Raw genomic sequence first — 144,179 nt, 5'->3', positions numbered from 1 at the left:
AATTTCGTAACCATCGCAACACAGTAGGGAGGGGGATTAAGAGTCCGGTAGGGGGTGTAACGCTGAAACTTTTTCTGGCAGGGTCATCCTTTGTCCTTGAAGCACCATTGTCCTTGGAGCACCACAATGGAGAAATCACTGCTGTATTTTGGGGTATATTTTAGAATCGCATGCACTTCCAGTTAAACAAGGCAAATTGACCTCATACATATATCTTGGATCTCTCTTGAAACCCCACCAGAAACACTGAAAGGAAATTTTTGAAGGCACAAGCTTGAAAAGAAACAGACAGCCCTAGAGAAGATGACAGCAGACAAGATATGACAACAAAATTTTGAAAACTGGAAAGTGGATGGCCAAGTGGCATAGGACATGATCAAGCAGAAAAAGCTAAGTGCCTGCAAAGTGGGAAACCAGTGAAAAGCATGACTCTCCATGTCACAGAATCCCCAGTAAAGCTAAGGAGCCAGAGGGTGAGGGCCTTCTCAAGGCAGGATGCAGGGTGGAGCCGAAAACAGAATGGGTGATATTTAGTTTTTGTTAATTTATTTTATTGAAGTATAGTTGATGTACAATGTTGTGTTAATTTCTGCTGTAGAGCAAAGTGATTCAGTTAGACATATATATATTGTATATTCTTTTTCATATTCTTTTCCATTATGGTTTATCACAGGATACTGAATATAGTTCCCTGTGCTATACGGTACGACCTGGTTGTTTATCGCGAGAATTCTTTCAGGGTAACAGCCAGAGCCCGAATCGTCATTCTATGCCTACACATTCCCAAATATAGAGTAAATGTGCGTAAAAATTTGCTTCTTTTTTTTTTTTTTTCTGTACGCCGACCTCTCACTGTTGTGGCCTCTCCCGTTGCGGAGCACAGGCTCCGGACGCGCAGGCTCAGCGGCCATGGCTCACGGGCCCAGCCGCTCCGCGGCATATGGGATCTTCGCGGACCGGGGCACGAACCCGTGTCCCCTGCATTGGCAGGCGGACTCTCAACCACTGCGCCACCAGGGAAGCCCTGCTTCATTTGTTAATGAAGGAACCTGCAGCATAGCAAGGCAGGTTCAAAGATCATTTGAGAAACTGAAATCTATATACTCAAGCAGGAAAAACATGCTGAAATAAGTTTATTTAGCCACAAAACTATTAATATCCTACAGGACGATAAAACCAATGACCTTTGGGGTTCTCATTTCTACTGGACATCTCTACTGAACACAAAGTTAACATGTAAGTTTACGGTAATTTTTCTTATAAGGCAATAAACATCTCTTTGAAAAGCCATAATTTGAATACTTACAAGCATTCTTCATATTACAATAGTATGAATAATATTATCTCACGTGTGTATTTAACGTTTTCCACTGTCCTAGCTCCTTTCCCTTAGGGCACTGGGGTTTTTTTGTTTTTTAATTTTTATTCATTTATTTGTTTATTTTTTGGCTGCATTGGGTCTTTGTTGCTGCGCGCAGGCTTTCTCTAGTTGCAGCGAGCGGGAGCTACTCTTCGTTGCGGTGCATGGGCCTCTCATTGCGGTGGCTTTTCTTGTTGCGGTGGCTTTTCTTGTTGCGGAGCACGGGCTCTAGGCGCGCGAGCTTCAGTAGTTGTGGCACACTAGCTCAGTAGTTGTGGCTCGCGGGCTCTAGAGCACAGGCTCAGTAGTTGTACCGCACAGGCTTAGTTGTTCTGCGGCATGTGGAATCTTCCCGGACCAGGGCTCGAACCCATGTCCCCTTCATTGGCAGGTGGATTCTTAACCACTGCGCCACCAGGGAAGTCCCAGGACACTGGGCTTTTTTTTTTTTTTTTTTTTTAGGACACTGGTTTTTAAAACTAAATGTGTAAAACAGAACCTGGAGTGTTTCCTTTTTAAAAAGGCAGATTCAGGCCCATCAGAGATTCTGACCATATTGTGCAGAAACATGTCTTAGTACATAAATGTAATAGGTGGACAGTTACAAAGTAGAGATGGGTTTTGCCACAGCTGTGACAGGGTGAAGGTGCTCAAACAAGACAACCACCGTGTGTGCCCCTGAGGCTCCTTGGGTCTGCCTAGGCCCTTCAGACTGTGGCTTTCCTTTTTCTCCTTCGTCAAACCTCTCAGCCTGCCCATCTCCCAAACCAGGGCAATCCTAATTCCACCCTCATATGGGGTCATTCATGTCTTTCTCCTCTCTCTTTTTTTTTTTTTTAACACCTTTACTGGAGTATAATTGCTTTACAATGGTGTGTTAGTTTCTGCTTTATAACAAAGTGAATCAGTTATACATATACATATGTTCCCATATCTCTTCCCTCTCGCATCTCCCTCCCACCCTCCCTATCCCACCCCTCTAGGTGGTCACAAAGCACCGAGCTGATCTCCCTGTGCTATGCGGCTGCTTCCCCCTAGCTATCTACTTTACTTTTGGTAGTGTATATATGTCCATGCCACTCTCTCACTTTGTCACAGCTTACCCTTCCCCCTCCCCATATCCTCAAGTCCATTCTCTAGTAGGTCTGTATCTTTATTCCCCTCTTACCCCTAGGTTCTTCATGACATTTTTTTTCCCCTTAGATTCCATATATATGTGTTAGCATACGATATTTGTCTTTCTCTTTCTGACTTATCTCCTCTCTCCTTTAAAGTCACTGTTTATATATCGCTTATGTGTGAAATCTGAAAAAAGGGTGTAAATGAACTTATCTACAAAACAGCAGAGTCACAGATGTAGAAAACAAACTTATGGTTACCAGGGGGTAAGGGGGGGAGAGATAAACTGGGAGATTGGGATTGGCATATACACACTACTACATATAAAATAGGTAACTAATAAGGACCTACTGTATAGCACAGGGAACTCTACTCAAAACTCTGTAATTGCCTATATGGGAAAAGAATCTAAAAAAGAGTGGCTATATGTATATGTGTAACTGATTCACTTTGCTGTGCACCTGAAACTAACACAACATTGCGAATCAACTATACTCCAATACAAATTTTATAAAAAAATAAAGTCTGTTTATGAATAAACCTTATTACTCACTCCTTTAAGGGTTCTACCCTTTGATTTCCAAACACCTTATCTTTCCTCAAAAACCTTGGCTCATGCAAATCACAAGCACTGGCTTTTACACTGTGTCCAGTACCAGCTCTCCCCAAATACCACCAAAATAAACTGCTGATGAGCAAAACGGAGCTTATTGGTTACTGAATTCATCGAGATCACTACCTTGACAGTCTTATAGCATCTCCAAAGGACGAAGGGAAAATTGGGATATTTACAAGGTTTTTTTGGCAGTTCTGGTTTAAGGCTGCTGTTTTGTTCCAGAGGCTTGATGAGGATTAAGGATCAGAACTTCGTATGATATGACAGAGTAGTTTTAGGATTGATGGACACAATGAGGTATTTCAATCAAGTCTTAGAAAACAAAGAGTTGTTTGATGCTATGTATTGAGATGTTGATTAGTCTGACTTCCTTCACTGAATAGAACAATTAAGGTATTTACATTTTTATCTTCCTAGGCAAAAGTTCCTGGGGTAGTTAAGTCATGCTGACGAAGACATTGGAATAGTAAAGACATGTTAATATAGGTAGTAAACTGTACAGGAATACACACTTTCATTCTGAACCACAATCTCTGAATTGGGTTTCAGAGGCTATTCTGGTGATTAAAATTAGAAGAGTTTCTCTTTGCATTCCTGCTGTAATAATCTTTAAAGTCTTCTATTCTATGGATGCCTCTGGCTTAATGTGGTAAGGTTCAGTTTTATAAAGTACCAACTTGAAAGTACATTAACATATCTCTAGCTTTTATCTTCCTATGTAAATATGTTCAAGCCTCTTAAATTTTTAAAAGCGAATCTTCTCATCAAGCTTAGCTACGTGCTCCTGGCAGACAGGGAGGGTTCTTGCCATCACTGCATTTCAGCAGCTCTGGGAATAGCTCCCCTGTATGGCAGATGTACAGTAACTGCTTAGAGAGCTGCATTAATAAAGTAGAAAAGAGAGAGCAAAAAGCAAGCAAGGAAACAAAAACAATAAGCAAACAAAAGCAGTAACAAAACCTCCAAGCTTTTTGAAATGGAGACCCAGAGTCACTCTCTTTCCTCTGTCTCTGGCAATCTGTCTTCTTTCCTCCACTCCACTGCTTTTGTTAAAATTATGGATGACATCATAACTACTATCTCAATGGTCACTTCTTAGTCCTTAACTTGCTTGATCTTCCTGCCCATGAAGGACTGAGAAAGAATTATCAGAAACGATGAAAGATAATTGAGAAAGCACAGTGTCATGGAAGTCTACAGAGGAATTTTAAGGAGGGAATGATCAACATTATCAAATACTGCAGAGACAGGACCAGAAAAATCACCCCATGCTTTTTGGCAGGTACAGGGCAGTTTGTCTGGAGAGAGATTGCATTCAACACTCCCCCAGTGTTTTCCTTCTATAGCAGTTTCCACCATCCAACCATAGTTTGGATCCACTGCCAATGTAAGCAGAGGACTGTTCCCAAATCAAGGATGGTGGATACTCCTGTTGACTTATTACTAATTCCATGAAGTTGTTAACCTAAAACAATAAAACAGCCAGTTATTTTACTAGGTTTATTTGGAAGCAGCAAAGAATTGCAGTCTGGGACACGCAAATATGGCGAACCACATGCAAGCCTGGTAAAGCAAAGGAGAAAAAACTCTTTTATAGGGAAGGGGAAATTGGGCGGGGCTGTTATAAACAAGTCCATTAAAGGAAAGTGGGAGTTTGAAGTATAGTGGGTTTTCATTGACTGAGTTGTGACAGTCTCTCATTGGCTGAGCTGTTGCCAGGCAAGGAGAAAATCTTTCTTCCTCCTAAGCATAGTAGTAAAGTACTGTCATTTATTGCTGGAGATGCAAAGTATGTCTCTTCCTGTTGGCATCTGTATTGATATCGACTGATACATGCATGAGAGCTCCCGCTTCTGGCCTCCTGACTCCATTTAAGTGAGGTTTCCCTTTATTAATTTTCACAAAGTCTATGCTAACTGGAACCTTCAAGTTGTATTTGAGGATGTTCTTGTTTTTTCTTTTTCTCCCACTCTTCGCTTTCTATTGATAAAGGAAATGTGAATCAGGACCCACATCATGGAGGCTGCCCCAGTGGCCCAGCTCACATCACAAATCGAAACCTAAGTCAGCCCACACTTGAGGAAAACACTTCACTGTCTAGGAAACCTAACATACGCTAATCAGAGCCCTCCAATTCAGCTTTAGCTAGCTCATCTTATCCTAGAAAATAGGATGTGGTAACCTTATTAGGAAATCCCTGACCTTCTAGCCAACCATGCCCCGTTTCTGCGTTGCTGCTTCTAATGTTGTATAAAAACCCCTCTTGCCCCAAATTCCTTGGGAACAGTGCTCCACTGCTCATGAGGCACTGTACTCCTGCAATCCATGGATTGTTTTCCTATAAATAAAGGACATCAAACTTGTTATTAAATTGTATTATCTTTGTCATTGACACTGTACAGCAATATGACATGTACAGACTTTGTCAAATCTCCCACAAAGACCACTAGAGCCACCCCTTGATCAGATGAAGCAAGTTTATTAAACTTGCTGAGTAAGGGAGAGCCCCAAGTTCACGGTCTTAGTGGTGACTTAGAAGAAGGAAGTTAGAGAAGCTACATACATATAGAGCTTTGGGGCTGCGCTCAGATGATTCTAAGGCTGGTCTGGATAGGGAATAAACATGTGTCAGAATTTGTAAACCACACAGGTTGCTGAACCTTGGAACACATGGATCTGAATGGGTTGATGTTAAAACACTTTGAGCTTAAGCAGTTTTTGTTGCAAGTTTGTGGTCTGCCTTTCTGGGACAGACAGTTATGTTATCCATTATAGGAAATTATGCTATAAACAGTGTTTCAATATAACATTAAAAAGACATGCAGCCATTGTTTTGCCTATTCCTAAGTTTTGCATATTTTTTCCTTAACAGAATTAAGAGCTATGCATTAGAGGTCTGGGAGCAACATGTTATGGTACATGGATGACAACCTGTAGATCCAACTCAGTGCCATTGGCAGCACAGTGCTAGGTTGAGAAGGATTTTGAGGCCATGCCTGGGGTCTTAAAGAAAAAAAATGCTATGATCTATTACAACATTCTTTTAGGGTTCTGTAGAATTGGAATGGTCTGTAGAAATTGGAAAGCTAAAAACTACATTTTCTAGATTCCCCTGAAGCTAGACTTTCAGATGTGCTTTGGGTTCTGCCAATCAGGTGCCTTCAAGCCAGGAGGGCATGAAGCATCTCTGTACTGGCATGGATTGTGGCCCCAGACCCTGAGCTTCCCTGGTTGTGCCCTTCCGGAGCATGGCTGTGCATGTCTCTCTTGGACTCCATGAGGCAAACCAAGACCCTGCCATCAAATCCCCTTTGTTGGGCTTCCCTGGTGGTGCAGTGGTTGAGAGTCCGCCTGCCTATACAGGGGACACGGGTTCGTGCCCCGGTCCGGGAAGATCCCACATGCCGCGGAGCGGCTAGGCCCATGAGCCATGGCCACTGAGCCTGCGCGTCCGGAGCCTGTGCTCCGCAACGGGAGAGGCCACAACAGTGAGAGGCCCTGCGAAATCCCCTTTGTTATTTAAGTTAGTCCTACTTGGGCTCCTGTCACTTGCAACCTGAGTGATATATCTAATAGCACACAAAATTTTCTCCTCAGTTTCAGGCCCTCACAAAACCCATCCACAACTCCCAGATTAAAGAGCCCTACTGTAAAAACTTTTATAATTTTACCCTGAGTTTACCTACACAATACTGAAAATCTAGTAGAAAGTCTACGAAATCTCTATCCGCATGGCTGTAGTCAAGTGATTATAAATAATGCTTTGGGGAGTTTCAGAAGAAAATTAGTCTTTTTCTCTTCCACTGATTCACCACAGTATTGGGTTGGCCAAAAAGTTCATTAGGGTTTTTCCATAAGCTGTTACGGAAAACCCGAACGAGATTTTTGGCCAACGCAATACCTAAAATCCACTCTTAAGGGTATGTTTCTCAGTGTTAAACTGTGACATCTTATTTATTCTTTTTTTTCAACAAATAGGTACTATATCCCTATTACAGTGGACACTATACTACATGAAGGCGATAGACATGATTCATGCTGCCACGGAGATTTAAGTCAAGTGGGGGGAGAAAGAGAAGTAAGCAGGGGGTCTCTTACTTGAATGTCCCTGATGTACCAAAATCTCACAGACAATATGATAAGTGAAAAACGCCAGATGCTGAGGAGTACATACTGTTTAATTCCATTTAAATGAAGATCAAGAATGTGCAAAACTAACTGGTGGTTATAGAACTCACTAGAGTGGTTACTTCTGGGTTGCGGAGTGGTATTGACTGGGAAAGGAGCGTGAGACTAGTTATCACACACAACTGTGTATGTGTTATACCTCAATTTAAAAAGTGTTTTTAAAAAGTCCTGTCATTTGGAGAATTCCCTGGCGGTCCAGTGGTTAGGATGCCGGCTCTCACTGCCGAGGGCCCAGGTTCAATCCCTGGTTGGGGAACTAAGATCTCATAAGCCACGTGGCACGGCCAAAAAAAAAAAGTCCTGTCATGTGGAGAGGCTTTGGACTCTGGAGCTGGGGGTGGGGGGTGTATACTGAGAGAGACCTCTTAAGGACACTACCTGTGTTCCTGCCATATGGCAGTGTTGAAAGAGAGATTTGGAAGTGCCGCTGTTCATCTTTGGTTTCATATTCGGGCTTAACTGGGACCTAGATTATTCCATTAACAGGGGCCATTGCTCTGTCAGCTCAGCCTTGGTGACTGAGGCTGGATACACAAAGGATGAGTTAAGACAAGCACTGGTTGATTTCAGCTTATTTCATCTGTGAGCTCTTGTCAGGAGATTTTTGAGTTTAATATGAACGATAATCTGATCTAATTAAGTAATTACATTGCATCAGATTTGGTAGTTAGAAAAGCCATTGTGCTGTCTTAAAAAAACAATTAGAGAAGACGTAAGACTCAAAAGAGACACCAATTTTTTTTTCACATATATTGTGCCTTACCAACAAGTGATTAGAGTCAAAGGATCAAGGAAAAGCTAAGACAGGAAATAAAAATAAAAGTTGAGGCAAGAAGGACAGCCTTTACTGAAATATCAAAGTGAGATTGGAATTAAATCACAGGATCATCAGGGTCAGATAGGTAATCAGTCCACAGAGAGGGACCAAGTTAGAGGTGCAGTGTGGGCTGGTGAAGTACCACCTAGAAGGACTTAGCCTGAAGGAGAAACTTTCGCATTGTAAGTTGTCTGGGCAGACATTTTCTTGGACGCGATGAGAGTGAGAAGGGCTTTTATGTTTTAAATTGAAGCATAATGAACTTTAATTGACATAAAATAAAACATATCAATCTTTTTTTTTTAGCTGCACCCCATGGCTTGTGGGATCTTAGTTCCCCAACCAGGGATCAAACCTGGGCCCTTGGCAGTGAAAACATGGTGTCCTAACCACTGGACCACCAGGGAATTCCCAAACATATCAATCTTAAGTATACAGTTCAATGGGTCTTGATAATTACATACCCATGTAGCCACCACTCAAATGAAGACATAGACTATATCCTTCATCCCAGAAAGTTTCCTTGTGCCTCTTTTTAGTCAATCCCCATTCAATCCCCAATCCCCCTCCAACCACTTTCTAATTTTTATCACCCTAAGTTAGTTTTGCTTGTTCTAGAATTTTATTTACATGGAATCCAATAGAACAACTTCTTTCATTCAACTGTTTTTTGTTTTGTTTTGTTTTTTTGCCATGCTGCGCAGCTTCAGGGATCTTAGTTCCCCGATCAGGGAATTGAACCCGGGCCCGGCAGTGAAAGTGCCGAGTCCTAACCACTGGACCGCCAGGGAGCTCCCCTCATTCAACATGGTTTTGAGATCTGTCCATGTTGTTGCAAGTGTCCTATTTATTTATTTCCTTTTTATTACTCAGTAGTATTCCATTGTATAAATATACTGTTAGTTGATAATCCATTCTACTGCTGATGGATATTTGAGTTGTTTCCAGTTTGGGGCTCTAGAAATAAATTTGCTATGAACATTTTTGTACAGTTTTTTGAACAGTCTTGAGAAAATACCTAAGAGTGGGATTCTTGGGTCCTAGAGTAGATGTATGTTTAACTTTATAAGGAACTGACAAAAAGTTCTCCAAAGTTGTCATACCATTTGACACTCCCACCAGCAGTTCAAGAAAATTTCAGTTGCTCCACATCCTTGCCAACAGTTGGTGCTGTCAGTCTTTTTTATTTTAGACACTGTAGTGATATCTCAGTTGGGTTTTAATTCCATTTCCATGATGACTAATGATGTTAAGCACCTTTTCATGTGCTTATTGGACATTCCTATGTCTTCTTTTGTCAAGTGTCTGTTTTTAGTGCCTTTGATCTGCCTTTTTTACAGCCTGCTTTATCCTTCCTAAATAAGAAGCAGTTATCCAGTTCGCTACCGGAAAGAGCTCTGTGATGAAACAGAGCAATTCAAGCAGTAGATTTAACCAATATAGCTTATTTATTTATTTATTTATTTATTTATTTTATTTTATTATTATTTTTTTTTTGCGGTATGCAGACCTCTCACCACTGTGGCTTTTCCCGTTGCGGAGCACAGGCTCCGGACGCGCAGGCTCAGCGGCCATGGCTCACGGGCCCAGCCGCTCCGCAGAATGTGGGATCTTCCCGGACCAGGGCACGAACCCGTGTCCCCTGCATCGGCAGGCAGACTCTCAACCACTGTGACACCAGGGAAGCCCCACCAATATAGCTTTTTTAAAATAAATTTATTTATTTTATTTACTTATTTTGGGCTGCATTGGGTCTTTGTTGCTGTGCGTGGGCTTTCTCTAGTTGTGGCAAGTGGGGGCTACTCTTTGTTGCGGTGTGCGGGCTTCTCATTGCGGTGGCTTCTCTTGTTGCGGAGCACAGGCTGTAGGCACATGGGCTTCAGTAGTTGTGGCTCGCGAGCTCAGTAGTTGTGGCTCACGGGCTCTAGAGCACAGGCTCAGTAGTTGTGGCGCACAGGCTTAGTTGCTCTGCGGCATGTGGGATCTTCCCGGACCAGGGCTCAAACCCGTGTCCCCTGAAGTGGCAGGCGGATTCTTAACCACTGCGCCACCGGGGAAGCCCACCAGTATAGCTTTTTTCTTTATTTATTTTTTTTCAATATAGCTTTTTATACTGGTCCAATTTCACTGCTAAAAAGCAAACACCGGGCTTCCCCGGTGGCGCAGTGGTTGAGAGTCCGCCTGCCGATGCAGGGGACATGGGTTCGTGCCCCGGTCCGGGAGGATCCCACATGCCACGGAGCGGCTGGGCCCGTGAGCCATGGCCGCTGAGCCTGCTCGTCCGGAGCCTATGGTCCGCCACGGGAGAGGTCACAACAGGGAGAGGCCCGCGTACCGCAAAAAAAAAAAGCAAATACCCTTGCTCAAATAATAAATCGGTATGACTTCCCCAAAGTAAAATGCTGGCTCTAGTATTTTATTACCAACTCTGGGGTTTATGTATGTACTCTAAATAAACAGTTCCACCACAAGCACGAAAACTGGAGGCCATGGCCTATTATAAATAAATTATGCTTTTAAAAACCTATCTATTTGCTTTTAAATAACTCTGGCTGGGTGAACATTGTAAATCATCAGTATTTCTATTCCCTCAGAATGAGGTTGAGGCAATATATATATATATATATATATATGCAAAATCAGTGAGTCTTAAAAAGGCTTTAGAATGGTTGGCATAAAATAAACTGTAGGTTCTCGTTACAGAATTAACAGAAAATTTTATTTTCACCCACTACAAAGTGTTTCAATAAAGATCAAAATCTTACAGAGAGGAAATTTTAGATTTCTGAGGTAGGTTTACACCAATTTATCTAACTTATCTAATGTTAGACATCACTAGCAATGCCATATTCATCTTAAGGCTTAATCAGTTTGAATGCTTGATTATTCCATCTTTGCCAATGAAGGCTCATTAACTGGTACTTTTATGTGCTGTAAGGAACTTAATATTACTGACTGTAATCATAAATGTGATGGTAGGGTGTGGTACAACGGTCATCAGTTATGTCTCATTCCACTTAAACCTGACCCCCAAAATAATCTCTTTTCTTCCTATCTATCTATTGCACTATGCTCGCGTTACAACCTTTCAAAGATTTCTGATTTTTGCCTGCCACTCTTACATTTGGGCTTGTCATTTTCTGTGCTTATGAGTACTGATGCCAATGTGTTCCTGTTTCACAAAAGCAACTTGCTTTATCTTGAGTAGTTTTGTCATATTATACTGAGTCACCTAGACCAATGCTTCTCAAACCTTCATGTGCATAGGAATTATCTGGAGATCTTTTTAAAGTGCAGATTCTGACCGAGTAGGTCTGGAGTAGAGCAAAAGGTTCTGAATGAATGAAACACAGAAGCCCACACCTCTCTTTAGGGCCTAGAGACTGGAACTCAGAACACAGAACCTGGCTGGATTTAATAGAAGCAAGAAGAATGTTGTCTTAGCAGTTCAGGTTATCTTTCTAATAAGTCCACAACATAAAAATCAGATAAGATACAAAGCAGTACATAAATTAATGTGTCAACTACCATATGATCCAGCAATCCCATTCCTGGGCTATATCCGGAGAAAACCATAATTCGAAAAGATACATGCACCCCAAAGTTCATTGCAACACTATTTACAATAACCAAGACATGGAAGCAGCCTAAATGTCCATCAACAGATGAATGGATAAAAAACAATGAAATAATGCCATTTGCAGCAACACGGATGGACCTAGCGATTATCATACTAAGTGAAGTAAGTCAGTCAGAGAAAGACAAATATCATATGATATCACTTATATGTGGAATCTAAAAAAAAAATGATACAAATGAACTTATTTACAAAACAGAAACAGACTCACAGACTTCGAAAACAAACTTACAGTTACTAAAGGGGAAACGTGGAGGGGGGATAAATTGGGAGTTTGGGATTAACATATACACCCTACTATATATAATATAGATAATCAATAAGGACCCACTGATAGCACAGGGAACTGTACTCAATATTCTATAATAACCTATATGGGAAAAGAGTCTGAAAAAGAACAGATATATGTATATGTATAACTGAATCACTTAGCTGTACACCTGAAACTAATACAACATTGTAAATCAACTATACTTCAATATAAAATAAAAATTAAATTTTAATTAATTAATTAATGTGTCAATAAATTGCTCAGTTACAAAAGGATGTTAAAAAAGCCACCTTTGGGCTTCCCTGGTGGCGCAGTGGTTGAGAGTCCGCCTGACGATGCAGGGGACATGGGTTCGTGCCCCGGTCCAGGAAGATCCCACATGCCGTGGAGCGGCTGGGCCCGTGAGCCATGGCCGCCGAGCCTGCGCGTCCGGAGCCTGTGTTCCGCAACGGGAGAGGCCACAGCAGTGAGAGGCCCACATACCGCAAAAATAATAATAATAATAATAATAAATAAATAAATAAAAGCCACCTTTGGGAGTTCCCTGGTGGTCTAGTGGTTAGGATTTGGCGCTTTCACTGCTGTGGCCCGGGTTCAATCCCTAGTCAGGGAACTGGGATCCTGCAAGCCACGTGGCCAAAAACAAAAAAAGCCACCATCACATGTGTGCGTGGAGAGGGGGTGCTGGGGGGGATCCTGGAAAACATTAAGGTAGTTCTACAAGTTAAAAATAAACAAAGAAACAACATAACAAAATAAAACACAACCTCCTACCAAAACAACGTATTGCTTTATCTCCTTAGTTCAATTTAAAAGACTTTTTAAAAACGTTCTTCAGTGTTCTATGGGATAAGGAAGTTAGTGACCAAATTCTAGTTTGTTTTAAAGACTGTCACCAAAGAAAATGTCAGCCTTGCAAAGCCAACCACAAGCTGAAATGCAAAAAGAAATGAGAACTAAGCAAGTTAGAGTGTTAAAAATAGAAATTATAACCAGTAATAATATCACTGTTTCCTGGGCTTTTCATTTCCATTCTTTCAGGAACACAAGTATGAAAAATATTTAAGCTGTTAAAATCTTTTAAGATGACTGATTTTCCGAATTTAAGTGTTATAACTCTTAGTGGGTACCCACTGTAAAGGAAGTTGACAAAGTTTTAAGTTTTCCACCTAATTATTTTTACATTTAATATGTCACATCAAGCTGAGTTTTGTCTCTGTTAGGGCTACAAAGCTATATACTTTGGCTTTCAGTATAAGTAATAGCAGGTTTTTCCCCACAAAGTTTGCTATGAAGTTTTCAGAATTTCAGGTTTGTTATTTTATGAAGTAAATAAAATGAAATATATACAATTTGAAAACATGTTTGAGTTGGTCTCTCTTTATTTTTTTATAAATTTATTTATTTTATTTATTTACTGTGGCTGCATTGGGTCTTCGTTGCTGTGCATGGGCCCTCCCTAGCTGCAGCGAGCAGGCGCCCCTCACTGTGGTGGCTTCTACTGCTGCAGAGCACGGACTCCAGGCATGCGGGCCTCAGCAGCCGTGGCATATGGGCTCAGTTGCTCCGCGGCATGTGGGATCTTCCCGGACCAGGGCTCGAACCCATGTCCCCTGCATTGGCAGGCAGATTCTTAACCACTGAGCCACCAGGGAATCCTGAGTTAGTCTCAATACGCACAATTCTATGATTGTGTATAACTCACTGAAATAAACTTTTATCCCATGAGAAAAAAATGCAAATATATATATGAAAAATGCTTCATTTTACTAGTAATTAAATTATCACATGAGAAAAATGTGCAAGTAGTAAATTATATACATGAAAAAAATGCCCGATTTTATGAGTGATTTTAAGATGTACATTTTGTTCTTTTTGTACCCTTTTACCAACCTCTATTTCCCTCACCCTCTAGTCCCTGGCAACTGCTTTTCTAGTCTCTGTTTCTATGAGTTTGAACTTTTTTTTAGATTGCACATATGTGCTACCATGCAGTATTTGTATTTCTCTGTCTCACTTATTTCATTAGCATAACGCTCTCAAGATCCATCCATGTTGTCACAAATGGCAGAATTTCTTCTTTCTCATGGCTTAATACTATTCCATTATGTATATATACCACATCTTCTTTATTCATTCATTCATTCACAGAAATTTAGGTTGTTTCCATCTCGACTATTGTGAATGATGCTGCAATGAACATGGGAATGCAGACATCTCTTTGATAACCTGTTTTCATTTTCTTTGGATACATACTCAGGAGTGGAATTGCTAGATCACATGGTAGTGCTATTTTTAATTTCTTGAGGAACCTCCTCTATATTGTTTTCCATAGCAGCTGCACTAATTTCCATTCCCACCAACAGTGTACAAGGGTTCGTTTTTCTCCATGTCCTCACCAGCATTTTTTAAAATTAATTAATTAATTAATTTTTGGCTGCATTGGGTCTTTGTTGCTGCGCGCGGGCTTTCTCTAGTTGCGGCAAGCGGGGGCTGCTCTTCATTGCAGTGTACGGGCTTCTCATTGCAGTGGCTTCTGTTGTTGTGGAGCACAGGCACTAGGCGTGTTGGCTTCAGTAGCTGTGGCATGCGGGCTCAGTACATGTGGCTCACAAGCTCTAGCGTGCAGGTTTAGTAGTTGTGGCACACGGGGTTAGTTGTTCCGCGGCATGTGGGACCTTCCCGGACCAGGGCTGGAACCCGTGTCCCCTGCATTGGCAGGTGGATTCTTAACCACTGCGCCATGAGGGAAGTCCCTCCTCACCAGCATCTGTTATCTCTTGTCTTTTTGATGATAGCCATGCTAACAGGTGTGAGGTGACAACTCATAGTGGTTTTGCTTTGCATTTCCCAGATGATTAATGATGTTGAGCACCTTTTCATCTACTTGTATGTTTTCTAAAAATGTACATTAAAAAAACCTATCCAAACATTCACCATCCAATAATTGCTGGCTAAGAGACTCTAGAGATATAAATACAAGAAAGACGTAGTCTCTATAAAATAGATAACCAACAAGGACCTACTGTATAGCACAGGAACTCTACTCAGTATTTTGTAATAACCTATAAGGGAAAAGAATCTGAAAAAGAATATATATGTGTATATATATATATATAAAACTAACCACTGTGCTGTACACCTGAAACTAACACGACATTGTAAATCAACAGTACTTTAATAGAAAAAAAAAATTAAAAAAAAATAAGAAAAGAAAGGAAAGATATAGTCTCTATATTAGGGTATCTTAAGAGTCTACAAAAAGAGAAATAGGCAAGTTAACAAATGAATACTAAAGTTTTGTGGGTGCAAAATTAGAAATCTATAAGTGGGGACTTCCCTGGTGGTGCACTAGTTAAGAATCCGCCTGCCAATGAAGAGGACACGGGTTCGAGTCCTGGTCCAGGAATATCCCACATGCCGCGGAGCAACTAAGCCCATGCACCACAACTACTGAGCCTGTGCTCTAGAGCCTGTGAGCCACAACTACTGAGCCCGTGAGCCACAACTACTGAGCCCATGTGCCACAACTACTGAGCCCATGTGCCACAACTACTGAAGCCCGCAAGCCTAGAGCCCATGCTCTGCAACAAGAGAAGTCACCACAATGAAGGGTAAACCCCGCTCGCCGCAACTAGAGAAAGCCTGCGCGCAACAATGAAGACCCAACACAGCCATAAATAAATAAATAAATAAAATTTATATTAAAGAAATAGACTACTGCAATAGAGGAAAGGGACCTCAGTATAGAATGGGGTTAATTCTGAATACAGCATGGGCAACTGGGAATCTATAGCCAAGGAGCAGTCTGGGGGCCAGTGGATAGAAAATGACTAAGAGGAAACAGCAGGGTTAAGGGAAATTCTAGCTAAACCCACCTAACAGGATTCTTTGCTGAAGACAAGCCTGCATAATCAGACATTACCTGAGGGATGGTGGGGGATGCGGAACCGATCACTTATCAAGGGGGACCAGATACAGAGGATGAGGGGTTCTAGTTAAACTAACAAAGCAGGGTTTCTGCTAAAGCTGGATTTTCCAGGAAGTGCACAGATGGGCCTAGGAGAAGGTTCAGGAGCCTGACGAAAGTTTGGTCAAGCAAAGAATCTTCGTCACCATTAACAGAGAATTCACATAATATTGTTCCAATTTACAGATGAGTATCCCAAGACTCAGGGATTTTAAGAAACTTGCTCTAGAGCCCCATGGATATGCAAACGTCAGAGAATGGAAACAGAATATCAGGGCAGTGTGGATGGGGTTCCTTAGTTCACAGAAGAAAAATCAAATGAAGTAGCAAGAAGGGTAGTACGTCATTACAAGAGCTTTCTTGTAAATCTCAAATACAACCTCTTCTCATATCTCTACCACTGCCACCCCAGTCCAAACCACAGTGCCACTTAGCGGGACGACCACAGTCCCACAACCCCACCCACGCTCCTCCACAGTCCACGTTCCACATGTCTCCCAAATATTTTAGCAATCTTCATGCTCCTTTGATTCATCTGGCAGACAAGGGAACCCGTAGATAATTCTGGTCAACCTCCTCTCACAACCCATTAGTCCAGCACCCTGAACCCACCCCCAAGCACACAAGGGAAAAAAGAACTAAAAGTACATGAGCCCAAGCTGACCTGTTCCCCACCTGTAGGCCCTGGGCCTTGCCCATGCCTGGATGGGCAAGGCATCCTGACATTGTCTCAGCCACCTTAGACAGTCTCCCTCACTCTCTTTGCTCAATTCCCAGTCTGCCAGATGGAGGGAAAAAAAGCTGCATTTCCGTTTTCATCCCATCTTGAGTATCTGCTATGGAACAGGTGCCACGGTATTTCCCAGGGACAGGATGGTGAACCAGACACATATGGTCCCAGTATTTTGGAGCTTACATTCTAAGGAGGGATACTGGCAAACCAAGTCAATAAACAAATACAGAGGAAGTTCACACAGCGTGATAAGCACTAGGAAGAAGACAGGGTGTTAGAATAGAGAATAGTAGGGAGGGGGCCGACTTAGATTGGGTGGTTGGCAAAAGTCTCCCTGGGAAAATGACATTTAAGTTGAGACCAAAGGCAGGGTGGGGCTCGGGCATGAAGAGACAGAACGGGAACAATGAGTTCAAAGGCTCTGAGGCGGAACAAAGAATTGGCAAGTTCAGTAGACTGAAGGAAGACCAGAATGTTCTCGGTGCACCGTGAGCATGAAATGTGCTTGAGCGATTATCAGGAGTCCAGTTCGATAAGGCCTTAGAGACTAAGGTAAGGAGTCTGGATTTTATTCCAGGTACAATGGGAAGATATTGAAGAGTTAAGTAGGGAAGAGAAATAATCAAATATTTCTTAATACTTTGTGGGAAATAGATTGGAATGGTTAAGGGTGACAGTGGAAGACCAAGTAGGAGGCTGTGGCTCAGGTCAGGTGAGAGATAATGGTGGCTGAGACTGGGCTGGTGGCCATGAAAGATGGATCTAAAGATACACCGTAGGGCTTCCCTGGTGGCGCAGTGGTTGAGAGTCCGCCTGCCAATGCAGGGGACATGGGTTCGTGCCCCGGTCCGGGAAGATCCCACATGCCACGGAGCGGCTGGACCCGTGAGCCATGGCCTCTGAGCCTGCGCATCCGGAGCCTGTGCTCCGCAACGGGAGAGGCCACAACAGTGAGAGGCCAACGTACCGCAAAAAAAAAAAAATTAAGATACATTGTAGAGAAAGAATCAAAGGAAATTGCTTTAAAAAATTCACTTTTATCAAATAACAATAGATTCATTTGTTTTGTTAATAATAAAAAATTAAATATCCTTAGACCAAAATGGCAAAAAACATATGTAAAGAGTATTATAGGGCTTCCCTGGTGGCATAGTGGTTAAGAATCTGCCTGCCAATGCAGGGGACATGGGTTCGAGCCCTGGTCTGGGAAGATCCCACATGCCGCGGAGCAACTAAGCCCGTGCGCCACAACTACTGAGCCTGTGCTCTAGAGCCCGCGAGCCACAACTACTGAGCCCGTGTGCCACAACTACTGAAGCCTGCGTGCCCAGAGCGATGCTCCCAACAAGAGAAGCCACTGCAATGAGAAGCCTGCGCACCGCAACGAAGAGTAGCCCCTGCTCGCCGCAATCAGAGAAAGCCTGCGCACAGCAATGAAGACCGAACTCAACCAAAAATAAAATAAATAAATTTATTTGAAAAAGAATATTCTAGAAAGAAAAGTTATATTTGCGATTTAAATTTAAATAAATTATTCTGAAGGTACTTAGATAAAATATGATATTTTAAAAAACATTTGAACCTTTGTATGTATAAGTGCCACCAGATTTGGAAAAACACATCATTTTAATTCATCTGAAACAGAAAAAAAAGTTATAGTCAGGCACATAATTAGATGACTGATGACTCACAAAGTATTTACTCATTTGAAAACATTTTTTAAAAGAAATTGCTGATGGAGTAGATGAAGAAAGTAGAATCAAGAATGCCTCCAAGGTTTCTGGTTGAACAGTCAGTTGGTCGGTATTGACTCTGAATGAGATAAGGACAACTGAGCAGGGCGTGAGGTAAAGTTGTACAGAGGGATTAAAAGTTCAGTTCTGGACATCTTAAGTTGGAGATGGGCTTAGTCTTCTTGACTCTGGATTAGGTAAACACAAGATGGTTCTTGATGAAAATAAATGTGCCTTAAATTGACACAACAACAAACTGTGATCTAATAACAGAGGGAAATTTGTATAAGGCTTTCCAAAAATTAAAGCACCCAGAACAGCTGTGATTCTTAGAGAATTTATTTGAAACTTGCAACTAATAACATTATGAGGTAGGTACAGGATTATTGCTCTCTTATAGATGAGTAAACAAAAGGAATGGAAAGTTTAAAAACCTCATCCAGGGTTTCCCTAGTGGCGCAGTGGTTAAGAATCTGCCTGCCAATGCAGGGGACATGGGTTTGATCCCTGGTCCGGGAAGATTCCACATGCCGCGGAGCAACGAAGCCCGTGCGCCACAACTAGTGAGCCAGTGCTTTAGAGCCTGCGAGCCACAACTACTGAAGCCCACACACCTAGAGCCCGTGCTCCGCAATAAGAGAAGCCACTGCAATGAGAAGACCGCGCACCACAACGAAGAGTAGCCCCCGCTTGCGACAACCAGAGAAAGCCTGCACGCAGCAATAAAAAACCAACACAGGCAAAAAAAAAAAAAAAAAAAAAAGTCATCCAAACTACACAGCTAATAACGGTAAGAGTTAGGATTTTGTAAATTGCAATAATTTATGGTAAATATACAAAAAGATTACCTTACTATTCTATGACCTTGTGTCACAGAGTATTTTTCCCCAGCTCCAAACCTGTGTGTCCTATACATATCGTGGCTGATGATACCGGGGGCTTGGAATGCTGCAAACCACTTCTCTACCAATAGGGGGAGCTAAAGAGACTGTACATGAACAAGGAGGAGACTTGCTCTCCCTATCTGATTCCTACACCTTGGTACCAGCAGCTCCTTCCCACAGCAGCATCTGAATCCAGTTTGCTGCTTTTCCAATATTTGCAGAACCAGCTTCATTGTCGCTGCACCTCAATTCCCAAAAGAGCAGCCACAGTTGGCGACGCCCCTCTCCCCTGAGGCCTGGGTCCCAGTCCCCTTCTCTAAGTTTCTCAGTTTCAGTAATTCCAACCTCTTCATTTTGTTCACTCAGCCATGACACCTCAGAGTTCTCTTTTTATCCTTTCATAGTTAACAATTCTTTATATTACATTCTTTTTAAAAATCGTAACCTCTTATAACCTTTTATTTTAGTAGTGAATACAAAGTTATAGGATGTCCCTTTAACAGTGATCTTCCTAGGTTGGCTTAAAGCTAAAGGGATAATTGCAATTTTTCAAGAATTTTTTTTATATAAAAACTTTCTTTTGCCCAACTGATATAATGCAACTCAATTTGGATTCCATACATAGGGAGAGCCCTCTCCCACGTGACCTTTTTTTCCCTCCAGAATTTATTTATTTTGCATAACTGAAACTTTGTACCCCTTGACCAAAACCTCCCCATTTCCCCTTCCCCCTAATTCCTGGCAACCACCATTCTACTCTCTGCTTCTACGTATTTGACTACTTTAGAGCTGATGCAATATCTGTCTTCTGTTTCAATAACTGGTGTGATTTTTGTCTCCTAACTGCCCCTGGTTGATACAGGCCTGAAAGATGAAAATTACCAGCCAATGTCACTTATGAATACAGATACTAAATCCTAAATAAAATTTTAGTAAACTCAGAAACAAAACTGTTAGAGGCATAGCCTGTGGCCATGGAATGGATCAGCATGGTGGAGCAGGCCTAATTAGCTAAATCATTCATTTAATACTATATTCCCATGGAGCACTGCCTATACATCCAAGACGAAGTCAGGAACAGACCACAAGACTGGGAGAAGACATTTGCAAATCAGATATCAGATAAGGAATTTGTATCTAGAATACATAAATAACTCTTACAGCTCAATAAGAAATCAGATAACCCAATTTAAAAATGGGCAGAAGATGTGAATAGACACCTCATCAAAGGAGATAAATGAATGGCCAATAAACACATGAAAAGATGCTCAACATCATTAGGGAAATACAAATTAAAACCACAAGGACATGCCACTTCATACCCCTCAGAATAGCTATAATCAGAAAGATAGGGCTTCCCTGGTGGCACAGTGGTTGAGAATCTGCCTGCCAATGCAGGGGACACAGGTTCGAGCCCTGGTCTGGGAAGATCCCACATGCCGCGGAGCAACTGGGCCCGTGAGCCACATCTACTGAGCCTGCGCGTCTGGAGCCTGTGCTCTGCAACAAGAGAGGCCGCGATAGTGAGCGGCCCACACACCGCAATGAAGAGTGGCCCCCACTCGCCGCACCTAGAGAAAGCCCTCGCACAGAAACGAAGACCCAACACAGCCAAAAATAAAAATTAATTAATTAATTAATTTTTAAAAAAAAGAAAGATAGAGGGACTTCCCTACTGGTCCAGTGGGTGGGACTCCATGCTCCCAATGCAGGGGGCCTGGATTTGATCCCTGGTCAGGGAACTGGATCCTGCATGCATGCCGTGACTAAGAGTTCGTATGCTGCAACTAAAGATCCTGCATGCCACAAGAAGGATCCCATGTGCCGCAGCTGAGACCCGGGGCAGCCAGGATAAATGAATAAATAAACACTTTAAAAAAAAGCGAAAAGAAAGATAGATAACGACAAATGTTGGTGACAACATGGAGAAGCTCGTTGCCTCATAGATTGTTGGTGAGGATGTAAAATGGTGCAGCCACTTTGGAAAATAGTTTGGCAGTTTATTTAAAGTTAAACATAAATTTACCATATGACCCAGCAATTCCACTCCTTGGTGTGCACCTGAAAGAATTAAAACACGTCTATACCGGGCTTCCCTGGTGGCACAGTGGTTGAGAGTCTGCCTGACGATGCAGGGGACACGGGTTCGTGCCCCGGTCCGGGAAGATCCCACATGCTGCGGAGCGCCTGGGCCTGTGAGCCATGGCCGCTGAGCTTGTGCATCCGGAGCCTGTGCTCCGCAACGGGAGAGGCCACAACAGTGAGAGGCCCGTGGACCACCAAAAACTAAAACAAACAAACAAACAAAAAAAACACGTCTATACCCAGACTTGTATTCAAATGTTCATAGCAGCATTATTCATAATAGGCCCAATATGGAAACAACCCAAATGTCCACCAACTGGTGAATGAAGAGACAAAATACAGTATTCTGAGGTACAGTTCACTGAAGAAAGCTGGATAAATGATTGGTTCTTTCCCTTTATTTACCAGCCTTAAAAATAATCATTTGATTTTCTAACGTTCACCAAAGATGAACAATGAAATTTCGTGTTGCTTTTTCTTTCAAGTAATTGTGATGAGCCTATTGATTGATGAATATTTGATGTGTTTAGTTTCTATTCTTAATTTTTTTGTGTTTTGGCCATACCACGTGGCATGTGGGATCTTAGTTCCCCAACCAGGGATCGAACCGGCACCCCCTGCAGTGGAAGTGTAGAGTCTTAACCACTGGACCACGAGGGAAGTCCCTCTATTCTTAATATTTTCAAATTGATACATATTGATGTAAAATACAGAAAAAAGTCATCCCTAATCATTTGCATGCATATGCGTATATGCATATATCAAAGTCATTCATAACCGCATGAACCTCTGTTGACATTTTGGTTTGTTTCCTTCTGGCCTTATTTCTATGCATATATTGATAGTTTTACTGGGTGAGAATGTACTAGATTCCAAATATTTCAGCATTTCTTCAGCAAAAATGTGAACACTGCCATTGCTAGTGAGCAATAGGGAAAGGTCTAAAGGCCAGTCTCTGGCCTTCCAAGAGCTCAGTGCAGTAGTCCTATTAACTTAACTTGACAACTGTACACAGTCATTATCCTGCACAGTCATTATCAATCCTGTGTTTCAAAGGCTTCAAGATGGCGGAAGAGTAAGACGTGGAGATCACCTTCCTCCCCACAAATACATCAGAGATACATCTACACGTGGAACAACCCCTACAGAACACCTACTGAACGCTGGCAGAAGACCTCAGACCTCCCAAAAGGCAAGAAACTCCCCACATACCTGGGCAAGGCAAAAGAAAAAAGAAAAAACAGAGACAAAAGAATAGGGACGGGACCTGCACCAGTGGGAGGGAGCTGTGAAGGAGGAAAGGTTTCCACACACTAGGAAGCCCCTTCACGGGCAGAGATGGTGGGTGGTGGAGGGGGGAAGCTTTGGAGCCACAGAGGAGAGCGCAGCCACAGGGGTGCAGAGGGCACAGCAAAGAGATTCCCGCACAGAGGGCCGGAGCCCGAGAGGCTTGTCTGCTCACCCGCCAGGGAAGGGCGGGCAGGGGCTGGGAGCTGAGGCTCCGGCTTCAGTCAGATCCCAGGGAGAGGACTGGCGGCGTGAACACTGCCTGAGGGGTTAGTGCGCCACGGCTAGCCGTGAGGGAGTCCGGGAAACAGTCTGGAGCTGCCGAAGAGGCAAGAGACTTTTTTTTCCCTGTTTGTTTCCCGGTGCGCGAGGAGAGGGGATTCAGAGCGCTGCTTAAAGGAGCTCCAGAGATGGGCACCAGCAGCGGCTAACAGCGTGGACCCCAGATACGGGCATGAGACGCTAAGGCTGCTGCTGCCGCCACCAAGAAGCCTGTGTGCGAGCACAGGTCACTCTCCACACGTACCCTCCTGGGAGCCTGTGCAGCCCGCCACTGCCAGGGTCCCGTGATCCAGGGACAACTTACCCGGGAGAACACACGGCATGCCGCAGGCTGCTGCAACGTCACGGCGGCCTGTGCCGCCACAGGCTCGCCCCGCATCCATACCCCTCCCTCCCCCCAGCCTGAGTGAGCCAGAGCCCCCGAATCAGCTGCTCCTTTAACCCCGTCCTGTCTGAGCGAAGAACAGACGCCCTCAGGCGACCTACATGCAGAGGCGGGGCCACATTCAAAGCTGAACCCCAGGAGCTGTGTGAACAAAGACAAGAAGGGAAATCTCTCCCAGAAGCCTCAGGAGAGGCGGATTAAATCTCCACAATCAACATGATGTACCCTGCATCTCTGTAAAACCTGAATAGGCAACGAATTATCCCAAATTGAGGAGGTGGACTTTGGGAGCAACGATATATATATTTTTTCCCCTTATTCTCTTTTCGTGAGTGTGTATGTGTTTGCTTCTCTGTGTGATTTTGTCTGTATAGCGTTGCTTTTACCATTTGTCCTAGGGTTCTGTCTGTCCGTTTTGTTTTGTTTTTTTCTTTTTTTTAGTACAGTTTTTAGCACTTGTTATCATTGGTGGATTTGTTTTTTGGTTTGGTTGCTCTCTTCTTTCTTTTTTTTATTTTTAAAATTTGTTTTAATATTTTTTATTTTTTAAATAACTTTTATTTTATTTCATTTCATTTCATTTCATTTTACCTTTTTCGTTCTTTCTTTCCTTCTCACTTTTATTCTGAGCCGTGTGGATAACAGGCACTTGGTGCTCCAGCCAGGTGCCAGTGCTGTGCCTCTGAGGCGGGAGAGCCAAGTTCAGGACATTGGTCCACCAGAGACCTCCCCGTTCCATGTAATATCAAACACCAAAAATCTCCCACAGATCTCCATCTCAATGCCGAGACCCAGCTCCACTCAATGACCAGCAAGCTACAGTGCTGGACACCCTATGCCAAACAACTAGCAAGACAGGAACACAACTCCACCCATTAGCAGAGTGGCTGCCTAAAATCATAATAAGGTCACAGACACCTCAAAACACACCACCAGACATGGACCTGCCCACTAGAAAGACAAGATCCAGGCTCATCCACCACAACACAGGCACTAGGCCCCTCCACCAGGAAGCCTACACAGCCCACTGAACCAACCTTAGCCACTGGGGGAAGACACCAAAAACAGCGGGAACTACGAACCTGCAGCCTGTGAAAAGGAGACCCCAAACACAGTAAGTTAAGCAAAATGAGAAGACAGAGAAACACACAGCACATGAAGGAGCAAGGTAAAAACCCACCAGACCTAACAAATGAAGAGGAAATAGGCAGTCTACCTGAAGAAGAATTCAGAATAATGACAGTAAAGATGATCCAAAATCTTGGAAATAGAATGAAGAAAATACAAGAAATGTTTAACAAGGACCCAGAAGAATTAAAGAGCAAACAAAGAATGATGAACAACACAATAAATAAAATTAAAAATTCTCTAGAAGTGATCAATAGCAGAATAACTGAGGCAGAAGAATGGATAAGTGACCTGGAAGATAAAATAGTGGCAATAACTACTGCAGAGCAGAATAAAGAAAAAAGAATGAAAAGAATTGAGGACAGTCTCAGAGACCTCTGGGACAACATTAAACGCACCAAAATTCGAATTATAGGGGTTCCAGAAGAAGAAGAGAAAAAGAAAGGGACTGAGAAATTATTTGAAGAGATTATAGTTGAAAACTACCCAATATGGGAAAGGAAATAGTTAAGCAAGTCCAGGAAGCAGAGAGAGTCCCATACAGGATAAATCCAAGGAGAAACATGCCAAGGCACATATTAAGCAAATTTCAAAAAATAAATACAGGGGACTACCCTGGTGGTGCAGTGGTTAAGAATCCGCCTGCCAATGCAGGGGACACGGGTTCGAGCCCTGGTCCGGGAAGATCCCAAATGCCGTGGAGCAACTAAGCCCGTGTGGCATAACTACTGAGCCCACGTGCCACAACTATTGAAGGTCGTGCATCTACAGGCTGTGCTCTACAACAAGAGAAGCCACCACAACGAGAAGCCCGCGCACCGCAACAAAGAGTAGCCCCTGCTCTTCACAACTAGAGAAAGCCCACGCAAAGCAATGAAGACCCAAATTAGCCAAAAATAAATAAATAAATTTAAAAAAAGAATTAAACACAAAGAAAAAATATTAAAAGCAGCAACGGAAAAACAACAAATAACATACAAGTAAATCCCCATAAGGTTAACAACTGATCTTTCAGCAGAAACTCTGCAAGCCAGAAGGGAGTGGCAGGACATATTTAAACTGATGAAACGGAAAAACCTACAACCAAGATTACTCTATCCAGCAAGGATCTCATTCAGATTCCATGGAGAAATTAAAACCTTTACAGAAAAGCAAAAGCTAAGAGAATTCAGCACCACCAAACCAGCTTTACAACAAACGTTAAAGGAACTTCTCTAGGCAGGAAACACAAGAGAAGGAAAAGACCTACAATAACATACCCAAAACAATTAAGAAAATGGTAATAGGAACACATATATAGATAATTACCATAAATGTAAATGGATTAAATGCTCCAAACAAAAGACATAGACTGGTTGAATGGATACAAAAACAAGACCCGTGTATATGTTGTCTACAAGAGACCCACTTCAGACCTAGGGACACATACAAACTGAAAGTGAGGAGATGGAAAAAGATATTCCATGCAAATAGAAATCAAAAGAAAGCTGCAGTAGCAATTCTCATATCAGACAAGATAGATGTTAAAATAAAGACTATTACAAGAGACAAAGAAGGACACTACATAATGATCAAGGGATCAATCCAAGAAGAAGATATAACAATTGTAAATATTTATGCACCCAACATAGGAGCACCTCAATACGTAAGGCAAATACTAACAGCCATAAAAGGGGAAATCGACAGTAACACATTCATAGTAGGGGAGTTTAGCACCACACTTTCACCAATGACAGATCATGCAAAATGAATATAAATAAGGAAACACAAGCTTTAAATAATACATTAAACAAGATGGACTTAATTGATATTTATAGGACATTCCATCCGAAAACAACAGAATACACATTCTTCTCAAGTGCTCATGGAACATTCTCCAGGATAGATCACATCTTGGGTCACAAATCAAGCCTCGGTAAATTTAAGAAAATTGAAATCATACCAAGTATCTTGTCAGACCACAACGCTATGAGACTAGATATCAATTAGAGGAAAAAATCTGTAAAAAATACAAACACATGGAGGCTAAACAATACACTACTAAATAACCAAGAGATCACTGAAGAAATCAGAGAGCAAATCAAAAAATACCTAGAGACAAATGACAATGAAAACATGACCACCCCCAGCCTACAGGATGCAGCAAAAGCAGTTCTAAGAGGGAAGTTTATAGCAATACAATCCTACCTTAAGAAACAAGAAACATCTCAAATAAACAACCTAACCTTACACCTGAAACAATTAGAGAAAGAAGAACAAAAAAACCCCAAAGTTAGCAGAAGGAAAGAAATCATAAAGATCAGATCAGAAATAAATGAAAAAGAAATGAAGGAAACGATAGCAAAGATCAATAAAACTAAAAGCTGGTTTTTTGAGAAGATAAACAAAATAGATAAACCATTAGCCAGACTCATCAAGAAAAAAAGGGAGAAGACTCAAATCAATAGAATTAGAAATGAAAAAGGAGAAGTAACAACTGACACTGCAGAAATACAAAGGATTATGAGAGATTACTACAAGCAACTCTATGCCAATAAAACGGACAACCTGGAAGAAATGGACAAATTCTTAGAAAGGTATAACCTTCCGAGACTGAACCAGGAAGAAATAGAAAATATGAACAGACCAATCACAAGTAATGAAAGTGTGATTAAAAATCTTCCAATAAACAAAAGCCCAGGACTAGATGGCTTCACAGGCAAATTGTATCACACATTTAGAGAAGAGGTAAAACCTATCCTTCTCAAACTCTTCCAAAATATAGCAGAGGGAGGAACACTCCCAAACTCATTCTATGAGGCCACCATCACCCTGATACCAAAACCAGACAAAGATGTCACAAAGAAAGAAAACTACAGGCCAATATCACTGATGAACATAGATGCAAAAATCCTCAACAAAATACTAGCAAACAGAATCCAACAGCACATTAAAAGGATCATACAGAAAAAAAAAAGGATCATACACCATGATCAAGTTGGGCTATCCCAGGAATGCAAGGATTCTTCGATATATGCAAATCAATCAACATGATACACCATATTAACAAATGAAGGAGAAAAACCATATGATCATCTCAATAGATGCAGAGAAAGGTTTTAACAATACTGAACACCCATTTATGATAAAAACCCTCCAGAGGGCTTCCCTGGTGGTGCAGTGGTTGGGGGTCCGCCTGCCGATGCAGTGGACAAGGGTTCGTGCCCCGGTCTGGGAGGATCCCACATGCCATGGAGCGACTGGGCCTGTGAGCCATGGCCGCTGAGCCTGCACGTCCAGAGCCTGTGCTCTGCGGTGGAAGGGGCTATAGCGGTGAGAGGCCCGTGTACCGCAAAAAAAAAAAAAAAAAACCCTCTAGAAAGTAGGCATAGAGGGAACTTACCTCAACATAATAAAGGCCATACATGACAAACCCACAGCCAACATCGTTCTCAGTGGTGAAAAACTGAAACCATTTCCACTAAGATCAGGAACAAGACAAGGTTGCCCACTCTCACCACTATTATTCAACATAGTTTTGGAAGTTTTAGCCATAGCAATCAGAGAAAAAAAAGAAATAAAAGAATCCAAATCGGAAAAGGGGAAGTAAAGCTGTCACTGTTTGCAGATGACATGATACTATACATAGAGAATCCTAAAGATGCTACCAGAAAACTACTAGAGCTAATCAATGAATTTGGTAAAGTAGCAGGATACAAAATTAATGCACAGAAATCTCTGGCATTCCTATACACTAATGATGAAAAATCTGAAAGTGAAATTAAGAAAACATTGACATTTACCATTGCAACAAAAAGAATAAAATACCTAGGAATAAACCTACCTAAGGAGACAAAAGACCTGTATGCAGAAAATTATAAGACACTGATGACAGAAATTAAAGATGATACAAATCAATGGAGAGATATACCATGTTCTTGGATTGGAAGAATCAACACTGTGAAAATGACTATGCTACCCAAAGCAATCTACAGATTCAATGCAATCCCTATCAAGCTACCACTGGTATTTTTCACAGAACTAGAACAAAAAATTTCACAATTTGTATGTAAACATAAAAGACCCCGAATAGCCAAAGCAATCTTGAGAACGAAAAACGGAGCTGGAGGAATCAGGCTCCCTGACATCAGACTATACTACAGAGCTACAGTAATCAAGGCAGTATGGTACTGGCACAAAAACAGAAACATAGATCAATGGAACAGGATAGAAAGCCCAGAGATAAACCCATGCACATATGGTCACCTTGTCTTTGATAAAGGAGGCAAGAATATACAATGGTAAAAGACAGTCTCTTCGATAAGTGGTGCTGGGAAAACTGGACAGCTACATGTAAAAGAATGAAATTAGAACACTTCCTAACACCATCCACAAAAATAAACTCAAAATGGATTAAAGACCTAAATGTAAGGCCAGACACTACCAAACTCTTAGAGGAAAACATAGGCAAAACACTCTATAACATTAATCACAGCAAGATTCTCTTTGACCCACCCCCTAGAGCAACGGAAATAAAAACAACAAAAAAACAAATAGGATTAATGAAACCTAAAAGCTTTTGCACAGCCAAGGAAACCATAAACAAGATGAAAAGACAACCCTCAGAATGGGAGAAAATATTTGCAAATGAAACAACTGACAAAGGATTAATCTCCAATATTTACAAGCAGCTCATGCAGCTCAATATCTAAAAAAAATAACCCAATCCAAAAATGAGCAGAAGACCTAAATAGACATTTCTCCAAAGAAGATATACAGATTGCGAACAAACACATGAAAGGATGCTCAACGTCATTAATCATTAGAGAAATGCAAATCAAAACTATAATGAGATATCATCTCACCTCGGTCAGAATGGCCATCATCAAAAAATCTACAAACAATAAATGCTGGAGAGGGTGTGGAGAAAAGGGAACCCTCTTGCACTGTTGGTGGGAATGTAAATTGATACAGCCACTATGGAGAACAGTACGGAGGTTCCTTAAAAAACTAGAAATAGAACTACCATACGACCCAGCAATCCCACTACTAGGCATATACCCTGAGAAAACCATAATTCAAAAAGAGTCATGTACCACAATGTTCATTGCAGCTCTATTTACAATAGCCAGGTCATGGAAGCAACCTAAGTGTCCATCGACAGATGAATGAATAAAGAAGATGTGGTACATATATACAATAAAATATTACCCAGCCATAAAAAGAAACGAAATTGTGTTATTTGTAGTGAGGTGGATGGACCTAGAGTCTGTCATACAGAGTGAAGTAAGTCAGAAAGAGAAAAACAAATACCGTATGCTAACACATATATATGGAATATAAAAAAAAATGGTCATGAAGAACCTAGGGGCAAGACGGGAAGAAAGACGCAGACCTACTAGAGAATGGACTTGAGGACACGGGGAGGGGGAAGGGTAACCTGGGACAAAGTGAGAGAGTGGCATGGACATATATACACTACCAAATGTAAAATATGTAGATAGCTAGTGGGAAGCAGTCGCATAGCTTAGGAAGATCAGCTCTGTGCTTTGTGACCAAGTAGAGGGTGGGATAGGGCGGGTGGGAGGGAGGGAGACGCAAGAGGGAAGAGATATGGGGATATATGTATATGTGTAGCTGATTCACTTTGTTATAAAGCAAAAACTAACACACCATTGTAAAGCAATTATACGCCAATAAACATGTTTTTTAAAAAATCCTGTGCTTCCTGAGTCTGCAGTCTAACAAGGAAGAAAATATGAATATAAATAACTATAATTCAATATAAAAATATTAAGTGGCATGAAAGGAAAATTCTATGGGTGAGATGACTTCTACTGATCATGTTGACTTCCTAGGTTGCCACCTTCCCAAGCTGAGTCACCTCTGCTCTGTGGCTTCTCTTAAGATGTTACTATGATTATCTAAAAACAGAGAAGGACTCTAGATCAGTTCTTCTCCTTGGTCACACATTAGAATAACCTGAGGTGCTTTTAAAGCTCTCAGGCTGCACCACAGTCCAATTAAATCCAAATTTGGAGGGAGAGACCCAAGCATCAGCATTTTAAAATAATTCCCCAGATGATTCCACTGTGCAGCCGAGGTTGAGAATTGCCAAATGACTTCTGTATCCAAAGTCCTATGCCAAATTCTATGCAGTGCTATAAAAAACCATAAAGTACATGTCTGTATATCGAGGCACTTCACTTTTTAATAACATGCTATTCTTACGTCACATCATTTTTCCTTGTGCATTTCTGTCCATTCAAGCAATTAAAGATAAACAGGTTAGCCATCTGAACTCATAACTATTTGTACCTTATTAATTGCCCAGTCTAACAGAACTAGTGAACTTAAGATGCAAATGGGAACTGCAAGTTCAAAGCCATGAAAAAGTTAATGATTTATCCTCCCCCCTGTTGTTGCAGAAAGATGACTATTTGATAACCCTCATGTTTATTTTGGAAGCAAAGGAGATGCCTGCTATAAAGAATGATCCCAATCTCCATTCTAGACTCCATCTAGAAGTCTAGAATTGTAGCTGCCTTTCTTAAAAATTGAAGTATAGCTGATTTACAACATTGTGTTAGTTTCAGGTATACAGCAAAGTGATTCAGTTATACATAAATATTTTTTCAGATTATTTTCCATTATAGGTTATTACAGGATACTGAATGTAGTTCCCTGTGCTATACAGTAGTACCTTGTTGTTTATCTATTTTATAGATAGTAGTATGTGTCTGCTAATCCCAAACTCCTAGTTTATCCCTCCCCTTCCCCCTTTCCTCTTTGATAACCGTAAGTTTGTTTTTTATGTCTATGGGTCTGTTTTCTGTTTTGTATATAGATTCATTAGTATTTTTTTAGATTCCACATATAAGTTACTTCATATAATATTGTCTTTCTCATTTTGACTTACTTCACTCAGTATTATAATCTGTATGTACATCCATGTTGCTGCAAAGGGCAAATTTCATTCTTTCTATGGCTGTAGCTGCCTTTTTAAAAAAGTTTTTGGGGTGTGCTCAGAGCAGGGGGCCTGAAGAAATGGCTCCTCTGTTTACAGCACACCCAACAGGAATCTGGGTTCATTGTGACAAGGGGCACAAAACTTGTGGCCTTCCTATGAACAAATACCCAACACGTCCCCCTGTACCAGTGGGACAGGGCTCAACTTTGGAAGAAAAGCTACAGTATTTAGTGGCGGAGTTTGCCACCTAGAGCCTGTCCGGTCCACGCATGTGTGGGCCATGAGTGGTCTTACAGACATAAAGGCTTTGAACCTCTCTCTTCAAGGAAAAAAAAGAAAAATAGATTCGAACTCTATGCCATTCTGGAAAAGCAAAACTATGGAGACAATAAAAAGATCAATGGTTGCCAGGAGTTTGGGGGGAGAGGGGAGATGAAAACACAGAGTACAGAAGTTTTTATGAGTAGTGAAAATGCTTTGTATGACATTATAATGATGGATATATGTCATTATACTTTTGTCCAAACCCATAGAATGTGCAACACTATTGACTTCTTTAAAGTGAACCCTAAGATGAAAAAAAAAGCTTTTATTGTGAAATAATTTCAATCTTACCTAAAAGTTGCAAAAACAGTACAAAGACATGCCATATATCCCCTTCATGCCATTTCATCAACTGTTAACATTTTACCACATTTGCTTTATCATTTGATGAATAGATAGATAATAGATAGATATAGATGGATAGCTTTTACGCTTATAAGAGTAAATTTATCATGTTCCTTTACCCACTAAATACTTCAGAGTGTATTTCCAGAGAATGAAAACATTCTCTTACAAAACCACAGATCAATCACAAGAATCAGGGAATTTAATGTCCATATAATACTATTATCCAATCTACAGTTCATAATCACATTTTTCCCACTGTCTCAATAATGTCCTTTCTAGCACTCTTTTCCGGTCCAAGACCCAATCCAAGAGTATTACACATGGCCTTTAGTTGTCATGTCTCTCCTGTCTCCTTTCATCTGAAATAGTTCCATGGACTTCTTTGCTTTTCTTGACATTGACAGCTGTGAAGAATACAGGCCACTTGTGTTATGGAAGATCCCTCAGTCTGGGTTTGTGTCCCGTTTTCTCATGATTAAATTGTGTTCCATGTTTTTGTTTTTGGCCACACTGTGAGGCTTGCAGGATCTCAGCTCCCCAACCAGGGGTTGAACCCAGGCCATGGTAGTGAAAGTCCAGGATACTAAACACTAGGCAACCAGGGAACTCTCTGAGTTTCGTGGTTTTAGGTGGGGACACCAAGTAAGAGATCCTGTGTCCCCCTCAGGGTACCACATAAGGAGGCTCACGAAGTCAGCTTGTTCCATCACTGGTGAGGTTAACTTTGATCACTTGGTGTCTGCCCGTTTCCTCCACTGTCAAGTTACTAATTTTCCCCTTGTAATGTCATTTTGGGGGACGTGCAGGGTTGGGACTAAGATGAGGTGAGCGAGGCACTTAGGGCACAAAATGTTAAGGAGACACTCACTCTCAGAAGGATGAAAGCACTGGTCCAGCCCCTGATAGGGAGAGCCAATTGTCCCTTTTCTGCAGTGAAAGCTCAGAGTCCTAACCACTGGACCACCAGGGAATTCCCCGACTGTAGCTTTTCAAAAACACCTTTGAGGGACTTCACTGGTGGCGCAGTGGTTAAGAATCCGCCTGCCAATTCAGGGACACGGGTTCGAACCCTGGGCCGGGAAGATCCCCCATGCCACGGAGCAGCTAAGCCTGTGTGCCACAACTACTGAGCCTGTGCACTAGAGCCCCCGAGCCACAACTACTGAGCCTGCGTGCCACAACTACTGAAGCCCATGCGCCTATAGCCTGTGCTCTGCAACAAGAGAAGCCACCGCAATGAGAAGCCTGCGCACTGCAACAAAGAGTAGCCCCTGCTTGCTGCAACTAGAGGAAGCCCGCGCACAGCAACAAAGACCCAATGTAGCCAAAAATAAATCAATCAATAAATTTATTTTTAAAAAACACCTTTGAATTGCATAAGCAATTCCTCTGTCATCTCTTGGGAGGTTCAGGAGGCAATCCTGCAAACTTAAAATTATGATATCAAATTTGAAAAATAAAACTGAAATCAAATTCTGACATCAAATTTAGTCTCAATGAGAAGAGGAATCCAGGTGGATAGGGATAAAAACAGCAAAAGCAAAGCAAGTGGGAAGGGACTTCCCTGGTGGTGCAGTGGTTAAGAATCCTCCTGCCAATGCAGGGAACACGGGTTGGAGCCCTGGTCCGGGAAGATCCCACATGCCGCGGAGCAACTAAGCCCGTGCACCACTGCTACTGAGCCTGTGCTCTAGAGCCCGCGAGCCACAACTGCTGAAGCCCCCGTGCCTAGAGCCCGTGCTCAGCAACGGGAGAAGCCACCGCAATGAGAAGGCCATGCATCGCAAGGAAGAGTAGCCCCCGCTCGCCGCAACTAGAGAAAGCCCGCGCGCAGCAATGAGGACCCAACGCAGCCAAAAATAAATAATTTAAAAAAAAAAAAAAAGCAAGTGGGAAAGGGGATGTTGAGAAAACGTCACCGGTGCTGGGAGCAGAGGGTGTGGGCCAGGATTACTGTGTGGGACCCCGTGTTGGTCTCCCTGAGTCTGTCCTAACACAAACACCTGGCGTGCCTTCAAAACTCTAAGGGCCGTCATGTGGATCCTCCTCTCTAGGAGTGACAGGCTAATTGCTCGCCAGGCGGAGCAGTAGCCGCCCCCACTCATCTCTCAGACCTCATCTCCCACCCTCTGCCACGGCTCAGCTGCTCTGCTACGACAAAGCCATCACCTCCACCTTTCTGGCCTCAGGGACTCCGTGCTAATTCCCGGGCCTGGACATTGTGTCCCAGATCGCCATGTGGCTCCCTCCCTCCCCTCCTGCAGATTTCCTTTATTTCTTTTTTCTTTTTCTTTTTTTTTAAAGACTAAGGATAGAGCTTACTTTATTTTTTTTAATATTTATTTGTTATTTATTTATTTGTAGCTGCACTGGGTCTTAGTTGTGCCATGCAAACTCTTACTTACGGCATGCATGCAGGATCTAGTTCCCTGACCAGGGATGGAACCCAGGCCCCCTGCACTGGGAGCTTGAAGTCTTACCTGCTGAACCACCAGGGAAGTCCCCCCTCCTGCAGACTTCTGCTCAACCTGGTCAGCGAGACCTTCTCTGAGCAAAACCAAAGTTCCTGCCCACTCACTCCTACTCCCTACCTGCCTCCTCTGCTTCACTTTCCTCCAGAGCACTTAGGACCACGTACTTACAAACGTGTAACAGGATGGGTTTATTGTGAAGCTAATAAAGCTTAAGGAAAGATCCTAACAATGTTTTTACACGGCCATATGTTGATACTTGCAAAAGTAAAATGCTTAAGGTTCAGTTAGTTCAAAACAGCAGCTCTTTCCACTTCAGTACCCCCTCCCTCATACTTCCTGTAGTGGCTTTGCCCCACATCAACTTAGCTAAGCTGCAACCACATTCCCTTCCCCGCGTGGTTCCAGGTTAGCACTGGCCACTAGAGACATGTTGTGGGAGGCAGATGTGAACCAGCAGTCAGATTTTTGAAGCTCCGAAGGTTAGTTCAGGGTGCCGGGCAGTGTGGAAGCTTGCACTCAGGTCACTGATCTGATCCCCACTTAGATGGCACTAGGTAACACTCCACCGCTAGACCTTCTTCCACACAGCTGGTCCTGCTGACCTACAACGACTTCGGGTCAACAGCAGACACAGGGGCAGCAGCCCACACAATAATCAGACCCGAGATGGCGGAAGAGTAAGACTCGGAGATCACCTTCCTCCCCACAGATACACCAGAAATACATCTACACGTGGAACAACCCCTACAGAACACCTACTGAAGGCTGGCAGAAGACCTCAGACCTCCCAAAAGGCAAGAAACTCCCCACGTACCTGGGTAGGGCAAAAGAAAAAAAGAAAAAACAGAGACAAAAGGATAGGGACGGGACCTGCACCAGCGGGAGGGAGCTGTGAAGGAGGAAAGGTTCCACACACTAGAAGCCCCTTCGCGGGCGGAGACTGCGGGTGGCGGAGGGGGGAAGCTTCGGAGCCGCGGAGGAGAGCGCAGCAAAGGGGTGCGGAGAGCAAAGCGGAGAGATTCCCGCACAGAGGATCGGCGCCTACCGGCACTCACCAGCCGAGAGGCTTGTCTGCTCACCCGCCGGGGCGGGGCTGGGAGCTGAGGCTCGGGCTTCCGTCAGATCCTAAGGAGAGGACTGGAGGCGTGAACACAGCCTGCAGGGGGTTAGTGCGCCACGGCTAGCCGGGAGGGAGTCCGGAAAGTCTGGAGCTGCCGAAGAGGCAAGAGACTTTTTCTTCCCTGTTTGTTTCCTGGTGCGCGAGGACAGGGGATTAAGAGCGCTGCTTAAAGGCGCTCGAGAGACGGACGCAAGCCGCAGCTAAAAGCGCGGACCCCAGAGACGGACATGAGACGCTAAGGCTGCTGCTGCCGCCACCAAGAAGCCTGTGTGCGAGCACAGGTCACTCTCCACATCCCCCTTCCGGGGAGCCTGTGCAGCCCGCCACGGCCAGGTTCCCGGGATCCAGGGACAACTTCCCCGGGAGATCGCACGGCGCGCCTCAGGCTGGTGCAACGTCATGGCGGCCTCTGCCGCCGCAGGCTCGCCCCGCCCTCCGTGCCCCTCCCTCCCCACGGCCTGAGTGAGCCAGAGCGCCCGAATCAGCGGCTCCTTTAACCCCATCCTGTCTGAGCGAAGAACAGACGCGCTCCTGCGACCTACACGCAGAGGCGGGGCCAAATCCAAAGCTGAGCCCCTGGGAGCTGTGAGAACAAAGAAGAGAAAGGGAAACCTCTCCCAGCAGCCTCAGAAGCAGCGGATTAAAGCTCCACAATCAACCTGATGTACCTGCATCTGTGGAATACATGAATAGACAACAAATCATCCCAAATTAAGGAGATGGACTTTGAGAGCAAGATTTATGATTTTTTTCCCCTTTTCCTCTTTTTGTGTGTATATGTATGCTTCTGTGTGAGATTTTGTCTGTATAGCTTTGCGTCCACCATTTGTCCTAAGGTTCTATCCGTCCGTTTTTTTAAAAACTTTTTCTTAATAATTATTTTTTAATTTAATAACTTTATTATATTTTATTTTATTTTACTTTATCTTCTTTCTTTCTTTTTTCCTTCCTTCCTTCCTTCGTTCCTCCCACCGTCCCTCCCTCCCTCCCTCCTTCCCTCCTTTCTTTCCTTCTTTCCTTCTTTTCTTCTTTCTTTCTTTCCTCCTTCCTTCCTTCCTTCCTTCCTTTCTTTCTTTCTTTCTTCCTTGCTTTCTTTCTTTCTTTCTTCCTACTTCTACTAATTCTTTCTCTCTACTTTTTCTCCCTTTTATTCTGAGCCATGTGGATGAAAGGCTCTTGGTGCTGCAGCCAGGAGTCAGTGCTGTGCCTCTGAGGTGGGAGAGCCAACTTCAGGACACTGGTCACCAAGAGACCTCCCAGCTCCACATAATATCAAACGGCAAAAATCTCCCAGAGATCTCCATCTCAACACCAGCACCCAGATTCACTCAACGACCAGCAAGCTACAGTGCTGGACACCCTATGCCAAACAACTAGCAAAACAGGAACACAACCCCACCCATTAGCAGAGAGGCTGCCTAAAATCATAATAAGTCCACAGACACCCCAAAACACACCACCAGACGTGGACCTGCCCACCAGAGAGACAAGATCCAGCCTCATCCACCAGAACACAGGCACTAGTCCCCTCCACCAGGAAGCCTACACAACCCACTGAACCAACCTTAGCCACGGGGGACAGACACCAAAAACAACGGGAACTACGAACCTGCAGCCTGCAAAAAGGAGAGCCCAAACACAGTAAGATAGGCAAAATGAGAAGACAGAAAAACACACAGCAGATGAAGGAGCAAGATAAAAACCCACCAGACCTAACAAATGAAGAGGAAATAGGCAGTCTACTTGAAAAAGAATTCAGAATAATGATAGTAAAGATGATCCAAAATCTTGGAAATAGAATAGACAAAATGCAAGAAACATTTAACAAGGACCTAGAAGAACTAAAGATGAAACAAACAATGATGAACAACACAATAAATGAAATGAAAAATACTCTAGACGGGATCAATAGCAGAATAACTGAGGCAGAAGAACAGATAAGTGACCTGGAAGATAAAATAGTGGAAATAACTACTGCAGAGCAGAATAAAGAAAAAAGAATGAAAAGAACTGAGGACAGTCTCAGAGACCTCTGGGACAACATCAAACGCAACAACATTCGAATTATAGGGGTTCCAGAAGAAGAAGAGAAAAAGAAAGGAACTGAGAAAATATTTGAAGAGATTATAGTTGAAAACTTCCCTAATATGGGAAAGGAAATAGTTAATCAACTCCAGGAAGCACAGAGAGTCCCATACAGGATAAATACAAGGAGAAATACGCCAAGACACATATTAATCAAACTGTCAAAAATTAAATACAAAGAAAGCATATTAAAAGCAGCAAGGGAAAAACAAATAACACACAAGGGAATCTCCATAAGGTTAACAGCTGATCTTTCAGCAGAAACTCTGCAAGCCAGAAGGGAGTGGCAGGACATATTTAAAGTGATGAAAGAGAAAAACCTGCAACCAAGATTACTCTACCCAGCAAGGATCTCATTCAGATTTGATGGAGAAATTAAAACCTTTACAGACAAGCAAAAGCTGAGAGAGTTCAGCACTACCAAACCAGCTTTACAACAAATGCTAAAGGAACTTCTCTAGGCAAGAAACACAAGAGAAGGAAAAGACCTACAATAACGAACCCAAAACAATTTAGAAAATGGGAATAGGAACATACATATCGATAATTACCTTAAATGTAAATGGACTAAATGCTTCCACCAAAAGACACAGATTGGCTGAATGGATACAAAAACAAGACCCATATATATGCTGTCTACAAGAGACCCACTTCAGACCTAGAGACACATACAGACTGAAGTAAGGGGATGGAAAAAGATTCCATGCAGATGGAAACCAAAAGAAAGCTGGAGTAGCAATTCTCATATCAGACAAAATAGACTTTAAAATAAAGACTAATAGAAGAGACAAAGAAGGACACTACATAATGATCAAGGGATCAATCCAAGAAGAAGATATAACAATTGTAAATATTTATGCACCCAACATAGGAGCACCTCAATACATAAGGCAAATACTAACAGCCATAAAAGGGGAAATCGACAGTAACACATTCATAGTAGGGGACAACACCCCAGTTTCACCAATGGACAGATCATCCAAAATGAAAATAAATAAGGAAACACAAGCTTTAAATGATACATTAAACAAGATGGATTTAATGGATATTTATAGGACACTCCATCCAAAAACAACAGAATACACATTTTTCTCAAGTGCTCATGGAACATTCTCCAGGATACACCATATCTTGGGTCACAAATCAAGCCTTGGTAAATTTAAGAAAATTGAAATTCTATCAAGTATCTTTTCCGACCACAACGCTATGAGACTAGATATCAATTACAGGAAAAGATCTATAAAAAATACAAACACATGGAGGCTAAACAATACACTACTTAATAACGAAGTGATCACTAAAGAAATCAAAGAGGAAATTAAAAAATACCTAGAAACAAATGACAATGGAGACACGATGACCCAAAACCTATGGGATGCAGCAAAGGCAGTGCTAAGAGGGAAATTTATAGCAATACAAGCCCACCTTAAGAAACAGGAAACATCTCGAATAAACAACCTAACCTTGCACCTAAAGCAATTAGAGAAAGAAGAACAAAAAAAACCCCAAAGTTAGCAGAAGGAAAGAAATCATAAAAATCAGATCAGAAATAAATGAAAAAGAAATAAAGGAAATGATAGCAAAGATCAATAAAACTAAAAGCTGGTTCTTTGAGAAGATAAACAAAATAGATAAACCATTAGCCAGACTCATCAAGAAAAAAAGGGAGAAGACTCAAATCAATAGAGTTAGAAATGAAAAAGGAGAAGTAACAACTGACACTGCAGAAATACAAAGGATTATGAGAGATTACTACAAGCAACTATGTGCCAATAAAATGGACAACCTGGAAGAAATGGACAAATTCTTAGAAAGCTATAACCTTCCAAGACTGAACCAGGAAGAAATAGAAAATATGAACAGACCAATCACAAGTAATGAAATTGAAAGTATGATTAAAAATCTTCCAATAAACAAAAGCCCAAGGCTAGATGGCTTCACAGGCAAATTGTATCAAACATTTAGAGAAGAGGTAAAACCTATCCTTCTCAAACTCTTCCAAAATATAGCAGAGGGAGGAACACTCCCAAACTCATTCTATGAGGCCACCATCACCCTGATACCAAAACCAGACAAAGACGTCACAAAGAAAGAAAACTACAGGCCAATATCACTGATGAACATAGATGCAAAAATCCTCAACAAAATACTAGCAAACAGAATCCAACAGCACATTAAAAGGATCATACAGAAAAAAAAGAGGATCATACACCATGATCAAGTTGGGTTTATCCCAGGAATGCAAGGATTCTTCGATATACGCAAAACAATCAATGTGATACACCGTATTAACAAATTGAAGGAGAAAAACCATATGATCATCTCAATAGATGCAGAGAAAGCTTTTGACAAAATTCAACACCCATTTATGATAAAAACCCTGCAGAAAGTAGGCATAGAGGGAACTTTCCTCAACATAATAAAGGCCATATATGACAAACCCACAGCCAACATCGTCCTCAATGGTCAAAAACTGAGAGCATTTCCACTAAGATCAGGAACAAAACAAGGTTGCCCACTCTAACCACTCTTATTCAACATAGTTTTGGAAGTTTTAGCCACAGCAATCAGAGAAGAAAAGGAAATAAAAGGAATCCAAATCGGAAAAGAAGAAATAAAGCTGTCACTGTTTGCAGATGACATGATACTATACATAGAGAATCCTAAAGATGCTACCAGAAAACTACTAGAGCTAATCAATGAATTTGGTAAAGTAGCAGGATACAAAATTAATGCACAGAAATCTCTGGGATTCCTATACACTAATGATGAAAACTCTGAAAGTGAAATCAAAAAAACACTCCCATTTACCATTGCAACAAAAAGAATAAAATACCTAGGAATAAACCTACCTAAGGAGACAAAAGACCTGTATGCAGAAAATTATAAGACACTGATGAAAAAAATTAAAGATGATACAAATAGATGGAGAGATATACCATGTTCTTGCATTGGAAGAATCAACATTGTGAAAATGACTCTACTACCCAAAGCAATCTACAGATTCAATGCAATCCCTATCAAACTACCACTGGCATTTTTCACAGAACTAGAACAAAAAATTTCACAATTTGTATGGAAACACAAAAGACCCCAGATAGCCAAAGCAATCTTGAGAACGAAAAACAGAGCTGAAGGAATCAGGCTCCCTGAATTCAGACAAAGCTACAGTAATCAAGACAGTATGGTACTGGCACAAAAACAGAAACATAGATCAATGGAACAGGATAGAAAGCCCAGAGATAAACCCACGCACATATGGTCACCTTATCTTTGATAAAGGAGGCAGGAGTGTACAGTGGAGAAAGGACAGCCTCTTCAATAAGTGGTGCTGGGAAAACTGGACAGGTACGTGTAAAAGTATGAGATTAGATCACTCCCTAACACCATACACAAAAATAAACTCAAAATGGATTGAAGACCTAAGTGTAAGGCCAGAAACTATCAAACTCTTAGAGGAAAACATAGGCAGAACACTCTGTGACATAAATCACAGCAAGATCCTTTTTGACCCACCTCCTATAGAAATGGAAATAAAAACAAAAATAAACAAATAGGACCTAATGAAACTTCAAAGCTTTTGCACAGCAAAGGAAACCGTAAACAAGACCAAAAGACAACCCTCAGAATGGGAGAAAATATTTGCAAATGAAGCAACTGACACAGGATTAATTTCCAAAATTTACAAGCAGCTCATGCCGCTCAATAACAAAAAAACAAACAACCCAATCCAAAAATGGGCAGAAGACCTAAATAGACATTTCTCCAAAGAAGATATACAGACTGCCAACAAACACATGGAAGAATGCTCAACATCATTAATCATTAGAGAAATGCAAATCAAAACTACAATGAGATATCATCTCACACCAGTCAGAATGGCCATTGTCAAAAAATCTAGAAACAATAAATGCTGCAGAGGGTGTGGAGAAAAGGGAACCCTCTTGCACTGCTGGTGGGAATGTGAATTGGTACAGCCACTATGGAGAACAGTATGGAGGTTCCTTAAAAAACTACAAATAGAACTACCATATGACCCAGGAATCCCACCACTTGGCATATGCCCTGAGAAAACCATAATTCAAAAAGAGTCATGTACCAAAATATTCATTGCAGCTCTATTTACAATAGCCCAGAGATGGAAACAACCTAAATGTCCATCATCGGATGAACGGATAAAGAAGATGTGGCACATATATACAATGGAATATTACTCAGCCATAAAAAGAAACGAAATTGAGCTATTTGTAATGAGGTGGATAGACCTAGAGTCTGTCATACAGAGTGAAGTAAATCAAAAAGAGAGAGACAAATACCGTATGCTAACACATATATATGGAATCTAAAAAAGAAAAAGAGGTTCTGATGAACCTAGGGGCAGGACGGGAGTAGAGACGCAGACCTAGATAATGGACTTGAGGATACGGGGAGGGGGAAGGGTAAGCTGGGACGAAGTGAGAGAGTGGCATGGACTCTCATACACTACCAAACGTAAGGTAGATAGCTAGTGGGAAGCAGCCGCATAGCACAGGGAGATCAGCTCGGTGCTTTGTGACCGCCTGGAAGGGTGGGATAGGGAGGGTGGGAGGGAGGGAGATGCAAGCGGGAAGAGATATGGGAACATATGCATATATATAACTGATTCATTTTGTTGTGAAGCTGAAACTAACATACCATTGTAAAGCAATTATACTCCAATAAATATGTTAAAATGAAAAAAAAATGCAGAGTAAGAAAAGTAGCAAATTTATAACTGCCACTTTCAGAAGCATAATGTAATGATGCAGTGCTTATTTTCTTTTTAAATTTGATTTTTTTGAATAGGTAATATTTTACATGTTTTAAAAATAAAAAAATATGTATGTATTTGAAGCAAAAAAAAAAGAAATACAAATAGAACTACCATATGACCCAGCAATCCCACTACTGGGCATATACCCTGAGAAAAACATAATTCAAAAAGAGTCATGTACCAAAATGTTCATTGCAGCTCTATTTACAATAGCCCAGAGATGGAAACAACCTAAGCGTCCATCATCGGACGAATGGATAAAGATATGGCACATATATACAATGGAATATTACTCAGCCATAAAAAGGAATGAAATTGAGCTATTTGTAATGAGGTGGATAGACCTAGAGTGTGTCATACAGAGTGAAGTAAGTCAGAAAGAGAAAGACAAATACTGTATGCTAACACATATATATGGAATTTAAGGAAAAAAATGTCATGAAGAACCTGGGGGTAAGACAGGAATAAAGACACAGACCTACTAGAGAACGGACCTGAGGATATGGGGAGGGGGAAGGGTGAGCTGTGACAAAGCGAGAGAGAGGCATGGACATATATACACTACCAAACGTAAGGTAGATAGCTAGTGGGAAGCAGCCGCATAGCACACGGAGATCAACTCGGTGCTTTGTGACCACCTGGAGGGGTGGGATAGGGAGGGTGGGAGGGAGGGAGACGCAAGAGGGAAGAGATATGGGAACATATGTATATGTATAACTGATTCACTTTGTTATAAAGCAGAAATTAACACACCATGGTAAAGCAATTATAACCCAATAAAGATGTTAAAATAAATAAATAAATAAAATAAAATAAAATGGCATGATCAACCTCAAAAAAAAAAGAATAAATCTGTCAAAACTTGGGTGTGATATATTTTCAGAAAACTATAAAACACTGATGAGAGCAATAATACAGGACTGTCTATAAATAGAAAAAATATATATATAGCACTTGTTTAAAAAAAAAAAACTTAACTCGCAACTCTCACGTTGTGCATTTTTTAAAGTCAACACTACACAGAATGATAGCATTTACTAAAAAGGCCCCCATATCACGCATTGTTTCCTATTATAGATTTCCAGTGTCTATAATAGTGCCTAGCTGATATATTTATTGGCACATTGCAGCTTCTCAAAAAATATTAAATGGGTATATCTGGCTTGATGACTAACCCGATGACTTTGGGCCAGTCACTTCTTCTCTCTGGAGTCTGCTTCTTCATTCATAAAATGGGCACACTGATATCCATCTCTCAGGTGCCTAGTGAAGGTCAAGTGAGATGAGATGGGTATATAAGTGTGCCTGGCACAGTAGCTGGCCAATGGTGGGAACATCACTGTTACTGCCCTTTACCTCTTAAGTTATTCCTGTTAGAGTCAAAGTTGTTTAAATGCCAACATCATAAAGCCATTTAGAAAAACCATATTCCTATAAAGTCTAGTCCTCTAGATTTGTGTGGTCCAATATGGCAGCCACTAGCCACACAAAGCTATTTAAATTTATAATTAAATTAACTAAAATTAAAATTTCATTTCCTCAGTCACATTAGCCACATTTGAGTTCAGTATCCACATATGGCTAGTGGTTGATCCACTGGAAAGCACAGATATAGAACACTAACATCACCGCAGAAAGTTCTATGGGACAGTGCTGGTCTACACTAATAACAAGAGTACTATACTGCTCATGTTGTGTTTTGTTTTCTTTTCTTTTCTTTCTCAACCCAAGCAAGGATCTTCCCAAAACGTTTTATACCAAACTTCACTTGATTGATGTATTTGTGCGCCCTCCTGTGGCTAGAGATGGAAACTAGTCTGTGTTTTACTGAGGTGAAGCAGCACATTTATAAAACGGATAGTTTAGAATTCTTTAGTAATCTCTAACAGAACACTGTAAATCAACTACACTTCAATTAAAAAAAAAATCTTAGGGACTTCCGTTGCGGTCCAGTGGTTAAGACTCCGCGCTTGCAATGCAGGACATGTGGGTTCGATCTCTGGTTGGGGAACTAAGATCCCACAGGCCGTGGGGCCATAAAATAAAATACACATTTTAAAAGAAATCTCCAGTAATCTGACCGTTAGCAAGAAATGTAACATAAAAGAGTGTATGCATTTTGAATTCTCTCGACACTACTAAGGAAAATCTATTTGAGAAGGTATGAGCCTAGGCTTGTGAGATAGACACTCCCTGTTTAAACAAAGGATAGTACTATGTAACTGCTTAAAAGTGAGGAGAGCCAGCAGGGATTATTAGATGAATGAGCCCAGGAACTCTCTCAGTGGTAGCTGGCAACAACCAAGATGGAACCCATGACTCTCCCGCTGTGGATTGGGGGTGGAGAAGCTAACCTGAGACCCAGCTTTCCACTGGATGAAGGAGATTCCTGTTTCCGGGTGCCAGGCATGTGGTACTTCTTGGCACTCCCCTACGCAGCTGGTACCTCAACTCAGCCTGCTTCGTGCCTGATCCCAAAAATGTATTCTCCATCTCTCCACTCACTATGCCGGGCTGCTCAATGCGCCTGCGCAGTCAAAACAGAGACCAGGGCTGAAGGGGTGAGGCCTCTCCTGGATCAGTTGGTGCCAGAATTCAGCAGCCCCTAACCGAGCACGCGCTCCAGCCGATGCACACAGAATGGGAGGGTCCTGGGCAGGTACTGACTCTTCTGCCCAGCATCCAGCCTTACCGCTGACACTCCTGGTATGGAAAAAACGAAAAAGCTAAACTCTTCGTAAAGGTTTATTTTTTTTTAAAGACAACATTACTATATCATTTCCAACAACAACAACAATAAATCAGAGAACTTCTGGGTGGAGGTGCTGGGACAGTGGTGCCTGGAGAGGGCGTGGAAGCTCCATTCCCTTCCCATACCTTGCCCTATGCATCTCTTCCATCTGGCTGTTCCTGAGTTATATCCTTTTATAATAAATCAGCAATCTATAACAGATTATTCCTATACTACTCAACTAACAAGCTCCAGATTATAGAACAGCATGCAAACTCTCTAATTCATTTTATGAGGACAGTATAACCCTGAAATTGAATCTTGAAGAGTTTACAGGCATATCTCGGAGATATTGCGGGTTTAGTTCCAAACCACTGCAATAAAGGGAATATCGCAGTAAAGAGAGTCATGCGACTTTTTTGGTTTCCCAGTGCATATAAAAGTTATGTTTACACTATACTGTAGTCTATTAAGTGTGCAACAGCATTATGTCTAAAAAAAAAAGTACGTACCTTAATTTAAAAATATGTTATTGCTAAAAAATGCTAACCATCATCCGAGCCTCCGGCAAGTCATAATCTTCTTGTAATACTAATATCAAAGATCACTGATCAGGGACTTCCCTGGTGGCGCAGTGGTTAAGAATCCGCCTGCCAATGCAGGGGACACAGGTTTGAGTCGGGGAAGATCCCACATGCCGCGGAGCAACTAAGCCTGTGCCCCACAACTACTGAACCTGTGCACTAGAGCCTGCAAGCTACAACTACTGAGTGAGCTCACGTGCCACAACTACTGAAGCCCGCGCACCTAGAGCCCATGCTCTGCAACAAAGAGTAGCCCCAGCTCGCTGCAACTAGAGAAAGCCTGCACACAGCAACAAAGACCCAATGCAGCCAAAAATATAAATTTATTTTAAAAAATCACTGATCACAAATCACCATAACAAATATAACAATAGTAATTAAAAAGTTAAAATATTGCCAGAATTACCAAACTGTGACACACAAAGTAAGCAAATGTTGTTGGAAAAAATGGTGCCGATAGACTTACTCGAAGCAGGGTTGCCACAAACCTTCAATTTGTAGAAAATGCAACATCCGTGAAGCACAATAAAGTGAAGGGCAATAAAATGAGGTATGCTTGTAGTTTGAAAAAGAACAGAAGACCAAAGCACTAGATGAAAAACTATAAACAGTATAATAGCAAACAATTCAATAGTACGTTAACAGAATCATTCACCATGACCAAGTAGGACTTAGTCCACGAATGCAAAGACTTCTGTTTTTCAGACCATTTTATTAAAAAAGAAAGAAAATCTTATAGATTTAAAAAATCAGAAAATACAGATAAGTATAAAGAAAATAAAGATCACCCAGAATTTGGTCACCCAAAGAGAATCACTAGCTAATGTAGCTAACTAGAAGAATGCACTACACATTGTGGTAACGCCCCCTCCCACGCTAGTTTACACAGCTTTAAAAGATATGCAATAAGCAATGCAATGCATGTAGCCAAAAAGCAGCTGCTTTCTGGGGTGGTCAGGCATGGCTTCCAGGTCCCTCCACCACACGGAGCATGCTCAGTTGCAAACATTGGGTTGAACCCGGTGCTGAGAACTTCAACTCAGGGCCGCCGCCCCTTCCATGCGGCACCTACCTGTACAATACGCTGGGTGCCTTGTCTCTGAGAGTAAGTGCCAAATCACCTCCCTCCTAGTGCAGCTGCAACTCATCAATCAGGGGTTTCACAATGAATGTTTTTGAAAACCAGGTGCAAGCTGACCCACTAACATTCCACATTTATCTTAGCAAACTACATTTGAGGGAGCAAATACACGTAGTGTTGCTTTTACTTTAAAAAAAATACCTTTATTGAGATATAATTCACATACTGTACAATTCACCCATTTAAAGTGTACAAATGACTGGGTTTTAGTATATTTACAGGTTTGTGCAACTATTGCCACAATCTACTTTGAAAACATTTTCATTCTCCCTAAAAGAAATCTGGACCCATTAGCAGTCACTCCCCATTTTCCCCCAAACTTCCCAACCCTAGGCAATCACTAACCTACTTTGTGTCTCTAATGGATTTGCCTATTCTGTACGTTTCATTTAAACAGACTATTACAATATATGGCATTTTATGCCTGGTTTCTTTCACTTAGCATATTTTCAAGGTTTATCCATGGTGTAGGATATACCTGTACTTCATTTCTCTTTATTGCCAAATAATATCCCATTTTAATGGATATACCATATTTTATATAGCCATTCATCAGCTGATGGACATTTGGGTTGTTTCTACTTTTTTTAAAAATCAATTTATTTATTTTATTTATTTTTGTCTGTGTTGGGTCTTCGTTGCTGCGCTTGGGCTTTCTCTAGTTGCGGTGAGTGGGGGCTACTCTTCATTGAGGTGTGTAGGCTTCTCATTGCAGTGGCTTCTCTTGTGGAGCACAGGCTTCAGTAGTTGTGGCTTGCAGACTCTAGAGCGCACGCTCAGTAGTTGTGGTGCATGGGCTTAGTTGCTCCGTGGCATGTGGGATCTTCCCCGCCCAGGGCTCAAACCCGTGTCCCCTGCATTGGCAGGCGGATTCTTAACCACTGCGCCACCAGGGAAGTCCTTCTTTTTGACTACTATGAATAATGCTGCAATGAACGTTTGTGTACAACTTTTTGTGTTAATATATGTTTTCATTTCTCTTGGGTACATATGTAGTGGTAGAATTGCTGGGTCATATGGTGACTCTATGTTTAATTTTTTGAGGAACTGCAAACTGTTTTCCAAAGCGGCTGCCTTATTTTACATTCCCACCAGCCATGTGTGAGAGTTCCAGTTTCTCCACATCCTCACCAACACTTGTTACTGTCTGTCTTTTTCATTCTAGCCATTCTTGTGTGTGTAAAGCAGCTTCTTACTGTGATTTTACTTACATTTCCCTCTTCATGTGCTTATTGGTGCGGGGTTCAGGACACGCAATACCCCGGTTTACTATTCTTAGCTCATATCCTTTTTGTCTTATTATATTTCTCTGCTCTTCATCAAACCTAGCATAAAAGCATTCATGTTTAACCACTTCTTCAGGTCTTCATTTCCTTATGAAAGATCCTGTGTCACATAGAACTTATATTAAATAAATTTGTATGCTTTTCTCTTGTTAATCTATCTTTTGTTACAGGGGCCCAAGCTGAGACCTTAGAAGGGTAGAAGAAAAAATCTTTTTCCCTCCCCTGCATTGGCTATTTGTACATCTTCATTGGAAAAATGTCTATTCATATCCTTTGCCCATTTTAAAACTGGGTTATCTTTTATTATTGAGTTGTAAGAGTTCTTTATGCATTCTGGATACATTCTCTTATGAGATATATGAGTTCCAAAATTTTTCTCCCATTCTATGGGTTGTCCGTTCAGTTTCTTGATGTATCATTAGCAGCACAGAAGTTTTAAATTATTCTTTAATCAATATTTACTTTTTTTAATAAATTTATTTATTTTTGGCTGCACTGGGTCTTCGTTGCTGCATACAGGCTTTCTCTAGTTGCAGCGAACAGGGGCTACTCTTCATTGCAGTGCACGGGCTTCTCATTGCGGTGGCTTCTCTTGTTGTGGAGCATGAGCTCTAGGCGCGTGGGCTTCAGTAGTTGTGGCACATGGGCTCAGTAGTTGTGGCTCGAGGGCTCTAGAGCACAGGCTCAGTAGTTGTGGCGCACAGGCTTAGTTGCTCTGCGGCATGTGGGATCTTCCCAGAACAGGGCTTGAACCCGCGTCGCCTGCATTGGCAGGTGGATTCTTAACCACTGCGCCACCAGGGAAGCCCCAGAAGTTTTAAATTTTGATGAAGTCCAGTTTATCGGGGTTTTTTTTGTGTGGTTTGTTTTTTTCTTGTTTTTTTTTTTTGGTCACTTGTTCTTTTGGTGTCATATCTCAGAAATCACTGCCTAACCCACAGTCTCGAAGATTTACTCCTATCCTTTCTTCCAAGAGTTCTACAGTGTGAGTCCTCCACCTTTGTTCAAGACTGTTTTGGCTTTTCCAGGCCCCTTGATCTTCCATCTGCATTTGAGGGTCAGCTTATCAATTTCTGCAAAGAAGTTAGTTGGGATTGTAATAAGGACTACATTGAATCTATAGATCACTCACATTGTTTTCTAATCTGCTTTTTTTCCCAGTAAAGTATATTGTGGACATCGTTCCATTTCAATACTTACAGTGCCATGATCTGTTATTCTTATGTAATAACTCAATAAACATTTATTAAACAGTTACGAGACACAAGGTGGTCTGGTTGCTGGTTATACCGAGATGAGTCAGGCACATATCCTATCTGTAAAAAGGAGCTTTCTACCTAGGAAGGTAAATAAGACATGAACATAGATAACTGTATTCCAAGTATGAGAGAGAGAGAGATAAAATGCTACTAAAAAAGATTATTTACAGATATGAGGGAGGTAAAGCTTCCATGACAATATAATTATTTAGCTAAACTAGGGTTTCTCACCCTTAGCACTATTGCTATTTGGGGATCGTTCTTTCCTGTGGAGACTGTCCTGTGCACCATAGGATGTTTAGCAGCATCCCTGGCCTCTACCCACTAGATGCAAGGAGCCCTCCCCTCCCCCAGTATGACAACCCAAAATGTCTCTGGACATTGCCAAAGGTCCCCGGGGAGGCGAAATCACCCCTGATTGAGAACCACTGAGCTAGACCTTAAAACATCATGGTGAATGGCTATGTAGTACACTACATGGATAATCTACAATTTATGGAACTAATACCCTGTAATTGCACGTTCCTGTTGTGTCCAATTTTCCATTGTTTTTTTGTTAAGTAGTACTTTTATTTTATTTTATTTTATTTATTTGCTGTGCCGTGCTGCATGCAGGATCTTAGTTCCCCGACCAGGAATCGAACCTGTGCCCCCTGCATTGGGAGCGTGGAGTCTTAAACAGTGGACCGCCAGGGAAGTCCCTCCACTATGTTTTATAAAACATAACTTTTGGAAGTATGACATGACATCGGCTCCTTAGGATAAATAGCTAACATCACGCTAGAGTTCTTTTTTACTATAAAAGTTATACATGTTAAAATTAGCCTTTCAAACAATTTGAAAAGTAAAATTAAAAGGCTTGATCTAGGGACTTCCCTGGTGGTCCAGTGGTTAAGAGGCCATGCTCCCAACACAGGGAGCCCGGGTTCGATTCCTGTCAGGGAACTAGATCCCACATGCATGCTGCAGCTAGGAGTCCACATGGCGCAGCTAAGAATGCATTCTGCTGCAACGAGGATCCTGCAATGAAGATCCCACGTGCCGCAACTAAGACGCAGTGCAGCCAAATAAATAAATAAATATATATTTTTAAAAGGCTTGATCTATCAATCTCAATCCCCAGAAATACAGTCTGTGGTATGTCGGTTTAAAATTTTTATATGTATTCAGAAGTAAAGTGGCAAAAGCCCTCTTCTAATGCATTTTGATAATCACATGTGACACTTTGGTCTGTTCACTGGAAATTTCATCTGGAGCTTTCCAAGCCACATCTTTAAAACTATAGGTCTTGGCCCATTAGTGAAACGAATTAGAGGATCAGGATGAGAATTTTTTAAAAATGAAAGAGAACAGAATAGAATAGATCACATCAGAGTGTATTACACACAGTGAGGATAGGTACTACTTTGTGAGAAATTTGTTTCAGTATCATAGAAACATGGAAAGATGATAGACTGAAAGATGATAGATTGATAGATAATGTAAAGTGTATACGTTGCTGTGGATTGCAGCCAAGAAAAGTTGTAAAGCCACCACTTTAAGCAATCTAAATATATATATATTTTTTTAAGTCGGCAATTTTTAAAAATAAATTTATTTATTCATTTATTTTTGGCTGCTTTGGGTCTTCGTTGCGCACGGGCTTTATCTAGTTGCGGCGAGTGGGGACTACTCTTGGTGTGGTGCATGGGCTTCTCATTGCGGTGGCTTCTCTTGTTGCGGAGCACGGGGTCTAGGCACGTGGGCTTCAGTAGTTGCGGGACGCAGGCTCTAGAGCGCAGGCTCAGTAGTTGTGGCGCACGGGCTTAGTTGCTCTGCGGCATGTGGGATCTTCCCGGACCAGGGCTCGAACTCGTGTCCCCTGCAATGGCAGGCGGATTCTCAACCACTGTGCCACCAGGGAAGTCCCTAGGGATTTTATAGTTTCACATTTAGGTCTACTCTCCATTTTGAGTTAAGTTTTGTAAAAGATGTATGGTCTGTGTCTCCATTCAGTCTTTTGCACGTGGCTGTCCTGTTCTTCCCACAGCATTTGTTGAACAGACTATCCTTTGTCCATTGAATTGTCTTTGCTCCTTTGTCAAAGAAAGGGTAAGACTTTTTCACAGCACACCCAGGTGTTCTCGTGTCAGTTCTTTTTGCTGATAAACTGATGACAGCTGTGTTTAAGGGAATTGCACTGGAGTCAAGGACCTAGTATTTATAATCTTAGCTCCTTCAATCACAAGCTGTGAGACCATGGGTAAGTTACCTCTCTGAGCCTCAGTCTTCTCAATTGTATAATGGGTTTGATAATAATAGGATTGATAATAATCGGAGGGTTATCATGAGACAAATTAGATAATAGATGTAAAATAACTGGCACATACTAACTGCTCAATAAATGTTAGCGGTTATTATTCAGTATTCTAAATTTAACTTGCTTCCTGTCTCAGGGACTCACCATCAAAATATATCAGACAGGAATACACACATATTTTTCTTCATTCTCTAGAATTCTTTCTAATTTTTATAAAATCGTGTACCATTTAGGTTTGTTGGGTTTTTTCAAAACCACATTCTCTGTAAACTCATCTATAGTGACAGAAAGCAGATCAATGATTTTTCTGTGGCCGGAGACAGAGGAAGGGGCACAGGGAAACTTTGGGGGATAATTAAAATGTTCTGGTTTTTTTTTTATTGTGGTAGTGCTTTTATGGGTGTTAACATCTGTAAAAACTTGATGAATTGTATACTTTAAATCGGTGCAGTTTATGGTACATAAACTATACCTCATTATGAGACAAGTCAGGAAATGTAAATGCTATCTGGATACTGATATCAAGGAATTGTTAACTAATTTTTTTGCGTGTGAGAATGTATTGCAGTTATTTTGAATTTTTAGAAAAAGATGCCCTTAGAATCTTCATACACTGTTGATAAGAATGTAAACTGGGCTTCCCTGGTGACGCGGTGGTTAAGAATCCACCTGCCAATGCAGGGGACACGGGTTCGAGCCCTGGTCCAAGAAGATCCCACATGCCAGATCCCACATGCTGCGGAGCAACTAAGCCCATGCGCCACAACTACTGAGCCTGCGTGCCACAACTACTGAAGCCCACATGCCTAGAGCCCATGCTCCGCAACAAGAGAAGCCACCACAATGAGAAGCCCGCGCACTGCAACAAAGAGTAGCCCCTGCTCACCGCAACTAGAGAAAACTCACACACAGCAACGAAGACCCAACACAACCAAAAATTTTAAAAAATTAAAAATTTTTTAAAAACTCAAAAAAAAAAAGAATGTAAACTGGTGTAGCCACTATGGACAACAGCATGGAGGTTACCCCCCAAATTAAGAATAGAACTATGATACGATACAGCTAATCCCCCCCCCCTTTTTTTTTCCTTTGGCCGTGTGGTTTGTCTTGTGGGATCTCAATTCCCCGACCAGGGATTGAACCAGAGCCCCAGTAGTGAAAGCCTGAAATCCTAACCAGTAGGCCACCAGGGAATTCCCGCAGCTCTTCCACTTCAGACTATTTATCCAAAGAATACGAAAACACTAATTCAAAAAGATACACGCACCCCTATGTTCATCTCAGTATTATTTATAATAGCTAAGTGTCCATCAATGGATGAATGAAAAAAGATATACACACGCGTGCGCACACACACACACTGAAATACTAATCAGCCATAAAAAAAGGTGAAATCTTGCCATTTGCGACAACATGGATGGACCTTGAAGGTATCATGCTGAGTGAAATAAGTCAGACTGAGAAAGAAAAATACCACGATTTTCACACATATGTGGAATATAAAAAACAAACAAACACACAAATAAATGGACAAACCAAACCAAAACAAATACGTAGATACAGAGAACAGAGTAGTGGTTACCAGAGCGGAAGGGAGGAAGGACAAAATAGGTAAAGGGGGTCAACTGTATGGTGACGGATGGAAACTAAGTTTTTGGTGGTGGGCACGCTGTAGGGTGTAGAGAAGTAGAAATATAATGCTGTACACATGAAATATGTTATAAACCAATGTTAACTTCAATGTAAAAAATTATAAAAAGGAGCCCTTGTATTTTAGAGATGCATATAGAAATATTTACAGATGAAATCATAAGAGATGTGATATATCCATCAAAATAAATGAGGGATGGTAGGAGTGGGGGGGGATAGATGAAGCACATTTGACCATGAGCTGATCACTATTGAAGCTAGGTGCTGTATACATGGGCGTTCGTTCCACTATTCTCTTTTCTTTTGTGTATGTTTGAGATTGTCTATAATTTAAAATTTGAAAACCCCACACGTGCAGGAACTATTATTTCAGTGAGTGGAACAAGTCTGAAAGCACCACTAAGGTTTTTTGATTGTTGCTGCACATGATTTTTAATTTTAATTTGTAAATAAAAATTTTGAGATAATTGTGAATTCACATGCAGTCGTAAGAAATATTATAGAGACAGCCTTCATACACTGTGCCCAGTTTCCTCCAAAGGTAACATCTTGCAAAACTATAGTATATTATCACAATCAGAATATTGTTACTGATACAATCCACTCATCGTCAGATTTCCCCAGTTTCACCTGTACTCATTTGTATGTGTGTGTCTTTGTGTATTGTGCTACACAATTTTATCCCTGTATAGGTTTATGTATCCACCACCACAGTTCAAGATACTGAACCATTCCAATACCACAAGCACAAGGATTCCTCATTTTGCTGTTTTATTACCACACTCACATTCCTTAAACCTCACCCCTAATCCCTAACCTCTGGCCACTACTAAGCTCTCCTCGATTTCTAAAGTTTTGTCATTTCAAAAATGCTATATGAGTGGAATCATAAGGTATGTAACCTTTTGGGATTGGCTTTTCTCGCTCAACATAATTCCCTGTGGAATCATCCAAGTTGTGTGTATCAATAGTTCCTTTCTTTTTATTGCTGAGTACGATTCCGTGGTATGAATTGTAGAACAGCTTGTTTAACTATTCACCAGTGGAAGGACATCTGGGCTGATTTCAGTTCTTGGCTATTGCAAATAAAGCTGCTATGAACATTCATAGATGCATTTTTCATCTAACATTTTGTTTTCTAGCAGTATAATAATTTCTCCTATTCATTAATCTTAGAAGACTGGTAATTTTGCAAACTTTCCAAGTAAAATCTGTTAGGTTAATTGATTTATACATTTTAAGCATCAGTAATTTCCCTTAAGTGAGATTATGAAGTATTTTCTTAATGATATAATGAATTTCTCTGGCTTTTCTTCTAACATATTTTGAAAAGCAAGTCTCAAAAGGAATTTGTAAATTACCTTACAATTACAGAACCTCTTGATGACTAAGAAAGCTTTACATCAATGCTGGTTTCCTCTTTGTAATAATCAAATGAAGCAATCTTGCTGTAACTTCTCCACCTCATAAATATGTATTAGGAGACAAAGTTTCCAACTGATGCATCCATATGCCATCACTAAGGGCCAGAGAACATGTTACAGGTTTTAAATTTGTGCCTTTACGTCTTTCGGCATAAAGTACAATAATGATGTAATTTACATTCAGCCACAGATATACTGAAAATTTCCAATTTACCAGGGGATTCTATTTTCAAAAACCACTACAGATCCTTTTAAAGGTTAAGCATGCTTTCGTCATGGTTATTCACCTGCCTCAGCTCTAAGCTGACCGTTTTTTTCTTTTTTAATATTTATTTATTTATTTGGCTGCACCAGGTCTGTGGTGCGGCACACAGGATCTTCGTTGTGGCATGTGGGATCTAGTTCCCTGACCAGGGATCCAACCCGGGCCCCCTGCACTGGGAGCGCAGTCTTAACCGCTGGACCACCATAAGCTGACCCTTTTTAACTCTGCTCTGTGATACCAGGGCTGGGACTCTACTAACTGTTTTTCCCAAACACCCAAGCCGGTTGCGTTCCCGTGAGGTTCTGTTAATGGGAGGTTCTGATGGGAGATTGGAAGGAGGGACAAGGGACCTCTGGTTGCCAACTTCCATCAACAGCCCCCACTCACCACCCACCACCAGCCTCCACCTTCTTTCAGCCTTCCCAGCATCACCATACCAGGCCTCCACAGAGGCACCAGCGCCCACCAGCCACGCCTTCTTGGGGGTCTGAGCAGGGGCTGTGTGGAGTGCCCCCACCAGAGGCCCATGCACCAGCCAGCGCAGGACCTCTCCTCCAAGCTCCCAATTCTGGTAACCCCACTGCTTTCCTTTCATTCCCCAAGCCCTAAGTGTGGTAGCTGCTTCCTGCAGTTACTAATATCAGCTCTAGGGGTACAGGAAGCAGTGACAAATATCCAGGTTATCTTGTCCTTTCTTTCAGCTGTGTACCCAATTCGCTGTATTGAATCCGCCGCTGGAAACACTTTGCACAACTTTCTGTTTTCCTGTAGCTTTCATACAATTGTAAATACACATTTGCAGTTTTTAGTACCTTATCTATTTCCTCTCCAACTACAGGGGCATAGTCCTTATTCAGGAGAATCTATGGTTGAATTCAGGACTTGGAGGCGGAAGGGGTTAGGTGAACATCAGACATTCTTTGGTTGTAAGCAACAAATGGACTCGGGCTAACTTCAGCAAAAAGGGAATATATGGTAGGGCATGTGGAGCTCACGGAATAAAAGCAGCCGTTCTAGAGATCTTGGAAGCAGGAACCAGTGGCCAGCACCTTGGGGTGCTTCACCAGCAAGAGTTTAGGGAATCCACATTCCAGAAAGGGCATGGCTGACGGGCCCAATGGGGGTTAAGTACCTACACTTTGGCTGGTGGAGAGCAGAGTATCCTGATGGACAGTCCTACCAAACTACAAGAAGGCTGAAGAAGGAAGAGGGGCTCACTCTGGAGAAGGAAGAACGGACAATGGCCAGCAATTACAAATTTTCACTCCAGTGAACTTCAGAAGAGGTCTTCAGCTGTAAATTAAAATGCACAGTACACTAAAATTCTGAATAAAAGAAAAACGTGCTTGGGGTAGAATGCTTAGAGCAAGGTTTCTAAAGCGAGGTTCTATGTGTGAAGCCTTCTCATCTCTGCTTATGGACTGGGCCAAGGCCAGGAGGAATTTCCTATTCAATATTTTTCATTTGACAAATATTTATTTACTTCGCCCCATTGATTCTAAGTCTAAGCCCCAGGGATTCTGCTCTAGGTCATTTCCTTTATTCACTGTCACCAATGCAGAGCTCGTGTAGCTTAACGTTAACGGCTAGCACAGCGGGGAAGGGTGGCCTTTCAGAAATCCAGAGGGATGCTCCACAAGGGTTAAATATTAACGCATTTATAAGTATAAAACAATTACTTCGCTCTACCTAATATCACAATAGTAAATGAAAACAAAGTACAAGTTCAAACAAGTACAGTGTGCTTTCAATTTTATAATTTTCCTCCAACTCCCTCACACAACTGCATTAAATATTTTAAGAGAAATTACTTAGAATTCTATCACACTAAGACAACTTTTCATTTGCATCACTCATCTACCATTGCTTTTTATATTTTTTCTAAAATGTGTGGGTTTCTTTTTCTGTTTATAAGACTAGTGTCTGTCCGTTGGAGAAAAATTTTAAATAGAGCAATATATAAAGAGTAAAGTAACCGTCATCCATAATATCAGTAACCAAGAGCCAATGACTATTAATGTTTTCGTGGATTTTCTTCCACTCCTAGTGATTTGAATAAAAACAATTTGGCCAGAAACAAAATTGGTATTCTTTATGTTCTTCTTTTGTTTGTGTAATTTTCAGGTTTTTCTGTAACGAGCTCTGATTTTGTAATAAGAAAAACAAACAATAAAGGGAATTATAAAAGGGCAGGAGAGCTGTATATGTCTTGTTCATTCCAGGTATCTCCAGTTCCCAGAACAACGCTGGGCACACAGTGAGTACTGCAACATTTTTTTGAATGGCTAAGATTTTTTGCCAAAAACTAGTGAGACAGAGTTGCTAATGAACACAGAATCACCCGCAGCTATGTCCGGGTATTATTTCCCTCTCTCATTCCTTTCGGTAAACAGTTCATTTTATCAGATATGATCACTTTTGCTGTCTTTTTTTTAATCATGAGATAATTTATTATAATTAATAGTATATGGTATCATATATTTTTGTCAATAATTCCACAGGTCAGCCAGCTGGAAACTTTAAAATGACCAATATATAATAAGTAGTCAATAAGTATTTGATGCCACTTTCCTCCCAGTCACCCTTCATCAAGTCTTTTTGACTTTTCTTTGCAGCATAGCTCCTCTTTTATTTTCCTTAGAGCCCCAGTGCCATTAGCCTTACAACATAATTATTTTACCTAGTTTATCACAAGTAACTCTTAACTAGTCTCTCTCCTCTATTCATTCTTGTCCAAAGTGATTCATTCTCCGAAACACTTTTGCTGTCTTAATAGAAGATCGATTAAATTCAAATTCCAACTCCAACACTCACTATGTGACCTTGGCACTGTCTGCCTGAGCTTCCTCATCTGGTAAGCTCTGGTTCAGTTGCTGGGGGTACACTAAAACAAAGATCCCGCCAACGATTTACATTCTAGTGTAGGAGAAAAAGCCTATGAACAACCATTTGTCAGGTGGTGATAAGTGCTATAAAAAAAAAAGAAAGAGGATAGAAAGTGATTACCTGTGGAGGAGGTGTGTTACTATTTTATAAGGGGTGGTCAGATAGAGAACAGACTTGTGGGTGCCAAGGTGGAGGCCAAGACGGGGGCTGGGGAGGGAAGTACTGGGAGGTTGGGAGTAGCAGATGCAAACTATCGTACACAGGATGGATAAACAAGGTCCTACTATAGCACAGGGAACTATATTCAATATCCTGTGATAAACCATAATGGAAAAGAATATGTATATATATATATATATATGTATAACTGAGTTACTTTGGTGTACAACAGAAATTAACACAGCATTGTAAATCAACTATACTTCACTAAAATTAAAAAAAAAACGTAAAAGGTGGTCAGGACCTGGCTAGAGGTTTCAAAAAATATACTAGTGTCCAGTCTCAAACCACAAGTTGTGACTCAGTGCGAAAGCAATGTAGGGGGTCGTCTGCATACTTTTAAAAATGAAATAAGGGCTTCCCTGGTGGCGCATTGGTTGAGAGTCCGCCTGCCGATGCAGGGGACATGGGTTCGTGCCCCGGTCCGGGAGGATCCCACGTGCCGCGAAGCGGCTGGGCCCGTGAGCCATGGCCGCTGGGCCTGCACGTCCGGAGCCTGTGCTCCGCAACGGGAGGGGCCACAACGGTGAGAGGCCCGCGTACCGCAAAAAAAAAAAAAAAAAGAAATAAAATACGAGAGTGCATCACACATATTAAAGGCCAGCACTGTGTGGTCTAACTTGTTTTGGTTTATATACAAGTGTACTAGTCTGTAAAACACGGTCGGCATGAAGAAAGTGGTGGTTAACACTACAGCAACTCTGAGGTAAGCAGTCTTAAGAGAACGGTACCTAAACAGGGCATCTCTCGGTTAAGAGAGCCCACACCCTGTGCGCACACCTGTTGGTGCCTTATTCAATTAGTGGACTCAGCTGACTGCAAGAGAGACAAAAAGACAACCACAGAGAAACTGGAAGATTAGGACCAGAGCTCATAAGGTGGAGTGAAAGGCAAAACCAAAACTGAACACTTCGCAATTCAAGAGAGAAAAACTGATACTACAATTTTGACACAAAAAAGTACCTGACCAAAAAAACTTAGAGAAACAGAAATGACAGATTCAATTTAACAACAACAAAATCCCAAACTAACAAAATATGCTGTACCAGTTACTTTGGGATTGTGTATGATAGTGCCTGAGTATTTTCACAAACTCCCAAAATATCTGCTCCGTATTTCCTACTCAGACCCTCAGTGAGGTGGACAGCATAAAGATTTTAAAGTCAAATCGTCTGGGAAGATTTCTTTTCTTTCAACCATTTAAACATTTAATAGGTTTTGGAAATCATGCCTACCCACCAGAAAATAAGTTAAATATATTAATGGGAGACTGGAAATCGTCTGCCAAGCCTTCTCTTACTGTGCACATGAGGAAGTTCCCATTGAAGCAGAGCTATACGACACAATTATTCTCGAACACGGTGGGCAAACTACAGTCCTCCCATCTAAATCTAATCCGCCACTTAATTTTGCATGGCCCACGAGCTCAAAATGACTTTTGAATTTTCAAGTGGTTGAAAATAATCAAAAGAACATTTTGTGACACGTGAAAATTATATGAAGTTCACATTTCAGTGTCTATAAAGTTTTATTGGAATACAGCCAGGTTCATCCATATTGTCTAGGGCTGCTTTCTCGCTATAACGCTGCCGAGTAGTTGCCCCCAAAGCCTAAAATATTTACTATCTGGCTCCTTTTAGAAAAACGTTTACCAACCAGTGTTTTAGAACAAGAAGGCTGTATTGTTTAAACACCCTTCCAACCCTCTTCCCTCTCCAGCCGCTCCCCCCTTCCCCAGCTTCAGTCACATTCCTGAGGCTGACATGAAAGGGAGAGCGTTATAATAATGAATTGTACCATATCGGAAACCAGAGACACCAGACAGTAAATTTCTATATAAGGTAATACGAGTGGTTCTGCCACGGACTAGAGTAATGCCTGGGTTCGTTTCCCGATCATAAAAGTGGACATCAGAGCAGCAACCGCACGATTTCGTTTCAGAATCACCATCGTCATTTGCAAGAAGGTGCTTGGAAAGCATCACGGCAGCAAGTGTCCCGGCGCGGGGGTGCTTTTGCAGCGGGAGCCTCTCGGAGTCTGGATGTAGACTGAGGCTCCCTTTGCAGTAGGCACCTCGGCCACCTCCCCCCAGCCCGTCCCCTCTGCTCCTGGCTCTCATTTTCATTCCCTTTTGGCCTTGCAGCCTGCTTTCTCCTCACCCCCGAGCACTCCTTAGGGGCTACCAAGTTCTAGGGCAGAGCAAGCCTCCGGCAAGCCGTCGCAGGTCAGCTGTGCCCAGCTCTTTCCAGCTTCGCCAGCTTGGGGTGGGGCCACACTGGGACCCCCGCAGGTGACAAGTATGACTCAGCAGGGCCCGGGGCTAGGACAGAGACCAGAACGCCAGTGCAGGGACAAAATCGCCCGCAGTACGACAGGCCTCAAACATCATTTGAAGGACTCAAATTTGTGAACAAACAAAAATGTAATTCAAATCAGCTTCGGAGCGTTTGCGGCCTGTGCCTGAACAGGCCGCAGGTTTAGCCTACTAGGGAGGCCCGGCGGCTTCTGCAGTCACAAAACGCCCGCGGCCTCTGCAAAAGGCCCCCTTTGCCTCCGACAAACCCTACCGCGGCTCGACCAGGCCCCAGAAAAGGCCAGTCGGCTGGAGGGAGAACTTTCGGGTGCAGAGAATTGCATGCCCGCGACTGTCAGGGAGACTTTGAGGGCACAGTAGTCTCTCGAGACTAGAAACCATTTTCCTTTCTCGCTCTGAGATTTTTGCTTGGCTAAGCGGCGGCAGCCTCCCTGCCCCCTACCCCCACCGCCACGGCCACGGCCGCTGCAAGCAGCCAGGCCCCGCGGCCTCAGGGCTCGCCGCCCCGGGGCTCGCAGCCCCCACGCAGCCCCCACGCAGCTTGCAAGCCGCGCCTCCTTTCGCCCCACCCCCGCGCGCCCCCATCCGCCCCCGCGGCCGGCCCTGGGAGCGCCGGGCGAGTCCTTGCGCCTGCGCCTCGCCGACTTCCTGCCGCGGAACGCCCCGCCCACCCCTAGAAGCCCGCCTCCGAACGCCGCGTGAAACCTGCCTGCCACACGTCATTGGTCGAGGCGACGAAGCCGTCGGCTCCCAGGCCCGCCTCGCCACCGCCTCTCACTTTTCCCAGGGCGGATGCGCCTGCGCTCAGCTGCCTGGGCGGGCTGGGAGGCGCGGGTTGAAAAGTCTCGTTCCAAGTTTGGAGAGAGAGAGAAGAGCGCCTCAGACCTCGGTACCCGTAAGCGGGGAGGAGGTGAGAGAGAAGGACGCAGCGTCTGGGGAGCACCCAGGCTGTAAGACGGAGCTCAGGCTTCGAGAGCTAGAAGTGTGTGACGTGCCTGGGAAAGGCAGGAGCGCCTGCGGTTGGGCTGCTCTTGGCTAGCAAGGGGAGTCCGAGGAGGCGGCGAGGGGCGAACACCCGACGCAAGATGGCGAGTAAAGAGAGTAAGAGGCCCTGCGGGGCGGCGCGCGGCGGGGGGCGGCGGGCGTGCGAGGCCGCGGCACGCGCCGGCGAAAGGCGCGAATTGGCGTGAGGAGCAGGGGGCGGGGCCGGGCGCGAGGCTCGGCGCGCGGCTCGAGGGGCCTACGCGGGACGGGGCCGCAGCGCGGAGGGCTCCGAGCACTTCCGGAGCCGGGCGTGGGGCCGCGGGTTGGGCCCCCTTCCCGCCACCCTCCCCTCCCGCCACCCCCCTCCAGCGGCGGCGCTCCCTAGGCCCCCGGGCGGAGGCGGCCTCTGCCGCCGGAAAGCGGGCACGGCGCCTCCTAACACGAGCGCGCGTCGACCGCCTCGGGGTCGCGGCCCTTGTCCGGGGGATTCTGGAACCCGCTGGCTTATGGCTGCCGACGCGGGCTGCGTGGGATCAGAGGCCTCTCCTGGTGGGGGATGGAGGGAGCGGGCTGATGGGTTTCTGCTACACGTGGATTCGTCTCGCCGGGTGGGTCGGGGAGGTCCTCTACATACGGGTCGTCATCTTGGAACAGGTGCGAACAGCTGTAACCTGCAAAGCAATTGCGTTGTCTGTGTAATTACCCAATTTTGTATACGCAGGCGGTATTGATTTTAAAGTGCAAAAAAATAAGCTCCCTGGTGTTAATATTCTCTCCACGTTCTGGAAGAGCAGTTGGTTGTTCGTGTCCAAATTAGAGGTAAAGGGAAAGAGGAGATTAGGTGTGGTCGTCTTGAGGTGACCTCCAGTGGAGATTGTGACTCCGATTCCTCTCAGCCACTTAATCGTGTGGGCTTTCTCCAAATTTCAGTGTTTGAAGATACTGTGGAGGAGCGTGTCATCAATGAAGAATATAAAATCTGGAAGAAGAATACACCGTTTCTGTATGACCTGGTTATGACCCATGCTCTTCAGTGGCCGAGCCTTACCGTTCAGTGGCTTCCTGAAGTGACTAAGTAAGGGTTTCTGGCAACTTTTATTTCGCATAAATTTAACTATTGACTTGAATTTCCTAGGGTTTTTTTTTTGGCGTTTTATACATAGAACATACGCAAGTCATCAATTTAGACCTTGCGTGGTGTGGCAGGTGATTTTTATTTTCAGGACTTAAGCGATTTATGGGGTGGTTTCTGACGTATAAATGTGGCGTTAAAAGGGGACAAAGAATCTGTTGTGAGATTAAGGATATATGTAGGATGCACTGGATATATTTGACATTTCTTGGACTTAAATATAGATCAGCATTTCTTTGGGCCCCAGACTAATGGATTTCTTAATAACTTTATGGGAAAATAGCATGTGTACAGAAAAGTGCACAAATCATAAGCGTGTGGCTTGATGAATTTTTACAAAGTGAATACACCCTTGTAACCAGCCCCCAAGATGAATACGTCTTAATTGGCAAAGGTGAAGAGAATTTAGCAGCAGTTCACCAACGAAAAGGTGGTGGTGTTGGCTTATAGTATGGGATACACTTTGAGGTTGCTGTTGGTTTTTATAAGAGTGTTCTTTGCACCTCTTTGTAAAATTTCTCTGGTAATAATTGCTGACATTTATTGAGCACTTAGAACAGGGCCTGGCACATCTGAAGAGCTTTATGTCCTATTATTTGGTTTAATACAACAGTACAATAATTACTTTTTATCATTCTTTTTTTTAAATCATGTGGAAACTGGGGCTGAGATATGACATAACATGCCCCAGGTCACACAGTTGGTAAGTGGTGGAGCAGGCTTTCAAACCCAAACCAGGTGGCCCCAGAGTTGAGGCAACCTCTGCACTAGGTTATCTTTCTCATACAGTTGCACTTTTCCTAGTAGGAACTTGGCCTTGTACTTTATTTTTTTTTAATATAAATTTATTTATTTATTTATTTTTGGCTGCGTTGGGTCTTCATTGCTGCGCGCGGGCTTTTCTCTATTTGTGGCAAGTGGGGGCTACTCTTTGTTGCGGTGCGCGTGCCTTTGTACTTTAAAAGTGTATTAATTTTTGAGTATTGTGAGCATATAACTTAATGAGGATTAATCAAACTCTAGAGAGGGGATTTTGCAAGAACTTTTAAAAATAAGAGTAAATGACCTTCATATAAAACTCTTCATATGATGGCCAGATTTTCCGTATGTGAACATTGACTTCCATACAGTTAGGGACTTCCACTGGGCCTCCCAAAAATCTCAATGTAAATGTGCAGATGTGGGAAGAAGAGCCAAGAACTAAATAGTGGAGGTTTCTAATCCTTGACATTTATAACTTTGACCGTCAAATGCTTAAGGGTATTGAGGTTCTGGTTTAGAGCATCATGTGCATTTGACTCTTTGTGTCTTCCTGTTAAGCAGATGATTTACATTGGCTTGGATCTTTTTGACCTACTCTAACTGTAGAAAAGAGCCGAGGCTTTAAAGTTAGAGACGTGAGTTTGAATTCTGCCCCTTGCTTCTTAGCTTTGTGAATTAGGGCAAGTTGGTCAGTCTCTATCCTGGAGTAGTCTGGTCCGTAAATGGAGGTGCTCATGGTTCTGACAGCCTACACTTGAGGAAGTAAATAAGATCGTGCATGTTTAAGTGCTGGCGCAGAGTGACTACACAGTAAATGGTGACTGATGGTAATTATCCCACCCTTTCCTATTCAGAAATCATTTGTTAGGGTGGAATATCTCTCTTTTTCCATTTGTATTTCAATGAATGCTGTTTACTGAAGTCTTTTTATTTTTATTTATTTATTTTAACATCTTCATTGGAGTATAATTGCTTTACAATGGTGTGTTAGTTTCTGCTGTATAACAAAGTGAATCAGCTGTACATATACATATATCCCCATATCTCCTCCCTCTTGCGTCTCCCTCCTCCCACCCTCCCTATCCCACCCCTCTAGGTGGTCACAAAGCACCGAGCTGATCTCCCTGTGCTATGTGGTTGCTTCTCACTAGCTATCGGTTTTACGTTTGGTAGTGTATATATGTCCATGCCACTCTCACTTTGTCCCAGCTTACCCTTCCCCCTCCCCGTGTCCTTAAGTCCATTCTCTAGTAGGTCTGCGTCTTTATTCCCGTCTTACCCCTAGACTTTTTTTTTCTTTAGATTCCATATGTATGTGTTAGCATACAGTATTTGTTTTTCTCTTTCTGACTTACTTCACTCGGTATGACAGACTCTAGGTCCATCCACCTCACTACAAATAATTCAATTTCATTTCTTTTTATGGCTGAGTAATATACTGAAGTCTTTTTAAAATGTTACCTATAACATGTTTTACGTAAAGATTTTAAAATTATAGATCTGTGTATATCAGCCTTATAGATCTGTGTATATCAGCCCAGATATTACTTTTTTTTTAATTTATTTATTTTTAATTTTTTAATTTTTATTTTTGGCTGCTTTGGGTCTTTGTTGCTGTGCGCAGGCTTTCTCTAGTTGCGGTGAGCAGGGGCTACTCTTCTTTGCAGTGTGTGGGCTTCTCATTGCAGTGGCTTCTCTTACTGTGGAGCACGGGCTCTAGGCACATGGGCTTCAGTAGTTGCAGCACACAGGCTCAGTAGTTGTAGCTTACAGGCTCTAGGGCGCAGGCTCAGTAGTTGTGGTGCACGGGCTTAGTTGCTCCATGGCATGTGGGATCTTCCCAGATCAGGGCTCGAACCCATGTCCCCTGCATTGGCAGGCAGATTCTTAACCACTGTGCCACCAGGGAAGCCCCCCAGATATTACTTTTATATTAACACTTAGGAACTTAACAGAAAATACTTTAACTAAATTATATATTCCATGGTGTTCTTTGCATGCAAAGAAGTGGGATCTGGTTGTGGTATGTGCAGTGGCTCTGGGAATGCAAGAAAATGCCAGCCAGCCTGCATTCTTGGGTGTTGAGGACGGCTGTCTGGTGCTTTGCAGGGTTCTGTTTAGGGTATGAAGGGACTGTGATTGTGTTTCGTCACTATGTAGGACAGTAAAAATGTTGGCTACTCTTATAGCCTGGCTCTTTGAGAGATAGGCTCTACTCAACCTCATCAGGCTGGCCTTCTGCCTACATACAGCATGCTTCCGAATGATTACTTGCACTTTCTGAGCTGTTGTCCTTAAATTCACTTAGGTGATCATCCATATAATTGATTTGGCTCTTTAAACTTTTTATTTAGGTATTTCTAAGAAATTATTTTCCAAAACTGCTAGATCATTATTTCATATCTCTTAATTGGATAATTTCTTAAACATGTTAAGACTTACTCTCTACCTAAAAACCTGTGTATACATTCAAACTCAGATGATACAAAACTGCATAAGTCCCCCTTCCACATCCTCTATTCTCCCAGTTCCCTTACCCAGAGTGGAGGCAGTCCTTGTTTGGCGATTTCTTATCCATCCTGCCGGCATGAAGAAGTACATGCTGTGTCCCTCCATCTTTTTTTCTGGTAGCAAGTTGTTGACTTGACTTTGCATCTTAGTTCCCTGACCATGCCCCCTGCAGTGGAAGCATGGAGTCCTAACCACTGGACTACCAGGGAATTCCCAATTCACTTGACTTTTTAATTAGAAGTTTATATTGGAGACTTCTTTCCTATCAGCATACTTATATATATGTTCTTTTGTTTTAAAGGCTCCAAAAAATTCCGTTTATGGATATACTATAATTTATGTCACCAGTTCCTTATTGATGGATATTTGTTTTCAGTCTTTCGCTGCTTCAGGCAATGCTACTGAGAATAACCTTGTGATAATCTGTGGTTGTTGGGTGAATGTCTTAGCAGTAGAGTTAAAGTGGTCAAAGGATTCTGGCACTGAAAATGCACAAGGTCTTTTATAATGAGTGCTTCTGCAGCCTTAGGTGCATCCAGTATTGGAGGAAAATAGATATTGATTGGCTCAGGAAAATAGGCTTGTATTTTAATGATGGAGATGAAAGAATTTGTAGTAAAAAGAAAAATCCTTATGTGATGATCGGGTCAGGGGAAACCAGAATAATTGAATTTTAGAGTCAAAAGGAGTTTTTCAGACCCTCTAGTCCATCTGTGGTCCTGCTCCTTAGAAAGGTCATATGATGGATTGACGTGTTTAACCTGTAACTTTACCTGCTGGTCTTAGTTTTTTCTGCTTAATGCCATTAAAAAGAAGTCACTTTCTTCCTTTTATGTCAGTCCTAACATTGCTCTGTGCTGCCTCCTTTCTCTCAAGTATTCCTATTTCTTTTCAAACGGTTCTCATGAGATATGTTTAGGTTCCCTTTCATTTTAAGCCACTATTCCTTGTAAAGGTTTCATTTTGTCCAAATCCTCCTAAAGTACATTGCTAGAGCCTAATTTTCTAAGTATAGTTTTTCCAGTTAAAAATAAGTGAGTGAATGCTCATGTGTTTTGCCTTCTTCCCTATATAAGTTCATCTCAGATGAAATTAATTATCTTTTTTGATAGCCACGTCGTATTCCTGGTCACTGAATGCACGTCGACTCAGACCCATGTCTTTTTTCAAATAAACTGCTGTTGCTTAGCCATGGCTGCCTTATTCTTTTCTTGGAGTTTTTGTGTATTTATTGCTGTTTTTTACCCTAAGCCAAATATTGGTAAAATTTCATCTTGTATTTTTTAGTTATTAATAGATTTTTAAAAATAAATTTATTCACTTTTATCTGTGTTGGGTCCTTGTTGCTGCACGTGGGCTTTCTCTAGTTGTGGTGAACGGGGGCTGCTCTTTGTTGCGGTGCGCGGGCTTCTCTTTGCTGTGGCTTCTCGTTGCGGAGCACCAGCTCCAGGCGCGCGGGCTTCAGTAGTTGTGGCTTTCGGGCTCTAGAGCACAGAGTCAGTAGTTGTGGTGCCCGGGCTTAGATGCTCCGTGGCATGTGGGATCTTCCCGGGCCAGGGCTCGAACCTGTGTCCTCTGCATTGGCAGTCAGATTCTTAACCACTGCGCCACCAGGGAAGCCCAGTTATTAATAAATTACATGCCTAGAAGTAACCCACAAACCTTTTTTTCTAAACCACTGAATCCTTTGTGCAACTGGAATTTAGAAACAGATAGTCTAGGCTGTCTGATGCTGGGGCCCAGAGCCTTACTTCTCAGCCTTCCTTACTGAGATGGGACCATGGAACACAGGTGAAAATTGCTCTTCTAGATAGTACAAATGGGAAAGCATTGTTAATAGATCCAGATGCAGAATCATTGCTTAAGCATTGTTAATAGATGCAGATGCAAAATCATTTCTTGGACCAGGGTGCCAAGAGGTATCAGTGATTTCTTCAGCCACAAAGCGAGTTTCCACAGAATAGGGTAACAAAGACCCACCTCCCCTCTCCCGTAAAAATGAGAATGCCTATTTTATAAGCTTTAAGCACCGTAAATATAAACAAGGGGTTTTCACGTAGTGCCATTTTCACTCATAACCTGTTGTTTAGGTGAAGAAACTGAGGCCCACAGGGAAGTTGTGATTTAAGGAATTGCGTATAACTAATTTTAGTTTGAGCCAGGATTTAAACCCAGTTTTTCTGACTCAGCACTTTATTTTTTCCGTTGTACTTTGTTGCTTCTTACTCGGAAACCAGAAACAACTAGTGTATTTAAAATTGAAGATTTTTTTTTTAGGCAATAAGTCATGATTTATGAACATGGGGATGGGTGATGGACTGGATTTGTTAGCAACTGATTTCTTAAAGGATTAGTATGACTGTCTTTCTTTCCTAAACAGACCAGAAGGAAAGGATTATGCCCTTCATTGGCTAGTGCTGGGGACTCACACATCTGATGAGCAGAATCATCTTGTGGTTGCTCGAGTCCATATTCCGAATGATGATGCACAGTTTGATGCTTCCCACTGTGACAGTGAGAAGGGTGGTAGGTATACCATATATTCCAGCATTGGTGTCAAGGAATAGGCCTCTAATTATATGCTATTAAAACGTTGTACTAATATCTTTTGGCCCAGCAGTTTAACTTCTAGGACTTTATCCTACAGAACTACTCACCCACATGTGCACAAGGATTTTACAGTAGCAGTATTTGCAAGATTGAAAAATTAGGCTCAACCTAGCAACCCAGATGTTAGTTCATAGGAAGTTGGTCAAACACATTATGGTATGTTTGAAATACTGTGCAGCAGTTACTAAGAATGACCTAACTTTGAATTTTACACACAGACAGGGAGATAAATCTGTATGCAGTGGTATGGAAAGGTTTCCAAAATAAAGTGAGTAACTGGTATGTGTGATTATAGTAACTGTTTTGGTAACAGTAAGAATATGTGTTGGTGTAGGCATAGGAAAAAGTCAGGAGGCATTTACACCAAACGGTTAATAGTGGGTTTTTTATGGAAGCTGTTGACTCCCATCCCCCAATCCAATCATACATTCCCCTGTTTTGGTATTCCCACAACCACCCAAGTTTGGTGATTTTGCTAGGAGGACTCACAAGACTCAGCAGATTATGCTCATGGCTAAAGTTTGTTACAATGAAAAATACAAAAGCAGCAGGAAAAAGATAAGCATCAGGGAGTCTACAGAGGTCCAGCACAAGTCTCATCCAGGGCCACACAGGATGTGCTTTCCCTCTGGCAGCAAACGACAGGGACAAGTGTGGACTATCTCTGCTCAGGGACACCCATTCGAGGGTCAGGGTCTCAGTCTTTCATGGCGGTTGGTTTTGTAGGCACATCATATTGGCAGCCAGCCATGACAGCTGAACTCGGGACCCCCGTAATGAAATCAGGTGCGTATCATCAGTCTTGATATTTGTGCAAAGCAACCCTGACAGACTGGTACAGCATGGTCCCTTGCTTCAGATGTACCCCACAAAATCAACCCATCAGTGACATCGAGAACATTCTGAGGTCATGGTCCCAGGAGTTGGTCAAGGGTCAGTCATGGGCCCAGTGTCCGTCAGAACTGTGAGGGCTAAGCAACCAGACCTGCTGGGTTAGTGCTTTCCCCACAGCCCCAAATGGTTGAATAGAGCTTTCTTAATGAAAATAAAATTCTACTTTTTAGCTAAAGTCCTGCCACCCCTACTCCATTCCTCCTTGCTTGCTTCTCCAGAATTCATCACGGTCCTGAAATTAGCGTGCCGTTTTCAACTATTTGTATTTTTTATTATTCATACAGTAATAAACATACATAATGTTGTTTTGCAGTTTGCTTTTTTCATTCAGTTTTGTCTGTGTATACTATGTAAATGCCTAGGTCATTCTTTTAACAACCGTATAGTATTCCATTATGCTTAAACCTTAATTTATTCTTCTATCAAGGGGCAGTTGGATTGTATCTGTGTGGGTGTTTTGCTGTTAAGAGCAATGCTTCAGTGAACATCCTTGTTCCATCTCCTCGTACACGTGGGAGAATTTATGTAGTGGAGTGGAATTGCTGAGTTGTGTGGTATATTCATTGTCAACCTAAAATAATATAAACCTTTTCCAAAATGATTTACTCAGTTTACCACTTCCCACAATTCATAGTCCATTACCCTACAACCTTATGCATTATTTCTGTAAATATTGTTGTAATCAGAAAAATTTTAATGGCTGTTAGTCCTAAACTATGTACTTAATTGGACTTTCAGCTTAAGAATTAGTCTCTGTGCATGATACATGGAGATATTGTTATTAGTAACTTGTCCAGTGAATTACATTCTAACAAGTGACTACAGTAATTCACAGTTAACACCTTTTAAAATTTTCAGTTATGGTATTTTTAATGGATACTATTGTCATTAAGATAGTGATTTTTCAAGCTTTTCCTTTTGAGTTTGAGAAAACAAAGTGCTGTGTACACAGTAAATCTTACCTGGAAGCCCAGTTTTTATTAAAGGAGAGCTGTTGAGTTTGTTTTCACTAAAGGAATTTGGAAACTTGAGTATCTTTGTAGCAGAAGGGTGAGAAAGAATCCTTGGGGTCCACGGTGGTGGGAGATTGAAAATATAAAAGCGGCAGCTTTGGAGCAGGGTCTCTGGTGGTGGCAGGTGATAGGATCAGGAGGGGTGTCTTGGAAAGGCTGAGGCATTTTCTTCCATTGACTCGATGGGAAGGGGAAGTGCTAAGAGGGAAATGGGTGATTGCGTATGGTTGTGTGAGAGTTGTTGTGTGAAATGGGCTATGACTTTGAGCCTCAGAAATAGTAAGCAGTGTTTGCCATAGAGAAGAATGGCTAAATTCTTCCCGCCATCCCCCCACCCCCGGCCCCGTGGCTTGCGGGATCTTAGTTCCCCAACCAAGGATCAAACCCGGGCCCCGAAGTGAAAGCACTGAGTCCTAACAACTGGACCGCCAGGGAATTCCCAAGAATGGCTAAATTCTGATAGTAAGGCATGGGAGCTAGTGTTGCTTGAGCATTCCCACATAGCAGGGCCTGGCTGAAACTGAGAAAAGGCTTACTGCTTTCGGTGTGTTTTCGCCAGGCCCCAGCCAGTCTGTTTTAGTTGTTACCTGCCTGGTTTCATTAGGCATTTGAGTGAGTGTTACTTGACCTGAGACACAGGGTGAGCTGAAAAGGAATGTGCAAAGGAGAAGAGATATAGGTCAGGAAGAAGTAACAGTTATAATGTGAAGCCTCCGAGTTTTTTCAAGTCAGCAACTAATTCAGATTTGTATCTACGAGCACAAAAGAGAAAATGTTCTTGTTTGCTCTTATCTGCTTAGATGTTCTCTACTTGTATTCTTTCTATCACCTTGCTTCTGCTCCGAAGTTACACTTTTTATGTGGCTTTCTCACTTTTCCAAGGCCTTTTTTTCCCCCAAGGCCTTTTTAGTAACTATTTAACATTGTAGTCATATTCCTACACCAGATAGGGAGGTTAGCCCACTCATTTTAGCTTTGGCACTCCACTAGCAGTTGAACCGACATGTTCAACTGGATTGAATGTGTTCAGGGATTCTGGTGGAACTGACGTACGTGTGTGTGTGTGTGTCTGTCTGTCTGTCTGTCTGTCTGTCTGCCTGCCTGCCTGCCTGCCTGCCTGCCTGCCTGTCTGTCTTGGGATTGAGTGGGTGTTAGTTGGATTTCCGATATGAGGATGTTTTTGACTTTAGACTCAAGGAGTGTTCATACTCCTGAGGATGAACCTGTCTTAATGAAACCTAAAATACAATTCTAATTTCAGCACTTCCAAATGAGTTGTATTTGAACTAAAAGGCTTAGGTGTGTTAATTGTGTGGTTATTTGAATTTTCGTGAATAATTACATCATCTTCACAACTGAAAGAAGCTTATTTTTAAATGTTTTAAGTCCAAGGTGGAACTGAACTGCATAAAATAGGTATCAACATTTTCCAATTCACATGGGCTTCGAGAATAAATTAATTCCAAGTGACAAGCGAGCCTATATTTTTGTGTTCTTGCGTGCCCTCTCTCCCTCTCTCTTGGCAATTTGTGTTGTATTCTGTCAGATTAAAATCTCAGGTTGATTAAACTGAGTGACTTGTGAATTTTAATCGTAAGTGTATGTGTTTATTTCTTTCTTCTCACATTAGAATTTGGTGGCTTTGGTTCTGTAACAGGAAAAATTGAATGTGAAATTAAAATTAACCACGAAGGAGAAGTAAACCGTGCTCGTTACATGCCGCAGAATCCTCACATCATTGCTACAAAAACGCCGTCTTCTGACGTGCTGGTTTTTGACTATACAAAGCACCCTGCTAAACCAGGTATGTAGTAATAAAGTCAGACCATTGCTTGACCCTTCTTCTTGATTCAAAATGATAATAGCTTTGACGTCATTCAAACTAGTATACTCTAATTTTTAAAGGTTTAGAAATTGTTTCAGGGGTCCCAAAACCATGCCAAGTTCAGTGATTTAACAGAAGAACCTCACAGCAGGTTATTATATTCCTGGCTAAAGTTTATTAGAGCAAAGGATATAGAGCAAAAAAACGGGAATAAAAACTGGCTAAGGTTTATTACAGCAAAAGTTACAGAGCAAAGACAGGAGGAGAAAGATACACATCAGGCAGAGTCCAGAGAGGTCAGGCATAGTCTTGTGAATCCTTCTCCTCTGGGGCCACATACCACAGGGGCATAAATATCTCTGCCCAGGGAAGCCCATTTGAGTCTCAGTGTCTGGGGATTTTATGGAGGTCTGGTCACACAGGTACATTCTGCTCTGTGACCAGCCATGGTAAGGGAAACTCAGGACCCCAGCAGTGAAGCCAGATGCATCATGAATCTTGCTCAACAATCCTACAGGTCTCGACAAGCTGCCACAGCATGCCCCACTGCTCTGGGCATACACAGCTTCATCAGACGGCGACATGAAGAATTTTGTGAGAGTCACATTCCCAGGGGCTGGCTAGGTCAGTCATGGTTGCAGGCTACCTTGGAGACATGCAAGGACTGAACAGCCAGACCTGCTGTGTTAACTGTTTCCTCACAAAAATGTTCTTAAAACTGGACTTGGAGCTGGGGTGGGTTGTCACCATGTAAATTTGTGGGCTGGTATAGTTTTCAGTATTTTGTGTTAGAGCTTAGTACTAGGTTTTGCAAAGGAACAAGTCATTTTATGGTCACGAAACCTGGTTTGCATTGAGTATTTGAAATGAAGCACAGAGAAAAGCTTTTCAGGGAAGCAGAGAGAACAGCTTTTCAGGGTGGTTGTGGGTGAAACCAAGTCCTTGCTTGTGTGTGGTGCTTTTCCAGGCATTATGATAAATGTTACGGCTCACTCAGGAGTGGGAATTTGCTCTTACCAGTTCTGATAAACAGATAATCACTTAGTAGTTAATGTATTTCTTTTTCTTTTTTTTTCTTTTCTTTTCTTTCCTCCTTTTTTTTTTTTTGTTTTTTTTTTTTTTTTAGACCCAAGTGGAGAATGTAATCCTGATCTTAGGTTAAGAGGCCACCAAAAGGAAGGCTATGGTCTTTCTTGGAATTCTAATTTGAGTGGACATCTCTTAAGTGCATCTGACGACCATGTGAGAAACCTATTCTTCCTAATCTACTCATGCACTGAGAGTTAAAGACTGTGTCACGGACAGCTCTGCACTGATGGAGACTAATAGATGAAAGGTTTTCTAAGATAATACTGATTGTTGTGATAACATTTCCACAGGATTTAGAGAAATGGTTATCACACTGCCCTTTTGGAGCCTTAGAATTCCACAAAGCTCTTTTGAAGCAGCCTTAGAGTGGAAGGAAAGTGGGCAAAAGGTGTCCCATTATTTAAAAGTGGACCTCTGTAATGGAGACTCTTTAAAGTGTTTGTGAGGCCTGATTAATATAAATTACATTTTAGTTTAGTTGTTTTTTGGTTTTTTTGGGTTTTTTTATACTGTTTTTTAAGTGTACAATCTGTAGGTTTTAGTATATTTACAAAGTTGTGAAACCATCACTAGTATCTAATTCTAAAACATTTTCATCAAATGTCACAAAAAGTAACTCCATACCCATTAAACAGTCACTCCTCACTCCTTCCTTCCCCGAGCTCCTGGCAACCACTAGTTTACTTTCAATCAATAGATTTGTCTTTTCTTGATATTACATATAAATGGAATCATATAGTATGCGGCTCTTTCTGTCTGGCTGCTTTTATTTAGCATTAATGTTTTCAAGGTTCATCCATGTGAAAGCAGTGTCGGTACTTCATCCCTTTTTATGGCTGAACAATACTCCATTATATAGATATACCACAATTTATTCATTTATCAGTTGGTAGACATTTGGGTTGTTTCCCCTTGGGGCTACTTTTGAGTATTGCTACTCTGAACATTTTTGTACAGGTTTTTGTGTAGGTATGTTTTCATTTCTCTTGGGTAGTCACCTAGGAGTTGAATTACTGAGTCATGTGGTAACTTTATGTTTAGCTGTTTGAAGAACTGCCAAACTTTTCCAAAGCAGCTGCACCACTTCACATTCCTACCAACAATGTATGAGGCTACCAGCTTCTCCATGTCCTCACCAACACTTGTTATGGTCTGTCTTTATTATAGCCATTCTAGTGGGTGTGAAGTGGTATTTCATTGTGGTTTTGACTTATATGTACTAATGGTGTTGAGCATCTTTTCATGTGCTTACTGGCCATTTCTGTACCATCTTTGGAAAAATTTGTATTGAAATCCTTTGTCCATTTTCATTTTGTATTTCCTTGAGAGTGCTTTATATATTCTAGATTCAAGTCCTTTATCAGATATATGATATTTTTTTAATTTCTCCCATTCTTTGGGTTGTCGCTTCACTTTTTTTTTCCCCCCCGGTATGCGGGCCTCTCACTGTTGTGGCCTCTCCCGTCGCGGAGCACAGGCTCCAGACGTGCAGGCTCAGCGGCCGTGGCTCACGGGCCCAGCCACTCCGCGGCATGTGGGATCTTCCCGGACCGGGGCACGAACCCGTGTCCCCTGCATCGGCAGGCGGACTCTCAACCACTGCGCCACCACGGAAGCCCTCTTTTCACTTTTTTGATGATTTCCTCTGAAGCCCAGAAGTTTTAAATTTTGAGTTCAGTTTATATATTTTATGTCACTTTTGCTTTTGATACCATATCTAAGAAACCATTACATAATCCAACATCACAAAAATTTACACCTATGTTTTTTCTAAGAATTTTACAGTTTTAGCTCTTATATTTAGGTCTTCGATCCATTTTGATATGGTGTGAGGTGTAGAGGTCCAACTTCATCCTCTGTGTGTGGCTATCTAGCTTTCCCAGCCAATCTTTCCCTGTTGAGTTGCCTTGGCATCTTTTAATATAAAGTGTTTTAATTAATGAAAAGTACCACACAAATGCAAAGTGATCTTGTTAATTTATTATAGATCAACGTTTGTAGCATTCTTGCCACTAACAGCCCCATATTTTCTTTCATGGTTCCCATGCTGTAAGCCTGAAGTGTCTGGTATGACTCCAAGTACAAGCCGAGAGTAGACTTCTGGAGCTTTTGAAAGCTCATGTAACTTGGCCACAGTTAGCGTTTTATGTCAGCTTTGTGAGAGAAGGTTACTTGCCTTCTTCCTTAGTATATCCCCATACCTAGAACAGGGCCTGTCACATCACAGACCTTCTTTATTTGTCTGTTAATTGCAGTTTCTGTTCAGCTTTTTGAAATATTGAAAGTAGGCAATTGGCCCAATCAAGATTGTTTAGTTACAAACAACCAAAACCAACTCTGGCTGATGGTTTTGTTTTGTTTTGTTTTCTATAATTTTTCTCTACCTTTTTGTAAATTTTAAATTTTTACTATTTTTATTTTTTGTTTTTAAGGATATTCTTCAGGGGCATTTTCTGAGTGATCTTTTAAAAAATATCTCTTTTAATTTGTTTTTAAAAAATAAATGTATACCCCCTTCACCTATTTCTCCCACCCTCCACCCCTGGCAACCACCAATCTGTTCTTTGTGTCTATGAGCTTGTTTTTTGTTGTTGTTTTTAAGTTTCCATATATAAGAGAGATCATGTGGTATTTGTCTTTCTCTAACTTACTTTGCTTAGCATACTGCCCTCAGAGTTCATTTTGTCACAGATGACAAGATTTCCTCTTTTTATGGCTGAGTAGTATTCCATTGCGTATATACAGCACATCTTTATCTGTTCATGCATTGATGGATACTTAGGTTGTTTCCTTGTCTTGGCTATTGTAAATAATGCCACAGTGAACATGGGGGTGCAGATATCTTTACGAGTTAGTGTTTTCGTTTTCTTTGCATAAATACCCAAGTGGGATTGCTGGATCATGTGGTAGTGCCATTTTTACTTTTTCGAGAACTTCCAAAACTATTTTCCTTGGTGGCTGCAAAGATGGTGCTGGCTGATTTAAACAGAAAAGTAATTGATTGGAAGGGCCTTGGGTAGGGTAGCTCACAGAAGTGCTGTGGCGGCTAGAAAATGGTCTGGAAAAAAGGGAGGCCGGGTCATTGACCCAAATTAGGCCAGTGAGGATGTCATTCTTGCCACCCTTGGAAAGTGGATGTAACACCCCCGCCCCCCAATCATCAGAACAGATTCTCCTTTTGTTGCTGTTCACAATTCGAAGACCTGGTCAGATGATTGAGCCCATGTCATGTTCTTGCAACCATGCTCCAAGGGAGGCTGGGAAGCAAGGGTCTACCTCAGTTCTCTGGAAGGAAGCTTTCCTTTGTTTCCCTCAAAGTGAACATCCTCCCAACAGGGAGGATGGGTTATACTCAGGAACTTAACTGCTAGTACTTTTTGAAGACACCAGGCTGGGAGTTGCTAGTCATAATTAATAGCTGACGTTTCCCAGGGGCTCCACATATGCCAGGGATCTTGCTAATGTTCCCAGGATCCTTCTGAGGTGAGGAACAGGTGATGGCAAGAGTTCCACACGTTCCGTCTCTTCCGTGCATGTACATTGTGCAAGTACCAACAGAGACTAAGGGCCATGTGTATTATGTAACAGAAACCCTTTCAGGTAAAAAAAGTGATTTATAAAGAGATGAAGCTGATACTAGTGTCAGTGGAATTAGGTCGAATATAGCTTAATGGAATTACCTCTTGTTTTAAACCATTGAGATGAGAATCATTGTGCTATAGCTTGCAGTATTTTTTCATAGAAACTTAAGACTTTTCTCAACTATTTTTATGATGAGATGTTAAGAAGAGACTCAACTCCCAGAGTCTGCTGATCTGTGATCTTTGAGGTCTGGGCAGGCCCTGTGGCATCTTCCAGTAGCCTCATAGGGGTTCCTAGGTCATTCACCTTTTGCACTTCCCGATGTGTGTAGTGGTTTCTGCCATGAAGTGAGACTTGGCCAAAGGCTTTTGCTTTTTAAGAGGCATATTTTAGTTTTAATTCCCAGTCTCCCAACCCAGCGTTAAGTTTTAAGATGTGCATTTCTGTTCAGTAGATACCGAACACCAGGCTGTCAGTGTTGTGTTGTGTAATCTGGGTGAATTTTAGATACTTGACTGAATGTATGTAGGTGGAAGCTCTATCTTGAATTTCTTGCCTGCCACCATGCTGTCTTCCTGTCCCCATTACACTGTATCTTCCTTGCCCTCTGCATCTCAGATTGTGGAAGCTGTACCAATACACTCTTCTGTTTATGAAGCTTTACTTTTGTTTATATTTCCTCCTCGTGTTTATTTGTAACTTTTATATAGTTAAGTAGTTTTGTTTTTAATAAAGGTGTTTTAAATAAGGTGTTAGCATTTAAATTCAGTATCTTATAACTTGTTTTGTTCCTTCTTCAGACTGTCTGTCTGTGGGATATTAATGCAGGACCAAAGGAAGGCAAAATTGTGGATGCTAAAGCGATTTTTACTGGCCACTCGGCTGTTGTAGAGGATGTGGCCTGGCACCTGCTGCATGAATCATTGTTTGGATCTGTTGCTGATGATCAGAAACTTATGATGTAAGGTGGAAAATTCAGTGGGGTCTCATTATATGGGTGTCCTGAATGGCCATCAGTGATTGTGGTGGCCTGTGGTTTGATTTCTTTTTTTTGTAATTATGTCTTGGCCTTCAAAAAAAAGAAAAAAAATAGCTTTAGTGAGGTATAATTGACATAATAAACTGCAAGTAGGTATGGCCTTTTTACATAAAAGTTACTGTGCTGTATGGTTGAACACAACTTTTTATTTAGAAAAAGAAAGGAAAACAGGTATGTACACACAAAGAAACATGCTTAGGGCAGTGGTATGTATCAAAATTGGGATCAGGGTGGTTTGCATTGAAGTTGAGGGAGAGAGTGATTGCATCAAGGCATGGCCACGGGGCTGCATTCAACTGCCTGGAATGCTTTTTATCTCATAAGCTAATATCTGAGGCAAACAAAGCAAAACACGGAAATCTGACAAGGCTGTAGGCATCAAATTGTTATTTTCTTTATGTAGCATTTTGTGTACGCTTGAAATAGCTGGTAATCCAGACAGGAACGTAAGGAACGAGAAGGCAGAAATAGCCCTAGTTTGTTTTGCGCAGGTTTAGCACATATCAGTTACTGGTTGGAAGTCCAACTCTGCGTGGTTGGTGTCCCTGAAGGGGCGAGTTAGCGAGAGAACAGTGGTGTGGGGTGGTGCTGGTGTGGGCGCCAAGCGTTGGGGAGAGAGGCTGGGTCGGGTTGAGCAGCCTGCTCGTGTGCTATGTGCCTTGCTTGTACCTTTGTGTTTTAGATGGGACACCAGGTCCAACACCACCTCCAAGCCGAGCCACCTGGTTGATGCGCACACCGCTGAGGTCAATTGCCTGTCGTTCAATCCCTACAGCGAGTTCATTCTCGCAACTGGCTCTGCGGATAAGGTTTCTTAAGTTTTTGCATACTTGGTGTTTACAAACCCAGTGGTCTTGTTACTGCAATATTTTAAAATTCTTATGTAAAGTGCATAAATGAATTCCTTTTCATTTATTTTTCTTCAGACTGTAGCTTTATGGGATCTGCGTAATTTAAAATTGAAACTCCATACCTTCGAATCTCATAAAGATGAAATTTTCCAGGTATGTGACAGTTTTCTGATATCTGTCAGATTTTAGTAACGTTTTGGTAGAGGGAAATCAAAAAATTTTTTTCTTTTATATCATGGTCAGTGGGCATTGTTTTTTTGTTGTTGTTTTGTTTTTTTTGGCCAAACCTCGTGACTTGCAGGATCTTAGTTCCCCGACCAGGGATTGAACCCACGCCCTCGGCAGCGAAAGCGCAGAGTCCGAACCACTGGACTGCCAGGGGAATCCCTGTTTTTTATTTTTGAAAGCTCCTCTTCTCCTGTGTAAGTTAACTAGTGAGAAATAACTTGGATCTTTTTAGAAACTCTTAGTTCAGAAGTAGAAGGAAAAAACCTTGCAAAATAGGATCAGTTTAAAAAGTGAAGGGAGTTCCCTGGTGGTCTAGTGGTTAGGATTCGGCACTGTCACTACTATGGCCTGGGTTCAGTCCCTTGTCGGGGAACTGAGATCAGCCGTGTGGCACGGCAATCAATCAATAAAATAAGTAAATAAAATTTTAAAAAGTGAAATCCAGAGATTCTTCCCTTAAGGTATATCAGCATGGTGGGTCCTCTAGTGAAAAATATCTTGTATGTGGTTTAAAACAGAGATTTGCATAGGCTAAAATATACTTCATTGAAAATGTTAAAAGCTTCTGGGATGGTTTTGGGGCTGAATAAGTTTATTTGGACCCCTAGCTGAGTTCCCTTGTGTTGGGGAGTATGACCTTCCTGGGGGAAAGCTGAGGAGATGGTCCAACAAAATTGAGTTATTTGCAGTGAGGTGGATGGACCTAGAGTCTGTCATACAGAGTGAAGTAAGTCAGAAAGAGAAAAACAAATACCGTATGCTAACACATATATATGGAATCTAAGAAAGAAAAAAGGTCATGAAGAACCTAGGGGTAAGACGGGAATAAAGACAGACCTACTAGAGCATGGACTTGAGGATACGGGGAGGGGGAAGGGTAAGCTGGGACGAAGTGAGAGTGGCATGGACATATATACACTACCAAACGTAAAACAGATAGCTAGTGGGAAGCAGCCGCGTAGCACAGGGAGATCGGCTCGGTGCTTTGTGACCACCTGGGAGGGTGGGAGGGAGGGAGACACAAGAGGGAAGAGAGATGGGGATATATGTATATGTATAACTGATTCACTTTGTTATAAAGCAGAAACTAACACACCATTGTAAAGCAATTATACTGCAGTAAAGGTGTTTAAAAAAAAAAAAAAGAGTACCTGAAGGGACAGGACAAAGAGGGTGAGGGCTTGTAGGCCAAGGAGAGGGTATAGAACACGAAATGGGAAAATGTCAAGGATTAGAACAATATCCACAAACTTAGGAACGGATGATTCTTTACATTTTCAAATATGTATTGCTAGGTCCACTGGTCTCCACATAACGAAACTATTCTGGCTTCAAGTGGTACTGATCGCCGCCTGAACGTGTGGGATTTAAGGTAACTCAGTATCTGGTGACAAGAAATTGCATAAATATGCTAATCTGGCAGATTATGTAGTAATTCATAAACTAGAAGAGCAATTTGCTAACCCCAGTTTAATAAGTCTAATATTAATTTTAAGTACCTTCCTGAAGAGTCTGTTCCATAAAATAGAAGTGAATCAGCAAATGGACTGTAAAGTAAATTTATGCATGTGTGAGTTTTGTTTTTCTATTGATAATTAGGACTGAAGTCAGGGGGCGGGGGTGCATGTGTGTTTCAACATCAAAATGATGGCATTGAAAACACTTCTGCTGTAGAAGGGGGTAAAGACATGAGCTGTTCATGTCTCCTTGGGTCACACTTACACCTGCAGGACTGGTCTTTCTCAGGTTTTTTACCATTTGCTCTTCTGTGCTTTCATTGGTTCTCTTCGCAGGTATGAGCTCCCGCTGTGGGTTGTGTAACTGCTGGGGTAAACTTGGGAACAGGATAAGCACAGCCCGTGCTGTCAAGAGATCTTAAGTTCTTCTGGGCGCTCATTGTGTAAAGAGTTGCTCCCAATTCTTAAAGTTCCTTGACTGCAGAGTTGCTGTTGCAAGAATTTCAGACTCCTTTGCTTTTTTTGAGCCTTTAGAGCCATTAATAATGTTCCGTTACATACATCTCTGTAAGATGTCCTTATCTCAAATTTAAATCATTAAATTCCTGAAAATAACTTCTTTCCTACCTGTATTGCTTTGAAGTGGACTAAGTTTTTAGTCAAGGCTGCCTTACTTACAGAGACAGTAGACCCACTTTTCAGTGTATGGAATAGAGACACTGCAGAATAAAATGCTTGTGTTGTAAAACTGCTAAACATCTAATGTTCTGTGTTCTTATGGAACAAACTCTGGCTGTGATAGATGCTTGAAAATGTAGAGAATCTTTAAAACAGACACTTGAGTGATTTTTTTTTTAACTTGAAAACAATTTTAGTAGTAAAATTAGAAACCTTAAACAAAAACTACAGTGTTGTATGAACTGGTGCAGCAAGGTTTGAAAGTCTGATGTCCTGGCAACTGGATTGTCTTTAGGGGTGCCGTAAATAAATTTGCAGGCATTGTATAATTTCTTCTTAAAGTTTATTCATGTCTTGCTTGCTGTTAAAAGCATACATTAGATAAAATTATGGATTAAAATGGTCGATGTTAGCGATTGTTCTCCTGACAGTGGGAGGAGAAACATAATTGTCTAGCAGTCCCATGTGTTTGGCTTGTTCGATTAGCTTTATTGGAAAGAAAAAGTCTAGCACATGGAAAGTTGTGTATTTTGGCTGTATTTTTTTTTTTTTTTTAGCAGCTATTACTAGCAAAGTCCACCTGTGTACCTAGGTATCAGGGCTGATGATTGGTGTGTAACGAGTGATTTCACTGTTGGAACTGCTGGCAGCAAATTCTACAAATTGACGTTTTTAAAGATAAGAAAAAATTAAAACTTAACCTTTCCTTGGCTTATATATTCCATAGTTAAAGTTGTTTTGTTGTCATATCTTTAGACACATCTACAGTACTGATGTGTAATTGTATTTCACTCCTGGGATGAAAAAGGCGTTAAGAGTGAAGTGTAGGGACTGGGCATCAGTTCTTCTGTAGATATTTTATATTCTTTTCACCTTTTAATCCTAATGCAGGAAACACCTCAAGTTAAAATATTGAATGAATTTTAAGTTAATATTTATTAACAATAATTACTATTCTTCAGCTTCAGTTATGAACGGCTCTTATTACCATTTCCAGGAAGTAAGCACCACACCCTCCCACCAAATAATTAATACAAAAACTCTAACCGATAACACTAGAGAAGTAAGTTGCTTTTAGAGTGTGTGTTTTAGGATGGGATTTGTGGGCTGATGCTGGCTTTGCAAACATTGATGCTAGAAGAATTTCAGTAATGAAGGCATTGTGTTCTTTCTCAATAGCAAAATTGGAGAAGAACAATCAGCAGAAGATGCAGAAGACGGGCCTCCAGAACTCCTGGTATATATTGGCTTTTCTTAATGCAAGATGAAATGTCATATGCAGACTGGACTATTTGTCATTGTTTCATGTATCTGGAAAATGAGTCAAGAACTTCAAATTCTAGCTCTTGAAGATGATTTCAAATTGGAGGCCTTGGAGGTTATTGTGATAGAGTTTTGACATTTATTGAAAATAGTAAATAGAGCCCAGTAGGTTTTACCAATGTTTCACTAAGAATAATTTAGGCTCCTGGAAAAATAGTGTATAATAATTTCTCACTGATTCTCTCAATTATGATGTTTCTGAGGGTTTGGGGGTGAGGGGCATTGATATTCAATTAGCAATACTTAACACTTTCTAACAGTATGGAAAAACTTAATGACCTGATTAAGTTCCCTGCTCAGAAAAATGAATGCTTCCTCGATCTTGTTGATGCCAACAGTGCCCACCATCTTCCTCCCATTCCTAATTAAATTATCTTGGCATCTCCTTGGCCCTTTGAAGGTTTGCATGGTGGTATCTGTCCTCATCCTTCCTGACTCTGAGTCCTTCATTGTACACTTCAGGTCACTTTTCTATGATTCATTGCCAGACTTGGTAATGGTTCTTTGTCCTCACTCTGAATTCAACATTTATCTCCACCAGTCATTTGGCAGATAACCACTCGTTCCTCTGTAACGTATATTTAGCTCTTAGGCCAGTACTAATTTTTGGAATGCTTGGGCTTTGCCCACCACTTTTAAAAGGTAAAGAAGGCCATTGAGGATGAGCCCTGCACACAGAAGATGTTCACTAGATGCCACATAGTATGGCCATCCGAGACCCCCTTACTCCTTGCCCTGTGTGTTACCGTGCCTGATGTACTAGCACGTTCAGTGTTAATACTTCTGCTGCTTATAGTATTTCTCAATAAAGTGCTACCATAGACAGATGACAGCATCTAAATGCTGTATTCTGTATTGGGTGTCTTAATTTGAGAAGTCTGTTTTGTGATGCAGGGCCTCGTAAATTTTTTAAGTCTTTTTTTAGCTAAGGTGTTGCTACCAACCATTTTTACTTTTTTCTTTTTTTTTACTTTGTTAACGCTTACTGAGATATAATTTACAGATCATACAGTTCACTGAAGTATACACTTCAGTGATTTTTACTATGTTCATAGAGTTGGACAACTGTCACCACAAGTCAATTTCAGAATATTTTTTTTTACCTCAAAAAGAAATTGTACCCTTAACCATCACTTCCCAGTCTTCTTTTGTGAGCCCCCGGCTACCACTAATCCACTTTCTATCTCTCTAGATTTGCCTGTTCTGGATGTTTCATATGACAGGAATCATGCAGTATGTGGTCTTTTGTGACTGATCCTTGCACTTAGTGTATCATGTTTTTAAGGTTTCCTGCTAGTTTTTGATATTACAGGGAGAGGACAATGTATTTGTACAATGTCTCTGTAACAGTTTCATGGGCCTTGACAAAATCCACTAGTATTTTGCTTCTTTTTTCATGAGAGTCTGAAATCAAGGGACATTTAAGTGTCGTAAACTGGATACTAACAAGAATTTAAATATAACAATGTCTTGATTTAATGACTCCTGTATTCCAAGCCTGTGGTCTGAAAGGATTTTCACTTATGTCCCCTTTATGACTACATTTAAAAGCTGTTTATCCCATCTTATACTAGGTAAAATAGTTACATTGCATATAACCTAATTGGTGGAGATAGATCTCACTGTCAAACTAAAGTCAAATCTGACTTTCTGTCAGGAAGGGTGACTTACCAGTTCATAACAAAGTATTCATATTCTCCATGTGAAAATTGTTTCTTTTTCTAAATTTTTTTTTTGGCTACACTGGGTCTTGGTTGCTGTGCGCAGGCTTTTTCTCTAGTTGCAGTGAGCAGGGGCTACTCTTTGTTGTGGTGTGCGGGCTTCTCGTTGCAGAGCATGGGCTCTAGACCACAGGCTCAGTAGTTGTGGTGCACGGGTTTAGTTGCTCCGCGGCACATGGGATCTTCCCAGACCAGGGCTCGAACCTGTGTCCCCTGCATTGGCAAGCGGATTCATAACCACTGTGCCACCAGGGAAGTCCTCTTTTTTTTTTGGCCGCGCTGCGTGGCACGTGGGATCTTAGTTCCCTGACTAGGGCTCGAACCTGCGCCCCCTGCAGTGGAAGCACGGAGTCTTAACCACTGGACCACCAAGGAAGTCCCAAGAACTGTTTTTTCTGAATCTTAATTCTAAGATAAATAAAGCCCAGTGCAGGAAGTAAGACTGCCCGCTTCAGCATTTCTTAGCAAATACCTCGGTTTAGGTCTTATGGGGGACCTTCTGGAGTCCCAAGAATTCTTTTTTTCCCCCAGCCTTGGGGCAGTGTGCCTTGGAGAGATTGAAGGATGGCTGAGAAGTATGCCTTTCCATTAGTAAGGGGGAGAAGGGGATCTTTCAGGGGGCCACAGAAGAACCAGGAGACTCCAGGTTGGCCAGTTTTAGGAGAGTATGTATAACATAAGACATCCTGGAAATGTATGACCTTGAATATTTGTATCTATATATTTGCTAATGAGGCAGAATTTTAGTGTTAATTATATTAGCTATGGAAATGGCACTGTGGTCGTGAAGGAAAATGTCCTTTGTTTTCGGTGATGCAGGCTGAAGTATTTAGGGGTTAGGTGTGCTGTCTGCAACTTTGTGGTGGCTCAGCAGGTGGTGTGTTAACGAAATAGTATTTGGGGAACCTAGGTGATGGTTATCCAGGCGTTCGTTGTACTATCCTATCACCTTTTTTGGAGGGTTTGGAAGTTGCCAAAATCAAGAGTGGTGGAGGGCTGGCTTACTAAGCCTGTACCACCCTCACTCCAAACTGCAGTTCAGCGACCCATTACAAGACTGATGCTCTAAAAACTAACTTCTAACATGAGACATGAAACCAAGGCTTTTTTCCTTCTTATTAACAGTTTATTCATGGAGGACACACCGCCAAGATATCAGATTTTAGTTGGAACCCCAATGAGCCTTGGGTCATTTGCTCGGTGTCCGAGGATAACATCATGCAGATATGGCAAATGGTGAGCCTAAAGTATTTATTTTTCCTCAATGACTATCTTGGAGAGATTTTACTAATGATGTAATGTAATAGACATATATCAAATATTTATAGAAAGTCTGAAAAGACCTTTTTCCATTTTAACAGCAGTCTTTAGTTCAATATGCACCTGTTGGGTTGGGAGAAATCTGTGCACGTTGATGTAGACATAGTACCTGCTCCGATTTTCATGATCGTTACGCCCTTTATCAGCTGGGCTCTTGGCTTCACTGCTCCATGTCCAGTGTCTGATATGTCGTAGGCATGAAGGATACGGGTGGAAACATCAGTGCGTTCACACTGAGATACTGAGTTCTGTGGTGATGTGCACTAAGCACTTCAGGACTATCACTCCGTCGAAGTGTCTGAAATGCTTTTGGAAAACACCTTTTATGGATAACTGAAATAAGTAGTAGTGCATGGGCAGCTAGGTGTGTGTGTGGAGTTACATGCTGGCAAATAATTTTTGAGAACACTGGCGTGCCTTTTCCTCATGAAATTTATTGGTCTTTGGGGGTAAAACAAAAAGGAAACTAAGTTTTACTCCAAAATGTGTCCACATTTAATTTCCAGCACTAAATCACGCTGGCCAGTGACAGCTAAAATCTGGATAGAACTAGTGAATGCTATTTTTAGATAGTCTTGTAAAATCTTTGGGGAGTTTTACCTCTGATTTTATTTGGTTGTCTCCAGGCTGAAAATATTTACAATGATGAAGAGTCAGATGTCACAACATCGGAACTGGAGGGGCAAGGATCTTAAACCCAAAGTACGAGAAACGTTTCTATTGAATGTAATGCTACACAAATGCTTGATTTATCAAGCGCCAAAATGGCATTGTATAGTAGAAAGTCTAAGTGGGGTGGCATATGGCGTTCTTTACCTTCTGATCCTAGCACTTTTCAAGTGAGCTATTGCGTACTGTATCATATTGTAGCTTTTAGGGAAGAAAGGAATGTTGCTTAAGAAAGATCATCAGCCATTGTTTTAAAATACAGTAGCAGGGTACTGCCTTTGATTCAACTATTTTAAGTCCTTGTTTTCTCAAACTAAGTGCTTGCTCTTCCCAAATATGCAAGAATAATTAACTTTTACACTTTTCCCCTCCAACACTTCTTGATTGGCTTTGCAGAAATAAAGTTTTAAAATAAACTTTGTTTTATTCTTTTAGAACCTGGGTTGGGTGTGTGTGTGTGTGTATGGATGGATCTATGTATGTCCCTTCATGAGGAGGCTGTCAGGGTATACATGCTGAGAACTACCTGAATTTCTTTCCAAGGTACGCGATGGCATCCTATGCAGACGTGGGGAGAAGTTAGGTGTCTGTATTTTGTGCTTGATTGGTGAATCTAGAACTACCTAAAACTTAATGTCATTTGACCCATATGCTATTTCTGCCTTAACTTGGGCAGCTTTAAACAAACACGAGATTTCTCCCCAAGAAAGAAAAGCTTGTGTGGCAGGTGAGCAAAGGGGACAGACTGGCCTGCAGCTTGGCCCTCAACCTCTGCTGTGAGGCCTGCCAGCTAGGGATGGTTTTCGCATTGATTTTTTTAAAGAAATATTTTTTAAGCATTTTAGTGAGTCAGTCAGTCAGTCAGTCGCACTGCACAAAGCGTAGCGTCCTAACCACTGGCCAGCCAGGGAATTCTCTACATTGATTTTTAAAGGTTGTTTGTTGTTTAGGAAGAAACAACCACAGTAATCCTAAAATACTTACTTGCTGACTTACCTGACTTACAGGAAAAGTTTGCCAACTCCTTCGTATATTTGACTATATGTGCTTAAATACTTTTTGTTCACCATCAAATAAGGTCTTTTCCTATGTGCCCCTGTGTACATACCTACTCTCCTGCTGTTGAGATAGGTACACCCTGGAATGTGCTAAGAGCACCCAAACTGAAGAAATCCAGTCCTTGTAGATTTTTGAAGCTCTGACAGCAACTACACTGTAGAGTTTTCCTAGTCCTCTATTTTAGAGGTTAAAAAAAGGTCTGGCTACATAAAACTCGTCTTCTGTCACCCAATCTGAGTGGCTGGTGCCCCATCTTCTTTCTTGAATCATACAATAATGAAACTATTTTTTAAGGCACAAGGAACAGTATCTACAACTGTTTTTGCACTTGATCGGCATTAAGGTCACATGGGCAACAAAAGAATACACAGAAGCTGTTAAGTTTATCATACATATTTACTTAATCTATACAGAATTGAGTAGATAAAATCAGATTCACATTAGTGAAAAATCTCTACAAAATGTCTTTGAAAAGCAAAACAAGACTGCCTCTTAACAAGTCGTATCCTCATGAAAGACGTGGGCTGTAAAAATAAAGCAGTGTGTTTAGCACAAACTAGAAGATATCTGCATCATTTTTTCACAGTTATTTCCATCTACAGTCTGAAAGAGGTAGATTTTTCTGCAACACCTGAGAATTGAATTGACAACCAGGTGTAGTAAAGGCAGTTGCATACATAACTAAAAAATACTGGTCTCAAGACCAAGAAATGTACTCCTACAAGTCTGAGGATGAAATGGTCCATTATCCAAGACCCAAGTTTTCTCTACTCCTTGGAGTCTCCTGCCACTATAAATAATATACATCAAGATTCCATGATGGTGCAGCAAATGCAGTTGAAGCAAATTTGACACTTCAATCTTTCCTGGGCCGGCCTTAGTAGCATTACAGTGTTCTAGAATGTGGTAGAAACAGGGTGTGCTACAAAGCCACAACACTGGGCTGGCGAGGTGATTGCTTTAGGAGCGTGTCCTTCTCAGAGGGTCCCGTTTGTATTTATTCACAGGGTAATGGAAGGAGAGATTCTGAAAGGATACCAAATGCACCCCAGAGAGAATCCATGTCCTTTAAACACCATGAGAGCATCTAGCTAAAAATACACAGTAAGCCAAAAGCAGCAGGCCAAGTACTGTAAATCATGTCGCTTTGCAAAGCCCTTGAAAACACGCGACAGGTCCGTTACAATCTTCCACACAGGACAAGCACCACCAAGAAACGTGGCGGGCTACACACATGGCTTAAGATGGCAGGAGCTGTACATCCAGCAGAGCGCTTGTGAAATGAGATCATTAGTACCAATTTTACAGTAGAGTGTATTTCTGATGTATACCTCCATTTCCTCTCAGGGAAATGAGTCCAATATTTCATTTAGTAACCGAAGGGGGTATCTATAAAAGGCTGCTGGAGGAGGATGTGTTTGTTTTTGCTTCCGACTCATTTGCACAGTAATTAGATAACCAACTTTGTGGGTTTCTTTTCCTTCACTGTCTGGCCCTTTGATTAACATGACTGATGGCGGAAGCTTAGATATAATCCGCCACTCCAGGCGCTGTTGCCTATCTATTGGACAGTTTTCAATTCTTCAACCCATTTTAGACCATGAACGTGACAGGACAAATAAAACTTTAACAAAGAGAAAAACCCTTTTAACTGGACAGAAGGGAGTTTATTCGGTCCAGTAAGCAATATAAGAAGTGTCAGTTTGATAGTTTTGCTCAGTGGAATGTGCTAACATCAGTTCTAATAGAGCCTTTTTATTTCATAAAGTATTTCAATGCAAATTATACCAGGGACAAAGTCAAAACTCTCATCAGTGCAGCCTGGTTAATGATGTGTATAAACTCGACCACATGTGACACTGTGAAGAACAAAGGAAGTTAAGAGAGCAAATCCAAAAGTGATGTGCTGCATTTCCGAAGTCCCCCATTCCAAGTGTATGTAGACACCTTGATAATACTGGTTTTTACTAAAAAAAAAAAAAAAAAAAACCCCCCTAAGAAAAGGGGCAGAAACAGACTGAAAGCATAAGTAATAAATAGATCCTGGCTACTCTCTGCCAAGTTTCCTCAAAGTTAATGCTGATTCCAGTCTTTGTTTCAGAAATGGAATCAGTTTCATTAAGTTAGCATGATCATAATTAAAATTCCCTTTAAAAAACCCTGGAGAACGGTGCTGTTTGGACTGTCGGAACAGTTGGACACCAACTTTCAAGCAGCCAGAAGGTAGTGGAGGGACTTCCGCTTAAGGAAAGCTACACATGATTTTATCCTCATCGCCTTACACTGACTGACAAAGGACTGTCAGTGGCCGCCCTCCGTGGGAAGTGGAGGATGCGCACGCAAACAAACCACCAGGCTCCCCACACAGCGGGCATCCAGGTGGTCCAAATTCAGATACTGCTTCTATCCTGAAAACAGTGGTGGGATTGTTTTTAATCACATAAACGTTAGCCCTGTCTCTCCAAGGATTTGCCTGTATATACTACTTTGTTTAAAAGTTACACCTTTATGTACATATTCTGCCAAAACCAAGTCTAGGCTTGCAGCCACCTCAATTTGTCAAGTGATATAAATATCAAAAAGCTAATTTGAATCAAATATGCTATGCTTGTTTCTGACCCAAGCCTAGAGTTTTATTTTTACTTGGCATTTAAAATGGGCTATTAGACAAATATCTAATCACCTTGATATTTTTCTTTGAGTACTATTAATTGCGGGAGGGGCAGGATGTTTAAACGAGTATTGTTTTCACATCAGGAACCATTATCAGGGACTTCCCTGGCGGTCCAGCGGTTAGGACTGGTTCAATCCCTCGTCAGGGAACGAAGATCCCACAAGCCGCGGGGCGGGGGTGGGGGTGGGGGTGGGGAACCGTTATCAGAACAAAGTTCCCTTGTAATGGTCAGCCCTGGTGAGTGACATTTTAATTCGGACAATTCTGTGCAAGCAGCAGGGGAGAGGGAGAAAGGCAATGAGCACATGCATTCCGATGAAGGGGAAAGAGGCAGATGTGCAACACAGCTGAGGAAAATGTAGAGAGTAAAACTATTCAAACCTGCCAAGCAGCCTCCTGTACCACATAAGTCCAGTAGTTCTAAGAAAATACAGATATGGTAGAAAAAGTAAGAAAATTTTCACCACAAAACCAAGTTACTACTAACAGAGAAAGTTATACACAAAATAGAGCTCTCGATACAGTGATCATACTTGATCTCAGTCAACTGACTCGATGCTGGGCCCGGCACCCAGGGACTCGGCCTCCGGGCTGACACGGGCAGTGCTTTGCCAGGCGGCGCTGGGCTCCTCGGCAGAAGCCGGGGCAGCGCAGGGCTGGGCCCTGGGCGGCGCTGGGCCCCCGCCCGCTGCCCTCCCCGAGACCTGTTCCTTCAGCACCTCGACCTTCTCACTGAGCTCGTTCCTCTCCGTCTGCAGGGCCCGGCACAGCTTCTCCAGCCGTTCCAGTTTTATGTGAAAGGCCTTGTACTCTTTATCTCGCACAGTTTTCTGCAAAGAGGAAAAAGCAGGATTTATGTAACCCAACTGAATACAAGTTAGGTTACCGGATACAACAAATTTAAGTCTTTTGAGCCACTTGTTGGGTCACCTCTTGAACATGTTCAGTTTCTTCAACACCTCCCAACGTCCCGCCACCTGCCTTCTGCACACATAGCTACAGACACCAATTAACGTGGTTCTGGGGTGACAAAATGAAATTCCCCGTCATGTTTCTTAAAAAGAACCAAAGCCGGGCTTCCCTGGTGGCGCAGTGGTTGAGAGTCCGCCTGCCGATGCAGGGAACACGGGTTCGTGCCCCGGTCCAGGAAGATCCCACACGCCGCAGAGCGGCTGGGCCCGTGAGCCATGGCCGCTGACCCTGCGCGCCCGGAGCCTGTGCTCCACAACGGGAGAGGCCACAACAGTGAGAGGCCCGCGTACCGCAAAAAAAAAAAAAGACCAAAGCCCACTTTTAAAAGCATTTTGTATTGATGAATTACTAAGGAAATTGAAGATACTCACCACCAAAGACTAGCGGATAAAAAATGAAGGGCCTGCTTAAAAAAGAGGAGGACTCATCTTATTTCCACCTAGATTTCTCTTGTTTTTACCAATCCTCAGATGAGAACAGGATTTAAGGTGTGATATTTAGTGTTTGCAAACAGTACACTCAGCTTCGTAAGACTGGCAAAAAGTACTATGCTACCTTTTCAGAAAGAGTAAGTCGAGGTGGACAGAGAGACACCCGAGTCAGTGGCCTGTGCTGGCCAGGTGGGCACCTGGTCGGAAGGCAGATTCCCCAACCCTCAGCCCCAGACCCAGTCAATCAAACGCCGGCTGAGCGGTGGGAAAGCCCACGTCACCTGGGACTCTAGCTGCGACTCCTGCCGGGACAGATCCCACTCAGCAGCTCTGGCCAGAGCCCTCGGCTAGGACGGCAGTGTCACGAGGCACGTCCCCCTGCCCTGTCAGCTACCTGAACATCATGAGCCCGCGAGAAACCACCTCACCTCTTCAGCCATTTGCAGAAGTGCTTTGTTATTGTTTTCCCATTTGGTCCGCCATATTATCGTTTCTTTTTCCAGTTTTTTAATTTTCTTTGTCATCTGCCAATCGACACAATTGCAAATTTAAATTCAAGGTTCCCTTATCTCTACAGCCCGCCCCACCCCCTGACCGTGCGCATACTAGTTCTCAGTTTAATATTGAGGATACCGCCTTCCTTATCACAGGCAGGAAAAAGAACCAGACGCCAAAAAATTGGTTTGCTTGAGGGAGAAAGAATTCAGTGGGAGTATAAACGAAGAAGAAGAAGGAAAAAAAAAGCTAAAAAGGTAGAAACACTGATCTGTATCGACCAACCAAAATACGTAGTTACTGTTCTGGGCGTGGTTGTCTTTAAATAATTTGATCTCCAAGGACATCGAGCTTTGTGGAAAGGGTGTGGGGTGGGGCTGGGAGGTATCACCTGAAGCAAATAAAGACACCGCTTTACGGCTAGCAACAAATTGTATTTAATAGAGGAGTTAACTTTAATAAAGACAACTGTGAGGGCCTAGAGATCACTAGCTACATGGGGTACTACTGAGGGCAAAGTGACTAAACATGATGCCACTGGAGGATCAGAAGAGATGAAATGAAGACAGTACAGTAAAAACATGAACTCATCCAAGTAGCAATCATGCTTCAAATAGCTTCTTATATAAATTCCCCTTTAGGCAATACTCCACTAAAAATAGGCAAATACCTTTTCCATTTCCTGCCGGAAGGTTGTAAACAGTTCATTACTTTTTGCCATGGTAGTCTGGAATTCTTCAAACTTATCCATATAAAGAGAAAGCTACAGAAAACAAGTATAAAAAATTCAGAGTTCTAGGTAAATGATTTAAAATCCCAAACACTTTCAAAAAGAACATAATATGGTTAAACGTTACCTGTTATAAGCGACAGAAATAAGAACAAATGCACACCCAATCCTCGACCCCAGACATCAATGGCTGCAGTTCTAAGAACCCACTGGAATGCACTGAAACTTAGGAAGTTATGTTAACCTCACCATCTTTAGATGAAACTGTTTAAAATGTACAAATATTAGCTCCATTCCGCCAATTATAATAAAAACTGAAGTATGTGGAATAGCTATAAATTTCATACAATTAATCCTTTATGAACTACCTCCTCTCCTTATATTTGAAAAACTGTCCTTGGAAAAAGATCATTCTCTTAGAATACCACCTGCACAGTTCCTAGCTTGAAATCAGGGATATCTCTTTTCTTAATGTAGGCAGGAAAATGAAACAGAAGCCAAAGGATTGGTGTGGTTAGGGGAGAAAGAATTCAGTGGGAGTATAGTTAAGAGAAAAAAGCTGAAAGAAGTAGAAACAGCAATTTTTCTTTTAACTCCCACCCTTAAGGAATTTTTATTCTAGCTGGGAAAATAAGGCACTAACCAATAAGGCAAGCAGAATTTAGAACACAGAGTCACCTTCTCCCCCAGGACAGGAATTAACAGAAGCCAGGGGTGGGGGGAGGCGCGGTAGGGGTCAGAATAGAATAGTTAGGGAAGCTCCTTGTGGCTGAGGCCCAAGCTAGGTCTCAAGGGCAGGCTGAATTATTTCATTTCAGACAAGGTGGGAACCCTGAGAGCCCACCTAATGTAACTGCATTATTTCAGGATGAGGAAACAGGCCTGGAGGAATAAAGTGCTTTGCTCAAGATCACACAGCACTTTTAAAGAAAGCGGAGAAGAAAAGATCACCAGCGGCCAAGAAACAGCGTCAGTGATGCCTGTCCACCTTCAGCAGTGCTGTGTGCGGAGCATAAAGAGAAACCAAGACCAGGGCGGGAGGGGAGATGCCCTGGGAGGGAGCGGAGCAGCCGATGGAAAGACGGGAGGCCAGCTCCGCTGTGTGGGAAGGAGACGCGGACCAAAAGCGACGCTACCAATGGCAACAGGCCAGGCGAAGCTACCATAAGACAGCCAAAGCACGCCCCCAGGAGGGGGAGGCTGAAGGCCGGGACCAACAGAAATTTCAGGGTGAAGAGAATAGCGCAGAGGATTTCCAAGCAGAGCAGTCCATAGAGGGGCACATGGTGACAGAGCCGCCAGGGCCGCTGGCCTGGGGTCGGAACAGCAGTGAGGCTCGGGCAGACTGGTGGAGCAGTTCCAGCACCTGAGGGAGATTAGAAGTTACGGCAGTCTTAGCATGGTCTGTTTTTATCAAAGATAGAACATCCAGGTGGACTGTCCCGTCAGAGTTCAACGCTGGCCCCCTCTGGGCAATGAGTAAGTGGCAACTACCATCTTGGACTTAAGGGCCTAGATTACAAAATTGGTCAAAACACACCAATAAGACTAAGGTCATCAACAAAGCCTGGAAACGGACATGGTGAGCAAGAGCAGAGAATGCGATGGACTCTTGGGAAGAACAGCACATTTGGAAAAGGAAGAGGCGGCAGCAAAGGAAACAAAGTAACGATCAGATAACATGACTCAGGGCGACGCAGATCACAGACAAGAGAAGCTGCACTGCTAACAGTACAACAGAACTGGAGCTGCCTGTGAACTCGGCAGAAGGGCCCTCTGGGGCCCTGCATTAAAGTCCATCTTCCAAAGCTATCTATAGACTTTTTATACGTTTTCCACATTGATTCTCTTCTCCATTTATGTGGACAACTGAATTTATAGGGCTAGTAAGGGGTTCAAAGTTTCCTAGAAGCATTCTAGCACAATAACTTATGGTGGAAAGTTCAAAAGACTTCTTCAGTTTTCACTCTAAGTTAGGCTAGCTTTATAGGAAACGAGTGTCACCACGCTGTAAAACGCACCCAAAGACAAACAGCACTCAAGAAATGTGTTCATACAGATTCAGGCCAGTCTGCATTTTAGAACTAATCTAGAGTCCTTACATTTAAAAAACTTGTTACATAATAAACTTTCAAAATGAGTAATACATTTTTTCATCAAAATGTAATCTACTTTTCTGAGAAAGGGTGAATTGTAGGTACAAATGCCTAATTTCACCTGTCTGTGAAGACATGGGAAGTCCTTCCTGTACCTCTTCTTTGAGTGGGGAGGCATCTGCTACCCTTACTCCACACAAGGCACCACAGAGAAAGACTGCATTAGAACAAACCTAAGGGGTCTGGACTGAAAAGCAGGGAGGCAACGAAGAAAAGCCTAGGCCTAGACAGCTTCATGGGTGAATTCTACCAAACACTGAAAGAAGAACGAACACCAATTCTTATCAAACTCTTCCCAAAAAAGTGAAGAGAAGGGAATACTCCTGAACTCATTCTACAAGGCCAGCATTGCCCTGATACCAAAGCCAGATAAGACAGTACAGGCCAGATAAGAAAACTACAAGGATGGTTCAACATAGGCAAATCAATAAATGTGACACACCACGTTAATACAATAGAATGAAAGACAAAAATCGTATGATCTAATAGATGCAGAAAATGCCTGTGGTAAAATTCAACATAAATTCATGATAAAAATGCTTAACAGGGAATCCCTGGTGGTCCAGTGGTTAGGAATCTGCGCTTTCACTGCCAAGGGCACAGATTCAATCCCTGGTCAGGGAACTAAGATCCCACAAGCCGCGTAGTGCAGCCAAGACGAAACAAAACAAAACAAACAAAAAAACGCTCAACAAACTGGGTACAAGGAAGGAACATACTTAATATAATAAAGGCCATATATGACAGAGCCACAGCTAACATCACACTCAAGTCAGTTAAGGCTGAAAGCTTTCCCTCTAAGATCAGGAACAAGATAGGATGCCCACTCTCACCACTTCTATTCAACACAATAGTGAAATCCCTAGCCTGAGCAATTAAACAAGAAATAAACAGCATCCAAATCAGAAAGGAACAAGCAAAGCTGCCTGCCGATGACATGACCTTATATATAGAAAATCCTGAAGCCCCCACAAATAACTGGCAGAATAAATTCAGTAAGGTTTCGGGATACAAAATCAACATACAGAAATCAGTTATGTTTCTATACACTAACAACAAAATATCTGAAAAAGGAACAAACAGAAATAAATAAAATAATCCTATATTCTATAGCATTAAAAAAATACTTAGGAATACATTTAACCAAGGAAATGATAAATCTATACACTGAAAACTGTGAGACACTGATGAAAGAAATTGAAGACAAAAATAAGTGGAAAGGTACCCTGTGTTCATGGATCAGAAGAGTAAATATTGTTAACAATGTCCACACTAGCCAAAGCCCTATCAAAACTCCAATGGCATTTGCCATAGAAATAGAATAAATAACCCTAGAATGTGTATGGAACCACAGAAACAAACAAACAGAACAAAATAGCCAAAGCAGTCTTGAGAAAACAAAGCTAGAGGTATTACACTCCCTGATTTCAAGCTTCATTACAAAGCTATAGTAACCAAAACAATATACGATGGGCATTAAAAGCAGAGACACAGACCAACGGGGTCAGAACTGAGAGCCCCCCAAAAAAACCCACACAGGGACTTCCCTGGTGGCGCAGTGCTTAAGAATCCGCCTGCCAAGGCAGGGGACATGGGTTTAAGCCCTGGTCCAGGAAGATCCCACATACTGCGGAGCAACTAAGCCCGTGTGCCACAACTACTGAGCCCATGTGCCACAACTACTGAAGCCCGCGCGCCTAGAGCCCGTGCTCTGCAACAAGAGAAGCCACCGCGATGAGAGGCCTGCGCAACACAATGAAGAGTAGCCCCTGCTCACCCCAACTAGAGAAAGCCTGCGCACAGCAACGAAGACCCAACACAGCCAAAAAATAAATAAATAAATTTTAAACAAAACAAAACAAAAATAAACCCACACAAATATGGTCAATAATATTTGACAATATTTGACAATAATATTCTTGGCTCAAGTATTTGAGCCAAGAATACTCAATGGGGAAAGGAAAGTATCTTCAATAAAAGGTGTTGGGAAAACTGGATAACCACATGCAGAGGAATGAAACTGGACTGCTATCTTGTACCAGTCACAAAAATTAACTTGAAATAGGTTAAGGACTTAAACAGGAGATATGAAACTGTAAAACTCCTAGAAGAAAACATAGGTTAAAAAGATCCTTGACAGTGGTCTTGGCAATGAATTTTTGGATATGACAACAAAAGCACAAGCAACAAAAGCAAAAATCAACACGTGGGACTACATCAAACTAAAAAGCTTCTGCACAAAAAACAATCAACAGAATGAAAAGGCAGTCTACGGAATGGGAGAAAATATCTACAAACCATATGTATCTGATAAAGGGTTAATATCCAAAATATATAAGGAACTCATACAACTCAATAGCAAAAAATAAATTAAAAAAAATTTTTAAATCTTAATTTAAAAACCAGCTTGAATAGACATTTTTCCAAAGACATACAAATGGCCAACAAGTACATGAAAAGGTGCTCAGCATCACTAGTCATCAAGGAAATACAAATCAAAACCACAGTAAGATATCACCTCACACCTGTTAACAAATGCTGGAGAGGGTGTGGAGAAAAGGGAACCTTGTGCACTGTCAGTGGAATTGTAAACTGCTGCAGCCACTATGGAAAACAGTATAAAGACTCCTCAAAAAATTAAAAATAGAACCACCATATGATTCAGAAATTCCACTTCTGGGTATATATCCAAAAGAAATGAAAACAGGATCTCAAAGAGATATCAGCACTCCCATGTTCATTGCAGCATTATTCACAATAGCCAAGGTATGGAAGAAACCTAAGTGTCCATCAACATATAACTGGATAAAGAAAATGTGGTGTATATACACAATGGAATATTATTCAGCCATAAGAAAGAAGAAAATCTTACAATTTGTGACACAGTGGATGGGCTTTGAGGGCATTATGCTACATGAAATAAGTGAGACACAGAAAGACAAATACTAAATACCGTATGATAATCACTTACCTGTAGAATCTAAAAAAGCCAAACTCAAAGAAACAGAGTAGAATGGTGGTTGCCAGAGGTGGAGGGCGGGGAGAAAGGGGAAGATGTTGGTCAAAGGGTACAAACTTTCAATCAGAAGATGAGTAAGTTCCAGGGATCTCATGTACAGCATGGTGGCTATAGTGAACAATATTGTACAGGGGAAGGAAGAGAGGGAGGGAGGAAGGAAAGTTGGGGGCCCCCATTAAGGTGGCCACCACCTCCATACTCTACCTGGGAGTGGTTAAATAGGTTACAGGCTCATAGCACAAAATTCTAAAGATTTTACGTTACACTATATGAAAATGCCATTTTGTAGGTCAAATAAGTATCAGCAATTTCATATGGTTCAACCTCACAAAAAAGAACTAAAATCTGAAGATTTATCAGTTTTTCTTTAGTAGGAAATTAGCTGACACACATGGGAACAGACAGAGAAAGGGAGGAAATACGTGTGATACTGGAAGGAGGACCTGCACATAGCGGGACAAACTGTCCCATCTGCCTGATTCCTGGGACCGAGTGCTAAAACCAGGAAAGTCCTAGGCAAATCAGGATGAGGTGGTCACCCTAAATGAAGATGAAAACTCCAAGAGGGACGTGTGATCTACTCTCAGGTCTGCTGGGAACAAGCAAAATCATCTTAGAGGAGATTCAAGGTATGTATCAAATGAACCATAGATTTTTTTCTTACAAATTCTACTACCCCTGCCGTCAAGTTACCTGCTGTTTTAGTTGTACTTCTTGTTGTTTCATTTGTTCATATTTGTGTCTTGATTCCGTTGCTTCTTTTAATAACTAGAAGACAGAAACATTCTGGCAAAATACTAATAGTCATTACAAATATGACTACAACGTCCAACGACCAGATAGTTAGGCTTAACCCTTCCACTCATTATTTTAGCAAGAACCACGACTCTATGAATGAAACATTCTGTCACATCAATTGCTAATTACCTGTTTCTTTGATTTGTTCCATTGTTAACACTTAGGAATGTAGGAATACTCTTTCATTGCTTAGAAGAAGTACCCAGGAGGCCTAATAATAGGTTTACAAAACTCAGGGTTAAACTGTTGTCTTTTAGATGAAAATAATGAGAAGTCTAGTATTGAGCAGAAAACATGGCTGAGAATCTCGACATTATCTGGGTCATTTAGAAAGCCCCTCTGGGACGTCCCTGGCGGTCCAGTGTTAAGACTGCGCTTCCACTGCAGGGGGCACAGGTTCGATCCCTGGTCAGGGAACTAAGATCCCGCATGCTATGTGGTGTGGCCAAAAAAGAAAAAAAAATTAGAAAGCCCCTCTGCTCCATGAGAGGCAAGATGAGGCACTGTATGGAGCAAAACAATGAAATCAGGAACCTGGTTTCTGATCACATTTTTTTTTAAAGCTGAGGGTGGGGGTAGGGGTGGTGATGGGATGGGAGCTTTCATTTATATACTTGAGTTTAAGAAATTATGTAGTGAAATTGCATAGTAGGCAGCTGTGAAATTCAGTCCCTGAAGTAAAATGTCACACTTAGTCCAGTAGGTTTTGAAAAGTCCTTAAAACCAACCAGAAATAGATGTATCGTATGTATTTATTTAAATATGTGTATCATATTTCTATTCTAACTTGGGAAATGACAACTGTCTCTTCAGTTATGCATGGGACGGCGCTGTCAGTTCACATGGAACGACCACGGTGTATGAAAAATGTCTCTCTCTTAACCCTAGACTCGCACTCAGAGTGACACGTTCACATCATGAGGGCCATTCAGGACCCGAGTCTTCAGACCTGGCTCGCCTCAGGGCCTAGGTTACTTAAGTGAAATCTGGATGGGACCGTCCTCATTATCATAACCACTTCTGACTTTTTTTTTTTTTTTTTTTTTTTTGGTTAAGCAGGTAAAGTTAAATTTGCATGTGTTAAATATACAAACCCAATGACATTCCACTGTATTCACAATTACTGACAGGCCATATAATCTGAGCACACATTCTGAGAATAATGCTGAGTGATTAGGATGTAGAGAATTCTGTTAAAGTTTTTCAGAAAATTATACCAGAGTAAACAAATAAGTTTCCCTAGTTTCAAGTTACTTGTTTGAAATAAACTGTAACAGTATGAAGGACACCCATGTTTGGTAAGCTTGCTATTAAATCGAATCCCCAAATTTAATGTGTTAAATACTGCTATAATTCTTAAACTTGGTGGCCATTATCTAAAAAGTGAAATAAATATTCTAAGCACAGAAAAGTCCTATCAGTGCAGGTCTTTGCAGTAACTTGGTCTAATCTCTCCAGTGTATCTTCTGTATATAAAGTTAAATAGAAAGAAAAAGCTAATGTTTTCTAACACACACATGCCCTTCACAATCTAGAGAAAAAAACAATTAGCACAACCCAGTGCTAATTTAAATGTAGAACAAGTTTAAATGTTTTAAATGGCTTTGGTTACAATTTTGGCAATCATTTCTTTTTTTAAGAAACTGCAAACTTACAAACTCTCTCTCTCTTTGATGCTTCTCATCAGCTTCTTTTATCAGCTGTGTCGTCTGCTGCAGTTTGGCGTCCACAAGCTGCTGCTGCAGTTCCTTGTGTTTGAATACTTTATCAATGTGCTGCGGGGAACGTAAAATTGCTTCCGTCACTTAATGAAATAAGGGACAGAATGACGAGGAAACACGACACAAGTTACAAGACCTCACTCATGAGGCTGCTTTTCCTGCTAATACCACCAGGGCTAATACCAGCAAGGTGCCTGTCTGCATGCTGTGCTGGCAGAAGCCTGTGTCGGCATCCCTCCCTCCGGAGATGGCCCAGCAGCACCTCAGCAGCTGGCCTCATACTATTTCTGCCGTAAGGTGAAAATGAAGCTCAAATTGTATCAAGAAAAAGACGGCTACGGAGATCAAACTGTTAAACCCATAATACATCATACACATAATTACTGGATATTTTTTTCTCCCCATTAAATTTTCCCAAATCTCTCAATTGGAGGCAGCATGCTGTGATGGGAGGAATGGCCCCAGTCGAATTCTCCCCCTTGCTGAACCTCAGTCCCCTCACCTGTGGGGGGCAGCCACACCCACACTGCAGCACTGTAAAGGCCAACGCAATGGCTATATACTATGTAAGGTGCTCGGTGCCTGGCACTTATCAGATAAATTTGATAAAAGGTCATTATGATTTCCAAGTGAAATTATTAAGTGGTTGTTTATGTACAATAAAGTCATCAGAACATCCCTCCCTGACCAAGGAAGGAACATTCAATAATACTCAAACTGAATAAGGCTCACAGGTAATGTGATTTCAACATACATAGCTTTCAAATTTTCTACATCTATAATGTGGCAGACTGTCATATTAAACTACAAAACTAAAACAATAATTTTAAGAAAAGTGAGGGCTTTATAATCTAATAGAAAATTTATTCTCTAGGACAAAAAAAGTTTCTTCAACAAACACACTGTAAGAATAAAAAAGAGAGAAAAGGAAATGTTTATGTTAGAGACTTGACACACGTCAGCCAGTGAAGCAGACGGGCTTTATCTGGATGATTCAAATAGGTTTTTTCTTTTTTTAAAAAAAACGGGGAGACAATCGGAAAAATGTAAACGATGACTAGATTTTAATATTAAATAATTACTGCTAATTTTTCAGGTATGAAAATGGTATTGTGGTCACATCTAAAAATGAATCCTTAGTCTTTGTGAGGTACACCCTCAAATATATATGAATGGACTGATACCTTGGATTTGCTTCAAAATAACCCAGGGGAAAGTGATGGGAATATAGTTGAAACTGTGGTTTCATTTGCTAAAACCAGGTGATACAGTCTCTACTTTTCTTCGTTTATAGTTTTCCATAATAATAAGGGGGAAAAAGGTAAGCAAAAAGCATCAAGAGTGATAAAAAGAAAATCTTTAAAAAAACTAACAGTTTTTAAAGGGCTATATGGAAAACTAAATTAATATAAAGTTTGCCTTGAAAACTGGATAAAATAACCCACAGAGATGCCACAATCTTTTTTTTTTTAAATCAGCTATTTTAATCTACCTCTATAAGGGATACAACACACATAAGAGAACATTTTACTAACTTAAAAGGCAGGGAATGTGTCATTTAAAGAACCTAACCCTTTGTTCCTGCCCATCTGACCTCTAAAAGGGAGGAACTTTAAAAAAGCACATGATCGCCTACTTGCATTTAATCTAGACACCACGCCCAGACTTCCCAACTGGCTTGTAGAACTAAGTCTTAGTTGGAGGCCAGTGACCAAGATGAGGTGCCACAGACCCTTCCAGTAAACTTTTTACTTCAATTGGGTGTATAAGGGTTTAGAAATAGGTTCGTTTTTTCTCCCAAATACTATAAAACCTCCACTAAAAAAAAATATCTGAAACACAGGCATAATGGAATGATAGTGTAGACCATACAGATTATCATAGACGTCTAAAATACAGTGTAGTTTGGGGCCAGGTATTTACTCACTTTTAGTCTAGACAAGGGGAAAATCTATGCTAAAATTACAATCTTCCAGAATCACACGGAAGACGAGTAGTGCTTAACACTGTCTCCAAGAAATCGCCTCACGCACCCAAATCCACTGACTTCCGGGCCATCGAGTATGGTCCCCACGAGTCCTGCGAGGGAAGGCCAGACTTCCACCATGCATACACAATGGTTCTAAAACACCCTGGAGGAAGAAGGTTCTAAAACACCCTGGAGGAAGAGCTTTAGTGAATGCTTTTGGTTCGTAGTGAGGGGACACACCAGCTGCCCTACCTCCTCCCTCAGTGCGTACTGCTCGATGAGCTTCTTCAGCTTTTCGCCCAGCTCGACGTTCTCCTGGCGGAGCTTGGCGTTGTGTATGTCGTGTTGCTCCAGCTGTGCCTGGATTTCATTCAAAGTGATTTGGAAGTGTGCAGTGGCCTCTTTCCGTCTTTCTTCCTCCTCTCGTGCCTGCTGCATATTTTCTTCCTTATTATCCAAAACAATTTCTGTTAATCGTACAGACCTATAAGATGGCACAGACGCCCACAAAAGACACTACTGCCATGTGGGTTCACTGCTTGCTGCCCTGAAGTGGTGCTTCTGAACTAGAATTCCTTCCCTTTATTTAGGACTGGAAGGCTCTCGTTTGAAAGCAAGCAGCTTCTCCTAGGTAGATAATCAGAGAGGCGCCGCCTGCCCTGCTCTACAGTAAGCGCTGTGATCACACTGAGAGACGAGGAAGGAGTCTTGCCAGGCAGCTAGCCCCCTCCACGCGGGCTTCCCACATACCCCCCCCCCCCCCCCGCTAGTCCTGCAGGGCAGCATCTGAGATCAGCCGGAAGAGGGCGATCCCTTCCTGCCCTTACTTTCTGAGTCACCGTCTACTCCCTAGATGGGACAAAAGGAATCTGCATCTTAAAAGCTTAGTCCCAACTCTTGCTCAGACCCAAGTGCTAAGAGGCCTTTAGGTGTCTAGTGTCTAAAGCACTACCAGTCCAATCAAAGTGTGGACTTGCTATGGGGAAAAAATACCACTCAGTTTCGTGAACACCGAAATCCAAGGATTCAAAAGCAAAGAAAGCCTAACGGCCCCCACATCAGGTCAAGATCCATTTCCTGAGGGCTCCTATGTTCTAGGGCCTTGGGTGCCTGCCATGGTGGGGGAGTCTCACGAGCAATGCGGCTCAGGCAAAATCACACCACAACTGCACATGAGGCCACCCCTGTGTCTCTGCCTTCTTCCCTTCTTCCTCTGTTGGTACCAACTAACTTGTGGATACCCGCTGCTTTGTCTTTTAATCAGCCGAGGAATAAGCGCTCTTCTAAAAGTACTTGGCAATGGGGAACTGGGATGGACAAGCGTGGCCGGTGATATAACCAACGAACAGCCCTTGAGAAGCTCAGTGGGGCCTTTCCCTTCCCTCAAGTCTGCTCCTACTCGGCTTCTCATTTCATGTCCACTTTTCACACGTGCTAATGAACGACCTCAGTGCTCAGCAGGAAACTGCAAATTTGAGCTTCTTAAGCCATGGCTCCTGGTGGGAAAGCTGTGGTCTAAACATCAATCTCATCTAGATTCCCCACGAGCAAGTATGAGGTGCGTTAGGAAGCACAAGGCCAAGCAAAACAGAACGGTGGCATCCCTGTCTCCAAGGAGAGACAAGGATTTAGTCCAAATAGGTACACAGCGACTATAAATCAAGCTAAGCCAGACCCTCCTGAAAAACAGAAAACGGAACCAGACTTCCCTGGTGCTGCAGTGATTAAGAATCCACCTGCCAATGCAGGGGAGAGTGTTTGAGCCCTGGTCCGGGAAGATCCCACATGCCGCGGAGCAACTAAGCCCATGCGCCACAACTACTGAGCCTGAGCTCTAGAGTCCTTGAGCCACAACCACTGAGGCCATGAGCCACAACTACTGAAGCCCGCACGCCTAGAGCCCGTGCTCCACAACAAGAGAAGCCCATGCACTGCAACAAAGAGTAGCCCCTGCTCGCCGCAACTAGAGAAAGCCCGCGCACAGCAATGAAGATCCAGCACAGCTAAAAATAAATTTTAAAAAATTAAAAAAGAAAAACAAAAGGAACCAACTCACCTTTAACGTCTTATTGTGACGCTGAAGTTCCCTGCAAAGAGACTCGAGTTTGCTTCTTGCCAAGATAGCCTTGCTGTGTTCACTCTGCAAATGAACTTTCTCTTTCACGATCTGGGCTTGCTTCTTCTGCAGAATCTTCATTTGCTTCTGAACGTTCCTGCTCTCCTCTAGCTAAAAGTAATAAGCACTTTACATTTAGGAAATACAGCGAAAACCTTTGAGTTATGGCTGGAAGAATTACAATAAGAACTAAGGAATACATTTCCAAAAACCCACAGTATTGTAGTATAATATTTTATTTTAACTGTTTCATGCCATGCTGCCCTGCCAACCTTCTCTTTTCCCATTATGATAGGAAAGTAAGCAAATGATTTAGGGTAGGAAAAAAACAATCTTAATCTCTTTATTTATTTATTAAAAACAAAAAAAATGACGTTTTGGACTTTTTAGGAATCGACACCAGAAAGTTTTACTTTCTTGAAAAACACACTCAAGCTACTTTATTGAAACAATCCTCCAAATCAGAACTCAATAAGCAGCACTCAGTTCTTTGCAAGTGAGGGGGGCGCACTGCAACTGTAGGTCTGGAGCAAATGCGTCTGTTTCAAGGTTACACCAACACTAACAGATAAGATGGCAGCCTTACTGACCTGTTAACTGGAGAAGAAAAGGATGCTGAGTCACTATTTCAAGAGCAAGAGCGACACCTTGTGGCCTCTCAAAACATACCACACATCCTTACAGGCGAGATGCTTATAGCTATTAAAAACACCTTTACGGAAATCCCTCCCCCCCCCAGAAAATAATTTCGTTTTTGTAAAATACTCTCGTAAAGTAACCTTACTCAGGACCGTGGGCTGCAGGATCTGCACACACTATCAGTAACTCCACCGAGGGCTGGAACTCCCCCCGCCCTCCCCAGATTCAAGGTAACCACAACCCTGAATCCTGGGGTCACTACTCCTTTGCTCTCTTCTGTATTTTATGTCATCCGTGTGTGGTCCTAAAAGAAATCGTTTTTTTGTTTTTGTATTTTTGCGGTACGCGGGCCTCTCACTGCTGTGGCCTCTCCCGCTGCGGAGCACAGGCTCCGGACACGCAGGCTCAACGGCCATGGCTCACGGGCCCAGCTGCTCCGCGGCGTGTGGGATCTTCCCGGACCAGGACACGAACCGTGTCCCCTGCATCGGCAGGCGGACTCTCAACCACTGCACCACCACGGAAGCCCAAGAAATCGTTTTGATTTTAGTTGTTCTGACTTTATTGTGGCTACTGCAACTGAGAAACCAAAATTTAAATTTTCTTTAATTTAAATGAACTCAAGGGACTTCCCTGGTGGTCCAGTGGTAAGGAATCCGCCTTACAGTGCAGGGGACTCGGGTTCGATACCTGGCCAGGGAACTAAGATCCCACATGCCACGGGGCAACTAAGCCCGCACGACACAACTACTGAGCTCGCATGCCTCAGCTAGAGCCCACGTACTGCAAACTGCAGAGCCCACGCGCCACAACTACAGAGCCCTCGTGCCCTGGAACCTGCGCACCACAACTAAAGAAGAGAAAACCCGTACGCCACAACTAGAGAGAAGCCTGCACACTACAACGAAGAGCCCAGGTGCCGCAACAAAAGAGCCCACATGCCGCAACAAAGATCCCACATGCTAAGACCCAACGCAGCCATAAATAAATAAGTAAATAAATCTTTAAAAATTAAAATAAATGAATTCAAGATTAAATGCCACAAATGACTAGTGGCTACCATTCTGGACAGCACAGCTGAAGATTACACTGCTAGGATTCATTCAGATTGTTTGCATGTAGCTACAGAACAGGGACCAGCAAACTTACTCTGTAAATGGCCAGAAAGGAAATATTTTAGGCTTTGCAGGCCATAACATGTGGGTTGTGTCGTCACTGTCTTTTAAACAACAATTAAGTAAAACCATTCTTAGCTTGTGGTCAGTACAAAAACAGGCCTTGCTGGCTTTGGCCCTCAGGTTGTACGCTATTTCACTTTTTAAAAACTATGCAAGGGGCTTCCCTGGTGGCGCAGTGGTTGAGAGTCCACCTGTTGATGCAGGGGACACGGGTTCGTGCCCCGGTCCGGGAAGATCCCACATGCCGCGGAGCGCCTACGCCCGTGAGCCATGGCCGCTGAGCCTGCGCGTCCGGAGCCTGTGCTCCACAACGGGAGAGGCCACAACAGTGAGAGGCCCGCGTACCGCAAAAAAAAAAAAAAAAAAAAAAGTAAACACTATGCAGGGACTTCCCTGGTGGTCCAGTGGTTAAGAATCTGCCTTCCAATGCAGGCGACGTGGGTTCGATCCCTGGCCGGGGAACTAAGATCCCACATGCTGCGGGGCAACTAAGCCTGCACACCACAACTAAAATGAGCCCACGTGCCGCAACTAGAGAGCCCACGTGCTGCAAGGAAAGATCCCGCAGGCCACAACTAAGACTTGATGCAGCCAATAAATAAATAAATATTTTATAAAATAAAATAAAAATATGCAGCACACAACACACTTTGTTGACCCAGTCTCTTGTCAATAGGCAATTGAGTTGTTTCCAGGTACTCACAACAATTCGCATATTCTCACACATGGGCTTCCTGGTATACACCATGCAAGAATTTATCCTGAGTGCAAACCTAGAACTAGGGTTGTGGGGAAGTGATTTCTAAATGTTCTGTTGCGGGCTTCCCTGGTGGCGCAGTGGTTGAGAGTCCGCCTGCCGGTGCAGGGGACACGGGTTCGTGCCCCGGTCCGGGAGGATCCCACATGCTGTGGAGCGGCTGGGCCCGTGAGCCATGGCTACTGAGCCTGCGCGTCCGGAGCCTGTGCTCCGCAACGGGAGAGGCCACAACAGTGAGAGGCCCGCGTACCGCAATCAATCAATCAATAAATAAATGTTCTGTTGCACATGACAATGGAACACTGTTTTCCAGAGTGGCCGGTACATTTACTCTCACACCAGCAATTTATAAGAAATCATGTAGATGCACTTCTCCAAAAACTTCATATGATCACAATTCTTCCTTTATGCCACTTACACTGGACATAAAATAGCATGTTGCTATGGTCTTGATTTGCATTTCCCTGTATTCATAAGATCGAACATCCCTTGTATGTTTACCTTTATGTTAAGATATCTTTGAATCTTGATGTTTCTCCACTTCTATGAAATGCCTCTTACACACCTCTTGCCCAGTTTTCCATTGGGTTAATTGTCCGTTTTGTATTCATTTGTAGGTGTTCCTTGGATAGTCCTCACATTGAATCTTCTACTGGTTATTATTTGTTGGAAATATGTTCTCCCCAGTTTGTAATGTGTCTTCTCACTTTCTTTGAAAATGTCGTTTGATGAATAGAAAGTCTTAATTTCAATACAGCCAATTTCTGAAATCTTTTCTCTGGCAGTGCTTTTTGTGTCATAAGAAATCCTTCTTTTAATTCAAGTTTGGAAAAATATTCACCTATTAATATATTTAAATAAAGCTAAATAATACCTAAAATTTTCATTTAAGTCCTTAATCACTGTATATGGTGTTCAAGGATCTAAATTCATTTTTTCCCCCATAAGGATATCCACTTTTTAAGCTCCGTTAATTTCTTAAGGATTGTATAATTCTCCCCTGAATGCAACTATAGATTCCATAAAATGCTCCTCAAAATCCCCAAGGGGTGTTTCCTTCCCATGGAACTAATAAGTTGAATCTAAAATTTTATAGAGTAAAGAGTCAAGAACAGCCAAGATACTTCTGATGAAGAGAAGATACACCTACCCAACCAGAAAATCAAGATTTATTATTACACTATAATAATCTACACAAACTAAGGAATGGGAAAGAACAGCACCACTACGTACTTAAGGACCATGTTACAGGCCTAATGGGATCCACACTTAGCAAGTGAAATGTGACAATTTCATAAACCCATGTTATCTGGTGAACGTGGCAGCCACAAGATCTCCCCAGAGGACAATCCCCATCACAGCGCAGGCACCCCTCCAGCTGCTCTACAGGACTTTCCTACCTGTCTGAGCCACAAGCACCAGTGATGTCAGACGATGCTGTCACCAAAAGGACAGAGGACAGTGATGGCAAAAGGGAAGTTTACGGAATAATCCTCGGGAAAAGCCTACTGCCTTGATAGTCTCACTGCTATATAACCTATATGCTCTACCTTTTAAAAGAAATGAGTGTTGTTTCAAGAAACAAAGCTTTATAACATTTTCTGAAAACAGTACACGTTTCGTCCTTCATATGCTCAGCACAAATCTAAATCAAAGAGAGGTTGCTCACTAAGCAAGTCTTCAACGTGTCACATCCTAAAATGAATGTAGCGATGATTACTGGTGCTTTAAAAGAATCAACCATACCCTCCCCCCCACACACACACAAAACAAAGGCCACAAACAAAACGCCCTAGACCCTTGCTGCTTAAAAAGTGTGATGCAAGGGGTAAGAGTATCATCATCAACCTCACCTGGCAACTTGTTAAAATGCAGACTCTCAGGCCCCAGACACAGTGAATCACAACGTGCCTTTGAACAACAGAAGTCCCAGCATCTGTGTGAGTCTAAGAAGGACTGCTCTAGGCCACTATCTGCCCTTTCTTCCCTAATCCACGTGTGACTGTCTGCTGTTGTCCCAACAACACTGGGTCAAGTAGCTAACCTGCTACACTACTTTTTTCTCTCTTACTCTTTTCTCTATTTTTTTTCTTTTCCCTTTTTTGTTTTTGTCTTCTTTTTCTACCACTTCTCACGTGATTCTCTTCATGTGGATGGAACCAAGAGGGACTGTCTTCCACAGCCAATGGAAGTGTTCCTTTCCTGAAGCCAACAATCTGACCTTGTGTTTTCTGCCATCTTTGTATCTGTGACTGTTCTAGGCTATTTTCATTGATGCACGGGGTGTCCTGCTGCTCTGAACAGAAGGTGCCAGACTGCTGAACGCCAGCTAAGTGGGGGTATTCACGGACCCCTTTGTAAACTGAAGGAAAATATAACTGTAATTGAGTAATAATTCATTTCCAAAGCTGGTCACTGACAAAAAGTAGCATTTACGACACGGAATAACTGCTTTAACAACAGACGAAAATGCATAAACATTGTCCATGATAATTCACCTAAGTATTTCACAAAAGACATTAACTTAGCATATTAGAACCATTCGTTCTAAAAGCTTCCCACAACCCTTATTTCAAATGGTTCAATGGCTTCCCCATTCTTCAACTTAAAGAGGACAGCAGTGTTTCCATATTGAGACTGCTTTCATAATTTGACAAAGAGAATTAATGCTACTTGAAATAACTCAGGCACAGAACAAATGAGGTTAATTTCTTTGGAAGACGGAAAAAGTAATGCCTGGCACATATTAGATACTAAATAAATACTTCCTGAGACACAGTATTGTTTTAGTAGACTATTTCACCTAACTCACAATTTCAGTCACAATGGTTAGAGCCTTTATCTCTAGAATTCCCTTGGGAAAAGTTAACTACAGGAACCACTACACTCCAACTGACTGGCATTTAAAGCAACACAACACAAGACTGAGTTTTAGAAAACCTATGCTGTATCTTTAGCATTATAATGCTCTATATATGTAACACTTTACAAAATGAAGTCATACAAGAAACAAAAAGCCCCAAGAAATCAGATTCTCCTCTTCAATTCTGGAGTAAAGTATAATTTTACATGTAAAGCCACATCAAAAGCTACATCATATTTTAAAAAGCTTATCAAGCACATACACATTTTGCTATACTTTATATGGACCTCACTCCCTTGATTTAATACTCACAAGATCGGCATATTTCTTACAGAGAGCTGCCAACTTTTCTTCTGGAGTTGAAAGGGTGTTTAGGGCTTGCATCAATAATAAGACTTCTTTTCCTGATGATTAACAAGATAAGAAATAAGTCCCAGAAGAAGAATGAGATCAACCTGTAAATTCTAAATAACACTTCCTATGTTCTGACATCCAGAGTAAAATAATTTATGCCTATAACTAGAAATAAGAGATTTACTAGCTAAATTAAGAAAGCTATTTTTAAAATCTGGGTCAGCAGGCACCCCTTCCTCCCCATCTCCACCCCAAATTTCTTCACTCACTAACACTGCGAGCTATTTGTGAAAAGAACTCTTGCTGAAGGCTTAAAAATTCCCTTGCTTAACCACTGATATTCAGGTTAAGACAAAGGGCAAGTTACAAAGGGCAGAATATTTTTATATGCTTCCTCCTAACCAAGTACGAATATAGAAGGAAGTTCAAAGGCAATTTCGGGTGGTACTCTCCGCCTATCTAAGACGCTCATTATCACTGGTGACACAGATCTTTGCCTTTGAGCAATTTAAATAACTTCTGATGACTTAGTAAGCAGATTCTGTGTGTTAACCAAATTTAGTGTAAAAAAAAGAAGAAGGATGTCAAGATGGCACTTCCCTTGGGAAAAAGAGCTGAACAGTATTTTAAGGACTCTGGCAGTGAGAAGCAGGTGACTGAGACAGGATGGAACAAATGGTGTTTTAAAATAAGTGATAAGTTTTATTTCTTCAGCTGGGTGGTAGGTACCATTTTTATTTTTTTAAACGTTCACTCTTCATGAAGAGTATTTCATTAAAAATACATATGTGATGGCAATTCCCTGGTGGTCCAGTGGTTAAGACTCCGTGCTTCCACTGCAGGGGGCACGGGTTCAATCCCTGGTTGGGGAACTAAGATCCCGCACGCTGTGCAGCATGGCGAGAAAAAAAAATAAAAGTGAAAATGACTCTGACTTTGGTGTATGGTGTTCAGATTGCTATGAGGAAAACAAGTAGGCTAACTTCAAAACAGAATCCTTTTCCAACCACAGAAAATTTTAGCAACAAATCCTCTCTCGTTTGGCCCAAGGCCAATAAGAATTTTAAGAGAGATGACAAAATATGATTATTGAATATGATTAGAAATAACAGTAAGGTAACTTGCAATTTTTATGAAGATTTTTAAACTCACACTCTACCTGGTTTTTTCTGAGATACCACTCACATACCATAAAATTCACCCTTTTAAAGTGTACAGTTAAGTACAATCGCTAAGTCGTACAACTATCACCACTGTCTAATTTCAGAAACCCCATGCCCATGAGCAGTCACTCCCCAGGCTCCCTCCTCCAGGTCCCTGGCAGCCACTACTCTACTTCCTGTTTCCATGGATTTGCCAATTCTAGACATTTCATATTAAGTGGAATCATATAATATGCGGTCTTTTGTGTCTGGTTTCTTTCACTTAGCATAATAGTTTAAAGCTTCACCCACAATGTATGAAGACTTCATTCCTTTCTACCACTGAATAATATTCCATGTACAGACAGACCACATTTTGTTTATCCACTCATCAGCTGATGGGTAACTGTGTTGTTTGGACTTTACAGCTATCATGAATAATGCCGCCTTGAGCACTCCTGGACACGTTTTTGTGTGGACACGTTTTCAACCCTCTTGGGAATATAACTAGATGTAGAACTGCAGGGTCGCATGGTAACATTATGTGTAACTTTTTAAGACTCCTTCTGCTTTTACACATTTAACTGGGGCTGCTAATATTGAAGAAATTTGTCTTGTTCGCAAGGAATTAAAAATTTATAGAAATATGAAAAATAATTTTAAGTTTGCCAAGTTAACAGAAAATGGGTATAATACGAAGGATCACTCCAACTCAGCATATAGAAAACCAAACAAATTTAAACACTGTTAATCTCAGGTAGAATAAGTATAAAAAACGTAGGGGCAACCAGTAAGCTTAAAATAAAAGGGGAATTCAGATTTCCTAATGAGATTTACTGTACTGCATTCTTCATCCTGAATCTCAAACACAGCAGAAGAAAACATACCCTTGAAAACCAGTGTTAACCCACTTCTTGAACTTCACCCAACGTTATATCGTCTCTAAAGTTTTGTGACTAGGTTTAAAATAAAATGATCAAATAAATACACAGTTTTCACAGTAAATTTTGGTCAGACTACATTAAAGATGCAAAGAAGGCAAATCAAATACTACTTCCGTCTGGGACTTCCCTGGTGATCCAGCAGTTAGGACTCCGCGCTTTCACTGCCAAGGGCGCGGGTTCAACCCCTGGTCAGGGAACTAAGATTCTGCAAGCCTCATGGTGAAGCTGGGGGTGGGGACTACTCCTGTCAAATTGGCCCCAGATTTTTTTCATGAAAGCCCATTCTTGACTACTGAGAGAGAAGTAACCTCCTCCTCTGCTGTCTCGGGCCCGCCGGCACGTCACTGCAGCAGACAGGCTGCCTGCCCCACTGAAAACAACAGATGTGTCAGCTGAGCAACACTGCCCCCGATGCTGGCCATGTTCATCATCACCTGTGCTGCGGACAATACAACTCAAAGGAGCAACGTGTGAAACATGCAACTCCCAAGCTGAGGTTGTTACCTAAGGTTTTGTCTTTGTTCCTGTCGCACTCTGAATCTTGCTGACCATCAGGAGGATCTGTTCGAGCCTCTCGCCCAGGAATTTCCTCCCTTGACTCTCGTGTGCAGTACTCTGGGCTCACCAAACTCCTGCCCTTCGTGATAAAGTCACTGTGTGCATCCTCTTCCAAGGAATGCTTGTTACTTGTGCCACCACAGTGTGAGCCTTGATGCTGAAGAATATCATTGGACTGAGAGTTATGCAACATATCCGTTTTCACCCCTAGCCCGCACATTCCAGCTTCTTCCATTGTGCCAATCACAAACTAGAGGGAAGGGGAGAGGAGAAAAAAAGATGGGAAGGGGGGTTAAATTAAATGTAATCAATGTTTACAATCCATCACACACCACAGGTTGACAGCTTTTTCCTTTCTTAGTCGTTTGTAAAACCGATGTAAACATGGTAATTTCTAAGTTTCGCTGAAAGGTGACCTCACTGTAAATAAGAAAATTAAAGTTAAGATGGCCAAAAAACACATGGAAAGATGCTTAATATCACTAATTATCAGAGAAATGCAAATCAAAACTACAATGAGGTATTACCTCACACCAGTCAGAATGGCCATCATCAAAAAATCTACAAACAATAAATGCTGGAGAGGGTGTGGAGAAAAGGGAACCCTCTTGCACTGTTGGTGGGAATGTAAATTGATACAGCCACTATGGAGAACAGTACGGAGGTCCCTTAAAAAACTAAAAATAGAATTACCATATGATCCAGCAATCCCACTACTGGGCATATACCCTGAGAATACCATAATTCAAAAAGATACATGCACTGCAGCACTACTGACAATAGCCAGGACATGGAAGCAACCTAAATGTCCATCAACAGAGGAATGGATAAAAGCAGATATGCTACATATATACAATGGAATACTACTCAGCCATAAAAAAGCATGAAATGCCATTTGCAGCAACATAGATGGACCAAGAGATTATCATACTGAGTAAGGTAAGTCAGAAAGAGAAAGACAAATATCATATGATATCGTTTATATGTAGAATCTAAAAAAATGGTACAGGGCTTCCCTGGTGGCGCAGTGGTTGAGAGTCCACCTGCCGATGCAGGGGACACGGGTTTGTGCCCTGGTTTGGGAGGATCCCACATGCCGCGGAGCGGCTGGGCCCGCGAGCCATGGCCGCTGAGCCTGCGCGTCCGGAGCCTGTGCTCTGCAACGGGAGAGGCCACAACAGTGAGAGGCCCGCATACCACAAATAAATAAATAAATAAATAAATTTTTTAAATGGTATAAATGAACTTATTTACAAAACAGAAATAGACTCACAGATGTAGAAAACTTACAGTTACCATGGGGGAAAGGGGGGGAAGGATAAACTGGGAGGTTGGGATTGACAGATACACACTACTATATATCAAAATAGATAACTAATAAGGACCTACTGTATAGCACAGGGAACTCTACTCAATACTCTGTAATGGCCTATATGGGAAAAGAATCTAAAAAACAGTGGATATATGTGTATGTGTAACTGATTCACTTTGCTGTACACCTGAAACTAACACAACATTGTAAATCAACTATACTCCAATAAAAATAAAAATTAAAAAAAGAAAGAAAATTCAAGTTAAAACAAATCACAGAACTCAGTGGTACCAAAGGAAGCAAGAAATGCCATTTAGTTGTACATCTAAACTTGTTTCAAAAAAAAAAGTATCAAGTTGTGTTAGTGCCCTAGCCAATAAAAAAATAAACATATTTCCTTATAAAAATTCACCACTTAAAATAATTAGCATCTTAAAAGACATGAAATTATCCCAAGTTAACGAATGTTAATTATTCTGGTGTTAGCCTCTAGGACACAGTACAGCAGAGATGGCTCACTGGCTGTCCAGCAGAAACCCAGGCTCCTCCACAATCCTGTGGAGCCGGGACTGGTGGCCAAGTGCTCAGACCGGCCGACACTTCCCAGCCCCTTTCATCTGGCCGGGACTCCCATGCAAAGTTGCCACCAATAAAATGTGAGCCCAAGGAATGACTTTTCCTTCTGCAACAAAACTTTTTTTAGAAGCACACATTCTTTCTCCTCCATCTCTTTCCCATTCTGGCTGGACGCAGAGGTCTCCAAGACCCCAAGAGATGGCAGAGCCACAGGATGAAAGCAGCCTGTACCCCTAAAGCTCACATACCTATACAAGGAAAGCCATCTGTCTTACTAAGAACACCCACACTGGGCTATCAGATGAGAAAGAGAATACCTTTCTCTCTTATAAAGCCACAGACATTGTGAGAATTAGGTTTTAAACAGCTACCCCTGCCCTAACAGATACAGACAGCAGGCATGGGACAGACAGCTTCATTCTAGTATTTTATTCTCCATCAGTACTTTAAACTTCTCCTCTCTTCTATCATAATGTTAACCCATTTACTTATGGGGTGGTGTGTGTTTTTCCCCTGGTTGACACTACTTGGTCATATGATGGGGCACAAACTTAAATTCTGTGTATTTCCTCTCTGCGTGAAAGAGGGCCTCTTCCTTTTTTGAATAACATAACTGATGGGGAGGTGGCTAATACCTTTCTCTTATTACAAGTGGACAAAAGCTACTCTACAAAGTTAATAGGAAAAGAGAGATTTATTTTTTCAAGTTACAATAGTATCCAGCTGAAGAAATGAAGATAATTTAAAGTATCAAAGTAGCAGAGGATGGAGAGGTTAAGGGAACTAAATCCGCATCTTTTATAGTCCAACGTTGATAAATCAAGTACTGTGCTTTTGCAAGAACAAACTGGTACAGCCACTTTTAAAACCTTTTGCAATATGGCTACCTTCCAATCCAGTTAATTCTACCCCTAGGATTTTACCCTAGTATGTACAGATGTGCAGCCAAAGGCCAAGAATGTTTAAAACCACACTATTTGTAATTGCCCCCGAATGAAATCAACCCAAATTTCTATCAACAGAAGAATGGATGCATTGTGGTGTGTTCATACCATCCATCAGTGAGAACGAAGTACTGCTACATGCAGCAACAGGGATGAGTCTCATAGAATTTTGTGAGGAAGGTGCCAGAAGAAAACATACTACAGGAAACCATTTACATATAAAGTTCAGAAACAAGCAAAACTAATCAATGGTGCCAGAAATCAAGATTGTGTTCACCGCTGGGGGTGGGGCCTTCTGGGGTGCTCGGTAATAGTCTGTTTCTTGATCTAGGTGGGGTAACGTAGATGTTCACTTTGTGAAAATTCATTAAGCCTAAACCTTTATGATTTGGATACTTTTCTGAATGTATGTTTTACTTCAGTAAGGTTTATTTTAAAAGTTGCAATTTATATATTATTCCAGCATTATGAAGAACCAAAACAGAAATATTTTCCTCTGGGGAGAGAGATTAGAGATGCATTCTTTTCTGATACTACTTTTTAAAAAATGTGCCTGTTACACTTTTTCTTTAAAAAATTAATGCATTAAGGAGAAATGCGTTTTTTAGAGTTATGGTTTGATGCTACACTCAAATTCTTTCCAAAAAATTCTCTTCCATACGTAATGCAGTCCATAAAGCAGTATTTCTCAAATGTAATCCAGAGATATTAGGTCTACAAAAAATTACCAAGGATTTAGGAAATGTCTTTTGTTAAATTTCATTACTGCAGAAACTTCTTAAAGTCCTTGATAGGCCCAAATAACATACAGAAGTATTAATATCAAGCCAAACGCAAAGTGATCTTTTTTTTTTTTTTGGCTGTGCCATGCGGCTTACAGAATCTTAGTTCCCTGACCAGGGACTGAACCTGGGCCCTCGGCAGTGAAAGTGCAGAGTCCTAACCACTGGACCACCAGGGAATTCCTGCCAAGTGATCATTTTAATGCTACATTATACACAGAACTACTAGTCCCACCTCTATTTTATACCAAATATTAAACTGTCATATACTCGTTGGGCAGATGGATAATGTTAACAGAGATCCTTTATGCAAAAGCAATACTGAGAAGAAGAAAAAAAAAACCAACCTAGGGCTTCCCTGGTGGCGCAGTGGTTGAGAGTCTGCCTGCCGATGCAGGGGACACGGGTTCGTGTCCCGGTCCAGGAGGATCCCACATGCCGCGGAGCGGCTGGGCCCGTGAGCCATGGCCGCTGAGCCTGCGCATCCGGAGCCTGTGCTCCGCAGCGGGAGAGGCCACAACAGTGAGAGGCCTGCGTACCGCAAAAAAAAAAAAAACCCAACCCAGTGCTATTAATACCATCTTCCCCAACTTTTTAAAAATTAATTAATTAATTTTTATTTTTGACTGCGTTGGGTCTTTGCTGCTGTGTGTGGGCATTCTCTAGTTGTGGTGAGCAGGGGCTACTCTTCGTTGCGGTGTGTGAGCTTCTCATTGCGGTGGCTTCTCTTGTTGCGGAGCACAGGTTCTAGGCGCGTGGGCTTCAGTAGTTGTGGCTCGTGGGCTCTAGAGCGCAGGCTCGGTAGTTGTGGCACACGGGCTTAGGTGCTCTGTGGCATGTGGAATCTTCCCGGACCAGGGCTCGAACCCGTGTCCCCTGCATTGGCAGACGGATTCTTAACCACTGCGCCACCAGGGAAGTCCCCCCAATTTTTAAAAAATAATTTTTAAACCGATTCCCTGAAAACTGTTAGCCCAATATTAAGAATAGGGCTACAAAACCACAATGCTGGCTTTAAACACTGATGAAAGTCTGTTAAAAGAAAATTAAAATGGAAGATTGCTTATCTCTAAGACAGAATTTCTCAGAAGCATAATGATAATAAAACTCACAAAATACCAGAAAACATGGTGTCAAGCAATATCAAAAATATAATGAGCAAGCAATTTGTTGGAAGAAGCAGGAACATAAATAATTTTCACCAAGAAAACCCAAGGCCTCTCCTAAGATCAATTTTATTGAGAAGCCTACCTAAGGATTGGAATTGGTTATTTCTAGTTTCCCAGTTCAATTAGTGATTTTTCATAACACCTTTATTGAGATATAATTCACATACCATCCAATTCACTAGTTTTTAGTGTATTCACAAAGTTGTGCAACGATCACCACAATCTATTTTAGAATACTTTGGTCACCTCAAAATGAAACTCAGTACCCTTTTCAGCTATAAACCCCTAATCCGCCCCAAACTCCCAGCCCTAGGCAATTAATGTGCTTTCTGTCTCTACAGATGTGATTATCCTGAACATTTCATATAAATGGAATCATACAATATGTGACCTTTTGTGTCTAGCTTCTTTCACACAGCATAATGATTTCAAGGTTCCTCCACATGGTAGCATGTATCAGTACTTAATTTCTTTTTATTACCAAATAATATTCCACTGTATGGACAGACCATATTTTGTTTATCCATTCATCAGTAGATGGACATTTAGATTATTTTCAATTTTGGCTATTATGATTATTTTCAACTTTGGCTATTATAAATAATTTTGCTATGAACATAAATGTACAAATCTTCGTGGGGACATCTGTTTACATTTCTCCAGGGTATATACCTAGGAGTGGAACTGCTGGGTCATATGGTCACTTTATGTATAACCCTTTGAGAACCTGCCACACTTTTTCTAATCGATTGCACCATTTTACATTCTCACCAGCAGTGGGTGAGGGTTCCAATTTCTCCACATCTTCATCAACACTTGTTATTGTCTGTCCTTTTCATTATAGCCATCATAGTTGGTGTGAAGGTATCTAACTTAATGACCAGTGATGCTGAGAACATTTTCATGTGCTTATTGACCATTTGTATACTTCCTCTGGAGAGATGTTTATCCAGATCCTTTGCCCATTTTTACATTTGGGTTATTTGTTATTTTATTATTGAGTTGTAAGAGTTCTTTATAGACACTGGATACAAGTCCTGTATCAGAGGTATGATTTGCAAATATTTTCTCTTAAGACTGTCCTTCATTCTCTCAATTTTGGAGAAAACTCACAGTATATTTATTCACCTATTTCAAAATGCCATAGGTGATTTAACTGCAAGTTATGCTGGCTTTCAGATTAAAGGCATATAGGTCAATTACAACTACCAGAGACAGAAAAAAGACAGGTTAGAAAGGCCAAAATGTTCACCTAACTCAAAATAATAGCTGGTGGCAGGCTTCCCTGGTGGCACAGGGGTTAAGAATCCGCCTGCCAACACAGGGGACACGGGTTCGAGCCCTGGTCCAGGAAGATCCCACATGCCGTGGAGCAATGAAGCCCATGCGCCACAACTACTGAGCCTGCGCTCTAGAGCCTGTGAGCCACAACTACTGAACCTGTGTACCACAACTACTGAAGCCTGCGTGCCTAAAGCCCGTGCTCCGCAACAAGAGAAGCCACCACAACGAGAAGCCCGCGCACCGCAATGAAGAGTAGCCCCCGCTCACCGCAAGTAGAGAAAGCCCGCGCGCAGCAATGAAGACCCAATGCAGCCAAAAATAAATAAATAAGTTTAAAAATAGCCGGTGGCACTGAGCATAAATAAGGATGTTAAATTAATCTGTATAGCGCACAACCATCATATCTAACGTTATCCTTCTAATTTTATTTCATCATTATCTTTAGCTAACACTACTTCTTTTTTGTCTTTCCAGACACTCCTTTCACCTTGAAATTCCTGCCATACATATTACATTATCACTTATTTGGTATGTACATCCTCCTAGATAGCGACAGCTTATGCATAAAAGGTGCTCAAGTGCCAAATGAGTGGAAAACACGAGGGGCCAAAATGGCTGCTTAAAACAAGCCATGGGAAGTATCTATAGAGAAAAACACCACTATTATTATTTTATCATTAGAAGCAGGACAGTATTACATTTCCCTTCTCTCCTGTACAGTTAAGTTTGATTTATTCTTCACATTTGCTAATGAAAGATTTACTCTGGCTCTACAAGATCTTTTTGTTTATGAATAAGCCCAGTTAGAGCTGGGCTTGTTTCCAACCCTAGTCTACAAATACTCTTGATATAGTAGGCCCCAATTTTCCCCACTTGAGGTTCCGCACTGGACCATTTGATATGAAGCAAATTCTTAGGGCCAATAACTTTATTTAAATTGTAAATGATTTCTCAGCCTTCAACTCCTTAAGCAGAGAATTCTCTATCACATGGCCAATACAACTTCCTACTCTGCCCTCTTTGACACCCATTCTGGATGCCTTTGCTTGGTACACTCTCTTGGATAAACAACAGCAGCAACAGCTAACACTTATACAGCAAATACTACAGCCAGGCACTACTGTAAGCACTTTCCTATACTCACTAATTTAATCCTCACAATAATGTCAAGAGACAGTTATCATTATTATCTCTATTTTACATGTGAGCAAACGGTGGCGTGGTAAAGTTAAGTACCTAGCTGAAGGTCACAGACAGTAAATTGCCCAGCAAAGATCTGAACCCTGGCCAACTAATTTCCGAGTCCACGCTCTTAACCACAACGATGTACTGCTTCATGAGTCACCTTTGTCTACTGTACAAACACCCTTGTCCTGACCGAGCCGTCTTACAGAGGTCTATTTGATAACGGGGAGAGATGCTCCCAAAGTATTATATATAAAAAGAAATTACAAAATAGTATGCACCATGTATTATGTATATATACACAGACACACAAAGTATTGGGAGGAAATGCATCTAGAAACAGATGAATTTGGGAATTCCCTGGAGGCTCAGTGGTTAGGACTCTGTGCTCTCACTGCCTGGGTTCAATCCATGGTCGGGGAACAAGATCCTACAAGCCACGCGGCCCAAAAAAAAAAAAAAACAGTTCAAAAACTTTCACTTAATGCTCCTTCAAATATTGTTGAAGCTAAAGAACCACCTTTCTTTGGCTTATTTTGTTTAAAAGAGCTTAAATGTTTTTAGTGATGGTTGTTCTTTTACTAAGACTGGTCTAAAGGAAAAAACAAAAAAGCCAACAACCACATTCACTCTCAAATTATTTCAACTACCATCTGCTTAAACCAGCTTGAATGCCTTTGACCAGTGCCAGACACGTGCTGAGCGCAGACACTCCCTGTGGAGAGCTGGGCGGCCACAGGAGGGGCAGGGGGGAAAGGCTGTGTACACAGATGCATTTCCCCATCCCCGCCAGAGGTCCTGAGCTCGCCTCTAGTTCCCAAAGAGTCTCGAGAAACTTATCAAGTAGGTAAAGGTAAACCTTCAGAACCTACAAGCCCCATTACCCCATTTAACCTTCTCCGCGCCACTGAGAGGTGGGTCTTAGGAAAATGAGACTCAGTGACGTGAAGTAACTTGCCCAAGATCATATTCAAGTCAGTAAAATGGGCCAGTAAAACTCAAAACCAGGTCTGTCAAATTCAAGAGCCTATGTTCTCTCCATTACACCACTCCTTTCCCTTCACACATCAGCCTTGGAAAATGAAAGTTCAAAGTCAAACAAAGAAATCGGAGACATTAAATGTCTAAAAATACATACCATGCTAGATATACCAGCACGAATTTAGGAAAACATTGGGAAAGAGCTGGAGAGTTTTTAGCAGTAATTAACTCTGGGGTTTAGGGAGGCGAGACAACACTAATTTGGGAGTAGAGACATCTTTAAATAATTTTAAGTGATTATATTTAAGACATTGAAGGTTTTTTTTTAAAAAAAAACTTTTTGTGTCTTAGGATTAAACTAAATTATCTCTAAAAATCCTTTCAACCCTATGTTTCTAATAATTTCCTCTAAGAGTCATCAACGACGAAGCAGGAATGTGAAGACACAGAGCGCACGCCTGCCTGGCCTCAGACACCAGGCGCTTCCCACTCTCAGCATGGCCACGACCAGCCTTATTTGGTTTTGAAAATATGAACCTCTTTTGTAAACGTTTCCAGTATTTTGAGGGGCTTTTACATTTCCAAATACAAATTTTACAAACAAACCTACCCATAAAACTTACATTTTCATATGCTTTTTTGTTATTTTTTTAAATAAGTGGTTGGAGTTGGTAGGTTCATGTGCTTTTTAAATTAGAAAAGTGGCAGAAGATCTAAATAGATATTTCTCCAAAGACCCAAAAGGCACATGAAAAGATACTCAACATTGCTAATTATTAGAGGAACGCAAATCAAAACTACAGTGAGGTTATTACCTCACACCAGTCAGAATGGCCATCATCAAAAAGTCTACAAAACAATAAATGCTGGAGAGGGTGTGGAGAAAAGGGAACCCTCTTGCACTGTTAGCGGGAATGTAAGTTGGTACAGCCACTGTGGAGAACAGTATGGAGGTTGCTTAAAAAACTAAAAATAGAACTACCATATGACCCAGCAATCCCCCTACTGACATATACCCTGAGAAAACCATAATTTGAAAAGATACACGCACCCCAATGTTCACTGCAGCGCTATTTACAATAGCCAAGACATAGAAGCAACCTAAATGTCCACTGACAGATGAATGGATAAAGATGTGATACACACACACACACACACACACACACAATGATATACTACTCAGCCATAAAAAAAAGAAGGAAATAATGCCATTTGCAGCAACACAGATGGACCTAGAGATTATCATATTAAGTGAAGTCAGAGAAACACAAATATATGGTATCACTTATATGTAGAATCTAAAAAGATGATACAAATGAACTTATTTACAAAACAGAAACAGACTAACAGACATAGAAAACAAACTTATGGTTACCAAAGGGGAAAGAGGAGGGAGAGGGATAAATTAGGAATTTGGGAGTAACATATACACCCCACTATATATAAAATAGAAATAAGGACCTACTGTATAGCACAGGGAACTACACTCAGTATTTTGTAATAACCTACATAGGGAAAGAATCTGAAAAAGAAAATATATTTGTATAACAATCACTTTTTTTTTTTTTTTGGCTGCGTTGGGTCTTTGTTGCTGCGTGCGGGCTTTCTCTAGTTGTTGCAAGCGGGGGCTACTCTTCACTGCGGTGCGCAGGCTTCTCATTGCAGTGGCTTCTCTTTTGTTGTGGAGCACGGGCTCTAGGTGCGCGGGCTTCAGTAACTGTGGCACCTGGGCTCAGCAGTTGCGGGACACAGGCTCTAGAGCGCAGGCTCAGTAGTTGTGGCACACGGGATTAGTTGCACCGCGGCATGTGGGATCTTCCCGGACCAGAGATCGAACCCGTGTCCCCTGCACTGGCAGGTGGATTCTCAACCACTGTGCCACCAGGGAAGTCCCTAAAAAATTTTAAAATGGTGTCATTTCAAACTGGTAAAGGAAATAAACGATTTGAGATATCTCCCAAGTCATATGGGGGGAAAAAGTGATAACCCATCACACCCCTCCAGATATATCAAGATTGAAACGTGAAAAATGAAAACCACAAAGAACTAGAAGTTCAAAGTGAAACTTTGGGGCTTCCCTGGTGGCACAGTGGTTGAGAATCCACCTGCCGATGCAGGGGACACGGGTTCGTGCCCCGGTCCGGGAAGATCCCACATGCCGCGGAGCGGCTGGGCCCGTGAGCCATGGCCGCTGAGCCTGCGCGTCCGGAGCCTGTGCTCCGCAACGGGAGAGGCCACAACAGTGAGAGGCCCGCATACTGCAAAAAAAAACAAACAAAAAAGCAGTATTATATTTTTTCACTATTCCACCACACCCCAGCCTCAGAGTCTGAAGAGTTGCAGGAGTTTCTTTCGAGTCATTTCAGGTCATCTTCTCCCTTCACCCTGCTCAACAGACCTCTGGGTCTGTCCCCACAAATCTTTACACTACACCTTCTACTATAGTAGGAACACGATCTACTAAGCATGAATTTTTGTAGCCGTTCTGATATATCTCCTTCTTAAAACAATTATAAAAACTAAAATATCTCATTTAAACTTGGCCTCAATCTATAACTACGGCTAGGACATCTACCAAATCATTTTACCAGTTGAAAAAAAAATAGGTTCAATCATGGACAGTTAACTCTTCCCAAGTAGAATCAGACAGTCAACAGCTAAGCCTATACATAGAACACACAAAAGAGGGTTAACATACTGTATATAAGGCTAAGTTCTGACTGAAGGGAGAAAGGAAAAAAACCTAACATTTACTAATTGCTATGTGGTAGACATTTAAAATACTTTATTTAGTTGAGCCTTACAATTCTAAGACAGTGAGAATATTACTTCATTATACAGATAAACTAGGGAACAAAGTAGGAGGTGAGTGAGGGAAAAAAAGCCATTATTTGAGACCTACATGTACTGAGCCTGGTATGAAAGTAGTGTTTCTATGTCCTAAAGAATCACATCTGAAGTTAAGAAACGTGAAAACTACCCAAATGTCCATTGATGGATGAATTGATAAATAAAATATGGTAAAGGCATACCTGGTTTTATTGTGCTTCACAAATATTGCATTTTTTACAAATTGAAGGTTTGTGGCAACTCTGCATGGTCAGATGACGATTAGGACTTTTTAGCAATAACGTATTATTTAATTAATGTATGTACATTGCTTTTTTAGACATAACACTACTGCACACTTAATAGACTACACTATAGTGTAAACAACTTTATATGCACTAAAAAACCAAAAAATTCGTCTGACTCACTTTATTATGTTATTTGCTTTACTGTGGTGGTCTGGAACTGAACCTGCAATATCTCCAAGGTGCACCTGTATATACGTACATTAGGATATTATTCAACCTTAAAAAGGAAGAAAATTCTTTTTTTTTTTTTTTTGCGGTACACGGGCCTCTCACTGTTGTGGCCTCTCCCATTGCGGAGCACAGGCTCTGGATGCGCAGGCCCATCGGCCATGGCTCACAGGCCCAGCCGCTCCGCGACCCGTGGGATCTTCCCGGACCGGGGCACGAACCCGGGTCCCCTGCATCGGCAGGCGGACTCCCAACCACTGCGCCACCAGGGAAGCCCAGGAAGAAAATTCTGACACATGCTACAACATGGATGAACCCTGAAGAAGACATTATGTTAAGTGAAAAAAGTCAGACACAAAAGAACATAGTATGATTCCCCTTATATGAAATACCTGGAGTAGCCAAATTCATAGAGAAAGAAGACAGAATGGTGGTTGCTTGCCACGGGCAGGGCAGGGGGAATGGAGTACAGAGGTTCAGTTTGGGAAGATTAAAAGGTTCTGGAGATGCATGGTGGTGTAGCTTGCACAACACTGTTAACCTCTTAATGCCAATGAACTGTACGCCTAAAAATGGTTAAAATGGTAAATTTTATGTTATATATATTTTACCCCCACCCCCACCCCCAAAAATCATGATGAATCACAATTTCAAATATTCAAGTCTTTAGCAAATAAAATCTAACTTTATACTGGTCATCAGGAGTTAGTGTAAAAATATTCCAGTTGCTAGAATTACTGAATTGCTCCATTAGCAAGATAAAGCAGTTGAGTCAGTAATAAATGGTATGCCACATTCCTCAGAACAAGTCTTAGGAAAAGGCCCATGAAAAATAAGCCTATTCTCTTCTGACAGAATACGGAATAATCTTGGGAAAGATGAAACAAGAAAGAGCAGTCCCCACTTCTGATAAAACCAGAGGGCAGGGCTTCCCTGGTGGCGCAGTGGTTAAGAATCCGCCTGCCAATGCAGGGGACACGGGTTCGAGCCCTGGTCCGGGAAGACCCCACAGGCCCCGGAGCAACTAAGCCCGTGCACCACAACTACTGAGCCTGCACTCCAGAGTCCGCAAGCCACAACTCCTGAGCCCACGTACTACAACTACTGAGCCCGCGTGTCACAAATACTGAAGCCCACACGCCTAGAGCCTGTGCTCTGCATGCAAGAAGAGAAGCCACTGCAATGAGAAGCCCGCGTGCTGCAACCAAGCGTGACCCCGGCTCACGACAACTAGAGGAAGCCCGCGCACAGCAACGAAGACCCAATGCAGCCAAATAAATAAATAAATAGATAGATAAACAAAATTTATTACAAAAAAAAACCAACCAAACACAGGAGAGCAGCTAACAGCAGCCAGGTGGTGACCAGGACATTTTAAAGCTTCAGAACCCTGGAAGGCTCAGGAATTCTGAGCTACCTCTGAAGACAGAGGAAGAAATTGGTTATCAGGTGGGCAAATAGCAGTGTCTGCCACAGTTTAAAACAAAATGAAGGAAGAGCAGTATAAGCGTATTCTGAGATACAGAGGCAAACAGATGAAACTGCTAAGGATGTAAAATGGTGGTTTCTGGGAAGTGGGAATTGGGATGGGGACAAGCAGTTCGGGGTTTTGCTCTTCTGAAAGCCTTGCGTCATTTGACCTTTAGGTATATACATCACTTAGATTTTTTTTTTTTTAAGCTGCTTTTGAAATGGGTATGGGGGAAAAGGCATGCAAGCACTGTAGATGGGAATATAAAGTTGTACAAACTTTCCGAATGGCAGCTGGGTAATATGTTTCTAAAATATGGGAAACATTATTAGATATAACCCACATTAACAAAAGCTCCCTGGGGTAATCAATAATTTTTAGGTATGCAAAAAGACCCTGAAACCAAAAAGTTTGAGAACTGCTGCCCGGCTGCAGTAGAGGAGGAACAGAGAAAGACGAGAGGCCAGCTCAGTGAAAGCATGGTCTGAGAGGGCTCCCAAACCAAGCAGATCCATCTCTAGGGAACACACCCTGGGACCGGGTGGGAGGACAGAGAGAAGAGTGTCCTTTCCTTCCTGTTCAACCACACCTAAGAAATCAGCCTCTTTCCCTTTTGGTTAAGTCACTACAGTACCAATCACTATAATTCACATGGGTGGTGAGGGAGAATTGGTATAAGCCATTTTCCCTTGGCCTTTCTTTGTTGCTCTGGTTCATTCAAAAGCCTCTCCAACAGTAGTTGATATACTTCCTCGCTGAATCCTCAGAACTGTCTTAAAGGCAGGTATGATGAACAACAGCCTCAGTTATCAGGTAATCTTTTTTTTTTTTTTTTTGCGGTACGTGGGCCTCTCACTGCTGTGGCCTCTCCCATTGTGGAGCACAGGCTCCAGACGCGCAGGCTCAGCGGCCACAGCTCACAGGCCCAGCCGCTCCGCGGCACCCGGGATCCTCCAGGACCAGGGCACGAACCCGCATCCCCTGCATCGGCAGGCGGACTCACAACCACCGCGCCACCAGGGACGCCCCAGGTAATCTTAAGTAATGTGTCCAGTCACGGACCTAGGACCTAGAAAGCAGAGACTGAATTCTCTTCTTTCTCTATAATATTCCAAAGAGTATGTTCTTCCAAAGTATGTTAAAAATAAACAAGTGTGGTGATGGTCACACAATCTGAATATACTAAACACCATCGAATTCTACCCTTTAAGTGAATGAATTGTATGGCATATGAATTATACCTCAATAAAACTGTTAAACAAAAAATGAATGAACACAAGCAATGACAGAGTTCTGAGGAGGGACACAAATTGGAGGCAAGGTAAGTTTAGGAATCATCCCAACTTTTTGTTTTGTTTTTCGCTGCACAGCTTGTGGGATCTTAGTTCCCCAACCAGGGATTGAACACAGGGCCCTGGCAGCAAGAGTGCCGAGTCCTAACCACTGGACCACAAGGGAAGTCCCAAGGAGTTGTCCCAGCTTCTAACTTTAGGCAGCAAAAGGCTCCAGAGTGATGTGTCACAGCATGTAGAGGACAAGGGAGCACACAGAGGCATTAATTAGGTAAATGAGAAGAAAAGAGGGGCAAACCAGTGCTGAAGTTAGGGCAAAGGCAACTGATTTCTCCCACTGGTGAAGAAGACAAGAAGGAGCCAACAGAAGCAAGAAGAACTACAGTCCTGCAGCCTGTGGAACAAAAACCACATTCACAGAAAGACAAGATGAAAAGGCAGAGGGCTACGCACCAGATGAAGGAACAACATAAAACCCCAGAAAAACAACTACATGAAGTGGAGATAGGCAACCTTCTAGAAAAAGAATTCAGAATAATGATAGGGAAGATGACCCAGGACCTTGGGAAAAAATGGAGGCAAAGATCGAGAAGATGCAAGAAATGTTTAACAAAGACCTAGAGGAATTAAAGAACAAACAAACAGAGATGAACAATACAATAACTGAAATGAAAACTACACTAGAAGGAATCAATAGCAGAATAACTGAGGCAGGAGAACAGATAAGTGACCTGGAAGACAGAATGGTGGAATTCACTGCTGCAGAACAGAATAAAGAAAAAAGAATGAAAAGAAATGAAGACAGCCTAAGAGACCTCTGGGACAACATTAAATGCAACAACATGCACATAATAGAGGTTCCAGAAGGAGGAGAGAGAGAAAGGACCCGAGAAAATATTTGAAGAGATTATCTCAAAAACTTCCCTAACATGGGAAAGGAAATAGCCACCCAAGTCCAGGAAGTGCAGAGTCCCATACAGGATAAACCGAAGGAGAAACACGCCGAGATACATAGTAATCAAATTGGCAAAAATTAAAGACAAAGAAAAATTATTGAAGCAGCAAGGGAAAAATGACAAATAACACAAAAGGAAACTCTCATTAGGTTAACAGCTGATTTCTCAGCAGAAACTCTACAAGCCAGAAGGGAGTGGCATAATATACTTAAAGTGATGAAAGGGAAGAACCTACAGCCCAGATTACTCTACCCGGCAAGGATCTCATTCAGATTCGATGGAGAAATAAAAAGCTTTAAAGACAAGCAAAAGCTAAGAGAATTCAGCACCACCAAACCAGCCCTACAACAAATGCTAAAGTAACTTCTCTAAGTGGGAAACACAAGAGAAGAAAAGGACCTACAAAAACAAACCCAAAACAATTAAGAAAATGGTCATAGGAACATACATATCGATAATTACCTTAAACGTGAATGGATAAAATGCTCCAACCAAAACACAGAGGCTTGCTGAATGGATACAAAGACAAGACCCATATATATGCTGTCTACAAGACACCCACCTCAGACCTAGGGACACATACAGACTAAAAGTGAGGGGATGGAAAAAGATATTCCATGCAAGTGGAAATCAAAAGAAAGCTGGAGTAGCAATACTCATATCAGATAAAATAGACTTTAAAATAAAGAATGTTACAAGAGACAAGGAAGGACACTACATAACGATCAAGGGATCAATCCAAGAAAAAGATATAACAATTATAAATATATATGTACCCAACATAGGAGCACCTCAATACATAAGGCAACTGCTAACAGCTATAAAAGAGAAAATCGACAGTAACACAGTAAGAGTGGGAGACTTTAACACCTCACTTACACCAATGGACAGATCATCCAGACAGAAAATTAATATGGAAACAGAAGCTTTAAATGAAACAACAGCCCACATGGATTTAATTGATATTTATAAGACATTCCATCCAAAAACAGCAGATTACACTTTCTTCTCGAGTGCGCACAGAACATTCTCCAGGATAGATCACACCTTGGGTCACAAATCAAGCCTCAGTAAATTTAAGAAAACTGAAATCATATCAAGCATCTTTTCTGACCACCACGCTATGAGATTAGAAATGAATTTATAGGGAAAAAAACGTAAAAAACACAAACACATGGAGACTAAATAATACATTAATAATTAACCAAGAGATCACTGAAGAAATCAAACAGGAAATCAAAAAATACCTAGAGACAAATGACAATGAAAACACAACAATCCAAAACCTGTGGGAAGCAGCAAAAGCAGTTCTAAGAGGGAAGTTTATAGCTATACAAGGCTACCTCAAGAAACAAGAAAAATCTCAAATAAACAATCTAACCTTACACCTAAAGGAACTAGAGAAAGAAGAACAAACAAAATCAAAGTTAGCAGAAGGAAAGAAATCATAAAGATCAGAGCAGAAATAAATAAAATAGAAACAAGGAAAACAATAGCAAAGATCAATAAAACTAAAAGCTGGTTCTTTGAGAAGATAAACAAAATTGATAAACCATTAGCCAGACGCATCAAGAAAAAGAGGGAGAGGACTCAAATCAATAAAATTAGAAATGAAAAAGGAGAAGCGACAACAGACACCACAGAAATACAAAGCATCCTAAGAAACTACTACAAGCAACTCTATGCCAATAAAATGGACAACCTGGAAGAAATGGACCAATTTTTAGAAAGGTATAACCTTCGAAGACCGAACCAGGAAGAAATAGAAAATATGAACAAACCAATCACAAGTAATGAAATTGAAACTGTGATTAAAAATCTTCCAACAAACAAAAGTCCAGGACCAGATGGATTCACAGATGAATTCTATCAAAATTTAGAAAAGAGCTAACACCCATCTTTCTCAAACTCTTCTAAAAAACTGCAGAGGAAGGAACACTCCCAAACTCATTCTATAAGGCCACCATCATCCTGATATCAAAACCAGACAAACATACCACAAAAAAAGAAAATTACAGACCAATATCACTGATGAATACAGATGCAAAAATCCTCAACAAAATACTAGCAAACAGAATCCAACAACACACTAAAAGGATCATATACCATGATCAAGTGGGATTTATCCCAGGGATGCAAGGATTCTTCAATATACGCAAATCAATCAATGTTATACACCATATTAACAAGTTGAAGAATAAAAACCATATGATCATCTCAATAAATGCACAAAAAGCTTTTGACAAAATTCAACACCTATTTATGATAAAAACTCTCCAGAGGGCTTCCCCGGTGGCACAATGGTTGAGAGTCTGCCTGCCGATGCAGGGGACACGGGTTCGTGCCCCGGTCCGGGAGGACCCCACATGCCGCTGAGCAGCTGGGCCCGTGAGCCTGCGCGTCCGGAGCCTGTGCTCCGCGACAGGAGGGGCCGCGGCAGTGAGAGACCCACGTACCGCAAAAAAAAAAAAAAACCTCTCCAGAAAATGGGCATAGAGGGAACCTGCCTCAACATAATAAAGGCCATATACGACAAACCCACAGCAAACATAATTCTCAATGGTGAAAAACTGAAAGCATTTCCTCTAAGACCAGGAACAAGACAAGGATGTCCACTCTCTCCACTACTATTCAACATAGTTTTGGAAGTCCTAGCCATGGCAATCAGAGAAGAAGAAGAAATAAAAGGAATACAAATTGGAAAAGAAGAAGTAAAACTGTCACTGTTTGCAGATGACATGTTACTATACATAGAGAATCCTGAAGTTGCCACCAGAAAACTACTAGAGCTAATCAATGAATCTGGTAAAGTTGCAGGATATAAAATTAATGCACAGAAATCTCTTGCATTCCTATACACTAATGATGAAAAATCTGAAAGAGAAATTAAGGAAACATTCTCATTTACCACTGCAACAAAAAGAATAAAATACCTAGGAATAAACCTACCTAGGGAGACAAAAGACCTGTATGCAGAAAACTGTAACACACTGATGAAAGTAATTATAGATGATACCAACAGATGGAGAGATATACCATGTTCTTGGACTGGAAGAATCAATACTGTGAAAATGACTATACTACCCAAAGCAATCTACAGAATCAATGCAATCTCTATCAAATTACCAATGGAATTTTTTACGGAACTAGAACAAAAAATCTTAAAATTTGTATGGAGACACAAGAGACCCCAAATAGCCAAAGCAGTCTTGAGGGGAAAAAAACAGAGCTGGAGGAATCAGACTCCCTGACTTCAGACTATACTACAAAGCTACAGTAAGCAAGACAATATGGTACTGGCACAAAGAGAGAAACATAGATCAATGGAACAAGATAGAAAGCCCAGAGATAAACCCATGCACCTATGGTCAACTAATCTATGACAAAGGAGGCAAGGATATACAATGGAGAAAAGATAGTCTCTTCAATAAGTGGTGCTGGGAAAACTGGACAGCTACATGTAAAAGAATGAAATTAGAACACTCCCTAACACCATACACAAAAATAAACTCAAAATGGATTAGAGACCTAAATGTAAGACCGGACACTATAAAACTCTTAGAAGAAACATAGGAAAAACACTCTTTGACATAAATCACAGCAAGATCATTTTTTTTTTTTTTTTTTTTTCGGTACGCGGGCCTCTCACTGTTGTGGCCTCTCCCGCTGCGGAGCACAGGCTCCGGACGCGCAGGCTCTGCGGCCACGGCTCACGGGCCCAGCCGCTCCGCGGCATGTGGGATCTTCCCGGACCGGGGCACGAACCCGTGTCCCCCGCATCAGCAGGCGGACTCTCAACCACTGCGCCACCAGGGAAGCCCAGCAAGATCATTTTTGATCCACCTCCTAGAGTAATGGAAATAAAAACAAAAATAAACAAATGGGACCTAATGAAACTTCAAAGCTTTTGCACAGCAAAGGAAACCATAAACAAGACGAAAAGACAACTCTCAGAATGGGAGAAAATATTCAGAAACGATGCGACAAATGATTAATCTCCAAAATATATAAACAGCTCATGCAGCTCAATATTAAAAAAACAAACAACCCAATCCAAAAATGGGCAGAAGACCTAAATAGACATTTCTCCAAAGAAGACATACAGATGGCCAAGAAGCACATGAAAAGTTGCTCAACATCATTAATTATAAGAGAAATGCAAATCAAAACTACAATGAGGTATCACCTCACACCTGTTAGAATGGGCATCATCAGAAAATCTACAAACAACAAATGCTGGAGAGGGTGTGGAGAAAAGGGAACCCTCTTGCACTGCTGGTGGGAATGTAAACTGATACAGCCACTATGGAGAACAGTATGCAGGTTCCTTAAAAAACTAAAAATAGAATTACCATATGATCCAGCAATCCCACTACTGGGCATATACCCAGAGAACGCCATAATTCAAAAAGACACATGCACCCCAATGTTCACTGCAGCACTATTTACGATAGCCAGGTCATGGAAGCAACCCAAATGCCCATCGACAGACGAATGGATAAAGATGTGGTACATATACACAATGGAATATAAGCCATAAAAAGGAATGAAATTGGGTCATTTGTTGAGACGTGAATGGATCTAGAGACTGTCATACAGAGTGACGTAAGTCAGAAAAAGAAAACAAATATCGCATATTAAAGCATCTATGTGGAACCTAGAAAAATGGTACAGATGCACCAGTTTGCAGGGTGGAAATTGAGACACAGATGTAGAGAACAAACGTATGGACACCAAGGGGGGAAAGCAGCGTGGGGGTGGGATGAATTGGGCCATTGGGATTGACATGTATACACTGATGTGTATAAAATGGATGACTAATAAGAACCTGCTGTATAAAAAAATTAAATTAAATTAAAAAAATTTTTTTAAAAAGGAGCCAACAGGTCTGGAAAAGGCCCTGTCAGAATGCAGCTTCTCTGGCTGCACACTCTCTCCAGCAGGGGTTTGTGCTACTATCTCTAGTGGTTGGTGCTAACATCTATCTTAGACTGTGCACATTGTTTGCCTTTTAATCCAAGGATAATGGCACTCGATTTCACATTTAACTTCTATGGCCATTTCTTTTATTAAAAGGAAGGGTGCTGGACTCCATAATTTGCAAAATCACTTCTAGCTCTAAAACTGTAGTTCAGTGATGAGCAGCAATCTGAGAGATACCTGTCTTAGCCTGAACACCTATCTAGGTGGCAAAAGGATCAGAAAATAAGATGTTAATTCCCAAAGCTACTGAAATGTGCTTGGGTCTGATCTACTTTGCAGAAGGGCAGGGGCCAGGCCACACATTTAGCATCTTCAAGCCACAGACTCCTGAAATGTAAAATGGTCCTCTACTTTTTACAGGTTACGTAAACGCAACACCCCTGTTCCAAATTTATGAAGTCATCCTTCGCCAGCTCCACATGGACCAATCATGATGCACCTTTGAAACATCAAACCTTCTCTTTTTCTTGTCCTACTTAACCCAACCACTTCAGCTGTTTGTTAACACTGTGCTATGCAGACTCTGAGAGGTTAAAAAAAGGGTCTCTCTCTAAACCCTCTACCTTTTAATTCATCCAAACTACACTTGGAGGTGCCTTTGCACGGAGTCAAAAGCACACTTCCTAAATCAAATATCTTAAGGTCAACCTGGGGCCTAAGGCAATGAAACAAAAGCTATAAGGCTCAAAATTCCCTGGGTTCCTGGATTACAATAGCTTTCCTATACCCCCAATGACCTAACCCCACCCTTTGTAACTTGATTTCATTCAGCAAAAACCATTACTCATTTTACCTATCACCAAGTTTTACTCACATTCAACGAAGAGCACATTTTTATTTACCATCCTCAAGAAATGTGTTTAGAGAGCACAAGAGACATGGAATATGGCTAATGGCTTTGGAGCCCAGAGACCCCGGCCTTTGAATATACCACTTACTACCTCGTGTGTTGCCATAGGGAGGTCAACCTCTCAGTTTCCTGATCTGTAAACTAGAGATGCACAGTACCTACCTCCTAGAGTAGTAAGATAAGCTGTAATGAATATATATTGCTACCATGCAGAACTGTTTATAATATGTGAATAAGGATGCATTTGCAAATTATGCATTCTCACTTTTAAATATGACCCACATGTCAATCTAAAACATCCTTGGGACTTCCCTGGTGGTCCAGTGGGTAATACTCCACACTCCTAATGCTGGGGGCCTGGGTTCGATCCCTGGTTGGGGAACTAGATCCCGCATGCATGCCGCAATTTAGAGTCCACATGCCACAAGTAAGACCTAGCGCAGCATAAATAAATAAGTTTAAAAAATGAAACATCCTTAACGAAACGTGCTTCTAAGCTACTGGCACATCTTCCTCAACAAACCATTCTACTTTGACCTGAATAGGGAAAGAAGAAAAATGAACAAGTGGTAGTTTAGCAATATTACTCGTGGCAGACTACAGAGTAGGAAGTGGGGGTAATGGGGGTCGTCCTGGGGACATTTTGGAAATGTAACACAGAATGCAAACCAGCACCCTGAGCAATAAATGTTAATAAAATTATGTTGCCAGCACAACAGGACAACAATGGTCATTTTATATATCTTTTCCTTCAAGTAATAAAATTTAAGTAGTTGTAAGTCCCAAGAGCATTTCAACTAGGAAATAAATTGAATCATAAAAACATACTCAAGGTTCAAACCCTTAAAGGGTCACCTAACCTATTTTATCCTCTTCTAGAAATGCCCCACTTGGGAAAATTTTAAACATAGCTAATTCTCAATGTTGATGAATACTATATTAAACTTGTATACCACTTTACACACTTTAAATACTGTCACATCCATTACATTAACTAAAAGTTACTGATAATCGTGTTAGAACCAAACAAAAAGTAATTGGGAAGAAGGGGGGTGGGGGGGGGGAAGAGGCAAAGGGATTTCTTTGGGATATTAGGTTAAAAAAGTGGAAACTGTAATCGTGTTAGAACCAAACAAAAAGTAATTGGGAAGAAGGGGGTGGGGGGAAGAGGCAAAGGGATTTCTTTGGGATATTAGGTTAGAAAAGCGGAAACTGTCCATGCAGTAGGGTACATCAGTTGCGTTATCAATTACACGATTATGTATCAGCTCTAGGCCAACTTCACCAACTCTGAGCTGTGTTATTTAATTTGAGCAAGATTTGCTGTTGTTGTTTTGACTGAGCTTCAGATGCCTTATCTACATATCTAGGGATACCACCTATTCTGCAGAGGTAAGGAAGATATCAGAATGCAAGCACATTTTAAGTGCTGAGCACAATGCAGGAAACAGTGAGAACTCGAATTCCTTTCCTTTGAAGTACAACTCTCTGCAAAGTGTAAAACCTGAACAGCATATCTACTGAAAGGAAAACTATTAGAGCGACTCCTTCTGTGAAGAATCCCACACAAAGGGAAATCACATGTGACCTGTTTTATGGAATCTGGATTTGGTATATACACTCCTAAATAAAACTCCTCTAGTGAAGACCGATATAAATGACACAAAATAACATATACAACACCTTCCAGTAATGTAATAAATAACTGTGGCATATTACGATCTATGAATGTGGTACTGGTAGAGGGATGTGCTGTATCTGGTCTGCTCTCATGACTGCTTTGCCCGTTTGGTTCTCCATGAAAATAAAACTTACCAAAGTTTGCTGATAGAATTAGATGACAATGTCGTAAAGAGAAGATCACTTTGATTCTTATTACTTAATCTCTGTGCTAGAAGAGTGGAAATTCATCATCAAGTCCGCAAATGGGGAGAAAAACAAGACAACGAAATGGTTTCTTCCTACCCCATACTCTCGCCCCACCCTGACCTGATTTCTCCTCATTAAGTCTATCACTGAGAGATTCTGGGAAGAGTGAAGGACACAAAGGTTGGAAGATAGATTTACAGAATAACACTCTAAAAGCAAGAGAAACGGATCTTTCATATATGCTAGCCTCCCCACCAAGTAAAATTCTACATGCCTGGCACTGGGCTGAACGTGTCACATCAACTTCTTTTTTTTTTTTTTTAATTTTATTTTTACTTATGTATTTTCGGCTGTGTTGGGTCTTCGTTGCGGTGTACAGGCTTCTCATTGCGGTGGCTTCTCTTGCGGAGCACGGGCTCTAGGCACGTGGGCTCAGTAGTTGTGGCGCACAGGCTTAGTTGCTCCGGGGCATGTGGGATCTTCCCGTGTCCCCTGCATTGGCAGGCGGGTTCTTAACCACTGCGCCACCAGGGAAGCCCTCAACTCTCATACTTCACAACAGTCCTATGCGGTAGGGATTAGCATCATCGCCACTTTACAGATGATGCAATTGAGGCTTAGAAAGATTGCGAAACCTGCCCAAGGTTGCACAGCTAATAGGTGGCAAGAGCCACAGACGGGTCTTGACTCCAAATCCATACTATTTGCCCACTACCACCCTACTTATTACTGTAGTGTAGATGAAAGGGTACTTTCCACACTCGGCTTCACCCCCTGGGCAAATCACTTGACCTTGCTGAACAATTTGTCATCTATAAATGAGGACAATGACAGTTGCCCAGCCTTCTCCACAGCACCTGAGTGATGCTGAAAGACTTAATGTATGTGCAAAAATATGCTATAAAAACTATAAGGCAACATGTAAATGTAACATTTCATTAATTTGAGCATAGATTCCATATATCTTTATCCTTCCTATCTGACCTGAAAATAAGTTTCTAAGAGTAGTTAAATAATTTTTAACACTCCCAAGCAAAAATCTAGGGGGAAAAAAATCAACCTTAGACATTCTGGAAAAGGCAAAACTATAGAGACAGTAAAAAGATCAGTGGTGGCCAGTGGTTTGGGGGAAGAGAGGAAGGGATGGAGGTTCTTAGGGCAGTGAAACTGTTCTGTATGATATCGTAATGGTGGACACATGTCATTATACATTTGTTAAAACTCTTAGAATATAAATAAACAGCACCAAGAAGGAACCCTAATGTAAACTATGGACTTCAGTTAATAAGAATGTATTAATATTGGCTCACCAATTGTAACAAATGTACCACAATACTGCAAGATATAAATAATAGGGGAAAGGGGTGTGGTGTGAGGGGATAAATGGGAACTCTGCAATTTATGTTAAATTTTTTGGTAAACCTAAAACTGCTCAAAAAATAGTCTATTCGTTTTTTGAAAACTCAACCTTATAAAACAAATTCTAGTAAAAATACAAACAAACAAACAAACAAAAACCCCACAAATTCTACACAAGGATTTAGGAAGTACTATTAAGGAGCTTGGTGTTCTAAAAAATGCCTGGAATACTTGACAAAGTAATATCCCATCTTTTTAGACCAGTGCTGTCCAACAGAACTTTATGCAATGTGCAATGATGGAAATATTCTAGATCTGCTCTAACACAGTAGCCGCTAGTCACACTGGCTACTGAACACTTGCAATGTGTATACTGAGGAAGGGAATTTTTAATTTTACTTAATTTTAATTAACACTTAAATAGCCACAGGCGCCTAGCGGCTATCACATCAGACAGCAGTTTTAGACAATTCAAGAGACTCTTAGAAATGTACTGTAATGTTAAAAGAAAAAAGTCACCTTAAGAGACCATCCAAATAGCAGTAGTTATGAAACAATGCCACAATTACCTGAGGTCAAGAGTGACTAGATGGTTAAGACAAACAGGAAGCAACAAAGCCCATCTCCAATTGTTTCTCACTTTTAAGTCCCATAATGTAACCCAAAAGTGACAAAACGGTCACTGTTCCTTTAATTCCTTCAATATTTTCAAAACAACTCAATTAGTTAAACACCATTTCTGCTTCCTGAAAAATAGGGCTGAGGTCAAGTTAGAATTACGAATATATTTTCAAGCTAGTGGCTCAGAGGAAATAAAAAACGAGGGGTCCGAAGAAAATAACTTAAAAAGTGACTTCTGCAAACACAAGATATTCACCCAATTTTTTAAAACGAAAATTCAGAAACTAATATTTAGCCATGTATTTCAATTCCACGTCATAGTCAATTGTAAATCAAAAGGAAAAAAGATGTCCAGAAAAGCCTGAGCAAAGAAGAATGGTGCCTGAGTAAGTAAACAAAACTGAGACAGTACAGACACACCTGACTATTCTTATCCAGCGGTTAAGCAGAGAACTGCGTCAAAGGGTCATTACCTCTTCCTCGTTTAAAATGCTAGTTGATTAAACGTCAGGTCCTAGTGCTGACTTTTTATCCTTAGGCTAGGGGCATAAAAAGGAACTCATATCCTCAACTGCACTGGCTTTTTATCGGAGTCCTCCCCTGGGGGGCCTATGAAATCAAACCCTGAGATTGAGGCTCCCCACCCTCAGGGAATAAGTGAGGTGTCCAAAGTGACAGTGTTGAATCCCTAGAGTTCCGTTCGGTCCAGCTTCTTTTTCAGTCCTTCAAGTACTGGATCTTTCTTTTAGAGTACAAAGAGAGGGAGAGAAAGACAGGTAATTGAGAAGCAGTAACACGCTCATGAAGACAGACGTGAAAACACCTGACCTTAGAAACAGGCCTCGAAAAGCTAATTCTTGACACTCTGCGCAGAGGTAAAGCGAACCTTTGTTCTTTTTTTTTCAAGTTCACGAGTCGCATTAGAAAAATATTATTTCCAACAGGAGTGATCTTTAAGAGTATTCAAACGCATAATTAAGTGACATTAAACAGCCCCGAGTGATCAAGCACGACGTCCAACAACTTGAATGTTTCAATCTGTTCAAACGCAAGGAACGAGACGGGTTTCCACCTTTCCAGTCCTTTTCCCCGCACTTCTCTCTTCCTGGGCCCTGAAAGCCCTGTATCCCGTTTGTTGTGCAATTTTTTTCGAACTCCACCCACTGACTCCAGAACAAGTGGAATTCTCCCATTCTGAAGGTCGGGATTTTCCTCCAGAAAGGGAGGGAGACACTGAAAACTCCTTGACTTGAGTCAAATAAGGCAAGGGGAACAATCCAGCCCGACTCCCAGATTAAGAGAGACCAAAGGCCAAGCTGGGGGAGGCGCTCAAGTTTCCGCTCACCAAGGCGGGGGGGGGGGGGGGGGAGAAAGAAAGAAAAGGGGCAGAAATAAAGAGCGAGAAGGGGAAGGAGGGAGGGCTGGATTGGGAAGACCGGTTATCCGCGATGCTGCTCCCAACTGTGCGGGACCCAGGTCCTCCAGCATCTTCTCCCCACGTGCAGCCAAGCCCGTGGCGCCCACAGAGCAGCCGCTGGGCCTGGGTCCCGGGGGCCGAGAGGCCCGGCTCGCCAGCCCGCGCAGTGGCGGGGAGCGCAGGGGGGCGGGGGAAGGGGGCGCAGCGCAGCCCCGGCTCCCGCGCGGTTATCTTACTGCGCAACAGCCTCGCCCGCGCCGCCCGGGCGCACCCAGCAGCGCGCCCCGCGCACCTGCCCGGCGCGAGGAGGGCGAGCCAGCGACCCCTGGCAGCCCAAACGGCGGCGCCCAGCGCTAGGAGCACTGGAAGCACGCGGAGGGCGGGGGCTGGGAGAGGGAACACCTGGCGCCCGGGGCCCCGCGGCGCCGGCCGCACGTGGCTGTCACACCTGGCGCGCCCCCGCCAAGCACCCCTTCCCCCTCCCACTCGGCTGCGCCCCCTGCCCTCACTCCCGCCCCCGCCTCAATCCCCAACCATCGCCCCCTCCCACCCCATCCACCCCGGTTCCACTCCCCTCACCTGCTCCCACCGTCGTCACCCTGGGAGCGAAGAGGGCCGATGGTCGTCCCGTGGCTAAAGGTAACCCGGGAGAGTGAAGAGGTGCACCCCGAAACAGCTAGCCCCAGCATTCCCCGGGCCCAGCAACAACGCAGGCACCCGCCAGACTGACCTTCTGCCGCGGGCTGCGTCGCCGTCCGCCCCGTCCGGCCTCAACTGCCTCCTCGGCGCCGCCGCCTCTTCCCCGCGAAGCCTCTTCTACCCGCGTCGCCATGAGGTGACGGCAGCAACCAAACAAGCAGCCCGACAAGGGGCACGGAACCTCGCAGGGCCTCGCGTCCCACCCCTGAATCCCCCAGCCAATTGCCGCATGCAAGGCTCCCCACGTGACCGGAGGAGGTTGGCCCCTGAGGGGACGGAGCGGGTTGGGGGTGGGGAGCATCGAAGCCGGGGCTGGGCTACTGCAGGGCCGAAGGGCGAACAGAGGCCGCGCGAGCCTGCGCGAACGAGGAAAGGGACTCTGGAGCGGACTACAATCCCAGCAGGCTGCGCGGCCACGGCTCGCAGACCCGGATCAGGATTGGAGCGTAATGCGGCGTTCTGAAATGGGGGAAGAGTATCCACTGTGCTGCGCGTGCAGCCTCCTGGGATTTGTAGTTTTCTAGGGGCGATGTACCGGTACCGGAAGGTACTGCTTATCATCCTGCGGGAAAAGTTCAGAAATAGTTCAGTGTTTGGGAGGGAGCGTGGTCGGGGACACATTGTTCTGCTTTTGTTTTGGTTGCTCTTCTTCGGAACAGAGCCCGAATGATTGGGGGATGAGGAGAAATACTTCGTGACTTTCAAGGCGGGAGAGTTGTAATGGCTTTCAGAATTTGAGGTTTCTGGCTCGACACCTGTCCCGAGTCCTGCCCCTCCACCAGAGCTCTCAGCACCGTTTAGCGGTCCCGAGCTCCTGCGGGGTGGGGGCTGCGTCATATTCACCTTGGCTGAACCGCCCGGGCTTCTAGCACAGTTCTCCTCCCTTAGTTGGCGCTTAATACACATTGAACGTACTGGCTTCCTCCGCCAGTTGTTTCGTTACTGAAATTTTTTAACAAACTCGGTTTGCTGAATCGATTTTTTTTTCTTGACGAGATTAGGGCGGGGATGGATTTTTTTCTCAGGCATACTCCCTATTTACATCTGATGGAACCAGATCTCCAATGACCGAGCTTCTGATAGTCACAGAGCGTCATGAAATCCTGACATGTTGCCTTAAATAACTCATTATGAAAATTTGTGTAAATCCTATGTCATTTTTTATGAGAGAATACTAAGTAGTGGTGTCAGGCGCCAAAAATTTAATAACTTACGTGAGAGTAAATTTCAATATTGGGGAAACTCCTTCTATTAATTTTAATTATTTCTGTAAATTTGGGGAAAGTACCATTATTTTATTTCACAGGCAGAACACCTCAGTCCAGCTATGAGATTTCAAAACTAGATCAGCAGATAATGAACCCATACCTAGACACTATATAAAGCTGATGGCCTCGGCCACTATTCCTCACCTTCTTAAAGGCAAAAGTCCCAGTGAGATGCAGAAAAACTCTATCGGTAATGCTGCCTCTAACCCGCCTGGGGAATTGAGTATTAAAATGCACCATAGTTAAATTATGGTACAAGAGAACACCATGCAGCTACTAAAAATGATAAACATTTTTTAAATTGACCTAGAAAATATACATAGCACAGTGAGCTTAAAAAAAAAAATCCATTTTCATAGAATTGCCTGTAGGTTTATAAAGAGATGTTTAGAAGGACATTAACCAAAGTGTTAATAATGTTTTTCCCTGGGAGATGAAACTTGGGAGTATTTTTACTTCATGATTTTCTGTATTGTTTGAGTATAAGTATGCATGGAATTAAAAAAAATAGTTATCTTTATTAAGAAAACAAAAGGACTATACAAGTGACCTCAAGTCTTAAGAGAAATGAAAAATAGTTAATTGTATTTGTTTTATTTATATACATTCTTATTTCAAAGGGATTTGGAAGGCTGTAAACATATACACGATATGCCACGACATACATATGTGTGTGTGTAGATATATAGATATATGTCATATCATTCGTTTATATACAAATAGAGAGGCAGAGAGAGAGAGAGAGAGAGAAATGGCAAGAAAGTGAAAGTGAAAGAAGGATCAGGAAAAATAAGAAGAAGTCATGGGTGAGTTGATTCCATAAAACACAAGCCTTGAGGTTCTTGTCCACAAGCTGGACATGAGCCAAACTTTTATTTTGAGCTTCTTGACAGCTGGGAAAAGAGGAAAACACAATTTACAGAGTGATTCACAACATAACAAAATAAAAACAAACCGGGTGCTCAAGAGAAACGTAGCTATTACTGCTCCCGCAAGAAATATGAATTTCAGAGGTCTGCTTCTTACAACATCTTTAATAGAGGGGATGGTGTTCTTTAAAATCTGTCCACAAGTTCTTTGATGCTCCTCCCTTCAAAAGGTGGAGTCTGATTCCCCTATTCTTGCAAGTGGGCCAGGCTTAGTGATCCGTTTCTAAGGAAAACAGCTTAGCAGAAGGGAGAGAGAAAGAATACCTTCTGGCTGGTTCTCTGGGTCTCAGATCACTCTCTTCTTCCTCAGGTCAAACTAACCTGATTTTTGATAGACCCATTCTTTGTTTAAATGCCTTCAAAGAGGTTACTGTCCAGCCTTAACCCAAGGCTCTATAAAGCACTGTACTTATCTCAGCTGGGATCCCTTATTGGGGTTATGTTTTAAGTCTTCAAGAGCTAACATTTCTTTTTTTTTTTTCCCCAATATTTATGTATTTGGCTGCGCCAGGTCTCAGTTGCAGCATGCGGGATCTTCGTTGCGGCATTCATGCAGCATCTAGTTCCCTGACCAAGGATCGAACCCGGGCCCCCTGCATTGAGAGCACAGAGTCTTAACCAGTGGACCACCAGGGAAGTCCCAAGAGCTATCATTTCTTTATCTCCAACTCTTTAATAGGCATCCCATGATCTATCTGCATTAATTATTCTCACATTTTGCTCAAGGACTTATGGTCTCTGTTAAGAACTCTACCTGCCAGAAAGGTGAAGGTCACAAGAAAAACAGCTCGTCGCCAGTAGGGGGTATTCTCCCCACTTCCTCCCTAAAGGCTATGCATGCACCTGAATACGGGCCCACTTATTCAGATGCTTAGTAAACAGCCAGGAGCCTGAGGCAGAAAGTTCTTAAGAGCAGTAAGCTCAGTGATGCCCCCAGCTCTCTGTCCTGTTAAGAGGCCAACTTGCCTCTATTACAGAGGCAGGATTCTGTTGGCCTTATGGCCACAGGGAACTGGAACCCTCAGAGTTCATAGCTGGACACAGGGCTATTTAGAGGTTTGGCCTGTAGTATTACCCCTTAGGGAGCAGGCTTCAGATTGCTAGGTTCTCATACCCTGTCAATGCAACGGTGAAGAGACTCAAATTTTAAGCAATGTACATCTTGAATATTACTAATTTCACCGCTGTGAGCCCATTTCTGACACCCATCATACTGGCTAACAAGCTACTACTTTCACCAATGAAAACCCATTTCTAACTTTCATTTTGCTACTTAGCAAAGCCTCTGCTATTGATTGAGCTATGGCTAACAGAAGCATTTGTAGTAGCTAGAATCTGGAATACAGACTCCCTGATTAATATAGCCGACTACCCCTCCCCTGGTGTGTGACGTCCTGATTGGGGTCATTGCTAGCCCTTAATTTTACACAACACACACACACACACACACACACACACACACACACACACATACACACAGAGGCTACTACTACGACTACTACACGGTCTTTGCTGACAGTAAATTAACAGATCCCGTCATACCGTATAATATGATCAAAGGTACTGACAAATCTCAAGAAGCAGTGTGTCTCATCAGAAGAGTGGAAACCTAGAAAAGGGAGAGTCAGGGAGGCCAGGCTGACTGGCCCATCCAAGCAATGTTTGGGAGAGAGAGAATCCTGGTCAAAAAAGAGAACTTCACAAATAATGGCCCCGGGCTTCCCTAGTGGCGCAGGGGTTAAGAATCCGCCTGCCAATGCAGGGGACACGGGTTCGAGCCCTGGTCCAGGAAGATCCCACATGCCGTGGAGCAACTAAGCCCGTGCGCCACAACTACTGAGCCCACTTGACACAACTACTGAAGCCCACGCGCCTAGAGCCTGTGCTCCGCAACGAGAGAAGCCATCGCAATGAGAAGGCCGCGCACTGCAACGAAGAGTAGCCCCAGCTCCCTGCGACTAGAGAAAGTCAATGCGCAGCAACGAAGACCCAACGCAGCCAAAAATAAATAAATTAAAT

The 144,179-nt window shown here is 42.0% G+C and overlaps 2 protein-coding genes across 4 annotated transcripts; one reads left to right on the top strand and one right to left on the bottom strand.

Moving 5' to 3' along the window:
* Window positions 1–61,437: 61,437 nt before the first annotated feature.
* Window positions 61,438–86,716, top strand: RBBP7 (RB binding protein 7, chromatin remodeling factor; the record flags this gene model as incomplete). Of its 3 annotated transcripts, none has more annotated exons than XM_082865447.1 (12): window positions 61,438–61,534; window positions 62,560–62,704; window positions 68,415–68,560; window positions 72,182–72,355; window positions 73,503–73,618; window positions 77,848–78,008; window positions 78,769–78,895; window positions 79,013–79,090; window positions 80,461–80,537; window positions 82,480–82,537; window positions 85,470–85,580; window positions 86,291–86,716. In XM_082865447.1, 12 exons carry the CDS (start codon window positions 61,438–61,440, stop codon window positions 86,357–86,359), a joined length of 1,359 nt encoding a protein of 452 aa, XP_082721573.1. In that variant the 3' UTR covers window positions 86,360–86,716. The 3 variants fall into 3 exon arrangements, with proteins under 3 accessions (XP_082721573.1, XP_082721572.1, XP_082721571.1); XM_082865446.1 differs by lacking the exon at window positions 61,438–61,534 and adding an exon at window positions 61,592–61,746 and having other exon boundaries at window positions 72,209–72,355; XM_082865445.1 differs by lacking the exon at window positions 61,438–61,534 and adding an exon at window positions 61,592–61,746.
* Window positions 86,717–90,214: 3,498 nt separating this feature from the next.
* On the bottom strand, window positions 90,215–140,126 carry TXLNG (taxilin gamma). Its single transcript, XM_082864968.1, has 10 exons — window positions 139,995–140,126; window positions 112,855–113,158; window positions 110,223–110,314; window positions 104,414–104,584; window positions 102,610–102,804; window positions 100,323–100,442; window positions 98,563–98,637; window positions 92,635–92,727; window positions 91,898–91,993; window positions 90,215–90,896 (listed from the first exon to the last, which is right to left on the bottom strand). Exons 1-10 carry the CDS (start codon window positions 140,094–140,096, stop codon window positions 90,606–90,608), a joined length of 1,539 nt encoding a protein of 512 aa, XP_082721094.1. The 5' UTR covers window positions 140,097–140,126; the 3' UTR covers window positions 90,215–90,605.
* Window positions 140,127–144,179: the final 4,053 nt, after the last annotated feature.

This window comes from Leucopleurus acutus (assembly GCF_964270905.1).
Source record: "Leucopleurus acutus genome assembly, chromosome: X".
Lineage (NCBI taxonomy): Eukaryota > Metazoa > Chordata > Mammalia > Artiodactyla > Delphinidae > Leucopleurus > Leucopleurus acutus.
Note: the sequence above shows the minus strand (reverse complement) of the source record. Positions and strands in the feature narration are given on the sequence as shown.

Bases quoted from the DNA above. Each gene is read 5' to 3' on its own strand.
- TXLNG (XM_082864968.1), bottom strand. From the start codon at position 140,096: ATGGCGACGCGGGTAGAAGAGGCTTCGCGGGGAAGAGGCGGCGGCGCC. The intron at 113,159-139,994 runs GTCAGTCTGGCG...CCTTCCCTCTAG, and splicing joins GACGCAGCCCGCGGCAGAAG to TTTGTGATTGGCACAATGGA. The intron at 92,728-98,562 runs GTAACTTGACGG...TGTTTTCTGTAG, and splicing joins AAGTACAACTAAAACAGCAG to CTTTCTCTTTATATGGATAA.